Source organism: Nomascus leucogenys, chromosome 9 (genome assembly GCF_006542625.1).
Source record: "Nomascus leucogenys isolate Asia chromosome 9, Asia_NLE_v1, whole genome shotgun sequence".
Taxonomy (NCBI): Eukaryota; Metazoa; Chordata; class Mammalia; order Primates; family Hylobatidae; genus Nomascus; species Nomascus leucogenys.
In genome coordinates this window covers 59,516,295-59,660,473 of record NC_044389.1, presented here as the reverse complement: position 1 = coordinate 59,660,473, position 144,179 = coordinate 59,516,295, and the positions used below count along the sequence as shown (strand labels likewise).

Here is a 144,179-nt window from a genome sequence, read left to right as displayed (position 1 = left end):
TTCCTATGTCTGTTTGGCACATATCGTGTGTCCGTGCCCACTCCAAAAAGCTTTCTAGATCCCTACCTACCTGACTTAATCTCTCCCAGCCCCCGCACTCCCATTATGCTATTCTTATATATTTTTTATTTTGATTTATTTTTATGGTTATCTAGAAGGTGTATTCTCATATTTTCTTGATTCTAAGTGGCACAGTTCTTTGATTACAGCTATATGTAGTCCCCTTTTATCTGCAGGGGATATGTTCCAAGACCCCCAGTGGATGCCTGAAACCATAGATGGCACTAAACCTCATATGCATCATGTTTTTATCCTATGCATACCTATGTACATACCTATGATAAAGTTTCACTTATAAACTAGGCACAGTAAGAGATTAATAACAAAATAGAATAATTATAACAATATACTATAATAATAGTTATGCAAATGCCAGGCACGGTGGCTCACGCCTGTAATCCCAACACTTCGGGAGGCTGAGGAGGGCGGATCACAAGGTCAAGAGATAGAGACCATCCTGTCCAACATGGTTAAACCTCATCTCTACTAAAAATATAAAAAATTAGCCAGGCGTGGTGGCACACACCTGTAGTCCCAGCTACTCAGGAGGCTGAGGCAGGAGAATCGCTCGAACCTGGGAGGCAGAGGTTGCAGAGGTCGCGCCACTGCACTTCAGGCTGAGCAACAGAGTGAGACTCTGTCACAAAAAAAAAAAAAAAAGCTATGTGAATGTGGTCTCTCTCTCTCTCTCTCAAAATATGTTATTGTACTATGCTCACTCATATCACAGTTGACCATGGGGTAACTGAAACCTTGGAAAGTGAAACCATGGATAACGGATAACTACTGTATTGAGTTACTATTCACATATTATAAAATTCACCTATTTAATGTGCACAATGTAATGGTTTTTAGAAGTCACAGAGTTGTGCAACCATTCCCACAATCAATTCTAGAATATTTTCATCACCCTAAAAAGAAATCTCGTGCCCTTTAGCTATCACCCACTAGTTCCTCCATCTTCCCTAGCCCTAACAACCACTCATCTACTTTCTGTCTCTATAGATTTGCCTATTTGGGATACTTCATACAAACAGAATCAGACTATATGTGACCTGTTTTGTCTGTCTTCTTTCATTTAGTATAATGTTTTCAAGATTCATCAATATTGTAGCATGTATTAGTAGTACTTCATTCAAGAGGCATATTTTTAAAACATAACATCTCTGCAATAAAGTTGCATTTTCTAATCAATAGTGAGCATAGTTTAATTAGCATCAACTTTTATTTCTTAGTAATGCTTAGAATAATGATGTGTCTTCCAGTCGATGGCATCTAATTCAATGAAATGCTACATTTATGTCCCCGGGGTATTGCCCCTTATCACAGTCAGCTTTGTGGCCAAGTAATTTGTTTATGTGTCAGTCTTGTCTCCTAAACTTCAGGCTCCAGATGAACAGAGCTATGCCTTAATTATCTTTGTGTCCTTTAAAAGACCTAGTACAGGCCGGGTGCGGTGGCTCATGATGTAATCCCAGCACTTTGGGAGGCCGAAGCGGGTGGATCACTTGAGGTCAGGAGTTCGAGACCAGCCTGGCCAACATGGTGAAACCCCGTCTCTACTAAAAATACAAAAATTAGCCAGGTGTGGTGGTGTCTGTAATCCCAGCTACTTGGGAGACTAAGGCAGGAGAATCACTTGAACCTGCCTATACACTTTTAATTAAAGTGATAAGTTTTTGGTGACTGGTATAGTTAATTACCTAAACATATGAGCACCTACTGTGTGCCGGGTCCTATGTTCTAAGCAGAGAGTGTTATAAAGATGATTAAAATATAGTTCCTCTTCTAAGGAATTCATATTTTGGAAAGACATTTCTATAAATGTTATAGAAAAGGAGAATGGGTAAGTGTGACAAAGGGGCTAACAATGCTGTGTGAGAAAGAGACATAGGTGGAAGAAGGTTTTGAGAGGATAGCACATGAGCTAAACACATAGGTGCTAAGAACACAGGTTTACACTCTGACAGTCCTGGATTCTGCCAGTTCTTTGGAAATCTGGCTTGATATTGAACTCTCCATGTCTTGTTTCTTGATCTGAAAAACGGACACAATAAGAATGTGTATCTCTCACAGTTGTTATAAGAATGAGACAATGAGTGCCAACTATCTGGCATATTCGTTTGTGCTGAAATAAATGATAGTTATTTGTGAATTTCAGATCATTTTAGAAATTATTTAGTCAGCCCTTTCCTGCACACACCTAATTTTATGCAGGAAGATCTTAGCCCTCAGCGGCTTATGTTTCAGCTAGAAGAGGGGAAAGCAAGATTCCTGGGGCAGAGATATTTGAGGGATGAAACATTAAAATGGCTGAGAATTTTCAGTATGTGAAATAAGCACATTAGAGGTGAGTTTGAAGAGGTCTGTTCCTCAAGTTCGACCCACGACTCTCCTTTTTTCCTCCTCATGGGCAGCTACTTCATTTATTTTAATGGAGTCTTCATATATATATATATATATATATATATATATATATATATAATATGCCCAGTGTTTGAATAGCCTTTAACAAGAAAAATCCCAGTCCAGACTTGATTATCAGCTGTAGTTCCTTCCTGGATATTATTTTTCTGTTCTCAGCAAAGCTGTATATTTCCTGAACTGCCAGGGGCTGAGGTTTCTGCATTTTTATTCCCTGGTTATCTAGGACGATGGGCAGGGTTCTACTTAACTAGAACTTTTTAAAACAAGTGTTAAGTAGAACTCTGCCCATGATGTTAGATAACATTTAACACGCCCGTGTGTGTTTTTTTAAAAAATGTTTTATTTCAAAATACTAATGTCTTGTTGAGTGGAAGAATAAATCACTGCTTTTTGGGGTTTTGTTACTTTGTTTTCTTTGAGACAGGGTCTCGCTATGTCGCCCAGGCTGGAGTGCAGTGGTGTGATCCTGGCACACTGCAACCCCTGCCTGTCAAGCTCAAGTGATCCTCCCACCTCAGCCTCCTGAGTAGCTGGGACTATAGGCATGTGCCACCACACTTGGCTAATTTTTAAAATTTTTTATAGATATGAGGTCTCACTATATTGCCCAGGCTGGTCTTGAACTCCTGGGCTCAAGCAATCCTCCTGCCTTGGCCTCCCAAAGTGCTGGGATTATAGGCATGAGCCATTGCTCCTGGCCTGAATCACTATATTTTGAATGAATAAATGAACAAACAAATGGTTACAGGGTTGGTTATAACAAGCACTGAAACAAATTATATTTATTTTCCAAGGGGGAAATCAGGTATAGATTAAAGCTAAAAAATTATACTCATGTATTAACATTTTTTCAGTTTTATGAATAACATCATATTCATATCACCGTTTAACCAACAGAACTACAATGATTAGTTTTACATAGTTTGCTTTCTAAGTAGACAGATAAATAAAGTTGTTGATTCCATGGCTACCAACCTTTGTCTAATAGAAGATGCTGAAAGATATGCAGAGCTAAGAAGCCCTACTGGGAACTGAGGCTGGACTCTTCTATCCCTCTGGGTGGTAGAGCAAGGGATGGTGTTCTGTTTCAGGACACTGGTCTCTTCAACCTGGGTCACAGCATTGGCAGGCCTAAGTGTGCACATATCAGAAGTGGGATTGTATTAACCAGGGGCACGGTGTTAATTCAGTTAACAGAAAAGGCAAGATAATTTTTTTTTTTTTTTTGAGACGGAGTTTTGCTCTTGTCACCCAAGCTGGAGTACAATGGCGTGGTCTTGGCTCACTGCAACCTCTGCCTTCTAGGTTCAAATGATTCTCCTGCCTCAGCCTCCCGAGTAGCTGGGATTACAGGTGCCTGACACCACGCCCGGCTAATTTTGGTATTTTTAGTAGAGACGGGGTTTCACCGTGTTGGCCAAGCTGGTCTTGAACTTCTGACCTCAGGTGATCCACCCGCCTCAGCCTCCCAAAGTGCTGGGATTACAGGTGTGAGCCACCGTGCCTGGCCTAAATCTAAATTAATAGTGGCTTAAGCAAGATAAAGCTCATTTCTCTCCCACTTAAAAGAAGCCCCGATGTAGAGTGCTCAGGGCAGGAATAGCTCCACAGCACCGGCTCCTCTCACCTCTCTGCCCCAACATCCCTATGTTGTGGTCCTCCAATTTCCAAGGTGGCAGCTGGAGCCCTAGCCACACATCTGGAGGGGACAAAGAAGTGACAAAGGAGGAGGCCAAAATCTCACATCATTTGCTTTTAAGAAGATTTCTCAGAAGTTGCCACACAGCACTTTAATACCTCATTGACCAGAATATAATCATGGAGACACCAGGTTCCAAAGGAGAATGTGGGAAAGGTGGTCTTCATTCTAGGTAGTCATGTGCCCTGATAAAAACCAGTTTCATTACTGAGGAAAAAAGGGAGGAATGAATATAGGGGTAGCAACTGTCAGTCTCTGCCATGAGGGTATGTGGTCCCAATACCTGCCCCTGAGGTTACAATACACGTGGACCTGGGACATCCATGTCCTCGGGAAAGTTCTTTTGTAGAACAAGCCCATGGAAAATGCCCCAGGATGAGCAGCTCTCCTTTCCCTCCTTAGGAATGGTTCACAAGGCTTTGCCCCCTCATCTTGAAAGTCCCCAAGCCCCCACATTAGGGTCTCCTTTGGATGCAACTGGGATATTATGTCCCTCTACTTTACCTATTGCCCATTTTCCTTTGAAACTAAATTTGAGACTAGGCCTAACCCCTTAGTAAATGTATAATCTTGGACAAGTAATTAAACATCTCTGTCCACATTTTCCATACCTCTGAAATGTGAATAATCCGTAATAATGATCCTCAAGTCTGACACAAAGTTGGTGCTTAAAAAATGTCAACTTACTTTCCCAACCAAAAGGGCTGTGTGAGAGTGTGGATAGCCCGGCATCCTAATACACTTTCTTGAGATATTTCTAGTTTAATTCATACTCTAAATCTAACCTTTATCCAATTCTAGTTTTATTAATAGAGTTAGCATTTACTGAGGGCATACTATGTGTCAGGCACTATTCTAAGTGTTTTGCATGTGTTAACTCATTTAAACCTCACAATAATGCTATGAGCCAGGTACCACTTTACAGAGAGAGGTTAAGTAACATGCTGGAGGTCTCACACCCAGGAAGGGATAAAGAGAACTAAGACATGAATCCTGGTAGTCTGGCTCCAGAGCCTGTGAGTTTAACCACGAGTGATAAATCTTCCCTGTGGAGCCTTCTATCTGCCCTCTCATCTGTTTAAGATCTTCATCAAAGCTTTGTACATTTAGCAGGATATAAATAAACCTTTTGAGGGCCGAAAGTCCCTCCTATACTCCCCATCCTTTATCTTCTTAATTTTCATTCTCTTACGGAATTCTTTTCACTACGGTTAATGATCAGTTATTCAACAAGTATTTGTGTTAAGACAGTCTTTGTAAGTAGAGAGGAGAATGATCCTTACCAGCATCTGGGAAGGGTGTGTGGGTGGGAGGGGAGAATGAAGAGAAGTTGGTTATTCCACACAAACAGGGCCAAGTGCAGTGGCTCATGCCTATAATCCCAGTACTTTGGGAGGCTGAGGTGAGAGGATCACTTGAGTCCAGGAGTTTGACACCAGCCTTTGCAACATAATGAGACCCCTGTCTCTACCACCACCACCACCACCACCACCACCACCAAATTAGCCAGGTGTGATGGTTGTACACCTATAGTCCCAGCTACTTGGGAGGTTGAGGTGGGAGGATCACTTGTGCCCAGGGGTTTGAGGCTGCAGTGAGCTGTGATGGCACCACTGCACACTCCAGCCTGGGCAAGAGAGGGAGATTCTGTCTCTAAAAAAAAAAAAAAAATTAGAAGAAGGAAATGCGGACATATACTACCACATAGATGAACCTTGGAGACTTATGCTAAGTGACATAACCAAGACTCAGAAGGACAAATACTTTATAATTCCACTTATGTGAGGTACCTAGAGAGTGGTCAAGTTCATACAGACAGAAACTAGAATGGTGGTAGCCAGTGGCTGAGGAGAGAGAAGAATGGGGAGTTATTATTTAATGCTAGGGAGTTTCAGTTTAGGGAGATGAAAAGCTTCTGGAGACGGATGGTGATGACGGTGGCACAACACTGTGAATGTACTTAATGCCACTGAACTATACACTTCACATAAAATTTATCATTTTAATTATTTTTATGTTTATTTTATCACAATTTAAAAAAGCAATTACAATGCAGTGAATTACATGCTAAGAGGCTGCAGAGTCGAAGCCTATAACCAGGGCGACCTGCCTGCTCATCTCTTGGGTCACTGATATGACCTTTGCTTAACTCCTCAACTCGTTTTCCTTGGCTGGGCTCACAGCATTCCTTTCTCTTGGCCCTCGCACTAGACTGTGCAAGCTGCTAGGGAATGGGAGAAGTCTGGTGGAGTAGCTTATTACTGTGGAGCGCTGTAGAAATGTCGGTTGTGGAGGCCTGGGCTGGGGCCAAGTCTAGGCAATCTAGTAGCTGGGAGTTGAGGCCTTCATGGCTAATACATAGCAATCCAGGTGAGCAAAGATGGAGTCCTCAACTAGATGAGGGCAAGAAGGGATGGAGAGAAGTGGAGGAATTTGAAAAAGGTTTTGGATGCAGACTTGATGGAACTTAGTGACCTATGGGAAAAGTAGCATGAGAAAAAGAGCACCCAAGGAGGACACTCAGGCTTCTGATTTAGGTGATGGGTTGGCAGGGAGTGCTACTTCTGAGACATGGAATAGAGGAGGATAAACATATTTGTCAGGGGACATGATGACTTCTATTTTTTATCTTTGGACATGCTGAGTATAAGGTGATTGCAATATATCCAAGCAAGCAGGCAGCTACCCTAAAGAAAATATCAGTTTTAATTTTCTTCAAAAAAGACTCAGAAGGATCCACTAGGAGAACAGATTGAGATTTAAAGAAAAAAAAAAAGTGTTTCTCAGAAACCTTCCAAAGAGAATGTAGGACCAGATGTGCAGCTTGCATAATTCTGGCATCTTCCTAAGTCTCATTTCTGATTTATGTTTATTTTCAGCAAGTAACCCACACTCAGTTTGATTCTCTTGTTCTTATTGGAAAAATCACTGATTGGGATCCAGAACTAGTTATGTGGTCTTCCTGGTTGGAATCCAAGCCATTATTTCCAGTGCTTGAAAGGAAGGAATAAAATTCTTTAGCTTTGGGGGATTATAAAACACAACCCCCTAATTTTATGTTATTAGAAATGGTCTCTGTTTCTAAACATGACTCACCTTCAAAAGGACTGCCATTGGGGAGATATTTCCATCATTTTATTTGCTTTGTTTTTAGATTAGATTTACCTCTCATTTTAAATCTACTAACCCTACAGCTACAATCTTCAGACATTACTTTTGGAGACACTGAATTGGCCTTACCCTTTCCAGTCTGTTCCCCTCTTCTCACAGCCCTCTGAGGCTTGAGGATATACCCAGATAAACCATCAAGCTCATCCCTAAGGCTTTCTCCCATCTGCCTAAATTTGGGAGGTCTCTCTTCACACGTTAGGCAAGTTTTCCTTCCTCTTTCCTCAGTGGGGAGAACACTGAAGAGTTGAGATGCCTTGGGTTTGGGTACTGCTCCTTTGTTTATCAGCTTGTGTGGCAACAAACAATCAGAAACACTCTTGTGCACATTCATTATCTTATGATAATGGCCCTCAATTTCTTCATCTGTGAATTGGGGATAAACTTATCTACTCACCTTTTCTACTTCACACCTAATATCAGAGCCCCTGGGAAGCTATCATATCTGATTTTAAACGACATACTTAAGTTCCTGACTCTAGGCTCTGGCTTCCAGATGGCATTTCTGGACCCACCTGCTGACTGAAGAGCCCTTGGGCCTTGAGTGAACCTTGGCAGTAGCCAGGAAGTAGTCACCGTAGGTGTTGGTGAGACCCAGTGCTGTGCTGGCTTCAAGTCTGACCCAGCGCAGGCCCAGGGGTGGTGGCTAGTGTCACCCCTCCTCCAGCTCCAGGCAGCTGAGCATGGAGAAAAAGACTCTGATTGGAGGAAAGTAAAGGAAGAGAATAACAGTCGCTGTCTGGTAATCCAGAGAATTCTCTGTCATCTTACCAAAGACCACCAAGGCGGGGCCTCTACGAGTCTGCAGGAGTCACAGTGTTACTGGGCTTGGGTTGCCCTCTAATGCAGATACTACTATAGTGACCAAAGATGTAGATCACAACACCCAAGTATTCCCTTTGAGTACTTTAAAAAAAATGTTTAATTTTTTTAAGACAGGGTCTTGCCCTGTTGCCTAGGCTGGAGGGCAGTGGCACAAACATAGCTCACTGCAGCCTCGAACCCTAGGCTCAAGTGATCTTCCCACCTCAGCCTTCCAAGTAGCTAGGAACACAGACAATGTGCCACTGTGCCTGGCTAATTAAAAAAAAAATTTTTTTTTTTCAGAGACAGGGTTTCACCATGTTGCCCAACCTGGTGTCAAACTCCTGAACTCAAGCAATCTTCCCTCCTCGACCTTCCAAAATGCTAGGATTACAGGCATGAGCTACCATGCCTGGCCCCTTTGAATACTTGAAAAGCCTTCTCAAGAAGGATGGATACAAACAAGCCCAGACTGTAAAGACTGTAATAAATAACTCTTCAATGCCCAAACATCAACAAACATCCACAAGCATCAAGATTATCCAGGAAAACATGACCTCCCCAAATGAACTAAATAAGACACCAGTGGCCAATCTGGGAGAAACAGAAATATGTGAATTTTCAGAAAAAAATGCAAAATAGCTGTTTTGAGGAAGCTCAGTGAAATTCAAGATAACACAAAGAAGGAATTCAAAATCCTATCAGATAAATTTACAAAGAGGTCAAAATAATTTTTAAAAATCAAGTAGAAACAATGGAGCTGAAAAATTCAATTGACATACTAAAGAATGCATCAGTCTCTCAACAGTAGAATTGATCAGGTAGAAGAAAAAATTAGCTTAAAGATAGGCTATTTGAAAATATAGTCAGAGAAGACAAAATAAAAAAGAATTTAAAAAATGAAGCACACCTACAAGATCTAGAAAACAGCCTTAAAAGGGCAAATCTAAGAGTATTAGCCTTAAAGAGGAGATCGAGACAGAGACTGGGGTAGAAACTTTATTCAAAGGGGTAATAACAGAGGACTTCTCAAATGGAGAGAAAGATACCAATATACAAATAAGTATAAGAAGGTTGCCGGGCGCGGTGGCTCACGCTTGTAATCCCAGCACTTTGGGAGGCCAAGGCGAGCGGATCACGAGGTCAGGAGATCGAGACCACGATGAAACCCCGTCTCTACTAAAAAATACAAAAAATAATTAGCCGGGCGTGGTGGCGGGCGCCTGTAGTCCCAGCTACTTGGAGAGGCTGAGGCAGGAGAATGGCGTGAACCCGGGAGGCGGAGCTTGCAGTGAGCCGAGATTGAGCCACTGCCCTCCAGTCTGGGCGACAGAGCGAGACTCTGTCTCAAAAAAAAAAAAAAAAAAAAAAAAAAAAGAATGAAAGTGGAGGAATTTCATTACCTGACTTCAAGTTATACTACAGAGCTATTGTAACCAAAACAGCATGGTATTGGCGTAAAAACAGACATATATACCAGTGGAACAAAACAGAGAATCTAGAAATAAATCCATACATCTACAGTGAGCTAAATTTTGACAATGGTGCCAAGAACATACACTGGGGAGAAAATAGTCTCTTCAATAAATGGTGCAGGGGAAAGTGGATATTCATATGCAGAAGAATGAAACTAGACCCCTATCTCTCGCCATATACAAAAATCAAATAGAAGTGGATTAAAGACTTAAATCTAATACCTGAATCTACGAAACTACTAAAAGAAAACATTGGGGAAACTCTCCAGGAAATTGGTCTGAGCGAAGATTTCTTGAGTAATAGAAAGCACAGGCCACCAAGGCAAAAATGGACAAATGGGAATATGTCAAGTTAAAAAGCTTCTGCACAGCAAAGGAAATAATAAACAAAGTGAAGAGACAATCCACACAATAGGAGAAAATATTTGCAAACTATCCCTCTGACAAGGACTTATTAACCAGACTATATACGAAGCTCAAACAGCTCTATAGGAAAAAAATCTAATAATCTAATTTTTAAAATGGACAAAAGATATGAATAGATATTTCTCAAAAGAAGACATACAAATGGCAAACAAGTATTTGAAAAGTTGCTCAACATCATCAGTCATCAGAGAAATGGAAATCAAAACTACAATGAGATATCATCTCACCCTAGTTAGAATGGCTTATATCCAAAAGACAAGCAATAACAGATGCTGGCGAGGATGTGGAGAAAAGGGAACCCTCATACACTGTTGGTGGCAATTAGTAAATTAGTAATAATTAGTAGGCAATTAGTAAATTAGTATAACTGCTGTGGAGAACAAGTCAAAGGTTCCTTAAAAAACTAAAATAGAACTACACTACGATCCAGCAATTCCACTGCTAGGTATATATCCAAAATAAAGGAAATCAGGATATCAAAGGGACATCTGCACTCCCATGCTTACTGCCAGCACCATTCACAGTGGCCAAGATGTGGAAGCAACCTAAGTGTCAATCAATGGACAAATGGATAAAGAAATGTGGTACATATACACATTAGGGTACTATTTAGCCATTAAAAAACAAGGTCCTATCATTTGTAGCAACATGGATGGTCATTATATTAAGTAATATAAACCAGGCACAGGAAAGACAAACTTCGTATGTTCTTACTTGTTTGTGGGAGCTAAAAATTAAAACAACTGAACTCAAGGTGATAGAGAGTAGAAGGTTAGTTACCAGAGGCTAGGATGAGTGGTCAGATGTAAGAGGGGAAGAGGGGATGGTTAATGGGTACACAAATGCAGTTTGAAAGCATGAATAAAATCTAGTATTTGATAGCACAAGGGGGTAATTACAGTAAACAATAATTTACTGCATACTTAAAAATAACTATAAGAGTATAATGGGAATGTTTGTAACACAAAGCAATGATATATGCTTGGGGTGATGGTTACCCCATTTACCCTGATGTGATTATTACACATTGTATGCCTAGATCAAAATATCTCATGTATCCCATAAATATATGTACCTATGTACCCATAAACACTTAAAAAAATACTTAAAAGACCTAAATAGGCTGGCTCATGCTGTAATCCCATCGCTTTGGAGGATTATTTTAGGCCAGGAGGAGTTTGAGACGAGCCTGGGCAACATAGTGAGACCCAGTCTGTTAAAAAAAAAAAAAAAAAAAAAAAAAAAAAGGCATACAGCATCCAGCTGAAAGCTTGTGTTTCCAAAGCTCCTCAATAGCTAGTTTCCTGGCTTTGTTTCTTTGAAAGTATCTGACAGCTATTCCAATGTTACCTTTACATGAATAATATTCATTATAAAGAGCTACCATTTATCAAGCACTTACTCAATAATTGCATTAAGACTGTCGTTTACACTTTGGGAGGCCAACAGGGGTGGATCACTTGAGGCCAGGAGTTCGAGGTCAGCCTGGCCAACATGGTGAAACCCTGTGTCTACTAAAAATACAAAAATTAGCCAAGTGTAATGGTGCATGCCTGTAGTCCCAGCTACTCAGGAGGCTGATGCAGGAGAATTGCTTGAACCCAGAAGCGGAGGTTGCAGTGAGCCGAGATCACGCTACTGCATTCCCGCCTGGGCAACAGAGGGAGACTCTTTCTGAATAAAGAAAAACAAAAAGAAAAGAAAGAAAAGAAAAGAAGAGTCTCACTTAGTTTTTAACTTAGATAAGCAGATACAATTATGCCCATTTTACAGATGAGCAAACAGAGCCTCAGAGAAGTTAAAACAGACAACCTTAATTCACAAGTCAATAAGCAGCAGTTATAGGATTATAAACCAGGTTTGAGTGAATCTGGAGCTCCTGCCTTTAACCATTACAATTTATTGACTTACTAGCTTCTCCACTTTTCTTCTCTTTGTTGTTGTTGTTTTTTGTTTTGTTTTGTTTTGGGACAGGGTCTAGCTCTGTCACCTAGGCTGAAGTGCAGTGGCACAATCACGGCTCACAGCTCACTGGAGCCTCGACCTCCTGGGTTCAAGTGATCCTCCCACAGCAGCTTCATGAGTAGCTGGGTCTACAGGCCTGCCACTATGCCCAACTAATTAAAAAAACATTTTTTTTTGTAGAGACAGGGCCTCATGATGTTGCCCAGGCTGGTCGCAAACTCCTGGTCTCAAGTGATCCGCCCACCTTGGCCTCTCAAAGTGTGGGGATTGCAGCTATGAGCCACTGTGCCTGACCTGCTCTACTTTTCAATGCCACTTCTTTCTTTCCTCTTCCTCCTCTCCCTTCAATATCCCTTTTCCTACCAGTATCTTTAACTCTAAGCTTTGAAAGCATCTATTTTGGAAACCGCAAAGAAAATAAATCTGTTTGGATGCCCACCACAGACTTGGGGCAAGTCATTAGCGTGGGAAGGGGAAGTGGAAGGGGGCACAGGGAAGTGAGGGGCTAACAGGTCGCAGGAACACACATCTGAGTGTGTTTGCTGCACCCCATCATCTTTCCCAGACAAGAGGTGACAGATCTGTGGAACAGACTTCCAGAAGAGGGGAGCTCCCCCTCAGCTTTTCAGCTTCTCATTCCCTGGATTCTTCTTTTTTGACAGTGATGTTTTCCACCCGAAATATTGTCTGGACTGCGGGTCGGCTGAAGGAGGGAGGGAAAGAGGGGTGGGGAGAGGAAGAAGAAGCAAAAAAAGAAAAGCAGCTGGAACTCATCTCCTGGGGACCAGCCAAGGCAGGCCCAGGCCCTGGGAAATCTGCTTGTCTCCTGCTAAGCAATCCCTCTCTCAGCTTCCTTTTCAGTCTGTGTGACCTCCGACTCAGACCATGTGTGGCAGCTTCCAACAGCAGGCACTGCAGATGTCCCAGCAGAGATGGAGACCCCCACTGGGAGAGGAGACCTGCTTCCAAGCTGTGAGGAGCCAGCTGCCAAAACTTACAGATGTCCTTCCAAGTGTCAATGTTACAAATCAGGAAAAAAAAAAAAACAAAAAAAAAAACCATGCATGGGTATGCATGACTCTAGCCAGGAGGGCAGTGTGGCCAGCAGATATGTGGATTCTTAGTGACAGAAGGATAATAAAAGTACTGGACTTGATAGAAAGAGGAATTTTAAAACGTCAGTACTCTTATTTTTGCAGGATTCTGGTCTCCAGATTGCTCAGCAGAGGGTAGGCGCCCTTGTGGAGGGAAGGGAACCAGGAAATGAGTTTCATTGAATGCATGTGGGGGAGAGTGAAAGAATTCTCTACGGAGGGTCTTAAAACCATTCCAGGCTTGTTTTAAATTTAGAGAAAATTAGGTCATTCTGCAATCATTTTAGGGCTGTGCATGAGGTCAGGAGAAACTATTTTGGAAAATAGATTATATCATGTCACTTCCCTGCTTAAAACCATTGGGAGCTTCCATTAGAATAATGGAAGCCAGGCATGGCAGCATGCTCCTGATCCGAGCTACTCAGGATGCTGAAGGAGGAGAATCCCTCCCTTGAGCCTAGGAGTTTAAGACCAGCCTGGGCAACATAGCAAGACCCTTTATTTCTTATTTTTATTTTTATTTTTTTTGAAGAGTAAGTCCCAAATGCCCTGCCACAACCTGCAGACCTTCCTGGCAGACCTTTGTCTACATTTCCCACCTCATCTCCCATTCAGTAGGCTCCCTGCATGCTAGTCTTCTTTTGATCCTGCAAGCTCCAAACTCAGGCTCTTTACTGAACCCCTCAAAGGGAACCTGCTGTTCCCTTTGCCTAGAAAAGTGGTGTTCCTGGCCTCAGCTTACGAAAATGCTTTTCAAAGTACAGATCATAACCCATTAGTGGGTGGTGAATTAATTTAGTGGGTCATAACTTATTTTTCTTTTTTTTCTTTTTTTTTGAGATGGAGTACCACTCTGTCACCAGGCTGGAGTGTGGTGGCACCATCTTGGATCACTGCAACCTCTCTCTCATGGGTTCAAGCCATTCTCCTGCCTCAGCCTCCCAAGTAGCTGGGATTACAAGCATGCACCACCATGCCCAGCTAATTTTTGTATTTTTAGTAAAGATGGGGTTTCACCATGTCAGGCTGGTCTCAAACTCCTGACCTCAAGTGACCTGCCTGCCTCAGCCTCCCAAAGTGCTGGGATTACACATGTGAGCCACTGCAACTGGCCCATACTTATTTTTCTTAAAAAAAAAAAAATGTGTACATGTATATTCTGGATACTGTAAAATAAATTTCTTGCTAATGGGTCTTAGTTCATAAATGTTGACAGCCAATGGCGTAGGAGTTGGTGGTGAATAATTCAGGCTTTGTTTTTTTGTTTTTTGTTTTGAGACAAGGTCTCATTCTGTTGTGGAGTTCAGTAGCATGATCTCGGCTCACTGCAACCTTTACCTCCTGAGCTCAAGCAATCCTCCCACCTCAGCCTCTCAAGTAGCTGGGACTATAGGTACCTGCCACCACAGCCAGATAATTTTTGTATTTTTTGTAGAGTTGGGGTTTTGCCATGTTGCCCAGGCTGGTCTTGAACTCCTGAGCTCTAGCAATCCGTCCATCTTAGCCTCCCAAAGTGCTGGGATTAAAGGCGTGAGCCACCACGCCAGGCCTTTTATTATTTTTTTCCCCTAATAGTGCAGAGGCGCTATTACCAGTGTTTGATAGAAGTGAATTGCACCTGGCCTCAAAGATCATTAATCAGCTTAACAAATTTTTGGTGTCCTATGTAGTGGAAGAAAAGAAGTGTGGGAGTTAACAAAATGAGCACAAATTCTTCCCTTCCCTGCTCTCTTGCCCTTGCAGTGTGATTGCAGCTCCACCTATCACGAGATTCCATCTCTGGAATCTGGGCCGAGCTTGTGACTTACTTTGATCAATGGAACGGGTAGCAAATATGACACAAGCAGAAACTTGAAAAGTCCTAGCACATTAGGGCTTGCCCACTCTTCCTACTCTTGAGAATCGCGTAACCGCCACCTTATTTATAAGCCTCGGCAAGCCTGCTGGAGAACGAGTGACACGTGGCCCTGTTACCCCACTGCCCTAGCTGACAGCCAGCACCAACCACCAGACATGTGAGTGAGGCCATCCTAGGCTAAGTGCCCTCAGCTGACCCACTGGTGAATTGCAAACACATGAGCAAGCCTAGCTGGGACCAGCCAGGCCTGGCCCAGATCAGAAGAACCAGCCACTTCACCTGCAGACTTGTGAGTAACAATACATGATTATTGTTTTAAGCTACAAAGTTTCAGGATGGTTAGTTATTGCATCAAAAGCTAACTGATACAAGGAAAATGGGAATGGAAATGGAAGTTAAAAGAGGAAATAGATGAAGGCCAGGCACAGTGGCTCACACCTGTAATCCCAGCACTTTGGGAGGCAGAGGTGGGTGGATCACTTGAGGTCAGGGGTTCAAGACCCACCCTGGCCAACATGGCAAAACCCTGTCTCTACTAAAAATACGAAAAATAGACAGGCATGGTGGTGCATACCTATAATCCCAGCTACTCAGGAGGCTGAGGCACGAGAATTGCTTGAACCCAGGAGGCAGAAGTTGCAGTGAGCCGAGATCACGCCACTGCACTCCAGCCTGGATGACAGAGCAAGACTGTCTCAAAAAAAAAAAAAAAAAGAAAAGATAAATGAAATAGATGTGAAAATGGAAGTTACAGTGAAATGAGAGGCTGTTGGTAATATTTATCCCTTCTCTCCAGGCCTACAGGGAGGCTGAATTCTTCGTCCTGCAGAACAGTAGGTCCCTTCCTGAATCTCAGGGATGGTATTTCAAAGCCTAGCTCAATGTCTAACTTGTAGAATTATCCTCAGTAAATATTTGTTGAATAAATCAATGGCTTGGAGATAATTTCTTCCGTTTGAATTGTAAGATAAAGCTTGGAAATTGGCTAGTAGCTTCCAGTCTCCATGTTGTATACATTTGTGATTCATATAGTTTGGATATTTGTCCCCCCAAATCTCATGTTGAAATGCAATCCCCAGTGTTAGATGTGGGGCCTGATGGGAGGTGTTTGGGTCATGAAGGTAGATCCTGCATGGCTTGTCCTTGCAACAGCGAGTTCTCAGGAGATCTGGTTATGTAAAAGTGTGGCACTTCCCCCCATCTCACTCCCACTCTCATCATGTGACACACCCATTCTTGCTTCACCTTCTCCCATGAGTAAATGCTCCCTGAGGCCTCCCCCAAAGCTGAGCAGATGCTGGTGCCATGCTTGTACAGCCTGCAGAAATTGAGCCAATTAAACCTCTTTTCTTTATAAATTACCCAGCCTCAGGTATTTCTTTCTAGCAATGCAAGAATGGCCTAACACAGTGGTATTAATAGGAGCATGGCTATGTATGGGACCCATGATTAAAACCATAGCAGGCACTGCTGTTTAGTCAACCCAATATCCTTTCCTAAACTCCTATTTCTTTGTCATGTTTTACTACAGAGGCTTGGAAAAGCTAAATATTCCATTTTCCAGACTCCCTTGCAGCTAACAATGGCCAAATGACAAAGATCAATGAGATACAAATGAAAGTCTGCTGGAATGTTGCTGAAAAAAAATTTGCTTTTCTAATAAAAGCAGCTCTGGGGCTGGGCATGGTAGCTCACACCTGTAATCCCAGTGCTTTGGGAGGCAGAAGGAGGAGGATCACTTAAGGCCAGGAGTTTGAGACCAGCTTGTGCAACATAGTGAGTCCCCCGTCTTTATAAATAAAAAAAAATTAGCCAGATTCAGTGGTACACACCTTATACTTCTGGCTACTTGGAAAGCTGAGACAGGAGGATCACTTGAGCCCAGGAGTTTGAAATTGCAATGAGCCATGATTGCTTCATTCCACTTCAGCCTGGGTGACAGAGTAAAACTCTGTCAAAAGAAAAGAAAAGAAAAAAGAGAAGAGAAGAGAGAAAAGACATTCTGGTAGGCATTGCCTACACTGCTCCTTTTCTACCTACTTTGAATGCAGATGTGATGCCTATAGCTGTTTGGATCAGCAGCAGCCATCTTTTGATGATAAGGGAAAGTCCATAAAAATCACGGAGAACTTGGCCTTGATCATTGGGAATTTTGCCAAGTCTGTGTCACATTTGCTGATTTCCCAACGGCTCAGAGTTAATATAGCAGAGGACCAAAGAAGGGTGTGGATACCAGGAAATGTGATTCACTGGAGCCATTAATATAACAATATACCACTACCTTCCTCAAGACACTATTTCCATCTGTTGAAAAATTGCTGTAGTATCCTCTTTTTATTAGAATAAGACATTGGACGTATCTGCCAAAAATTGTAACAAATACACAAATCTATGATGTCTAAAATGTTAACAGTACCTTCTTAGATGGCATTGTGGTGTAGTGCACAGCCTGTACAACCATACCTAGTGGCTGTAATAAATCTTATCAGCCTACTTTAATTATGTGTTGAGGACTGGGTTCAAGTTTTATGTCTCTTTGGTGCTTCACACTTAATACCATGCCTACCATTTTATAAAAATGTGTCTTCTGTCACTTTCTATAAATTTCATTTATCTATCACAGAGCCCCTCTGAACAGTATTTATTACAGCGAGATCTCCAGACCACCTGCATAAAAATCAACTAAAGAACTTGATAAATGCAGATTCCTAGGCCCCACCCCAGACTTACTGGCCTAAAAGGTAAAGCTTCAACTTCTTAGCATGGTATCTGATATGGTTTGGCTCTGTGTCCCCACCCAAATCTCATCTCCAATTGTAATCCCCACGTGTCAAGGGAGGGACCTGGTGGGAAGTGATTGGATCATGGAGGCAGTTTCCCCCATGCTGTTCTACTGATAGTGAGTTCTGATGAGATCTGAGGGTTTTATAAGTGCTGGTTTCCCCTGCTCTTCTCTCTTTCCTGCTGCCTTGTGAAAAAGGTACTTGCTTCTCCTTTGCCTTCTGCCATGTTTGTAAGTTTCCTGAGGCCTCCCCAGCTATGCGGAGGCCTGACTTATTAACTGTGAGTCAATCAAACCTCTTTCCTTTATAAATTACCCAGTCTCAGGTATTTCATTATAGCAGTGTGAAAACAGATACAGTGTATTAGTCTGTTTGTGCTGCTATAACAAAAATACTGTAGACTGGGTAACTGATAAAGAGAAATTTATAGCTCACAGTTCCTGGGGCTGGAAAGTCCAAGATCAAGGTGAAAGCAGATTTGGTGTCTGGTAAGGGTTTGTTCTCTGCCTTATGGATAGTGCCTGGTTGCTACATCCTCACATGGTGGAAGGGGTAAATGAGCTGCCTTCAGCTTCTTTTTTTTTTTTTTTTTTTTTTTTGAGATGGAGTCTCGCTCTGTCACCCAGGCTGGAGTGCAGTGGCGCAATCTCGGCTCACTGCAAGCTCTGCCTCCTGGGTTCATGCCATTCTCCTGCCTCAGCCTCTCTGAGTAGCTGGGACTACAGGTGCCCGCCACCACGCCCGGCTAATTTTTTTGTATTTTTAGTAGAGACAGGATTTCACCGTGGTCTCGATCTCCTGACCTCGTGATCCGCCCGCCTTGGCCTCCCAAAGTGCTGGGATTACAAGCGTGAGCCACCGCGCCCAGCCCTTCAGCTTCTTTTATAAAGGCACTCATCCCATTCATGAGAACTGAGCCTGACTTCCCAAAAGGCTGCCTGTTAATAGTCTCACACTGGGGATTGTTTCAACATAGGAATTTGGGGAGACACATTCAGAACTTTGCCTTCATCTAGGTCTTTCCACTGCCCCTGGCATTCTCCCAGACAAATGCACATCCTGCACGTACACACAGATGTGCTCAGCAAACTTCAAATATGCTAGACACTTACCTTGGGGCCTGAACTCTCACAGTTCCTCCTTGGAATAACTCGACCTCCTCCTCCTTGTCTAGTCTGGTGAAATTTCTCTTATCCTTCAAGGATAAGCTTAAAGGCCAGCTTCTCTGAAAAACCGTTCCTATTGCCTCTTCCCCTGATTGGAATCTGCTCTCCTGAGCTTTTCTTGCTACTTAACAGTGCTACTCCAAATGTACCAGTAAGTCTGTAATTATTTTTCTTACATCTTATTTGTTACAGCTCCATATTTAGTAAGTCTTAATAAATGTTTTTCAATGAAGTCAACTGCTTTAAAACACTTATAATATTTTTAACATTAAAAAAACATAGTTTAATAATAAAATGGGTCTCACTAGCCCAGCACGGTGTCTCATGCCTGTAGCACTTTGGGAAGCTGAGGGAGGAGGATTGCTTGAGTCCTGGAGTTTGAGACCAGCCTGGCCAACATACGGAGACCCTGTCTCAAAAAAAAAAAAAAATTAGCCAGGCATGGTGGCACAAAACTGTGGTCTCAGCTACCCAGGAGGCTGAGGCTGAATTGAGCCGTGATTATGCCGCTGCATTCCACCTTGGGCAGCAGAGTGAGACACTGTCTCAAAATCATCATCATCTGGGTCCTATATCTCAGATTGTGCTAAACAAACCTCAAACACACACACAAACATACGCCCAGAAAGCCAGACAAAAATTTTCTTTAGGAAATAGTGGTAAAGGTTGTTCTCTCAACTTATACAGAGAAATTCAGAACATTTTATTTTGAGATGGAGTCTCACTGTTGTCCAGGCTGCAGTGCAGTGGCACAATCTCTACTCACTGCAACCTCCACCTCCTAGGTTCAAGCGATTCTCCTGCGTCAGCTTCCTGAGTAGCTGGGATTACAGGTGTGCACCACCACACCTGGCTAATTCTTTAGGATTTTTTTTTTTTTTCAGTAGAGATAGGGTTTCTCCATGTTGGCCAGGCTAGTCTCAAACTGTTGACCTCAATTGATCTGCCCACCTCGGCCTCCCAAAGTGCTGGGATTACAGGAGTGAGCCACAGCACCCAGCCCAGAACATTTTATTCTTAATGCTAGTATTTAGAGTAAATTTAGATTCAAGAGCATCCTACTTATATTTTATTTTTGTTATGGAAATGTCTAACATACATGAAAGTAGAGAGTCCAGCATAATGATTCCTGAGTACCTATCACTCAGCTCCAACAATTGGATCTGCTGTTCTTTCAAATGATGCTAATTCTAAAACACTTTTATTATTTAAAAACAGAGTTAAAAATCAATTAATTTAAAAACACCCTTGTGTATGGTGTTGGAAAACCAGTCACGGTTGTAAAAGAATAACGTTATTAACAATCACCATCACGTCATCAGTGGATACCTGAAGGCAGAAAGCCACCATTTTCAACTGAGTGCCCTACTGCAGGAGAGAGGGTCTCAGACTGCCCAGGCAGGGGAGAGGACTGGCAATAGAGGAATCAGTACTCTGCCCTGCTGCTTAAATTCCCCAGTAGCTAGTTGAGCCAAGATAAGAAGAGCAATATGGGGGCCACAAGGTTCTTCAAGGGGAAATGGACATCAGAGGTTTGGACTGGGGTCCCAAATTCACAAGGAGCTTCATATTTAGACTTACATGACATCTTTAGTTACATTGTTTTGTGAGTGTGGGTTCAGGGACAATTTTTTAGTGTAAACACCTAAGATATTCTACAGTTTGTGTGACTTTTTGGCATTTATCAAAATTTTTTTTAAAAAAGCTGTTCCAGGATCCTTGGTAAAAAGAAGGGGCTTGAGGTGCTCTTAACCACTAGAAGACTCTGATAGGTTAGGTTAAAAAACAAGCAGCACTTGTCAATTTTGTCCAAGATTTTCTTCACTACTAGCTCCTGGCTGAAGCTGATTGAAATAGTGTCAAGGATAAAATTGGGTTCAAGAGTGGTGAAAATGGAAAAAGAAAAAAAAAAAAAGACCCAGAAGCCAATTAAATAAGATGGTTGGAGAGGCAGGAAGTGAAGCAAAAAGGAAAAAATAAGAGATAGAGATGGGGTGGAGCACACTGAGAAGAGACGTGGCCGAGAGGAGAGGAGCAGTGTTCTCTTGGGGTCCACGAAAGGAAGTCTGGACTTAATTTTATTTAATCCAAGTGTTTTTGGCTTTCTTAGAAAGCAGGAAGCCAAGGCACAAAAAGTCAGAATCTTGATAATTAAATTTTTTTAAACTGGAAAGCAAATACCAGGATTTTCCCTAGAGACACACTCACCACAGGACACATGGGTGAGGGAGAGCCTGAATTGCTATTTCTTATATAAACATTAAAACCCAAGGCTTTCCATCTCTCCCCACCCCTCACCCCCAACCCCCAACCGGTAGCTGTGAGAGTCCTCGATGAGACTCCTAGGAGGGCTTCCCACCATCTGGGGCCACTCTGCTTCTCTGTAAGGGGGAAAACAATGAGAGGAATTCAGGGTTCCCTACTAGGCTGGCGCTGACCCATGATGGGGAAGCAGCCTCTTGGCGAAGAAAGGAGGAAGAAAGAAGAATTGCTGACTTGATTCCCCTCCCTCCCAAGCAACCCGGGAGGAGGGCATTGAGGAGTTGGTGGCGTCCTGGAGAAAGGGTGGCCTTTGTGAAAAGTGCAGGCTCCACTGGATGCTTGGAATGACTGCTCCTGCCACCCTTTCTAAGGTCTCCTCCAGGAGGAGGGAGGAGCGCAGTGAGAGTGGGGTGAGGACTTGCTTCATCACACAAGGAAGGCTGGTGAACCAGTGACCACTGAGTGAAGAAAGAGAACTAGGGTCTGGAGAAGAGCCAGTCGAGAAAGCCTGTGGGGCGGCTCATTAATGAGCTCATCCATCCAGGCAGGTTAAATGGCAGGCAACTGGGTTGCCCAGGAAGCAGTTTGCACAGCTGAAGTTTACAGACTAAACAGTATGCAATCACGATAATTTCCTCTGCCTGTGACTCATCTCGGAGGGTGTCCAGGTGATGGTGCAAAGATAGACTGAGAAAGAAGGCGTTTCTTTTCTAGTAGCAAATGCAGAGAGAGCAGGAGCAATATTAAGTCAGGAATGCATTTCTCAGAAATGTAAAAAAAGTGTTTTGTCACTTTATTGATAACATTTCAAAACTATTTTTGACTTGCACTGCCTAATTACTTTGGTTTTAGGTAGTGCAAAGCTCTTTATAATACATAATAAACACACGCTTCCTCCCGCACCCCACGTAGGGAGAAAATAGAATGTTGGGCTTTTGCAGCCTGACAAGTTTATGTAACAAGCGGCATCCTTTTTGCTGTTTATGCATGAAGGGAAGCCATGGGGAAAATGGATGAAGTGTGGAATTCCAAGATTTTAATAAATATCAAACAAAAGAAAAACTCTCTACTTGGTTGGGATGAATCGTGTTCTTTGCCAACTGCCTGTTAAAGCATTTTGATTCCATCTCAGGGAGGAGAGGAGGGAGGCAAGAAGGAGGAAAGAAACATCTTCAGGGTGCTCTTAGCAATGCATTCCTGCTTCCCGGCCCATGGCCTCTTTTCTCCTTAGAACTGTTTTTATCTTTGTTGGAGAACAAAGCCTCTTTCAACATTCTTTAGCTTACAGATGGGTAATGAGGCAAGAAGAAGGTGAAGTATCCTCACAGGCACCCAATATGAACCCAGTTCTCAAGTCCACTTATTTTTTTAAACCTCACTGTCTCTGCTGTAGGGTTAATTCTCCTCCAGCCCCCTCTCTCAGGCCACTTCCCCTCCCCTCCCTGTGTATTTGCAGTCACACAGCTCATCTCAGAGGGGAGAGGAGAAGAGCTATTTGATCCTGGCCTCATGTCCATCAAGGGCCTCACATATGGCCTTTAGGCCTTATCTCCAGATGAGCTTCTGCAGGCAGTCATTACAGTTGCATGCGTGTAAAGAACACTGGTAATCAAGGCGGACCTTTAAAATACAGCACAATTACAACTTTTTGTAGCTGTTTGGCATGTCTTCCTTTAAAAAATACATTTAGGACTTCAAAAGAAGTGGCTCAGGCCTCTTTCACCCGAGAAGCCTTGCGTGCAGTTAGCAAACACACACAAGAGGGCCCTTTCTTTGCTCCACAGCGTCCTCCGTGGTGAGCTGGAGGGAAGCGTTCTCAGCAGAGGGTCGCCCTCACCAAGAAGCCAAAGGGAAGAGGATGGAATCTGTCTTGTAGGGACGCCCTTGGTCTTCAGAAGGAACACTTTTTCTGTTTCACAACGATCTGTGGAATGTGTGGGTTCCCTGAAGAGGTGGACGGACCCCCGGGGTCGTGCGTTTTCTCAGCCCTGGGCCCCTAGCAGAGCTCGACCCTTCCAGAGCTCGACCCTTCCAGAGCTCAGGGCCAGAAATGTTGCGATTCCGAACACTTTTCCCTTCTGAGAGGAGCCGCCCGGCAGACGCTCGTCATTAAGAGGCAACGTAATTAACGACGAATGTTTCCCTTTGGCACTAATGCGAACACCCTGGGGAACTGCCAAGTCTGGTAGGGGAATCGCAGCCGGGGGTGTCTGGGGGAAGCCAGCGTGGGCGGGCGCGGTGGATCTGGGATTGCTTTTAGGCGCAGCAGCAAGGAGGGCAAGGGCGAGTGGAACAGAGGTCAGAGACCTTGCTCAGCTGCTGGTTTTTTCATGTTTCGGACCCTGTGAGTAAGCTGAGAGAATGGATGGGGTCAAGGCTGGGACAGGCTGTTGGCTACTGCTGGTGGGAGGGGATCTGGGCGGGTGACTGAGACCGGGCGGAAAGGAGGGAGACAGACCACTCCCTCTAGGCGCTGAGGTCCGACACCCGCTTGATTTGTCAGTGCCACCAACAGCCCTCCTCCTGTTGTCAGAAAGGACAGTCGGTAGGGCCTGCTGAGGGCCAGGCACACTGCAGGGGCGAGCGCCCAAAGGTAGGGATCAGCCGCTGGTCTCTGTGCCCAGGGGTTCAAGGCCTGCGAGGAGACAGGCTTTGAAGACTTATAAAACAGTTGTGGGTGCTAATTGAGACAAATTCCAGACATAGTCACAGGGCGGTCCCGACCAGAGGTGTTCAAGTGAGTGTTGTTACAATGCTTTATTTAATTACTATTATTTTTGGAAGGCTGTGTGCACCTGGAGGAGGCCAGCGGCTAACTATGTCTGTTTTGTTCACTGCTCTATCACTCCCACCTGGGATAACTCTTGGCAAATATGATGACAGCACCCATTGACCAGGTGCTTAAGATATATAAGGTTGGTGCAAAGTATTTATATGGTGCACCATATAGTGCATCTGGGTCTGAATTCACCATATAGTGAATCTGAATGTAGTCCGTCTGGCTACAAAACCTGTGTTTTAAAATCAGGCATACATTAACTCAGAACTTGAAGAATGACTAGGAGACCAAGAGGATTGGGTCGGGGGGAGTTTTTGCTTTTATTTTCATAGTTTTGCTTCTCAGGTGTTGAGAGTAGTGCACCCTAAAAGTCCCGCTCATGTTTTGCTTGCCTGTGCTTGAGGGGTATTACTCAGGAAACCTTTGCCCAGTCCAATGTCCTAGAGCGTTTTCCCATTGTTTTCTTGTAGTAGTTTCATACTTCGAGGTCTTAGATTTAAGTATTTAATCCATTTTGATTTGATTTTTGTATATAGTGACATGGGGTCTAGTTTCATTCTTCTGCATATGGATATCCAGTTTCCCCAGCACCATTTATTGAAGAGATTGTCCTTTCCCCAATGTATGTTCTTGGCACCTTTGTTGAAAATGAGTTCACTATAGATGTATCAATTTATTTCTGGGTTCTCCATTCTGTTCCATTGGTCTATGGGTCTGTTTTCATGCCAATACTGTGCTGTTTTGGTTATAATAACTGTGTAGCATAATTTAAAGTCAGGTAATGTTCCTCCAGTTTCATTCTTTTTGTTTGGAATGGCTTTGGCTCTTTTGAATCTTTTGTGGTTGCATATACATTTTAGAATTTTTTTTTTCTATTTCTATGAAGAATGTCATTGGTATTTTGTCAGAGATTGCAGTGACTCTCTAGAGTGCTTTGGGTAGTATGGACATTTTAACAATATTGATCTAGTCCATGAACATGGAATGTCTTTCAATTTTTTTGTGTCCTCTTCAATTTCTTGCATCAGTGTTTTATAGTTTTCATCATACAGATGTTTCTTTTTTTGATTAATTCCTATTTTATGTGTACCTATTGTGAAATTACTTTCTTGATTTCTTTTTCAGATTGTTCAGTGTTGACATATTGAAATGCTACTGATTTTTGTAGATTTCGTATCCTTCAACTTGACTGAATTTATCAGCTCTAATAGTTTTTTGGTGGAGTCTTTAGTTTTTTCCAAATATAAGATTTTATCACCAGCAAATGAGGATAATATGACTTCTTTCTATTTGGATGCTCTTTCTTTTGTCTGTCTGCCTTCCCGCCTTCCCTCCTTCCTTTGCTCTTTTCTGCCACTCATGTTTTATATTCACTGAGGTTCAACAGGTTTTGGCCCAATTGCCTGTCTCAATTCTGAAGTAAGCATCTCAGGCACTAGTGTTCATGATGCAGAGAGGCAATGAGTGAACAAAAAGGGGAATACTTGGTTCTAATATTGCTGTACAGAATTATATACAGTGTGAAAGCTAAGAGGTGGGGCCATATACAGTTGGGCAAATGTAAACCAAGTAAAGTTTATTTTTGCTGCCCTGTGGAATTGTACGTTCTCTCATCTACGTCTTTTTAATCTCTTAGATACCTTGCTGCTTTCTTTTTGTCTAGACCTGTACGGTACTTAGGAAAATAACTAACTCAAGCACAGTAGGTGCAAACAGCTAATATTTGTAACTTCAACAAGCATTTAATCAGCTTACCCTTGTTAAATAAAACTAAAATCTGCCCTGAGAAAGTCTCTGTACTCACATAGTTGAGTCCTTATGGATAAACCGTAAGCTACCTTAGCAGGTAGACAAACTATGAACCTGATTTAGGAGTATGTAATAAGAGCTGAGTCTTAGCCAAAACTGAGGCAGAAGAATAGAGTCCACTCACAGGCGGCCAGCTGTTCAAACTGAGTCTAAATAAGGCAAAGGCTGAGCTGTAACCAATCTGGCTGTTTCTGTACCTCACTTCCGTTTTCTATATGCTACCTTCCTTTTTCTGTCCATAAATTTGCTCTGGCCATATCCCATTGCTCGAGTCGCTCCAGATCTGTAATTCTGAGGGCTGTCCAGTTTGTGAATTTTTTTTTCTTGCTTTGTTTTTACAATGGGAAAGAGGAGAGAAGAGCACAGATTTTTAAAAAGGAAATAGGAAACTTATGTCTTTTAAGAACTTTTAGTGATTAGAAGAGAGCATATATATGAATAACTGGGTTCTAAATCTTGGATATTTTCAGATCATAAGTCAGGCCTTTTCTCTAAGTTCTTTTCCTCCTCCTATGTAAGGCAAGGGATCTGGCTGAATGGGGAAACTAGGAGGAGGTTGCAACCCTTTATGGCTTTTATGTTTAAAAGTCCAAACTCTTAGGCAAAGGAAATTCCCTAGGACAGACGATCCCTCTTAGAAGAACAGAGGAGAAGAGCTAGTGCTTCCTAACCCCCTAGAATCTACCAGTTTCTGGAAACAGAGGGGCTCCACTGGCCTGCTGGCTTGCATGAATAAGTAGTAAGTGCTCAAATTAGAAATGTTTGTGTGTGTGGTTCAGGAGTGGGTGGTCACAAAATTTATTGGCCAAACCAGGATACATTTGACAGTGAAAGGGGGCACTATTAATAATTACGCTGTGACAATAAGCATGAACTAGTACCATCCCAGGCAAACTGGGATATACAGCAGAATGAAACATAGGCGGCTTCAGAAACTATTAGAATGCCCTAAGCAGGGTGCAGAAGTACCAAACCACTGGGCCTGAAGGGCCATGCACATAGGAGTGATGGGTGGACAGCCCAGTGTAACCTGGTCGATAATTAATTGATGACTCCTGGAGCCCTCTCCTTTCTCTCAGGCAATAACATGATTACTGTTTATTCATTAAACGTGGAAAGGATAAAGGAGGGAAGGAGCAACTAGACTAATAAACTATAGGCCTCAAAAGAACAGGGATTATGTCCACTTTGTCCATCTACTTCTAGCAGAGGGATTTCAAAGTAAAACCCAATAACTATTGAATGAATGAATAAGGTAAATCTGTATTCTGGGAATAATGGTGGTACTAATAACAGATATAGAGGTAAGTTTAGGAGGGAAGAGAGTTTTGGTTTTGAAAATATTGGCCTTGACCAGGAGCTGTGGGTCATGCATGTAATCCCAGCACTTTGGGAGGCCAAGATGGGAGGATCACTTGAGGTCAGGAGTTGGAGGCCAGCCTGGGCATCATAGCAAGAGCCCATCTCTACAAAAAATAAAATAATTAGCTGGATGTAGTGGCACACACCTGTTGTCCTGGCTACTCAGGAGGCTGGAGCAGGAGGATTGCTTAAGCTCAGGAGTTTGAGGCTGCAGTGAGCTACAATTACACCACTGCACTCCAGCCTGGGCAATAGATCCAGACCCTGTTTCAAAAAAAAAAAAAGGGAATACTGGCTTTGACGTGGCAGTGATATAGTTCCAAGGAACTATCTATGAATCATGTGGACATGTGCAACTGTAGCAAGGGAAGTGAGTGCTTGGGAGTCAGATGCATGTTAATAGTGACTGCTGGACACTCAGGGAGAGAAAAGAATAAGACCGAGTTCTAGGGGACTGGAGGAAAATAACCCAAGGGAGGCAATAAGGAATTGTCAAACTACTGTATTTGAATTTCAACAAGGGTCAAAGTTTAAGTTAAAGGAATGACTCTTTGAGGATAGAATTGAACTCACAGAGAAGGTGGGATAGGAGGGAATGGGTGAGAATGGACCGCTCAGTAGGTAAACATTATTCACTAAGGCAGGCTGTTAATTAGTCCTAGTATCGATTTTTTTCTTCCTTCATTTAGTAATAGAGGCCCTATACCCTCACTGAGTTTTTTTTCCTCAACAATTTATTTTGAAAATGTTCAAACAACAAAAATACAAGAATTTTACAATAGAAACAAATATACCCATCATCTAGATTCTACCATGAACATTTTATGACCAGGCGCAGTGGCTCATGCCTATAATCCCAGCACTTTGGGAGGCTGAGGTGGGCGGATCACGAGGTCAGGAGATCAAGACCATCCTGGCTAACATGGTGAAACCCTGTCTCTACTAAAAATATGAAAAATTAGCCAGGCATGGTGGTGGGCGCCTGTAGTCCCAGCTACTCGGGAGGCTGAGGCAGGAGAATGGCATGAACCCGGAGGCGGAGCTTGCAGTGAGCCGAGATGGTGCCTGCAGTGAGCCGAGATGGCGTCACTGCACTCCAGCCTGGGCGACAAAGCAAGACTCCGTCTCAAAATAATTAAATAAATAAATAAAAATAGACAAAAACATTTTATGGTTCTTGTTTGAGCACCAATTTATCCATCTATCCATTTTAAATGTTGACATATTTCAAAAAAAATTGCAGTCACTTTTAAATTCTTCTGTGTGCCTCTCATTATCCAGAGTTCAATATTTGTTTAGTTTTTCTTTTGTTATAAAATTTAAATTCAATAAAATGCACAAATCTTAAGTGTATATGCACTGAATTTCCCCAAATAATAAGCATTTATTATAAATATTATAATATATATCTATTATAATATATAATAAACATTTTATTATAAATATTATAATTATATATATAATAATATAATAAACATTTTATTATAAATTTTTCCAAATATACATCATACTTAAAAGAATTTCATAATGAGCCCCTGTATACTCACCACCTAATTTTACCCTAGCAGTTTATACTTGCTTTCTCAATCTATCCACTCATCTGCTTCTCTCTCAATCAACCTAATTTTTGAGGCATTTCAAATACCTTATTTCTCTCAAATGCTTCAACATGGGTATCAATCAGAGATAAATATATATTTACAATTTGCTTTCATTTGATGAGAAATTTACATGCAGGAAAATATAAAAATTTTAAGTGTACATTCACTGAATTTTAACACACACATACACCCATATAACTTGAGCCTCAGTGAAGTTCTAGAACATTACCATCAGCCCAGAAAGTGCCCTTTTGCTCCTTCTCACTCAATCCCTGCCCCACTTGCCCCAGAGTTTTAATGTTTTCTACCATAGATTTCATTTGCTAATGGAATCATACAGTATATGTACACTCTTTTGTGAAAGGTTTTTTTCACTCAGCATAATATTTTTGAGATTCATTCATGTTGTTGCTTTTATCAGTAGTTTATGTCTTTTTATTACTGAATAGTATTTCATTGTGTGAATATACCAAGTTGTCTGTTCTATTGGTGGATATACCTGGGCTGTTTCCAATTTGGGGATATAATGAGTAAAGCTGCCATGAATGTTCTTATACATGTCTTTTTGTGGATGTATGTTTTCATTTCTCATGAGTAAGTACCTGGGATTGGATTGCTGGGTTATAAGGGTAGGAATATAAGTTAAGATTTGTAAGGAACTGCCAGATATTTTCCCCAAAGTGTTTCTAGCTCTCACACTCCCATCAACAGGGTATTAGAGTTCTTGTTGCTCTATGCTTACCAACATTTGGAATTGTCAGTCTTTTAATTTTGGCCATTGTGGTGGCTATGTAGTCATGACCCATTATGTTTTAAATTTGCATTTCCCTGATGACTAACCATGGTGAGCACTTGCCTGTTAATTGCCTATTCATGTGATGGCTTGCCTATTAATTGTCTCAATAATAGCTTTTTGATGAGTAGAAGTTTTAAATTTTGATGAAATTTATATGTTTCTGGATTTCTGTGACCAGTGTCAGAACTTTGCCTTTCCCTAAGTCACAGAGATATTCTCATATGTTTGCCTCTAAAAGCTTTATGATTATAGCTTTTATGTTTAGATCTATGATTTGATGGGGTTCAAGACACACTACCCTAACAACTTGATATTTGAGGAAAGAACAGAAGCAAGAAGGTCATTCTTTGAACTTCTCCTGCCCTTCTTCCCTGACCCAGGCCATAAAAGAGTTGACCTTCCCTTGAAGTAGGCCATATGACCCTTATGTGAACTTTGAAGACCCAGAGATATCCAGAAGAATCTGAACAAACAGGCTTTGCTAAATTCTCCCCAGTTTATTACCATTAAATCCTATCCCTTTTGTCCAGTTTGGCTTCTCCACTTCATCAAACAGCATAGAAACATAGTTTTTCCAGTTTCTTTGGGTCTTCATTTCCAAAGTCTCCTGTGTCACATAAAACTTAAATACATTTATATGCTTTTCTGTTAGCCTGTCTTTTGTTATAGGTTCCTCAGCTGTGAATCTGGTGATGGGTGAGACAGATTCATTTACAGTTAACTTTTGTGTGTGGTGTGAAGAGGGACCCAGTTTGTATTTTTCCAATATGAACATCAGATTATTTGTTGAAAGGACCTTGTTCCCTATTTGTTTTGGTGCCTCTTTTGAAAAATCAAATGGCCCTATAAGTGCCATCCTATTTCTGGGCTGTATTCTGTTCCATAAATCTGTATCTTGATCCTTAAGCCAGTACCACGCTTTCTTGATTAATCTTTACAGTAAGTCTTGCAGTCAGGTAATATACATACTCCAAATTTGTTGTTATTTTTCAAAATGCCTTAGCTACCCTAGAGTCTTTGAAAATCCATATAAATTTTATAACAAGCTTGTCAATTAAAAAAGACTTTGGGATTGTTATCACTGGATTACATTGAATCTATGATCAGTTTGGGTAGAATTGGCATGTTTCCATTCATTTTAAATGCCTTAATTTCTCTCAATAATGTTTTATAGTTATCAATAGAGTAGTCTTGCATGTCTTTGGCTACATTTGTTCCTGAATATTTTATTTTATTTTTGAGAGGGAGTCTCGCTCTGTCACCCAGGTGGAAGTGCAGTGGTGCAATCTTGGCTCATTGCGACCTCTGTCTCCTGGGTTCAAGCAATTCTTCTGCCTTAGCCTCCCGAATAGCTGGAATAACAGGTGCCCACCACCATGCCCAGCTAATTTTTGTATTTTTAGTAGAGATGCAGTTTCACCATGTTGGCCAGGCTAATCTCGATCTCCTGATCTCAGTTGATCCGCCTGCTTCAGGCTCCCAAAGTGCTGAGATTATAGGCATGAGCCACCGTGCCCAGCCCTGAATATTTTATTTTATAATGCAATTATAAATTAAAGTTCTGGTTAGTTTTCAGTTGTTTGCTGCTAGTATACAGGAATACAATTGTTTTTGTATATTTACTTTATATCTTGAAACCCTGTTAAATTCACTTATTAGTTCTAACAGTTGTTTTAGATTGCTTTAGACTTTTTTGTAAACAATTACATCATACGCAAATAGAGATAATTTTACTTCTTCCTTTGCAAGTTTTTGTCTTTTATTCTTTTTGCCTTATGGCAAAGGCTAGGACCTCCACTACAACGTAAAATAGAGGTAGTTGCAGTGGATATCCTTGCCTTGATCCCAATTTTAGGGGGAACTTTCAATAGTTCACTATTAAGTATAACATTAGCTATAGATGTTTAGGTTAATTGTATTTTTTGAGGAAGTATCCATTTCCTCTACATTGTTGAAATTTTTTTGCATAAAGTTCATAATATTCTCTTGTTAGATCCTTCCTGATTTAGGTAATTTATATTCTCATTTTTTTCTTGGATTAAATTGGGGAATTATCAGTTCTGTTGACTTTTGCTTTTGTTAATTTCCTCAGTTGTTTTTCTCCTTTGTTGAGTTTTGCTCTTGCCTTTATTATTTTCTTCCTCCTCCTTAGTTTTGGTTTGTTCTAGCTTTATTAAAAAAAAAAAAAGAAAGAAACAGAGTCAGACTTGCTCAGCCTCGCTAGTAGCTAGGACTACAGGTGCACACCACCATGCCCAGCTGATTTTTTTATTTAAAAAAATTTTTTGTAGAGATGAGATCTTGCTGTGTTACCCAGGCTAGTCTCAAATTCCTGCGCTCAAGCAATCCTTTTGCCTTGGCCTCCCAAAGTGCTAGGATTACAGGCATGAGCCCTTGTGCCCAGCTAGAGCTTTTAAAGTAGAACCTTAGCTATTGATTTTAGTCTATTCTTCTTTTCTAGTATCAGCATTTTCTACCATAGATTGTATTTGCAAATAGAATCATAATACATATATATACACACTATTAATTTCCCTCTATTCACTTCCTTCAATATATCCCACAATTCTTGATGTATTTCATTATTACTCAGTTTAAAGTATTTTCTAATTTTTCCTCTCTTTGGTTTCGGTATAGTATGAAAGCATTTTAATTTCCAAATATTTGGGATTTTCCTACATATCTTATTGTTACTTCTAATTTCAGTGTCAGGGAACATAATCTGTGTGGTTTTAATGCTTTTAATTTTATTGAGACTTATTTTATGGGCATGTATATGGTCTATCTTGGTGTGTATATCATGTGTAATTGAAAAATGTGTATTCTTCACTTATTAGGTTTAATGTTCTAAAATATCAGTTAGGTCAAGATAATTGACCTTGTTTCAATCATCTGTGTGCTTACTGAGACTTTTTGGCCTAGTTTTTACTATTTTTAAAAAATCTTGCTTTAAGTTCCAAGATACGTGTGCAGAACGTGCAGGTTTGTTACACAGATAAACATGTGCCATGGTGGTTTGCTGAACGTATCAACCTGCCATCTAGGTAGTAAGCCCCACATGCATTAGGTATTTATCCTATTAATTGATTAGGAAGAGATATTAAGATCATAGATTTATATTCTCTCTTTAATTTTGTCAATTGTGTTATGTATTTTGAAGCTTTTTAAATAGATATGTATTATATTTTTTGATGAATTGACACTTTTGTCACTATGAAATTGCCCTCTTTATCTGTGGTAAAACTTTTAGTCTTGTATGTATTTTATCTGATATTAATATAGCCACTTCAGTTCTATGGTTACTGATTGCATGGTACTGACTGCATATCATTTTTCATCTAATTACCTTTAATATATTACTTTCTAAATATTTAAGTGTATCTTGAAAATAAAGTTGGGTCTTGGCTTTATAATTTATTTGGACAATTACTACCTTTAAATTGGAATGTTTAGCTCACTAAAATGTAGTGCAGTTACTGATAATGTTGAGTTTAGGGTTAAAGTATTAATGTTTTCTGTTTGTCTCCTTTGTTCTTTGTTTCTCTGTTCTTCCTTTCCTGCTGTCTTTTGAAGTCAGTATTTCTTAAAATTTCTTTTTTTTTTTTTTTTTTTTTTTTGAGATGGAGTCTTGCTCTGTCACCCAGGCTGGAGTGCAGTGGTGCAATCTCAGCTTACTGCAACCTCTGCCTCCCAGGTTCAAGTGATTCTCCTGCCTCAGCCTCCAGAGTAGCTTGGATTACAGGCACGTGACCGTGACCATGCCCAGCTAATTTTTGTATTTTTTTTTTTTTTTTTTTTCAGTAGAGACGGAGTTTCATCATGTTGGCTAGGGTGGTCTCCAACTCCTGACCTCAAGTGATCTGCCCACCTCGGCCTCAAAAAGGGCTGGGATTACAGGCATGAGCCACTGCGCCCGGCCAAAATTTTATTTTAACTTATTAACTGGCCTTTTAGTTATAACTTTTTGCATTTTAAAATTCATAGTCTAGAGATTACAATTACAGATTCCTGGTTCTTTGTAGTTTATTAAAATCCTTCATTTTTTCTGTTATTCAAACTGAATTCCTATCTATCTATTTAAAGTTCACCGACCCTTTCATCATCTCTATTTTGCCTTAGATACGTTCAGTATGAGGTCAACTTTTTTAGCCTCCACTATGAGTGAGAGCATACTGTGTTTGTCTTTGTGTCTGGCTTATTTCACTTAAGATAATGTCCTCCTAGCTCATCCATGTTGTCATCAATGACAGAGATTTGTTCTTTTTTGTGGCTAAATAGTGTTCCATTGGGTATATATACCACATTTTCTTTATCCATTCATCTGTTGACTGACACTTAGGTTGAGTCCATATTAGGGTATTGTGAATAGTGCTGGAATAAACATGGGGGTGCAGATACCTCTTTGACATACTAATTTCCTTTCTTTTGAATATATACCCAGTAGTGAGATTGCTGGATTATGTGATAGTTCTGTCTTTAGTTTTCTGAAGAACCTCTGTACAGTTTTCCATAATGGCTGTACTAATTTACATTCCCGCCAACAGTGTATAAGAGTTCCCCCTTCTTCACATCCTTGCCAGCATTTATTTTTTGTCTTTTTGATAATAGCTGTTCTAATTGGACTGACATGATACCTCATTGTGGTTTTGATTTTTGTTTCTCTGGTGTTGAAAATTTAGTGATGTTGAGCATTTTTTCATATCCCTCTTGGCCATTCGTATGTCTTCTTTTGAGATGTTTATTGAGCTCATTAGCCCATTTTTAAATGGTTCTGTGTGAATTTTAGGATTTTTTTTTTTTCTATTTTTGTGAACAATGTCATTAGTATTTTGGTAGGGATTGTACTGAATCTATAGATAGCTTTTAGTAGTATGGTCATTTTCACAATATTAATTCTTCCAAGCCATGAACACGGAATATCTTTTCTTTCTTTTTTTTTTTCATCCTCTTACATTTCTTTCATTGGTGTTTTATAGTTTTTCTTCTAGAAATCTTTCACCTCCTTGGTTCATTTTATGCCTAGGCCTTTTATTATTATTTTTTGGTAGCTATTGTAAATGGGATTACTTTGACTTCTTTTTCTGCTACTTTGTTGCTGGTGCATAGAAATGGTATTGATTTTTGTATATTGATTTTGTACACTGCAACTTTACTGAATTTATCAGCTCTAAGAGTTTTCTAGTACAGCTTTTTAGGGTTTTCTATATATAACATCACGTTATCTGCAAACAGAAAATTTGACTTCCTCTTTTCCAGTTTGGCTGCCCTTTATTTCTTTCTGTTGCCTAATTGCTCTGGCTAGGAATTCCTGTACTATGTTGAATAAAAGTGAGGAAAGTGGGCACTGTTGTGTTGTTGCAGAGTTTGGAGGAAAGGATTTCAACTTTTCCTCATTTGGTATGATGTTGATTGTGGGTCTGTTATATATGGCCTTTATTGTGTTGAGGTATATTCTTTCTATACTTACCTTGTTGGAAGTGTTTATCATGAAGGTATGTTGAATTTTATCAAATGCTTTTTCTGTGTCTATTGAGATGATCATATGGTTTTTGCTCTCTATTATATTAATGTTATGTGTCATGTTTATTGATTTGCATATGTTAAACTATGCTTGCACCCCTGGGATAAATCTCGCTTGATTGTGTATGGTGAATGATGTTTTTAATGTGCTGCTGGATTCCGTTTGCTATTATTTTGTTAAGCATTTTTGTATCTATGTTCATCAGGAATATTGGCCTATAGGGGTGTGTGTGTGTGTGTGTGTGTGTGTGTGTGTGTGTCCGTCCGTCTGTCCTTGTCTGGTTTTGATATCAATACTGGGCTCACAGAACGAGTTTGGAAGAATTTCTTCCTCTTCAATTATCTGGAAGAGTTTGAGAAGAATTGATATTAGTCCTTCTTTAAATGTTTGGTAGAATTCCACAGAAAAGCCATTGGTTCCTGGGCTTTTCCTTGATGGTAGACCTTCTTTTTTTTTTTTTGAGATGGAGTCTAGCTCTGTTGCCCAGGCTGGAGCGCAGTGGCGTGATCTCGGCTCACTGCAACCTCTGCCCCCCCCAGGTTCATGCCATTCTCCTGCCTCAGCCTCCTGAGTAGCTGGGACTACAGGCACCTGCCACTACGCCTGGCTGATTTTTTTTGTATTTTTAGTAGAGACGGGGTTTCACCATGTTAGCCAGGATGGTCTCGATCTCCTGACCTCGTGATCTGCCCATCTCAGCCTCCCAAAGTGCTGGGATTACAGGCGTGAGCCACCACACCCGGCCCCTTGATGGTAGACTTTTTATTACAGATTCAATCTTGTTACTTGTTCTTGGTGTATTTAGACTTCGTAATTATTCTTGGTTCAATCTTGGTAGGTTGTATGGTCCAGGAATTTATCCATTTTTGCCAGGTTTTCTAACTTGTTGGCACATAGTTGTTAGTAATAGTTTGTAGTGATCCTTTGTATTTTTGTAGTGTCAGTTGTACTGTCTCCTTTTTTGCTTCTGATTTTATTTGGGGTTTTTCTCTTTTTTCTTGGTTAGTCTAGTTAGTGGTTTGCCAATTTTTGTTTATCTTTTCAAAAAATAATTGTATTTGTTTTTAGTCCGAATTTTGTTTCTCTCTGCTCTGATCTTTAGTATTTCTTTCCTTCTAATTTTGGGTTTGGTTTGTTCTTGCTTTTCTAGTTTCTTGAGACACATCGTTACATTGTTTATTTAAAACCTTTAAATTTTTTTGATGTGGGTGTTTATTGCCATAAATGTTCTTCTTAATACTACTTTTGTTGTATTCCATAGGTTTTAGTATGTTGTTTCTATTTTCATTTGTTTCAAAAAATTTTTAAAATTTTTCCTTTTTTATTTCATTTTTTTAGAGACAGGATCTTGCTCTGTTCCCCAGGCTGGAATGCAGTGGTGCAGTCATAGCTTATTGCAGCCTTGAAAACCTCAGCTCAAGCAATCCTCCTGTCCCAACCTCCTAAGTAGCAAGGACTATAGGAGACTGCCACTATGCCTGGCTAATTTTAAAAAAAAAATATTTTGTAGATATAGACTCTTGCTATGTTATTGAGGCTTGTCTCAAACTCCTGGGCTCAAGCAATCCTCCTGCCTCAGCCTTCCCAACGGATGGGATTATAAACATGAGTCACTGTGCCTGGCTAATTTCCTTCTTGGCTTCTTCATTGACCCATTGGTCATTCAGGAACATGTTGTTTAATTTCCATATTTGTAAAGTTCTTCTTATTGATTTCTATTTTTTTTTCTATTGTGGTCAGAAAACATACATGACATAATTTTAATTATTTAAAAATTTTCAAGACTTGTTTTGTGGCCTGACATGGGGTTTATTCTGGAGAGTATCCCATGTGCTGATAAAAAGAATATGTATTGTGCAGGTGTTGGATGAAATGTTTTGTAAATGTCTGTTAGTTTCATTTGATCTAAAGGGCAGTTTAAATCCAATGTTTCTCTGTTAATTTTCTGTCTTGATAATTTGTCCAGTGCGACAGTGGGGTGTTGAAGTCTTCTTCTATTATTGTATTCAAGTCGATGGGGGGAGTTAAAGGGATTCCTCTTGGAGTAAGGTATGACATGGTCTACAAGCAGCTGCATCAGCACTGGGTTTGAGGTACTGGTGCTCAGAGCAGCTGTAGGGCTCAGAGTCTTACAAACTCATTGTGGCACTTGTATCTTGGGGTGTAGATTTGCTCTCTTTTGGCAGGGTTGGATGTAGGTTGCCCACACTGCCAGAATCGGTAACTCTGAGTCATCCCTTGTAGCTCAGGCAGGGTTGTGGTGCTGGTTCTTCCACTGGATGCAGGGCACACCACTGGCCAGACTCAGGAAGAACAAGGGTGCTCTGGAGGTTTGGGCTTGGGGAGCAGGAGATCCCTGCAATCTGGGAACTTGAGCCAATAGGGCTCAGTGGCAACTTGGGTCCCATAAGGTGACTGTGTAGTAGTGACTCTAAACTAAGCTTGTCCAACTTATGGTGTATGGCCACACGTGGTCCAGATGACTTTGTATGTGGCCCAACACAGATTCATAAACTTTCTTAAAACATTGAGTTTTTTTTTTTTAAGCTTGTCAGCTATTATCACCTTTCATTAGTGTTAGTGTATTTTACGTGTGGCCCAAGACAATTTTTCTTCCACTGTGGCCCAGGGAAGCCAAAAGATTGGATAACCCTCCTCTAGACCGTGGGATGGTAGGACTCGGCAGTGTCCCAGAGTGAGAGGCCAGGTGCGGTGGCAGCAAGTATCCCAGAATGATGGCGCACATCTGTCGTTTGGGCCTTGGGGGAGCAGGGAACAGCAAGTGATATCTTCACTTCCCAAGAAGAGGGGCATCTCAGCAGTTCGTACTTGAGGGAGCTAGTCCAGCCCCAAGGAAGCGCAGGGTACTGGAGTTGTTTGGCCTGTAGGGCAGGGTGTCTCACCTCAACCACTGCTCTATTTCCCTGGGATATATGGGGTACTACATCAGCTCAGCCCTGGGATCACAGCTGTTCAGCTTGGCCAAGGCACCGATTCCCCAGGGGCTGTGCTGCTTCAGGACTGGGAGGCATGACTGTTCTGGGTGGCTCAGGGATCATTTCCCTCAGTTGCAGGGCCCTGCATCAGCGTAAGTCCTAGGGTGCATGGCTGCTCTGAGTGGCAGCCAAGGCATCATTTCTTGGGATGCAGAGTGCTGCTTCATCTTAGGCACAGGGGAAGAGTGACTGCTCTGAATGGCTTAGGTACTGTTGCCGGGAGGCAGGGTGCCACTTCAGCTCTGGCCTGAAAGGGCAGGGGTAGGGGTAGGTGGAGTGGCTCCACCTCTGCTTGGCCCTATGGGAAGGCTGTAACAGCTACTTGCAGCTCAGCTTGGGGATGTCAGGCCACTGGGATGGGGTGGTTTAGTGGCAGCTTAGCCTCAGGGATGAAAGGGAGCCGTGGCTATGCACCCCTGGAGCAAGACACACTCCAGCTGTAGTTTCAGTTCCAAGATGGTATAGCACAGTAGCCACGTGGGCCATGGGGCACAGCATGGTGTTGGCTCCTTCTCTGGGAGGAGCATGCTATGTGGACTCCAGGCCGCTCCCCCAGCTGGGCTGAGTACCTGTGAGGACTGCAGGGGACCCCAGTGGTGAGGTTTGTAGATATCCAAGGTGCTGATGGCGATTTATGGAATCCTCTTACCTCCTCACCATAAGGAGAAGTTCTTCCTGGTTCCCAGCTAGTCCAAGTTTGGGGACAGGGCAATAGAGGCCCAGGATTTCCTTCCATTCTCTTTGGCCACCCTGAATTTCTCTGCTCACTGGGGTTTCTGTTACTTCTCTGATGCATTGTGGCACCATCCCTCACTTATTTTTGTTAAAATGTAGTTGTTTATTCATTGTTCTAGTTGTCATTGTGAGAGAGACGAGCACCAGGTGCTTCCAGTTGGCCATCTTGCTCAATGCCATGAATCGCCTGTAGATAGAAGTCTTTATTTGGTACTTTCTACTGATTTCTGATCAATATGATCTGAAGAGCTGTAGTTCTACTTTTGTTAGCAGACATATCATATATCTTCTCAATTAGCTATGTGAACGCACATATTTAATCATCCAGAGTCATGATGAACACGCAGTTTTCCTGCTGTACCTCCCTTCCTACACATGCGTCTCTTTCATCTACCTGTAGAGGCACATTACTTAACCACACCGTGAATTGATTTTCTTAGTTTCTTCTTCCTAAGCACATTACTCCTTAGTTAGCTTTTAACCAACATTTGCAAGAAGGACTTACAATTTGTTTTGTTTGTTTGTTTGTTTGAGACAGAGTCTCACTCTGTTGCCCAGGCTGGAGTGCAGTGGTGCGGTCTCATCTCACTGCACCCTCTGCCTGCTGGGTTCAGGCAATTCTCCTGCCTCGGCCTCCAGAGTAGCCGGGACCACAGGCATGCACCACCACACCTGGCTAATTTTTTTTTTTTTTTTTTTTTTTTTTTTCCAGTAGAGACGGGGTTTCAGCATGTTGGCCAGGCTGGTCTCATTCTCCTGACCTCAAATAATCCACTCACCTCGGCCTCCCAAAGGGCTGGGATTATGGGCTCACTCTGTCTCAAAAAACCAAAACAAAAAAACAAAAAACACATTCAGTGATACATTATCAAACTGAGGTTGACCTTCTGAGGCAACTTGGAAGATGTTGTTTGTTCTTTATATCCTAAGCTTAAATTCCTTTTCTGCCTATCTACTTTCACAGGAAGGAGACATCAGACTACCTCCCTGCCTTTTAATAAATCTGCTCTAAACCACTGCATACAAGGTTAGGTATTTTATTTCTTTTTTTTTCTTTTAATCTTTGAGGGAAGATGGCCTTTTAAAATTCTCATTTCGGTGTCCATGAGCTGCCTTTGAATTGTTCCTTTTTATCAAATCAATTATTATTACTACAAAATAAAGCCAATTCCTATATTCTGTCCTAATTAGAGATGAGGAATAGCTCTCATTCACTCTTACATATATTTAAACAATATTGCAACATCTTCTTTATATTTATTAAAATTTAAAATGAGGTGAGATTCTTAATTTTTCTTTCAAATTAAAACAAAACACCTGGGCGTGGTGGCTCATGCCTGTAATCCCAGCACTTTGGGAGGCTGAGGCAGGAGGATTGCTTCAGCCCAGGAGTTTGAGACCAGCCTGGGCAACATAGGGAGACCCCATCTCTGCCAAAAATATTTTAAAAAATTAGCCAGGTGTGGTGGCTCATGCCTGTGGTCCCAGCTACTTGGGAGGCTGAAGCAGGAGGATCGCCTAAGCCCGGGAGTTCGAGGCTGTGGTGAGCTATGATTGTGCCACAGAACTTAATGTATAAATAGGAATCATTTTGGGAATAAATGAACAGGAAAGTATGACAGTTGCAGATGTTGAGATAGAGAAAAACATATGTGGAGACACACCAAGAGAGACATAGACACATACAGAGGTATACAGAGGCAGAGCTAGGCAGAGAGAGACCTCAACAGAAACAAACCTTAGACATGCTCTTAAATCAGCCTGAATCTAAATCTATTGATTTAGATACTTTGAGTAATATAGGTGTATGGAGCACATTTAAAGAAAACATAAATGAGAAACTGCTTTCCTTTTGACACCTCCTTCAAGAGATATGTTGTCCATTTTATAGGCGCTGTTTTATTATCTGAGAAATGGTTCTTACAGAATCAGCAACTATAAAATTATATGTGATATCAGAAGATAAAGCCAGGGTATATATGTAGAACAGTGTGTCTGTGACGGCTATCAATTTATTGGCTCTCAGCTCCGGAATAACCCTTCAATCAAGTGTCTGTGGTAATGGGCAGGGTCCTTTTAAGCATCTCTCCTTTACAGTCAGCACCATGTTAAGCTCTCTCCATAGGGGGCACTGTTGGGGCCCTTTGTAGCTGCTGCCTGGTGGGTCAGTGGTATGGGTGTGAGGACATCTGATGGAGTTCTCTTCCAACCACTGCCTACAATTGGTGGTGCCTTGGGACCTTGAAGCCTCATTCTGGCCATAACTTTCTCCTGGGCCTGTAGATTACAAACTTGAGCCCTGAAAGATTCCTGCTGCATCAGTGCCCGGAAGGCCTTCTGTCAACACTGGCTCCTTACTCTCTGAAGATCCTGTGCGGATCACCTGTGACCTGGAGGGTTTCCACGGAGCAGCCATGCCTGCTGCAGGCCCCCACTCTGTGCACAGCCAGGCTGTTGGTTGCTGGTGGACTGACCCAGCCTGCACTCTGGAGGGTTGCTTCCTATGTGCTCAGGGACTGCAGACCAGTTCCAGCCTGGGCAAACCAGCTAACTTCCCTGCTATGTGGGTCGAGTTCAGTTCTCCAAGGAGGTCTGAACCTCAGGCTTGGGACTCTTTCCCAGTTTGTCTTTCCTTGAGTACTCTTCCTTAGCTCTAGGGTACCAGAGAGAATTTCCTTATGTCCTATAGTCACTCGTTTATCAGAATTTAATAACTCTTTATATAAATATTTCCCCTGTTCAACCTACTGTAAAGCAATAGCAATACCGGTGTTTAAGCAAGAAATACAGCTGCCTTTCCACCTAGAGAATAATTTATAGATGAAGTAGGAATCAATGAGCCAGTTTTTTCATTCACAACTTTCTTCTTGCCTAATTTTGATTTTAGAGTTTCAAAATTGGGTGACAGCTGCTTTCATTTCTCAAAGGAAATGAACACAGTCTGGTTTCATTAACTAAATTGTCAAATCCACACCAGGAGAGGTTCTAACTCATGTAGGATAACATTTGTGATGAAGCAACAGGAATCTGATTCCCACTGAATCAGTAAAGTTCCCACTGAAAAGGCCAGTTGATTAATTTCAGTCAAGGCAGAACTTAAAATTACTGGCAACATGTGATAAAACTGATTCCTTTTGAGGAAAAATATTTAGTGCAATTAAATCTGATAAGTGCATAACTTGTTTAAAACAGATCTAAAAAAGAGTGAACAGGGAACAAAATCTGTATCACAACCTTGGGAATTATATATAAGTAGTGGAGACAGTATAAACTTATATAGCTAATAGAATAAATATGACAGGACTTTCAACTTCTGAGGTTATTTTTATTTTTAAATTTAACTTCAATTTCTGTTTTTATTTAAATTTTAAAAATTATTCAGATTATTAAATTCATGTTAGTCTTATTGTGATCATAACAGTAGGAACTGTACAGATGATTGGCAGTGGCTCTCAAATGTTAAAATACATCAGAATAACATGGGAAACTTGCTGAAATGCAGATTCCAGCAGACTTGGTTATGTCATAGCAATTGGTATTTTTAACAAGCATTCCAAGGATTCTGATGCAGATCGTATCCTGACCACACTTTGAGAAACCATGATTTAGTTTCGGAATGAGCTCCCCATTAAGAAATGTGAAGTTTTATTTAAAAATTAATAAGACAACCCTTTCTGATATTAAAATGGTCTTTATAATTTTATCCTATGCATCCCAAAGAGTTAAGGCAGCAGGAAATACTTTGTTCCCAATAATCTATTCCTGTGTAGAAGAGCCCCTTCACATTCACCTGACCACTTTTTATAGCTTGTAGGAAATGAAGTTATTTCTGGCTGTAGTTCTTCCTTTTTCTAATAGTAAGGTGAATAAAACTCATGTTGTTCTAAAAGGAAAGTAATAACTCCAACCTAACAATGAAGCCAGCACTACCATGGACAAACTGAAGAGAAGTAAATTTGGAACCACATAAGAATAAAAAGTCAACATTTCCTTGGGTATCCAGAGACCCAGTATCTTAATAAGAGATGCCTGAATAACATACAAGTTTAAAGGTAGAGCTTAAAGCATATATTTACCATTTAAACTCATGAATTATTTTAGATGAGATATTAACAGTGGAGGAATAGGAAAACTGGGATGTCCCAGGCTGTTTCTCCTTTATAGCTCCCTCAAAGGACCTCAGTTAAGCCCACACTCCTCACCTTAAAAGACAACCACTGATTCTTAGGGGTGGACCCAAACTCGTTAATCTTCTAGTCTGGAAACCAGCTGTGCAAAACAAACCCTAAAATGTTTCCCTAGAGCAAAGGAAAAGATGTTTGGTTTCGACAGCGTCTCGTCTTGTAGAGAAACTCAGGCACTTTCACTGTGGATCCTCCCTTCATTCTTTGGGGTTAAGTGGCCACCGCAAGAAATGAACAGCATGAGAAATGGCTGAGTCAACCAACATGTAGTGACACGCCCAGGAACTTCTCAAGTGGCCCAGGAAGTGGAGGCCTCCTGATTTTCTTACAGGACATTGTCCTGTCCTGGAAGCTTGCAGGTGGCTGGAGTATCTTCATTTGGAGTATTGCAAGATTATCTCACCTGACTTCTGACCAGAAGTGTATCTCCAAAATTATCACATCCACAGAGACAATTATTGACTGTGAGCAAACATTCTCAGCGACCTCACACGTGTTCTGAAACCCTGACCAACAACATGCTCCTGACTGTTCTCATGGTCTTGGCAAAGGATACTGTTGGGGGAAAGAAGGATGGTTTCTACTGTAAATGAGTTTTTAAAAATAGTGGGAGAAGAATGCAAAATAGGAAAGGGATAAATACATAGACTTCTAGCTAAATGCATTTAAAAGGAAACTTTGAAAATTTGGTTAGTGATTTCTTTAAAGTACAGAGGTCAAATCCTATTACAATAAATATCGCATCCACCTAAAAATTAGATTTCAAAGTCTCACTTGGTGCCTTACCCATTTCACATAACAGAACAAAGTTTCCATGTAATGAAAGAATGGACACAATCCTAGGAGTGTCACAAGCTTTCAGATGTTTGTGGCATGCCAAGCAACATTGCCTGTTACTGTGCTGTGGGAGTCAATTACTTTTATGTCTATAAATTAGAAGTGGCTGGGTGAAGTGGCTCATGCCTGTAATCCCAGCACTTCTGGGGCCAAAGTGGGAGGATCCCTTGAGCCCAGGAGTTTGAAACCAGCCTGGGCAACATAGTGAGACTCCCGTCTCTACAAAAAATCAAAAAATTAGCCAAGCATAGTGGTGCACACCTGTGGTCCCAGCTACTCGGGAGGCTGAGATGGGCGCATGGTTTGAGCCTCAGAGGTTGAGACTGCAATGAGCTGTGATTGCACCACTGCACTCCAGCCTGGGCAACATAGTAAGACCCTTTCTCAAGAAAATAAATAAAAGTTTTTGAGAAAGACTGAATATGTAAAATGTTCCCCAGTCAAATCCTGAAAAATAGTCATCTCGAAGAGTGTTGGGAACTGGGAGCCCCCTGGATTCCTCTGAGGAATTTCACTAAGAATAGCTGTAGACGTTTGCTGGCTGGCTTCCACCTGGCTTGGCTCGTGAGGGCTCATTCACTATCAGCAAGACACACAGGTAGTTACTGATGGAGTTAATTTCAGGCTCCCATGTTGGCCTAAGACTGATGACCATGCAGTGTGGCTGTTGAATGCTGTCACTGGTTCTACTGCTTCCCTGGGAGACAGGACCTCTGAATGAAAACATCCCTGGGAAACCAAGGTGCTGTCTTATTTGTATCAATGGAGTCATGCAGTACATAAGCTCCAAAGAACAAAGCCATAGCTTTGGTTGACTATGCAAAGGAAACTTCTGGGTGGCCAGTTGTTTATAAGTTAATCAAAAGACATCTCTACTGGAGACCCAAACTACAATTTTGATATTCTTACATAGGAGATAAAACTTCATTAAGTAATTAAAGTGTACTAAGGGGAGAAGGAGCATTTGGTACCCTTGTCATGTTTTTTTTTTTACTTCAAAATTTTACTCCCCCAATTTTCTAAGACTGGCTACTATGAAACTCGTAAGCCCAAATCAACAAAGGTGGCCACCAGCCACAGATCAAATGTGAAAAAACAAATCTACTATAGCACAGCCTGGGATGTACCACCTGCTCAAAGTATTAGGCTACTGCCATCTCCAGCAGCTGTAAACATAGCCTGGCTGCCAGCCCATAACCTCCTCAGCCTTCCAGTTTGTTTTTATAAGCTTACAACTGGGGCTACAGAGTAACCTCTGAAATGTTATTATTGAAACACGATAAAGCAAAATCAGTCTTCAGAGGTTAAGGAGGGAGTTTTTAATTGAAGTGTGGTCAACAGGTTTGACATTTTAGAAAACATTTTTTTTTTTAAAGCATCATTAAAACAGCCTCAATAAACAGGCCGTATTTAGCCCAAATCTTGTTCAGGAGAACAGCATGGGCTCCGTTTTGAATTTTGTTGGATTCTGGACGTCCTCCTCCTATTATATAGGTCTGAGAGTTGTCTTTGTTAAAATTTAGCTTTGTTTCCCCACCAGTGATAATGACATGAAGCACTAGGAAATGATGCAATAACTGCAGTGCATGAGGCCTTCTTCCTGGGGAAGGTGTGAGACAGGAGAAGAGCAGGGGAGCAGGACTCCCCCACACTCAGTCCAGTGGAAGTGCAGAATGCCTGCTCGTGTTTGTAAAAATAAGACAGGAATATAAGAAAAAAAGTCTTCACGCTCAACGTGACTATCTTTGGAATTCATTTCATTAAGGTTTTCACAAAATACAAAGCTGAAACGTAATCGTCTACGTCCACCACAAAACAGAATCAAATAAGTGGTTAGCACAACAAACATAATGATCTTTTCCATTTTAAAAAATATAAATAACAATGTTCAAGGTTTTACAGTTTTCTTAGTGTGTGTCTTTTTAAGGCTTTATGTTGCAGACCCTTCATTAATGGTACTTGTACCCTGCCATCAGGATACACTGCCCACCAGCAAGGAAGGCCACTGTGGATACATTCCTGAGGGGGACACACACTGATCCATGTTGCCTCAGCCTGTTAAAAACTCAATGATCAAACACGCTCCAATCAGTTCTCAGTTTCATTAACTTTCTTTCTACTACAAAGTAATAATAGAAAGGGGTACGTGTCCAGCAGCATTCGAGCTCTCAGAAGATCAATCAGGAAGGGCAAGAAGGAAAAAGGCTTCCTCCTGGAGAGAATTTTTTTCCTTTCATCAAGAACAAACACCAATAACCCAGATAGTTCAAACAGTGGTTTGTACTGAAACATTTTTCAGATTAAATAGTGTTGAGAGAAACAGTGATCTTTTGGTTGGGTATTTTAGAAGAGGTTAAAGTGGAGAGGTTAATGTTGGGAAAATACCACTGAAAGTACAGCCCCCAGCAGGAGTGGGCTCACTCGTGAGGTCTGGGGGCAGAGCCAGGGCCCCAGCCTTGGGAATGAAATCTGAAGGCAGGCTCTCCAGCAGACACTTGACCTGCTCCTGGCCCAGCTTGATCTTGTCATCCAGCTTCCGCTGCTCAATGAGGAGCGTGGACTTCATTTTCACGAAGTGCTGGTAGTCCTGGAGCTGCTCCTCTGAAAGGTAATTGGCCAAGATGCCCAGCACTACCCGCTCCCTGCGATCCAGGTTCTCCTTCAGCTCCCGGGCGTCCTCATGCTGACCAGCCAGGATCTTCCTTTTCTCATACAGAGAGCTCTGCCAGGGAAAATCGGACAGATCAGTGAAGGCCAGGGAAAGGGAGAAAACAGCCAGACTCCCTGCAAGGACACCTCTGACAGGACTGGGAAATATCTAAGCTCTATTCCTATTGTCACTCCTAAGTAAGGAGGCTAACTTTTTGAAAATCAGCTTATTATCCTTATATTACATATTACAGCATTCTCTAACTTGTAACATCATAGGATAGCTTCAGTTTGAGAGGTGTTACATTAAATTGGCTGGGGATAAAATTGCTTTCAGATTCTTGACTTTAAAAACCAATCATCAGCTGGGCTTGGTGGCTCATGCCTATAATTCCAGCACTTTGGGAGGCCGGGATGGATGGATCACTTGAGGCCAGGAGTTCAAACCCAGCCTGGCCAACATGGTGAAACCCTGTCTCTACTAAAAATACAAAAATCAGCCAGGCATGGTGGTGCATGCCTGTAATACCAGCTACTCGAGAGGCTGAGGCATGAGAATTGCTTGAACCCAGGAGGCGGAGGTTGCAGTGAGCCGAGATGTGCCACTGCACTCCAGCCTGGGTGACAGAGTGAGACTCTTGTCTCAAAAAAAAAAAAAAAAAAAAAAAAATCATCAAGGTACCTTGAGTATATACACGAATATGGTGGTTCTCAAGGTGTGGCTGCTGGACCAGCAGCAGTGGTATCACCTGGGAAACTGTTAGAAATGCAAGGGTTCAGGCCCTCTTCCACCTCCTGAATAAAAAACTCTGGAGGTGAGGCCGAGCAACCTGTTTTAACAAGCCTTCCAGATGATTCTTTTGGGGCTAAAGTTTGAGAACCTCTCCCTAATCCATAATAACAATGAGATCATCATATTTCCATCTCTAAAGAAGTCAGTTTCCATTTTTTTCAGTTCTCTTTTGCAGGCCTCTGATCCAAAATGAGAGAAATTCTGTTCAACAATGATGGCAATGTCTTATTCTAAGAGTTTCTTATGCTTTTCTATGATATTGTAGCATATGTTATCTTTAATGTGGTTTTCTGTCCAACATGCTGACACATAATATCATTTTTAAATTAAAAAAAATTATATTTAACCATTCAGACATTTTAGGCAAAGTAATTGAGGAGACAAACCCACAACCAACATTATACTGAACAGGGAAAAGTTGAAAGCATTCCCCCTGAGAACTGGAACAAGACAAGGATGCTCACTTTCACCACTGCTATTCAACATTGTACTATAAGTTCTAGCCAGAGCAGACAGACAAGAGAAAGAAAGAAAGAGCATCCAAATTGGTAATGAGGAAGCCAAACTGTTGCTCTTTGCCGATGATATGATCCTATATCTAGAAAACCCTGAAGACCATCCCAAAAGCTCCTAGATCTAATAAATGAATTCAGTAAAGTCTCAGGGTACAAAATCAACGTACACAAATAAGTAGCACTGCTATACACCAACAGCAACCAAGCTGAGAATAAAATCAAGAACTCAACCACTTTCACAATAGCTGCAAAAAAATAAAATACTTAGGGATATACCTAATCAAGGAGGTTAAAGACCTCTGCAAGGAAAACTATAAAACACTGCTGAAAGAAATCATAGATGACACACACAAATGGAAACATATCCTGTGCTCATGGATGGGTAGAGTCAATATTGTGAAAATTACCATACCGTCAAAAGCAATCTAAAATTCAATGCAATTCCTGTCAAAATACCACCATCATTCTTCACAGAACTAGAAAAAACAATCCTAAAATTCATATGGAACCAAAAAAGAGCCCGCATAGCCAAAGCAAGACTAAGCAAAAAGAACAAATCTGGAGGCATCACGTTACCCAACTTCAAACTATACTATAAGTCTATAGTCACCAAAACAGCATGGTATTAGTGTAAAAACAGGCATAAGACCAATGGAACAGAATAGAGAACCCAGAAATAAAGCCAAATACTTACAGCCAACTGATCTTCGAGAAAGCAAACAAAAACAAAGTGAAGAAAGGACACCCTATTCAACAAATGGTGCTGGAATAATTGGTAAGCCACATGTAGAAGAATGAAAGTAGATCCTCATCTCTCACATTATACAAAAATTTACTCAAGATGGATCAAGGACTTAAATCTAAGACCTAAAACCATAAAAATTCTAGAAGATTATTCAACTGAAGGAAGGAAGTAAATGTCTTAGTGGCTTCTAGTTTAAATTCATTTCTATTAAGTGTCTACCGTTTCTTTTGCACAACAGAAATTAAACTCCACAGTTTTTGTAATTAGTCTTTCATTTTTCTCTTAGCCTAAAATAGCTAGATGGAAAGAAGACAATCTTCTAGACACTGGCTTCGGAAAAAGAGTTCATGAGTAAGAATCCAAAAGGGAATGCAACAAAAACAAAGATAAATAGATGGGACTTAATTAAACTAAAGAGCTTTTGCACAGCAAAATAAAAACAGCAGAGTAAACAGACAACCCACAGAGTGGGAGAAAATCTTTGCAAACTATGTATCCAACAAAGAACTAATATCCAGAATCTACAAATAAATCAGCAAGAAAAAATCCCGTCAAAAAGTGGGCAAAGGACATTAATAGACAATTCTCAAAAGAAGATGGACAAATGGTCAACAAACATGTGAAAAACTGCTCAACATCTCTATCAGGGAAATGCAAATCAAAACCACAATGCGATACCACCTTACTCCTGCAAGAATGGCCATAATCAAAAATTAATACATGTTGGCATGGATGTGGTGAAAAGTGAACACTTTTACACTGCTGGTGGGAATGTAAACTAGCACAACCACTATGGAAAACAGTATGGAGATTCCTTAAAGAACAAAAAGTACATCTATCATTTGATCCTGCAATCCCACTACTGGGTATCTATCCAGAGGAAAGAAGTAATTATATGGAAAAGACACTTGCACACCCATGTTTATAGCAGCACAATTTGCAACTGCAAAAAAGGGAACCAGCCGAAATGCCCATCAATTAACAAGTGGATAAAGAAAATGTGGTATGTGTGTATATGTGTGTGTGTGTGTATATATATATAGTATGTGTATATACACATATATATGGTGTGTATATATAGTATGTGTATATATGTGTATATACACATATATATGGTGTGTATATATATATAGAGTATGTGTATACACACATATATATATGGTATGTACATATACACACACGTTTTCTTTATTCACTTGTTAATTGATGGGCATTTGGGCTGGTTCCCTTTTTTGCAGTTGCAAATTGTACTGCTATAAATATGGGTGTGCAAGTGTCTTTTCCATATAATTACTTCTTTCCTCTGGATAGATACCCAGTAGTGGGATTGCTGGATCAAATGATAGATGTACTTTTAGTTCTTTAAGGAATCTCCATCCTGTTTTCCATAGTGGTTGTACTAGTTTACATTCCCACCAGCAGTGTAAAAGTGTTCCCTTTTCACCACATCCGTGCCAACATGTATTATTTTTTTATTGCCATTCTTGCAGGAGTAAGGTGGTATCGCATTGTGGTTTATACACACACACACACACACACCCCATGGACTACTACTCAGCCATAAAAAGGAACAAAATAATGGCGTTTGCAGCAACCTGGATGGAGTTGGAGACCATTATTCTAAGTGAAGTGACTCAGGAATGGAAAACCAAACGTTGTATGTTCTCAGTTTTAAGTGGGTGCTAAGCTATTGAGGATGCAAAGGCATAAGAAGGATAAAAGGACTTTGGGGACTCAGCGGGAAGGGTGGGAGGTGGGTGAGGGATAAAAGACTACACATTGGGTACAGTGTACACTGCTCGGGTGATGGAGGCACCAAAATCGCAGAAATCACCACTAAGAATTTATCAATGTAACAAAACACCACTTGTTCCCCAAAAACCTATTGAAATTTAAAAAAAAGTGCAGAAAATTAAAATGAAAATCAATCAAGAAATAAGATCACTTAAGTATACCTCAATACAAATAGCTTATGTAGGGTTATCAAAGGCTCATGTGTCTTTGCCCTAAATCCCCCTAAACTAGCCTGTCACATCTTACATAATAATGCCTGGGGGAAAAGTGAAGAATTACATGCTTATTGGCATAAGTTTCCTTTCCCTAAGCAGAAAAACATACCTTAAAAAAAAAAAAAAACCCTGAGGGACTGAATTTGAATGAAGATGCCTTTCAAAGTATCATTGAGATATAAGTTAAAAAATTGAGAATTTTTTCATCACCTACCTTAAAAAATATATAAAATATTTTAGACATCAGTAATGTATAGAGAATGCCCATCACTCTGTGTACCTATCATTAATGGTGCCAAATCTTAATATGAACACTTTTTTCATATTGGCTTCAGATTAAAAATTTTTTTTTTAGAGATTCAGTTAAAGCCTCATAGATACTCCTCCCCAATCCTGGTCTTCACTACTCCCCATTGGGTAACTATTTTTCTTCCTTTTCTCATTTCTACTTATAGATTTAGTTTCTTAACAAAGCCCAATCATGATAAAAAAACAATACTGCTGTAGTATTTTTTGGGTGAGCAAACTTACTTGTATTTAAGAGTGCAGGCATGCATGTAAGTGTTGAATTTAATTCGGTTCTAGAACAATTTATCTTGCCCTAACTAGAAACTGCTCCAGTCTTTATTGTCTCAGATATCTAGAGGATTCATCCAGGTGGCCCAATAGGAAACTTGGAATTATTTTCTGCTCTACCCTTCCCCTGATCTAACATGCCCCTTGCTAATACAAATTCATTCTCTAATTTATTCCCTCTTCTCTACCCCCAGGACAATTGCCTACGTCAACAGCATAAACCCTCCTTGTCTAGACTATTAAAACGAGCCTCCCAACTGTTATTTTAACATCAATCTTGCCCCTCCCCAGGCTGAGTAAGTCACGAAGTTAGTTCATGACTCTTCCCTACCTACAGGCTGAAGTCTAAAGTCTAGTGTATGACTGCGGTAAGGTCTTTGTGATGATTTTCTGTGCTGGATATTGTGTCTGCCTCTCCAGGTCCGCTCTCCTCTGCCCTGTGCTAAAGGAAGCCGAACTCTAGGAGTTGCATCCACTGGGCTCCCTTGCTGTCTGGGTTTGACGAAGGGGAGTGATGGAAAAGAGACTGGAGAGTGTGAAAAGAAATTGTGGCATGTATCCCTGGCTGCCTCTGTGCCAGGCTTCGAGTTGGTGACAGTTGCATTCTTTTACCAGGACCTCAGTGCTGTAGGGCAGCTGCAGCTATGGTTCTGATTGGGGTCCCTTCTCCTTGCCCCTTCAGAAAGAGGCCCATAATGGCTTTGCTGCTGAGGCTATAGCTCTGGGTGAGGGACAATGGGAGAGCCCTCATTACCCCTTCCTGGTTTCCCCCTTAATCCTTCCCACACCTTCTTTGGACTTTCTTCTTTATCTCTTTTGATGGGGCCATTTACTTTCTGTCAGTTTCTAATATTCCTATAGCTCTTTTTTATCCCCCTGCCCCCGAGACAGTCTTGCTCTATCACCCGGGCTACAGTGCAGTGGTGCGATCTTGGCTCACTGCAACCTCTGCTTCCTGGGTTCAAGCAATTCTCCTGCCTCAGCCTCCTGAGTAGCTGGGATTACAGGCACCCACCACCACACACCCGGTTAATTTTTGTATTTTTAGTAGGAGGTTTTGCCATGTTGGCCAGGCTGGTCTCGAACTCCTGACCTCATGATCTGCCCACCTCGGCCTCCCAAAGTGCTGGGATTACAGGCGTGAGCCACCACGCCCAGCCTTAGCTCACTATTTTTAAAAACAAAACCAAGCAATCACTGTATGTTCTAGATATACCAAACTACATGCAAATCAATTCTTAAACATGGCATCTCTTTCTTTTGTCCATAGTATTTCTTCTAAATGGTGAGGCCCTTCCCCTCTCAGTCCTCTTAGAATTAAGAGGTTCTTCTAAACTGCATTCATGTGCCACTGCGTGAAGTCCTTCCTGCCTTATGCTCCCCAACCTGAGAAGTGTTTGGTGGCTGAATTTCTCATTATGTTCAGCACCAGCACACAATTGCTCCTGCATACTGCTTTCTTCCATGAGTTGTGAGTTCCTGGAGAGCAGGGCCTGTGTTTTAGTCAGCATTTGTCCCCAGCAGACACAGCACCTCATATTTGACAGGCTACTGTTAGCTGTTTGTCGAGTGGAAGAAAGGAGGACAGGACACACTTCTGAGTTAGGTAGTATCAGACTATTTCTAGATAAGGAAGCTGACTCAGCACATTTACACAAGGAAGATGCTGAGTGGCGCTGCAGAGTTCCTAAATGCCGAGTCACTTTCCTAAATGTTTAGGATCCAGACTTTTTCTAATCCTTTTAAAATCTATTTGAAAAAGGACATCTTTCCTTTTAATGCAATATATTAGAAATTATTGGCGAATTCATGAGAGCAATGAAAAAGAAAGATGGTATGGTAGGCTGGGCATGGTGGCTCACGCGTGTAATCCCAGCACTTTGCAAGGCCAAGGCAGGTGGATCACCTGAGGTCAGGAGTTTGAGACCAGCCTGGCCAATATGGCAAAACCCCGTCTCTATTAAAAATACAAAAATTAGCTGGGCATGGTGGTGCGCACCTGTAATCCCAGCTACTTGGGAGGCCAAGGCATGAGAATGGCATGAATGTGGGAGCCAGAGGTTGTAGTGAGCTTAGACTGCGCCACTGCACTCAAGCCTGGGTGACAGAGTGAGACTCTGTCTCAAAAAAAAAAAAAAAAAAGAAAAAGAAAGATGGTAGCACTGACAAGAAAAGGAGCCCCTCTTCATGGCTGGAGTAGTTTCCATCTTCTAGCATGTATATACACACACACACACACACACACATACTGTGTGCACATATATATAAAATAATTGTGTCTACTGTTTGTTGTTCAGTATCAGGAGGGTAGGATCTATCTGCTTTGCTCACAAATGTATCCCATGTGCCTAGACTACTAAGTGACACACACTAGACCCCCAGTGACTAGTTGCCGTACAGATGAGTAGATGAAGAATGCTCTATAGCTCTGGAATTCTGTTCAATGTAGTGATACGACTTGGAGTCTGCAGTAGGACTCCTCCTATCCTAGCTCCCTCACTGGGCTGTTGTGAGGATTCCGTGAGACTGCGCATAAGCTCACAGTGCCTGACAGGTGGAAGCTCTTGGTGAATTGTCTCCAGCGGGGTCAGCACTGTTACCTGTCCCCCTGTACCCTCCCTTCGAGGAGGGGGTGCAGTGGAGACATGCTGGTGCGTCCTCACTGAGTGCCTGTGGCCCCTCATGTGAGATGCCCTGGAGCCTTAAGCCTATGTTCCTGCCCCCTCCCTGTTTTAATGTATTCATCATGTTTTTATCTTTTTGGGAAAGAAAGGAGGGAAGACAGTTGAGAGGAAAGAAACTGGTGCCTGTGGTTCTTACTTTCTCTCAAGAATTCCATGAGCCTTAAGTGTCAGCAGTACAGCAGTACATCTTTTTTTTTTTTTTTTTTGATGTGGTCGCCCAGGCTGGAGTGCAGTGGTGCGATCTCGGCTCACTGCAACCTCTGCCTCCCGGGTTCAAGCGATTCTCCTGCCTCAGCCTCCCGAGTAGCTGGGATTACAAGTACACACCATGGTGCCCGGCTAATTTTTGTATTTTTAGTAGAGATGGGGTTTCACCATGTTGGTTCACCATGTTGGCCAGGCTGGTCTTGAACTCCTGACCTCAGGTGATCCGCCTGCCTTGGGCTCCCAAAATGCCGGAATTACAGGTATGAGCCACCACGCCTGGCCAGCATTACATCTTGACACAGAAAATGCCTTCTCTGTTTCTTGGTTACCTATACGTGTATTCTCTCCCTACCCCAAAGAGATTGCCACAAATCTTCCTGAGAGAAAGGATGGCTTCTAATGGTGCCTCTCTATGTATGTGGGCTCTGAGGGAGAACTTGTTGAACTGCATCACTAGGCCACCTACCCTTTCTTCATTACTGGCATCTTCACCAAGGCCGCTAAGGACATTCTCAACACGGGCTAGACGCCCCGAGAGGGAGAGCAGCAGGTTGACCACCTTGTCCAAATCCCCTATGAACATCCTATACTTGTCAAACTCATTAGGCTTGCACAGCTCACTGATCAGAGCCTCCACCTCTTCTCCCAGGGCGTTGTTGAGCTTGATGTCCATGAGCAGGCTCCCCTTCGCCTCCTGGAGGGTCTCCAGCTTGTGAGTGAGGCTTCCAATGAGCTCAGCCTGAAATGACAGATAAGACCGCAAAGATCAGCCAACAGGAGGTGCCAGTGGAAGCAGAAGTCACCTCCCCCAGCCACCTTCTGTCATCTTCAAGGCTCAGCTGAATACCCTCCTCCTTCTCTATATGCAGTGTCCCCCAATATTATGCCATAATAGCCTTCTTTCCCTAAGGGTCTACCATTGCCTTTCTCTAAACCTCACATGCCAACACTTGATTACACACAACCTTGTAATGTTTTCCATTGTGTCATGCTATGTACAGCTTTGTCTTCTAACTGGTTTATTTTATTTTATTTTTTTTTGAGACGGAGTTTTGCTCTTGTCACCCAGGCTGGAGTACAATAGTTCAATCTCGGCTCACTGCAACCCTCCACCTCCTGGGTTCAAGCGATTCTCCTGCCTCGGCCTCCCGAGTAGCTGGGATTACAGGTGCCTGCCACCACGCCTGGCTAATTTTTGTATTTTTAGTACAGGTGGGGTTTCATCATGTTGGCCAGGCTGGTCTCGAACTCCTAACCTCAAGTGATCCACCAGCCTCAGCTTCTCAAAGTGCTGGGATTATAGGCATAAGCCACTGTGCCTGGCCAATTACTCATTTTTGAAAGTCTTTTTAAGACATGTTCTCATTTGATCCTCATGACAATACTATGGGTAAGTAGGCAGGTAGAGTAAACAGTATTCTTATTTTACAAATAGGCCAAGAATCAGAGGAATTAAGGGATTGGCCCAAGGTCTTAGAGCTGAGTTGAATATTAATTGTAGCTACCATTTGTAGAGCAGTTGATATGTGCTATACATATAGAGAAACTCTACATTGATTATGCTACTTAGTCTTCCCAGCAATCTTATAGTAGATACTGTTTTATCTACCTATAATAAGGGAGGAAACTAAGACATTGTGAGGTGAAGTGAACTCAAGTCAGCCTCACTTTAGGGGCCACCCTTGTACAATCATTAGAAATTGACACCAAGACCTTTATCAGAAAGTCAGCCCCTTGTTCTACCTCCCGTCTCCAGTTACCAGAGCTGTGCAATGTGACACCTTAATCACGTATTTCCATACTTATAAAACAGTGAAGCAAATACCCAATATATTTAACTCAAGGAAGGAAGTAAATGTCTTAGTGGCTTCTAGTTTGAATTTATTTATATTAAGTGTCTACTGCTTCTTTTGCACAACAGAAATTAAACTCCACGGTTTTTTAAATTAGTCTTTCATTTTTCTCTTAGCCTAAAATAGCTAAATGGAAAGAAGACAATCTTTTTTAGTTAAAACTTACTTTTTTTTTTTTTACTGCTAAAAAGGTCCCAGCTCAAAAATTCTCTGTATGTACATACACACATGCATACTATATATATATATATATATATATATATGTATAAAATGTGTGTATATACACACACACATGCATATACAGACACATGCACACACATGCACACCCCAAACTGGCTTCAACTGGAAACTTGGTTAAACATAAAGGTTACAACTTCTATGTTGGAAGTATATGTTCATTTTATAGGAAAACCAAAAACAAAAAAAAAAAACAGGAAAAACATATTTTTGACCAAAAGAATTGAAGGGTACTGACAACTTTTTGTACTAGTTCAGTATCAGCACCAGAGAAGGTCCATTAGGAATGTAATCACAATGACTAGGGAAATATTTATTTCTCCACAATCTGCCTATCTTGGAGTTGGACCATCAGAGGTACTTCACAAGTGAGTGAGGTTCATAATGTCCTTGAAATGTCTAAGTTCTGGCTTTAATGGTGACATCTTGTTTTCTCAATCTGCCTAATCCTAGAGGCTGCAGGTGGCTAAAAAATTCACATCCAGGCTGGGCACAGTGGCTCATGCCTGTAATCCCAGCACTTTGGGAGGCTGAGGTGGGCAGATCACCTGTGGTCAGGAGTTCGAGACCAACCTGGCCAAAATGGTGAAACCCCGTCTCTACTGAAAAAAATACAAAAATTAGCCAGGCGTGATGGTGGGCGTCTGTAATCCCTGCTACTAGGAGACTGAGGCAGGAGAATCGCTTGAACCCGAGGTGGAGTTTGCAGTGAGCCTAGATTGCACCACTGCACTCCAGCCTGGGCAACAGAATGAGACTCTGTCTCAAAAAAAATCACATCTGCTGCACCATCTCATCGCAGGTTATAATCTTTGGTTTTCCTCAAGCTGTTAAAATTGCTTATTATTTAAGTTTTCTTATCTTCTCCTGGAAAAATTTCATTTTCCAAAAAAGCAATTCATTGGCTGGAAGCTATGAAATTTACCTGCAAGATAACATGTTATATACCTCCAGCAAAATGCCTGGCAGGGTGTGATGATCTTTCACTGTGATATCAGCGCATAAGGAGAAAATGGCAAGGACACTGGAATGCAAAGCAGCACTTTCACTGTGATATCAGCGCATAAGGAGAAAATGGCAAGGACACTGGAATGCAAAGCAGCAGGAAAAATAAATACTGCATGCTGTTGTGTCTCCCAGCATTCCTGCTGGACTGGGTTAAGACAAGTCAAATATCGTCATTCCTGTTTTTCAGACAGATAATGAGAGAGAATGTCATCTATGTGAAGTCAGCCCAGGAATTTTTAACTCGTAGGGTACATTTCCTAGGCTTGTTGCTCTAGATGTTACTGGAAGACACTTAAAGACAACTGGGTTATACCAAATTGAAAGAGATAGTTACTGGGGCAAAACATTCTTATCACTCCACCCTCAGGAAAAGGCCTTCGGCTCATTCAAATTTCAGGCGTCCATTTCAACCTCATGTCCTGAGAAGCAGAATTTCTAGAATGTCTAGAAAATGCTTTTTAAAAACTATATAGTGGAAAGAAACAAGGTGGTTTTTTTCAGCCCGTTTTTCATTATTTCTATTAATGACTTTTTTTGAAACTAGTATGGTGTGTTGTCATTTCTGGAGGGAACTAAAACACTTATTAAACTATTATTTCATGTGGCCTCATTGTATTTAAAAATCCTGTGGCTCTTAGAGGCTCCTTTTTTTGTTGTTTTGTTTTTTTGCGATGGAGTTTTGCTCTTGTTGCTGGAGTGCAATGGCGTGATCTCGGCTCACTGCAAACTCTGCCTTCTGGGTTCAAGTGATTCTCCTGCCTCAGCCTCCCAAGTAGCTGGGATTACTGGCACCCGCCACCACGCCCAGCTAATTTTGTATTTTTAGTAGAGATGGGGTTTCACCATGTTGGTCAGGCTGGTCTCGAACTCCTGACCTCAGTTATTCACCTGCCTTGGCCTCCCAAAATGCTGGGATTATAGGTGTGAGCCACCGCGCCCAGCCAGAGGCTGGTATTTTAAAGGACATGTGTGATGCTTATCAATTTGCAAATAGGCAGAAACCAAGGATAAGTAGTTTGCTCTCACATGTGGGGGTGAGTGATGAGAGGAGATAACTCATCCTTTCAAATTTTCTGCTGAACTCAGCTCAACAGCTCTCTCCGGCACCTAAGCAGATCAGCAACACTGCAGGGGTGGCCCTGAGGTGAGCATGGTTCAGTGGACTGGAAGGGTCAAAATAACTTGACCCAGCCAAACTGCAATCAGGGTTCAGACACAACCATCCAATCAACCCCATCTTTCCTTCCCAGATCCTGTTTTGGTTTTCAGAGACATCAGTGCTGGGCAGAACCATAAATAAATCTGTCACAGGAGCATGTGTGTACCCCAGGCTTCACGGTACAAGAAAGAACAGAATGAGATGAAAATGTATAGAAGTGATGCAGGGAGGCTTCTGTGGAAAGAACCAATATACATTTTGTGGCATTCTGATTTTGGAAAGTTATTAATATTTGCTGGGCTCTAATGTGATATCTCACGGCTCAGCCATAGATGCTAAGGCCAGAATTACTGAGTGGTCACATCAGTCACTCCTGGCTGAATGTTCCTCAGTTTGGTGGCATTTGAATTTTTTAAAAGCCCTAACAAGCTCCTTAAAATATGAGAATTTGAATTTAAATATGCAGTTAAGAGGGATTTGAGAAACTGACAGCAGCAAGGGAAAGCTGGCTATACTAAATAGCCATTTCTTTGCCAGGCAGATCTCTTCCAAAAAACCTACCAATTTCTACCAGAATAACTCACTGGGGGAGGGAGAAGAGGTGTGTTTTGTTTTAAATAACACACTAGTTTCTCAGGAGCTACTTAATTTGTAAAATCATTTATCCACTTCTCATCTGGCATAAACTGTTAGCTCACCCTGTGTGAGATGCTATTTATAAGAGTTCTTCCTCCAAACATAGCTTCACAGAACCTCCCTCCCACCTCATCCTCTGCAGAAATGGCCTTCTGGACCCTTCCCCACTTCCTGCCAACAGCAGGATGAACACTGGACAAGGAGGCAGGAGGCTCTGACATAACATTCAGCATCAGGCAAGTCACTTGACCTTCTGTTTCTCAGTTATCCACAGCGAGAAGACAATAACACCTGCTGAAAACTCATAATAATGTCTAATTATTCAGCTTTCTCTGTGCCAGACACCATTTAAGTGTTTTACTATTCAATTACTACTTGCAACAACCTGGTGAGAGAGGTATTATTATCCCCATTTACTGATAAGGAAAGTGAGGAGGATAGAGGTTAACTTGTTCAAGGCCATGCAGCTGGTACATGACAGAGCCAGGCTTAAATGCAGATCATCTGGCTTCAGACTTTCATCACTTTATTAAAATAGCTCATAAGAATACTATGAGGCTCAAATGAGGCTGGCGGAAATCACAACATATGATATTAGTTTCAAAAGAAGTCATAATAGAAATAATGAAAACCATGAGGATGAAAAGAAAAACCTTGTTTCTTTCCACTGTTGAGTTTTTCAAAAGCATTTTCTAGAAATTCGACTTCTCAAGACATGAATGTTGAAATGGAGGCCAGAAATTTGAAGAGTTGAAGGCTGGTGCAATCACTTTGGAAAATATGAAAGTATTATACACATTCTAATTTTTTTTTTGTGCAGTCGTAAGATTAGACAACAATTTGAAGATGACACACCACTCATTAGATAGATGTCCGTAGGGGGAATACTTCTTCCCCTGACAAGACCACATTGCCAGTAATGCCACTCTACACACACAGTTGGCCTCTATGTGTCTCCGTCTTGAGTAATTCGGGACTACTAGCCAAGTGGTTGGGATTTAGGAATAGAGCGGAATTCAGCTTAGCTTGTAAAAACTAGGACTAGATAAAGACATTTCTACCATATAGGCTTTGCTGGTGTAATCACAGGTCACTGCAGCCTTGAGCCCCCAGGCTCAGGTGATCCTCCCACCTCAGCGTCCCAGGTAGCTGGGATTACAGGCACGCACTACCACACCTGGCTAATTTTTTTTTTTTTTTTTTTTTTTTTTTTTTTTTGTAGAGATGGGGTTTCACCATGTTGGCCAGGCTGGTCTTGAACTCTTAGACTCAAGAGATCCGCCTGCCTCGGCCTCCCTAAGTGTGGGTTACAGACATGAGCCACTGTGCCCAGACTCTACAAGAGTCTTTAAAACAACTTTAAAAAGAGAGACCTTCTCAGCAAAGAAATAGAAACTATTTTTTAAATGTAAATTTTAGAACTGAAAACTGTAATATTTGAAATTTTTTAAAAAAATCACTGGCAGAATGGAGATAGGAAAGTCAGTGAACTTGAAAACAGACCAATAGAAATTATCCAATCGGAAGGACTGAAAGAAAACATTAAAAAAAAATGAATGGAGCTTGTGGGACAATATGAACCGTCATTGAAATACTGTATCACTAGTCACTAAAGTCCTGGAGGGAGAAGGGAAAGAGATTAATGCATTAAGAATATTTGAAGACAGAATGGCTGAAAACTTCCAGAATTTGGTGCAAGACATAAATTTACAGAATCAAGAGGCTCAGCAAACCCCAAATACGATCAACTCAAAGAAAACTAAGTCCATCCAAATCATAATCAAAATGCTAAAGACTAAAGAGAGTGGCCAGAGGAAAACAACACATTGCATACAGGAGGAACCAATATTTAAAGGACTGTGCGTTTCTCATTACAAACCATGGAAGCAAGAGGAAAGTGAACATTTGTTAAGTACTGAAAAAAAGAGTCAACCCAGAATTCCATATCCAGTGAAAATGCCCTTCAAGGGTGACAGTGGAATAAAGACATTCCTAGATGGAGAAAACTAAAAGAATGTGTTATCAGCAGACCTATTCTAAAATAAATACTGAAAGGAAGTAAGACCAGAGGGAGAGCTGGAACTTCAGGAATGAAGGAAGAGCAGCAGGAATGGGCAGCTGAGAACCAGTGATCTCCTGAGAAAAGCTGACTCAGAGAACAATAGATTCCTTTTGCCTTTTGAAATATTCCTCTAAGTTTCTGAAGCCAAAGCCTGTTGGCCTTCAGAATAGGGAATTATGTGATTGGTTTAAGTAGAATTTTGCTTAATAATAAGGCAGGCTTTAGCCAAAAAATTGACAGCTCTGATTATTTACACTGTCTTTAGTTTTATGTATATGAAAAGTTCAGACAATGAAAGTTTCATATTTTAACTGATACTTACATTTACTTGGAGTATTATTCATCATCTAGGATATATAAATAGAAATATCAAAGTGAAACTAAAGTGTTATTTTTAATTTATAAAATAGTTATTAGTAAACCAAGACTCTAGTTCCTAGCCTAGATATATATCTTAGGTTATTAATAACTTTAAATATTAAATAACAAATTATTACTTTGCAAAAGTTGGTCAAAGGCTACATCCTACCTCAAAACAATATTGGAGAATGGATATTGACCAAGTATCATTTTTCTAAACCATCATTAGAAAAGCTTGTTGTATTTCAGGAAGAAAACTGCATTTTGCTAAATATATTAACAGATGTTTTCAACAACATCACTTATTTAAAACTTTGTGTTTCCAAATCAGATATGTAAATGTAAGTGATACCAATGAAAATTCGATTACACATGTATAAACTTATAGTTCATTACAACAAACTAAAATCTCAAAGGGTTCTCCATTGTCATATGATAAAATCCAAACTTCAGCATTTCGCACAAAGCCCTACGTGACCTTATGACCTACTGGCTCTTGTGAACCCTTCCAGCCTCATCTCCCACTGTTTGTGGACTTCCTTTGTTATTTTCTAAATTTGGTAATTTTTTTTTCTTCTCTGAGACAGGGTCTCACTCTGTTACTCAGGCTGGATTGGAGTGGCACAATCTTGGTTCACTGCAGCCTCTGCCTGTTGGGCTCAAGCAATCCTCCCACCTCAGCCTCCCAAGTAGCTCAGACCACAGGTGTGTGCCACCATGCTCAGCTAATTTTTTAGTTTTTTAATTTTTTTTTTTTTGAGATGGAGTCTCGCTCTGTCGCCCAGGCTGGAGTACAGTGGCACGATCTCAGCTCACTGCAACCTCTGCCTCCTGGGTTCAAGCAATTTTCCTGCCTCAGCCTTCCGAGTAGCTGGGATTACAGTTGTGCGCCAACACACCTGGCTAATTTTTTATATTTTTGGTAGAAACAGGGTTTCACTATATTGCTGAGGCTGGTCTCAAACTCCTGGGCTCCAGCAATCCTCCTGCCTTGGCCTCCCAAAGTGCTGGGATTACAGGTGTGAGCCACTGTGCCTGGCTTAAGCTTGGTGATTTTTTATTTAATCATTAGCCTTTGTTACATTCCAAAATATCAAACTACTTGAAGCACCCTTCTTTACCATACACATTCTATGCTTTTTCTTATCTTTCGGTTTCTCCTTATGCTTTTCCTCTTGTCTCAAATGCTCCTGACTCCCACCGATACATTCTTCAATGCTGATCTCACGTTTTATCTTCCTGGAGGAGGTAAAATCTGACTCTACTCGCTTGAGTTAGGAACTGCTCCTTTGGGCTCCCCCAGTACAGTCCATGTGTCTGTCAGAAGACCAATAAGGTAGTACTAAAATAATCCACCTCCCTTGCCAGTCTGAAGTTCCAGGAGAGCAGACACAGTGTCTTATTCATGTTTGTATGCCCAAGGCAGAGCACAGTGTCTGAAACAGAGAAGGCGTGTTCTCACTAAGCGTTTATGAGCCTAACATTTTACACTCACAAAGTGATGCAAACCCTCAGGCCACTTACAGCCCTAGAAGAACGGATTGAGGGAAGAAGGAACCAACGGAAATTCTAACTGGATGTGGAGGCCTCACTAACTAAATAGCCTTTTCTCATCTTTCTTTATCCCTGAAGAGCCAGATAAGCCCACAGGGCAAGTGGGTATCATCCCCCTGGTGCTGTGGGCAACATTTTCCACAGTGAAGAGAGAAAACAAATGTGAGCTGTTTTTCCTTGTAAGAGTCTGACTTAGGAAAGTGCCTAGCCTTGTTGGCAATAAGGCACCTTCTCACTGAACATCTTAACATGAAAGATACCAGATGCCATCAACATTTGCATACTTACATGACATCGCCTTAAACACTTCTCTGTTAAGGTATTATATGCTCTTACACCCTGCAGCTTAAAAAGCACATTAATATACATCAGTTAATTTGACCCCACAACAGTTATGTGAGAGATCATTACCACTTCCATTTTATAAAGAAAAAAGGGTCAAGAAAGGCCAAACTAGTTGCTTCCAGATTTTTTTTTCTTCTGAATTCTAATCCCATGATCTCCCATCCAAGTACTAACCAGGCCTGACCCTGGTCAGCTTCTGAGATCAGATGTGTTCAGGATAGCACGGCCATAGACTCTAATCCTATAACCTTTCCACAGTGGCCTTCTGGATATTTTTCTTCAGTTAAATGGTAAAATCCAACTTGGGAGTTTTGCATTTTATAACTTCATGAACAAATGTTTATTGAGCACGTGCTAGGTGCCAGGCCCTGGTTATGCAGCTGTGACATTTCCTCTCCCTACGATCCCTTTCACCCTGAGTGAGGTTTTGTCTTCCTAAGCCCGTGACTCCCCCAAAAGGTACTCCAAATGACTCGAAACTCCTCAGTCCTCAAGTCGTGGACACTGCTGTTCTCATATTTTTGGTTTAAAATGGGTTTTAACTGGTTTTAATCTCAAACTTTAGCTCTGGTTAGTTATACCCAGAGAACCTCCAGTTTAGCTCAGTTCTCAGGGCAGCAAGGTTTGAAGGCAGCTGACCTGGGAGCAATTTTTAGCAGGCTTTGGGGTCAGAAAGACATAAGGTTAAATCTGACTTTAGCATCTATTAACTGTGTGACCCCAGCCCTTAAATTCTCTAATTCTGGTTAGCATAAAATGTGGCAGTACAAGTGTCAGAGGAGTTTTGTTCAAGTAAGATAGTACAGCATTGTGTTGAAAAGAAAACCAAACACATGGCCCACACTTGGAATGAAATACATGCTACCTAATGTTGTTTCCCGTGAGGATGAATTAATTCTCTATTTCTTCATATTCCCAGTCTAAAAATACTTTTTGCCACATAATGCTTAGAGTGAGAGGGTGATAATTGAAAGTGATGGGAAAACAGTTAATTGGGTACACATGGACATAAATATTGGGAACAACAGACACTGGGGAATAAAAGAGGGGGTTGGAAGGAAAGGGGACAAAGGTTAAAAAACTACCTATTGGGTACTATACTCACTACCTGGGTGATGCATACAATCATACAGCAAGCCTCAGGATCATGCAATATACCTTTGCAACAAACCTGCCTATGCCCCGATTCTAAAATAAAAGAAAAAAAAACACTTAAAAATTAAGATAGGGAGGAAAAGCAATGAGAATTTGCCACACTGCAACTGTAAAGCAGGTATGCCCACAGGCAGAAAACACAGTAACAAAAAATTGTGTAAAACGTTCAGTTAAAGATGCCATGGCAATGTGGTACATGTAAGGGTGTATACATAGCTCTGTCTTTGGGATAAATATAGACAGACCAAAAGCCAAGTGGTCTTATTTGCAATCAGGGGACCCGCTAAATGAAGTGCTCAGCAGTGCTGGGGTAGGTATATATCGGGGTATACAATGACAAGTATGTAAATAGGAAAACTTTGGGCTAGCAGGGAGCTTGCTACTACAATGGTTGCATCAGCATGTTAGCCATGACCCAGAGGTGCTGCAAAGATCCCTCCTGTCCAATTACCCACTGCTCCTAGGGTCTATATCCTGTGGTTTCATTCCAACAGACATGACAGCTTGGGACACATTGTAGAGCAAATGAAATAAAATCACCAAAATTTCTCTTGGAATCAGGATCACTGAAAACCACTTACATTCCAGGCTCAGCAAGAAGCAAGCAAGCTTTCCTTTGCAGCACGCATGCCTGAGCTGCATAGAGAGCTGCAAGCACAGCAGAAGGCAGCCCCTCTGGTGCTATAGAGAAAGTGGAAGGTGAGAACTTTCTCCCCTGCAGACACAGCCCAGTTTAGATCTTCATGGCATGTGGGAAGACAGCAGCAGCATCACGGTCATTTTTTAAGTGTCTTAACATTTGAATTCTCTGTAGGAGTATCAAATGCTAACAACTAGATTCCAGCACTGCACTTTCAAGCTATTCACGGAAGTCCCGCAAAGAGGGCTGGGGAAGATATAAAGGTTAATATTACTTTTTCTGAGAAGTGTCATTTAACAATTGGCCTCCTTCCCTAAAAAAAATTTCTAAATTTTTAAATTTTCCTTTTGACCATGAAACAAGAAAATTACACACACCATTGGCACTGGCCAACCAGCAGCTGAGAACAGAGTCAGGGTCCTGGTGCTGGATTAGGAGGCTAGGGACTTGGGTTCAAGTCCTGGCTATGAGACTTCTAATAATCCCTCTAAGCTTCACTTCTGTTATTTGTAAAAATGAAAAGGACAGTAGCTTACCTGCCCTGCCTACTCACAGAAAAGCTAAGAGGAAATTAGTTAAAGTGCCACGTAAATCCAAAGTCTAATGATTTTGGTGCAATCTGGTAATGCGACAGGTCCTTTCCCCACCTGCCTCAAGAGGCCCAGTCACCATGCTGATTACATGGACCTTGTCGATTTTTCTGAAGAAAGCAGAACAAGGGCATCCCATTCTTTATTTACCTTCTTTTCATTGACATCTGCCTGTTCCTCTTCCTCATTCACTTCTGCCGGCATCTCTTTGATTTTGTTCAGTAGCTCAGCCTTGGGAGCAGACACACTGTAGTAGGCAGGGCAGTTAACCAACATGCTCACTGCTTCCTTGTCTTCATTCCTGGGCCAAAAAGAGCACAAAGTACAGCCACACAGAGCACGCCAGAGGCTTTGTTTCACTGCAGACGTCAATCCATTCAGAGGCGCGTAACAATTCTATTTAATTTCTTTCCCAGGAATTAGGATAAACTAGTAACTGTTAACTAATGAGTGATTACTATGTACAGGGCTGTTGAAGCCAGGCAAACTTGGGATGGAAAACCACCAAAGAAAGGCAGCATTAGGGATGACAGCGGGAGTCAAGGCTATGGCCTCACCAGCTGAGTCTGGAGAAGACATTTAACCTCTCTGCTTTTGTGATTCATATAAAAACGATACTCCTTATTTCAGAGAAAGGTAGTGTGGAACCATGACTCAATCAATGTGAAAGTATTTTCAAGGTGCTGCACAAACCTCAGGTTTTAGGTCAATTATTTCCTATACTCCTTTGGTTACATGTAATCTTTCCAGTGCCTACTATGCATTGTTGCTTGAACACACAAAGAGTTTCCTTCTCAAGTGTGCTTGCTATCCCATAAAATCCTGGGAAATCTGCAGTTTGCTGGTCCGCAGTGAACTAGTACAAGATATAAAATCTACTCATTGATAATATAATAGGGATGTTTTAAGGCTGAAGAAAAAACTCAGAATTGAGAAACCTGCTATCTAGTGTTCTCTGTTTTACCACATTTGAGTTGCCTTTCAGCCTATAATTCACATCCTACCCACTGAATAAATGACTCTATGGACGTATGATTCTCTTGGAGAGGAACTTTATTCAATCTTGTGATATTATTTAACATCTAGCCCCTCACTTTACTATGAAATAAGGAACCACAGACACAAAAAATCATCTTTACTAGTTTCCTGCTTGATAACTGTCCCAGTAAGCAACAATGACCACATTTAGTCCAGTTAATTGAAAGACAGGGAAAAGATTTTCTGATACATTTTTGTTTGTTTTTGTTTTCAGATATGTCCACCGCCTTACAAATGGGATTCTCCGGCGTATGACCAACGCTCGCAATGGCTACTGGCCATCTCATGCCCAACAGGACAATGTTTATTTCCACCAGGAGATGGCGCATACCTTTTTTTTTTTTTTTTTTTTTTTAATCCCCAGGAAGGTCTCAGTGCTGCAAAAGCTACATGACCATTCTGCTTCTCAACTGACAGAGCAAAGGTATATTTCCAGTGGTAATGCTAGGAAATACTTTGCTAAGGATGTTACTTTGGTCCTTCAGCCAGTGGTCAGAGAACATTCAGCCAGTGGTCAGAGAACAGAATGACCATACTGCAACCACCCATGGTGAACTGACTGGCACACCCACAAAAATCTTATCTTTGGGGTCCCCATAGTACCCAGTGGATTGCCTTGCACATTGTAGGTGCTCAGTATGTGTTTGCTAAAGATGTGACCCTGGATAAATCACTTCACCTCAATTAGTCTGTTTCCCAAATCTGAAAATAAAAGTGGGGGAATGGACAAGGTGACAGTTAAGGCCTTGAATCAGAAGAGCCTCTGACAACGTGACAAATAGCTTGTAAGTATCACATAGCTCTTTCCTTTCTCTCTCCCCCACAAAATGAAATGTGGTGTTCCTGTTAGTAATTTAGTTAGGATCAGTTGGAAATTTTTAAAATGCAATCCCAAATTTGGATAAAATGTTCTGTTTTTATTTAGTCTGGAAGCCACTAACTGCTGAGTCCCAGACTGTCAATCCACAAAGATTTCACTGAAAATTAAAGGAAAATGAAAGCTACTCAATCTTTCTCATAGTAGTCTTTTAAGGAAATAAAACATGCAAGAAAATACTGCAGTAACCCAGGAGAAATGAAAAGCATCAAAAACACAGACTGCACACTGGGACACATGTTACATGGCTGGCTCAAGGAGCTTCAGAAGCAGAGGCTCACGGACTGGGCCAAACCAGACAGTGCGCCCCTACTCAGACCTTTCCTGATTTTCAGGATTTGTGCCAACACCCACCTTAATGCCTCAGAGGTAAGGGTCAGTGTAGTACTTGAATCTGTTTCTCTAGGCTCTCCTCCTTACAAAGCCCTTCCCCTCTCAGTCTTGGCAAGACGTTGGCCACGCTCACCACTTCCACTTGCTCCTTTCCCAGCACCGAGCTCTGGGGGCCTCTCTGCCAGAGCAGCTCTGATACAGAACGGGCAAGTACACCTTTGCTGAGCTGGGGGGCACTGTGTAATTGCTGGAGACAGGCACGGTCATGGGGCTGTGATCAAATCCAGGTGCCATCATTCACATGTTCAATGACCTTGGTGAGCATGGTCTTAATTCCTCTGTACTTCAGTTTCCTCATTTGTAAATAGAGATAAAATTGGCAGCCACCTCAGAAAGTTCTTGTGAAAATTAAATAATGTTGATATAAATAAATTAATACGATGTTTGACACACAACGTTAACAATGGGTACTAATGGCAATTATTATCATTATTACTATTTCTTTGTTGTTGCATATCTGTCCCACATCCTTACTCCCAGAGCCATTCCTCCAAGACTGAGATAAAATGTCACTCTTGGTTCAGGAGCTGTGGCAGTAGGAAAACATCAGGCAATTAGTCCTAGACTTATCATCATCCCCATGGAAGGAGTTTGATTGTAAGTCTCTCTGAGGACATTGCCAGGGACTTACCTCTTGCCTTGACATCCTGAAGAGCTGACAGTTCTCTGTATGGCCTTCCTCTTTACACTGTTTTCCTTCAGCAAGTTCACATCTCGGGGAAACAAACCTTCCATCAGGTCCATTGTTGTCTTCAGCCTGGAGTCTGGGTCCAAAATGTCTGCTAGAGATTTGTCTTGGTGGACAATTTCCTTGGCCAAAGCCTCGGTTCTAATGTCTTCTGAACTCTTCTGAGGATCAGAACTGACTTTCTTTTCTAAACCCTGAGTTCCATTGACTGGATCATGGGTGAGGCTTTGAGTTTGGATGTGTGCTGGCTGCCCACCAAGAGACCCAGCAAGTTGGGGGTGAACACTCATGAAGGAGGGTGGTGTGGACTCAGCCTCTGAACCCTTGATAGAAGTTTGGAGTCTGGAAGCCAGTGTCTGACTACCTACCACATGGGCTGCACCAGGCATGTGCCTTTCCCTTGCAATTGTCACTTTAGAAAGTTTGTTGGAGCTGCCAGGGATATTTAAAAAAAAAAAGAGAGAGAGAAAGAGTGATAAGAGAAGGGTGAGGATAAGAGGGTGGAGGAAGACTGAAGGAGAAGCTTTCCACATCAGGGCTGTAGCTTTCCACATCTTCCACATGTTACTGACAGAGCTAATGTTAAAGAATATGGCTTCTGATTATAAGTGGGTCTCCTGATACTGAACCCGAAACTAAAAACATTTACCTACCTAGTCACAGGTCATGCTAGACACACAAACATACATAGATAGATACATAGGAGTAGGGTGAGATAGTCACATTTCTGAGATCAACCCCTTCTTTAGAAAACAACAGCACTCTAAAGGGGCTCCTGAGCCCAGCAACTGGTCAGGAGGTTGTCATCTCCTGAGGAAGATGGACTAGGAACTCAGTTCTGGTGAATGTTGCTGTTAGATTCCAGAGATTTCTGAAAGGTCTAGGTTAACAGGGGGTAGTAGTAGTAAGTCACTCTTGTGGTGTTTAAAGAAAGCCACTCTAAAGGTGCTGTGAGGCAATGTGTTTTTTTGGTGTTTTGAGAGATTACTTGTTCTAGGGACTATGTGTTGGGGAATGCTTCTTTCTCATTCTCCTAGCTTCCAAGAGGTTTTCCCTAAACATTACTGACCTTGAGCCCTACTCTTTATTCCTCCCTATGGACGTGGAGTGATTTTGGAAAGAGAAGCTGAGCATTCACATCCCAGTCTCTTCTCTTTCGAGGCTGAGGCTGCCTCAAGGCTGTATATATTAATATCTATGTGTATTTGTGTGTCTAGCATGACCTTTGACGAGGTAGGTAAACCTGTTTTACTTGGGGGTTCAGTATCAAGAGATCCACTTACAATCTGAAGCCATATTCTTTAATGTTAGCTCTGTCAGTAATAAAAGTGATGTTTTTGTCTTCTATATGCCCTCCTCTTTTGTCTTATTTCCTGATTCAGAACTCAGCCAGGGAGGAGGGATTTACTTGGACCGCCTGAGCCTATCCTGTCCCCAGAAGTGAAATGTGCCCCTTGGGTTCCAGCTTTCATTTCTGCCACCCTGACTCCTCAGTACCCAATGACACTGGTCCAACTACCTCCTGAGGCAAACAGATGAACAGTGTCCTGAGCTGAGCTGTATAGAAACATCTCCATGCCAGGGCTCTTCTGTGGCCAGCAGAAGGACCTGGGCCACCTGGGGCATGACACTCTCCTGTTAGTGAGGGAAACCTGCCCAGTCTGCTCACTTACCTGGAGTGCGGCCCCTCGGGATCCTCACTGTCCAGCTGCGCCTCACACACAGTGTGGGGAGGAGGTGGAGGGAAGTTCTCCATGCTATACACCGGGGTTTCCTGACTCGGTGGAGGAGGTGGGGGTGGGGGAGGAGGTTCAAATGTGGGGCTGGGCGTGGCCTTGGGGTGCGGATCCCTCACAAACACTTCATCTTCATAATCCTCGCGAGGTGGCGGGGAGTCCCGCAGGACGGACTCAGATATTCGGAGGGAGATCCTCCCTGGAGTGCTCGGGGCCCCAGGAGGTGTGTCTGGGTCAGAAGTGCTGCATAAACTTGGAAGACTCTGCTGTTTTTGATAGTGCTTCAGGTTTGCAAAATCAGGGGCTGAGGATTCCTCAGGAAGGCTGTCCTCTCTGGCTGCGTGGGCCCACTTTGCTTGAGAAGGAGGTGGCCACTGAGGCAGCGAGACCCTCTTCCTCGTTCCCTCTTCTACCCCATGCTCTGGGCCATCGCCCTCACAGCCTCTTGGACCGGGAGGCTGGGTCAGGGTGTGAGCATTGCTTCTGTGGGTCATGGCAGGGGTGTAGGGCGAGAGAGGCTGTCGCCCCGTCTGACCGTCCTGTGAGCAGTAGCCAGAGGGAACAGCTGAAGGCAGAGGGGTGCCAAGTGGGGTCAGGGGTGCAGCCCTGGTGTCTGTGAGCTGCCCTTGCGTTCCTGCCAGTGGTGGCCTGGGGCAAGGTGTCCTGCTGGCTTGCCTCTGATGGTCCGGGGTTCCAGGACATTCACTAGGAATGGAGGAATCACCAATGGCTTTGCAGCCTGAACCACCCCAACGAGGGGTGAGATGGTGGAAGAGCTGTGGCATCTCTTCTTGGCCTCTTTCTGAACAACTGAGTGACCTGGAACGGCACACACACAGGAGGGTTACAGCTCTGAAGAAAGGGCAAACATGCAGCCCAATGCTCCTTACATAGATGAGAAAAGCATTTAAGAGGAAGGAGGACCTCCTTTCCTTCCCCCAGAAACTGTACACTGTCTTCCCTGGCTGCTCACAGGAAGACCCAAGTTAAACCAGTACTAGGCAGGCATAAATTCGTACAGGAAAATGTCACATGGAATGACTGGGTTCACAAGGCATTTTCTTTTATTAACCCTCTCACCACCCCCACATCCTGTACACACCATGCAACATAAGGCAGCTTTTGAGGACAGGCTTCAGGATATAAAAACAAACAGTACATTTCTTCAGCCCCTTTTAGGACTACTTCAGGAAATAGCTCCCAGCTCTGGGGAAAAATAATGCTGCCTTCTGCTCTCCCAGTGCGATCCCCACGGGGGAGGTCTGTTTTGAAAGCATTTGCATGGGCTGCTGAATTTGAAGGTTTTATTTACAACTTTTGCTTACTCTCCTAGTGTTTTCATTTCATCTGATGAAAAATAAAAAAGAGGGGGAGAGTCTTACCTAAGGAGCTAATGGGCAGTTACCTCTGGAGAAAGAGGCTGGCAATAATAAGCAAATATAGTACATGGTGATTTAAACAACTGTACTCTAGACTCCGAGGAAAAACCCAACAATTCGCAAAACTTTTGTTATTGTGTTCTAAAGGAGAAAAATCCACAAAACAAAACAAAGAAAAAAGAGTCTGTGGTACCGCCTGCTATGCAAGAGTTAATGTGAGGATAAAAAGCTCTCCAGCAAACCCACCGGGATTTGTACATTCCCTGTCTGCAGTTCCCTGACTGGCTATGTGAGTGAATCTGGAGTGCAGATGGCACATTTCATCTCACAGATCTGACTCCTCTGAGGGAGTGGTGACTCAGTCCCACATCAGAGCAATAATACAGGGCTTGCCACAAGATCATCCAAGTGCCAGGCAAGCAGAATGCAGCATGTGGTGGAAGAAGATGGCAAAGAACCAAATTAGCTCTTCTCATGTCTTTATTTTTCCTTTATGATACATAGATGCAGATGATGGAATAAAGGGCCCACCTCTCTCTCTGATGCAACCCCTCCCTTCCCATGACCGGTCCCTTGCATTCAGACATGGTTTCTTTACCAGGAACCTCTCCATAGAGAAGTGTAGCCACTCTGCACTTCCTGGTGGCTTCCCGCTGGGGATGCTCTTCACTTCTGTCTCATCCATCGTGGCATCCCCAATACCTGCCATCAAGTACCCCCTCAGCAAGTGTCTGTTGAACAGTGACGTCTCCTTTGCCCGGCTGCTCTCCAGACTGTAGCATACAAACTGTTTTTAAACCCAGCATCCTTTAAAAGGATGTGGAGTCAGCTGAAATCTGATGTTTTAATGACTAATTCAGATGGCTTTATTTTATTTATTATATCTTGAGGCTTTTCTAAAGGGGGAGACATCACTAAAACATAGAATAATATAGCACTTATCCTTTAAAGATCCAGCCCAATAGACTTTTATATGATGTTTTTAGTTTGTGTGACCTCAGTTTACACAAACTATACTAAAGTGGCATTTTCTTTTTGAAGATAATATCAGTGGTAAATGCTTAGCTTGGTTGAGAATGCTTCTCCATGGTGATTATTTTGTGTTTTTAGGAATGAAGTTTGGGATAAAAAAAGACTTTGTTCAAGTCCCTTTTATAATAGAGTGTGAGAGGCTCACCCAGAGTCTGCTGATATGTATCCAGGAATCCTACTATTCAAGAATGGATTTTGAGAGCAATTAGTCTCACCTTTGTTTTGTTTTGCTTTAAAAAAAAAACAGCACTTTTAAAAAATTGTGGTTAAAAAAACCATAAAATTTCATCTTAACCATTTTTAAGTTCAGTAGTGTTAGTATGTTCACACTGTTGTGAAACAGATCTCCAGAACTTTCACAACTTTCAAACCTAAAACTATGTACCCACTAAATAATAACTCCCCATTTCCCCCTCCTACTAACCCCTGGAAATCACTATTTTACTTTGTGTTTTATGTGAATTTGACTACTTTAAGTTCTTCATACAAGTGAAATTGTACAGTATGTCTTTTTGTGACTGGCTTATATTTCACTTCACGTAATGTCATGTTGAAGCATGTGGCAGAATTTCCTTTTTAAGGCTGAGTAATATTCCATTGTATGGCTATACCACATTTTGTTTATCCAATCATCTGTCATGAGTAGATATTTGGGTTGTTTCCACCTCTTGGCTATTGTGAATAATAAATACTGCTGCTATGAACATGGGTGTGCAATACATCTCTTGGAGACCCTGCTTTCAATTTTTTTGGACATATACTCAGAGGTGGTATTGCCAGATCATATGGTAGTTCTATTTTTAATGTTCTGAGAACTCCATGCGTTTTTCATACGGCTGCACCATTTCACATTCCCACTAACAGTGTGCAAGGTTTCTAATTTCCCCATATCCTCACCAACGCTTGTTGTTTTTCGTTTTTTTAATTGCAGCCATTCTAATGTGTGTGAGGTAAACATCTCATTGTGGTTTTGAGTTCTCTGATGATTAGTGGTGTTGAGCATCTTTTCAATGCTTGTTGGCCATGTGTCTGCCATCTTTGGGGAAATGTCTATTTAAGTCTTTTGCCCATTTTTATATAGACAAGTAAATTTTTATGTTTGAAATTAACAAGTGAATGTCTGAATTTAGTTGGATTGGTATCCTCTAGTGTTTTTCTTTAAAATGGAGATAAAAAGAGTGGAGAATGTTTGAAAACAGGAAAGAAGTATATAATAATGACAACTATTGTCTCTTTGTGACCCATGAAGGCATCAAACTCTCATAAAACTTAAACAGTGCAAAATCTCTATTTTTCTATAAATTAGAACATTTTTTAAGAAGCACTAATGTAAAGTCTGAATTTCATGTATTCAGGGAGAATTATGCCAGCATGGAGGAAAACTGACTGATCCTAATAAGCATCCATGGAGAACAGAGGACACATTCCTCCAAATTCCACCTTCCAAATTATTTTGACATTTCAATATTGTCCAGTTGATGTGACTGTTGTCTTCGTACTATGATTAACAGAGTGACTATGATAAAAGACCATGCAAGCCTTTAGAAAAAAAAGAGTGTTATACTTTTTTGTGTCTTCTTGGTTGTGATGGTCAGAAAAATATACTACAAGCAGAATTTTTAGTACTCAAAATTCATAGCACAGGATCTGTGATCAAGTCCCTCCCATGTTTTCCTGTCGTCTGCACTTTCCATGCCTATGCTTTTCCCCAGGACAGCTGAGAATTACATGTCCTGAAATTATCAATATCCTTTTCAGCAAGCACTAGGCATGCAGCTGCACCTATGCTAATGTCAATTGCTGAAGAACAGGACAAGCATTTCAGTTATTCAGTGGTATGCGATGCTTGTCATATTTATTCTTTTGGCATTTTACAGCTCAGAAAGTTGTTTGTTTTTTTTTTAACACAGAACTAATTTTGTTGAGGAAGATTTCCCCCTCCCCATAAAATTGCTACCTGTGTTTCTCAGATTGTCGATATTGCCACTGAGCCAACCAGCAGCCCCCTCACCTGTCACCTTCAGTTATTTTTTTCCTTTCCAACTTTTATTTTAGATTCAAGGAGTATATGTACAGGTTTGTTACATGGGTAAATTGCATGTCGCAGGGGTTTGATGTAAAGATAATTTTGTCACCCAGGTAAGCATAGTACCTGATAGGTAGTTTTTTCAATCCTCACCTTCCTCCCACCCTCCGCCCTCAAATAGGCACCAGTGTCTATTGTTCCCTTCTTTGTGTCCATGTGTACTTAATGTTTAGCTTCCACTTGTAAGTGAGAACATGCAGTATTTTTTTTTTTGTTCCTGTGTTCATTTGCTTAGGATAATGGCCTTCAGCTCCTTCCATGTTGCTGCAAAGGACATGATCTTCTTTTTTTTACCTTTGCCCATTTTTAAATAGGGTTATTTGATTGTTTGTTGTTTAGTCCCGCCTTTGATTTCAGACCAATTTTCTTTAGCAGTACTCTAGTTTATTGTTAGTTTTCCCTTGTCTGTAGCTTTTAATTAATGCACCCAAACTAACCAAAGTCATCAGCCTCACCTTGAATACTTTCTTCCTTGTCAACACAGCTATAGGAGCAAGGGCATATAAATGTAGAAGGCTGATCTTGGCTAGAAAGCAGGTAATTAATACCTACTTCCTGACCACGCTGGCTGCTTCTACTTGACAGAATTAGGTTGTGTTATTAAGAAGGTGAATGTAGAAACAATGATTGAATGAAATATAAGAAAAATTAAGGAAATGGCTTAAAAACATAGAAAGGAGTAGGTAGGGTGTAGGTGTATTATCATTAGTAATAATAGATTATAGTAGATAACCCTGTAATGCTGCATTAAAACTATATACAGAGTACAAGGTTCAGAGAATACCCTTTCTGAAAATTTCTACTTATTAAGTCCCATGTGAACAGTTCAAAATTTTAAATTCTAAAAAAGTGCTCATTATACTTTTCTACCTAGGATATATGATTTTGATGGCATTTTAAAAAAATGACTTTCCTCTGTTTTCCATCCCCACATGTATAAAATTATGATTTTGAGCTTTATTTTTCACCTCCGACGCTTACAGTTTGCCTTCCTCTGTGAAGCTGTTCATGAAATGCCCATTCTTCCCTAGCACTGTGGTCACCAGATGTGATGCTCTGCACACAGAGCTGGATGAGATCAGCCACACAGGAGGCCCCATTTGTGAGAGCCATGGGGCACGCTCAAGAAAAGCACCTCCATTAATTATTCTGTTGTCAAACTGGTTAGCCAAATCAACCTTGTCCTCAATAGCACATGTTCAAAACCTATTTTGAACAAGTGTCATTCTTAAATAAAATCATTTCTAAATGGAAAACAAAAAGTTCTCCATGGCCTAGACAAATCAAAAAAGCATGTGACACTATATGACATCACATTTCAATTTCTTGTAGAAAGGAACAAGAGTAGTTTAACACCAGCAGCATTTATATGCGGAGAGCATCATAAGTACATGTACATACCTAGATCCAGGACCAGCCAAATAACATGGATCCTTCACAAGACCAAAGCCATTGTCTTGCCCCAAAAGCACATCCTTGAAACACAAGAAAGGCACAGCATTACTGCCAATAAGCAGGTGTTTAAATTTACCAAGGGGGTGGAGGTAAAAAGGAGAAGGAACACCTATTTACTGGCAACCTACTATTGTCAGGCCACGTGGTGGCACTCTTACATAATCCCATGGCATCAATGCAGGAGATAAGCTGAAGATTTAAAAAAAAAAAAAAAAAAAAAAGGCAGAGTCAGAATTTGAACTTCAGTCTCTCACCAGGTGCCTCCTCTAACAAGGATGTGTCCTAACTAAGAGAAGTCTCCTAATGATTATCTCTGGAGTTCAAAACAACTGCTAAACTTGAAATAGGATAACGAAGACAATGAATTCAATGGGCCAAACTTTTCAAATGGCAACGGGGAAATATGAGAGATGACGGGAAAGGATAGTCTATTATTTTGCAAAAATCTCAAATGTTCTTAGTTACAATTAGTGAAGATATGAATTTGGATTGTAATCAGGTTGCAATAAATTCTAGGAAAAAGTTCACTCACATGTGAGATCAATAACTCTGGGGCCCTTTCAGGGGTAGTTGTTTTTGTTTTAATGAGGGTATATACTGGAGTCCTGAAAGGGTTGTCAGTTTTTGATAGTATACAATTTGGTCCCTGTGATCAGGTCCATGATGAAGATGATGATGTTGCCATTGATGATAATATATTCAACTCCCAATTATTTATGACAGGAGACAGGCAAAAACCAGAAAAATTAAATCCATGTATAATCTCTAACTTAATTTCAGTAATTTATTTTGCCATTTAACCCTGCCCAGTGGGTTAACTGCTCTTCACTCCGTTCCTCATTGTTTTTGTTTAGTGGTTGAGAAACTAATAAGCAATGGAAAGGGTCAAAGGTAGGAGCAGGCAGAAGAAACAAATCCCTGAACATTATTAATAATTGCAGCTACCAGTACTGGGTATTTACTGTGTGCCAGACACTCTGCTAAGTACCTTGCACCAACAAATTATATGCCTGGAATATTAGGCACTTGACTTTTTTTTGTAATTTAATCTTTATAACAATTGGAAGCAGGGTATGTAATTGCAGCTCAGCGAGGTGACATATCTTGCCCGTTAAGTAAGTGGAGAAACTATGATTCAAGCCATGATCTCTTCAAAGCCCAAGGTCTTGCCACGGAATCTTTATAGGTTGAATGGCAGCTGGGCTGGATGTAATCAGACTTGAACGGCTTGAGAAAAATGAATTCCATGTGTTCTGATTCACTCAACTATCATTGTAGGGAATGAGAATTCCTGCTCTCCATGAAATTTATGGTCCTTTAAAGTCTTTTCCCACCACTTTTCCCTATGTTGACAAGAATGTGCCACTTTGCCAATAATTAATTGGAAAAGCCTAGGTCCCATGTGAGCGCCTAACCCAGTAAAGTATAAATATATATTCATATCCTATTACATTCCTTTGCATTTCAGCTTGACAATGAATACAACTTCTGTATTCACATGATTTGGCTCCTAGAATATCAAGCTTAAACTATTTATGTGGATGTGGATAAAATAAAGGAATTAGACCCAGTAATAAACTATTGAGAGAATTCTCTGAATCTTCTATCAATCAAAATACCACTTGACAAAGGAAAATATCTTCCCAATCTGATACAAGCCCAAGGAAGATAAATTCCTGTTGTATTTCTTGCTTTAATTTGAGCATATATTCACTATCAAAACTTAATTTTCTATAAATTGGTAAGAAGTACAAAGTACTTATTATGGCAATTACAGGAAAAAAAAAACAGTGGCTACGGGAGAAATACTAGGCATAGAATTATACCAACTTGTTAAGTGTCTAATTTATTTTTGTTAATTATCTCAAAATTGACTTAAAAATACACCAGTTCTTAGCATACTTAATAATGTAAATTGGTTGGGCGCGGTGGCTCACGCCTGTGATCCCAGCACTTTGGGAGTCCGAGACAGGTGGATCACGAGGTCAGGAGATCGAGATCATCCTGGCTATCGTGGTGAAACCCCGTCTCTACCAAAAGTACAAAAAAAATTACCTGGGCATAGTGGCGGGCGCCTGTAGTCCCAGCTACTCGGGAGGCTGAGGCAGGAGAATGGCGTGAACCGGGAGGCGAAGCTTGCAGTGAGCCAAGATGGCGCCACTGCACTCCAGCCTGGGTGACTGAGCGAGACTCCGTCTCAAAATGATAATAATAATAATAATAATACTAATAATGTAAATCTAAAGTCTACTGAATCTCAAGTCCTCTCGTTTTGGGTTCCAAGTTAGTTATCTCAATATCTCTGTCACTGATGAAATATGAAGACAACAATATTCGCCTACTTTAGAATATCTCAAGTAACTACTAAAAATAACTAGAAATCCTTGTGAAAAATCTGATGTGAAAAATACAGTCATGTGTCACTTAACAACGGGGATATGTTCTGAGAAATGCAACATTAGGCAATTTTGTCCTTGTGCAAACATTATAGAGTGTGCTTACAGAAACTAGATTACCTAGGCTACTACATCCCTAGGCTACATGGTATAGGCCTATTGCTCCTAGGCTACAAACCTGTACAGCAGATTACTGTACTGAATACTGTAGGCAGTTGCAACACAATGATATGTATTTTAGTATCTAAACATGGAGAAGATATAGTAAAAGTATGGTATTATAATCTTATGGGACCACTGTCGCATATGTGGTCCATTCTTGACCATTATAGGATGCATGACTGAAATAGTAATCAATAAATGTTAAAATGAATTTATATTCATTGGCTGATATTTTCAGATACAGAACATTTAACTCTTGCCTCTGTTTCCCCATTCCCAGCCTCTCTTTATTCAAGGAGATGGCATGGTATAGTGACTTAAAGACTCTGCAGTCAGACAGTGTGGGGTGAAAACCTCACTCTACTACCTTGGGCAAATTTTGTACCCTCTTGGTGACTTGGTTCATTCTTCTGTAACTTAGAGATAATAATAGTATTTACCTCATTGCACAGATGTGAGGACTAATTTTATTTTATTTTATTTTTGAGACAGAGTCTTGCTCTGTTGCCCAGGCTGGAGGGCAGTGGCACGATCTCAGCTCACTGCAACATCTGCCTCCTGAGTTTAAGCGATTCTTGTGCCTCAGTCTCCCAAGTAGCTGGGACTACAGATGCACACCACCATGCCTAGCTAATTTTTGTATTTTTAGTAGAGATGGGTTTTTGCCTGTTGGCCAGGCTGATCTCGAACTCCTGGCCTCAAGCAATCTAGCCACCTCGGCCTCCCAAAGTGCTGGGATTACAGGTGTGCACCACTGCACCCAGCCAAGACTAATTTTATACTTATAAAACACAGTACGATGACTGGCACACAGCAAAAATTCGATTATTGTTAGCTATTTGTATCTTCACATTTTGTGGAAAGTCAATTCTATTTTGTATAAGCTTAAATGTGTGCTTGTGGAAAGGTGCTAAAAAAGACTTACGAGTTGCATTCCACAGAATCAAGCCTATATCCAATACTGTGGTTCCACGCATTGAGCAATTTCCTCAGCAATTCAGTAATGTTTGTCACACCATCTCATAGCGATTATGTTACATATCAGACATGAAGGTCCCTGAAAATACTGTGAGAACCAGAGAAGTCTCTAACTTAGCATCCGGGGGAAATATCCCCACCAGTAATCTTATTTCTCCAAGGGTTTCTCTTTATAGGCTCTACTATATTTTAAATCTATGCAATGAACAGATATACATTTCTGTCTCTAAGGCAGGAATGTTGGATATCTTTCTGTAGCTTTGCAGGTCCTACCCACTTTTAACAAGTTAACTTTTCCAAGGTCTCAGAGAAAGAAAGTGGAAACAGGCAAGAGCCTGATGTGCACTTAAGCTCCATCACTAACATCTATTTGTTCTGCAATGAAGAGGAATTAAAGGAGAGGAAAAGAGAAGGTTGCATGTTTCAGAGAGGATTTCAAGCTGGCTGAGGAGAGGCCAGACCTGCCAAATATATGAGAAGGTCTCAGGCTACAAGTAGTTCAAAATGGTAGCTTCCTGCAGTCATTATTTCAGGCCAGAGATGGATCAATTGTCACATACAGAGGAACTGATTTCCATGATGACTTTGTTTTTGGAGGTGGAAAGGCCTCACTAATGAGAATTTTGAAAAAGAGCTAAATCCTTATCAAAAACTTGTAAAATCCTGCCTTGTCAGCATCTGACTGGTAAGAGCAAGCAGCATTTGTTGGAGATAGCATCAACTAAGCCAGCAGCAGAAACACACTCCACATTTTGGTTTTAACTCAGGCAGACAGTCTTTACAAGTTCACTTAACTTGTCAGAATTCTCTAAAGCAAGGATAAGAAAAATGATTGATTAACAAACCTTCCCAAAAGCTTACTGATAATGTTCTTGAAATTTATTCAATAAGAAAAATATATATATAATAACCACAATAGTTATGTGGTGAGAGTAACTTTGTTTTATTTTTTACTCATCATAACTACAAATAAGGCAGATGATGAAGAGGATGCAAGGAGCAGACTGCCTTGCCACGAGATGCTTCTCCAGTCAGCTAAGGTCTGGCTGCTGTGCAGGAGACCAGGAGAGGGAGGAAGCTCAAGAATGCAGTCCTGGCACAGTGACAATATAAGAGACGATGCATTGTTCAGAAATTTCAGAATTTGTTGGAGCAAAGCAGTACAAAAGAAGTATTTCATTTGGAAATATTCCCCCTCTGCCTGCATATTCCCCAAATTAAATAACATCTAAATATGGCATTCCGTTTATGAAAAGGATGCCCAAGTACTGTTTTGTATTCACTTGTCTTTCTAAAACGTTTTCCAAATAATACAAAGTATTTAATTGGGATTTGGAGGAATCTCTTCACTTCTCCCAACACCCATGTTTTAGCTTCATTTCTTAATCAACCAGGCTTAAGAAATATTTGGGGGAAAAGATAAAATAACATTCATAGCCATCCAACCAACCTCTAAGACAAAATAACAATATCTAATGGGGAATAAACAATAATGATTTGGTTTTCACCTAAGCGTTTTTATTTTCTTTAAAACACGGGGAGAGAAAGGAAGGTGTCTAGACTGCTATGCAGTTAAGTGCTAAAATCCGTCAAGCTAAATGAAATTGTATGTTACATATATGGATTTTAAATGTATGTTAGTGGTAGGATAGGGAGTGGGAATTAGCTCTGTTCATTCTGAAGGAAGGAAAAGGCTACTGAAGGCTTATGGGAAGTTGCGTCTACATTTGTCGGGGGTTTATACTGGGAGAAAGTATTTCTGTACAATTCTAAACAGAAATCATCTGGGAGGGGACAGTATTTTCTCTCAGAAGGAAACAAGCAAGAGTCTGATGTGCACTTAAGCTCCATCACTAGTATCTATTGTTCTGCAATGAAGAGGAATTAAAGGAGAAGAAAATAGAGGGTTGCGTGTTTCAGAGAGGATTTCAAGCTGGCTGAGGAGAGGCCAGACCTGCCAAATATATGAGAAGGTCTCAGGCTACAAGTAGTTCAAAATGGTAGCCTCCTGCAGTCATTATTTCAGGCCAGAGATGGATCAATTGTCACATACAGAGGAACTGATTTCCATGACGACTTTGTTTTTGGAGGCAGAAAGGCCTCCCTAATGAGAATGTTGAAAAAGAGCTAAATCCTTATCAAAAACCTGTAAAATCCTGCCCTATAAGCATCTGACTGGTAAGAGCAAGTAGCATTTGTTGTTGTATGTGTGTGATAGAGTGCAGCAAACTTCTCAGCCAGAACTGCTGAATCTTTCTTTGTCTGAACTGGTTTCTTCCCATCAATGCATCCCCTCTCCCCTAATCTCTTGTCATCATGCCCATCTTTTACATCCTGGCCCAAAATCCCATTTCCCTTCAGGAGAAGCACTTTCAGATCACCTCAGAATTAATCACTTTCCTTTCCATAGCATATTATTGATCACCATTCCCAAAGCATTCACTAGTCATATTAGATTTATATATATAAGGTCGTATTCCTTGCTTAATTGTGAACCGCAGAAAGGCATGAGCCTTATTTTTTTTCTTTTGTGTATCCTTTGATGCTGTACCACAGCATTTTTCATAAACACATGCTCTACAGATGCTTGCTGAATGGCTGACTTCTCTGAAAGGGAAAACAGCAGAATCTGAGAGGGGGCAGTGGAGCGGAGTTCTTCCTCTCCTGTGCTAACAGGTATGTGATTCCTATTATTTTCTTTGGTGGGAAGGGAAGCATGAGGCGGGCCACTGATCTACAGTGGAAGTGAAGCCTGAGGATAGGCTAAGAATTAGGGAAATTAACAGGCTCCTAGGAGTCAGAATGCTCAGCTTCTATTCCTAGCACTGCTTAAAATTTTCAGGGCAAAGTACTTTATAATCCTTGCAGCATTTGGTGCCTTTATTAGAAAATCCTTTTATGTGAGATTTTGAGTTTCTTATTTTCTCTCCTCACCAGGATAATGCACAGAAAGAGCTGAGGTGGGAGTCCGAGAGACAGGGGTCTGACCTGTATAATATACTCTGCTGCACAGGATTATCATGAGGGTTAAATGAAATAATAAATGTAGATTACACTTAGCTCAGGACCTGCCACACACTTAGCTGAGGGCCAGGAATTCAATAACCAATGACTATCAATGTCAATCATTCTAGCTATTTTGTAGATGCAAAGTCCAGTAGAAACAGAAAGGGTGCAAAGCTAAAACTTTTAAAATACTCAGACCCAGACTCTAATCCATTAAAAAAAAAAAAGCAAAAAACAAAAAAGATAATCCCTAATTTTTCCTAATCTTGCATTTTTCCATTGAGAGGTGGTGATTTCCTAAAATGCAGAGAGATAGACAGATAGATAGAGAATCTGTATAACAATATAGGTAATCTAGATACCTATATCTTTGTAAGGAAACCAGGTAAGGGACACTTGAGAAACTCAACTCATGAAAACAAATGCTACTTTTCTGTAATCACAAGGAAAACTGAACTGGGAGAGGGGGTGAGAGTGTGGGGGGTTGGGGAGCCCCACTAAAGTTTCTAGGGAGGAAGGGACAGTCCGAGGCCAGGACTTGCTGGTTGCACATACCTGGCGCTTGTCTGCGGTGGCGGGAGATGATCTGGACCTCACGTGGACAGGGCCCGCGAGGACGTCCGAACGTTCCAGCAGGTCCTCGGCCGACATGGACTTCCCGGCCCTGGCCCCCCAGGAGGATGGCTCCCTGGGGGTCTCATCCACTCTCTGGGTGCCCCTTGTTCCACCGTTTGCTCCGCTAAGCAGGTCCCCGCGTTGCCGTTCCCCGAGGCGGCGGCCACCGGCGAAGGAGCTGCTACGATCTCGGGGAGCCTGCGGGGTTTCTGCAACTGTGGCCGGCAGGAGAGTGGCCTCCCTGCGGGGCTGCAGGCTGGGCTCCCGCAGCGAGCTCAAGCTGGAGGCCGAGGCGAGGCCGGAGCCCTCGAGCGCCGCGGGGCCGGGCTGGAGGTAGGCACTCTGGGCGCGCTCGCGCAGTGGCCCGGGCTCCTGGAGGCTGCAGCCGGCGGCGGAGGTAGGCCGCTTGCCGGTCTTGCGCTGGATGTAGTCGGCCAGGGCGCTCTGCTGGAACTGCTTCAGCTCGGGCCCCGACAGGCTGAGCGTGGAGCAGGCCTTGCCATCGCGCTCAAAGAGACGGCGCCGGTCGGCCACGCTGCTTTCTGGGAAACGCATTCCATTTCTCTGCGGGCCCAGGGGTGCCGGTTCGGCCTCCTCCACGACCCCCACCTCGTTCATCTTCTCGGGCTCCGAGTAGGAGCGCTTCTTCTGCTCGGGAGTCAGGCGCCGGCGAGCCCCTCTCCGGGAGGCAGGGGCCACGGGCCTGGCCAGGTCGCCCTCGGCGGGGGTCACGCTGTGCCGCTCCCGGGGCGTGTGCGGGGAGGCGGAGGTCGGCGCCTCGGGACTCCGCAGCCCCACGTGGGCCGAGGAAGGTCGAGGCCGCCAGGACCTCGACGCCACGGGCGCCCCCAGCTCCAGGTCCCGACGTCGAAAGGAGGTGGCCCCCAAGACACGGGACTGTGCGTCCTTGATGCTGTTCCGGTAGGCGCGGCTGAAGGGGGCATCCAGCAGGGGCGACTCGGGTGAACCCGGCCTGTCCCGCCACTCGGGCTCCCTCTCTGGCTCGCTGGAGAGCTGGAAGGTGCTCTGGCTACGAAGGAGCCGAGCGTCCGGCCTCTGGGGGCCACGGCCAATGTCCGACGCTCCTCCGCTCAGCTGCTGACCGCAGAGCTGCCGGGAAGCCTCTTCCAACTTCAGCTCCCCGTTTTTGAAGTGCTGCTCCCCGTTGCCTAGGGGTTCAGCTGACTCAGAGAAACGGATGTGTGCTTTTGTCTCCTCGAAGTCATTCCCAGAAGTACTGGAAGTTGAGACGGTCCTGTGGGGCCTATAGTTATGGCCAAAACCGGAGCTGCCCACAATCGGTCTCTGGCTCCCTTGCTCTCGCTGCTCGAATTTGGAGACCTTCTCCAGCACCGAGCAGTGGGGCTTCCCATACTGAAAGCCTTGAAGAGCCAAGGCGCTGCCTGGGCCGGGCCCCCTCCGGCCCAGACTGGATGTGTGTGGGTGAGAGGGGGCAGGCGGCTCTTCGGGCCTTGGGTCTGTGCTGTTGAAAGAAGCCGAGGCACCGGTCCTCCCCTCGGGCCGCGGGTAGGAAACCTGCCGGTCCAGATGGCTCGCGAGGTCAGGAGCTGCTTTCCTCCCAGGGTCTTCTGCCTTGGTGTTGACTGCACAGGTGGGCCTGCCCCCGGGGTAACCCTCCTGGGCTCCCCGGCCTAGTTCCAGGCTGCTGTGTCTTCTCAGACTCTCAGGAATGTTCTGGAGAGATGAGAAGGCTGACTTGGTCTTGCCAAAGTTGCCTGACAGGCTCTGGCCTAGGCCTTCTCTCTCCAGCCTCCTCCAGAGGTTGGCATTGTGGTCTTCCTGGAAATCGCCCTCCCAGGGCTCTGAGAGCCTGGAAGATCTCTTGTCTTCACCCGCTTGCCAGGCCTGAGCCTGAGGGCATTTGAGGCTGTGGGGATGAGAAGATGGCTTGTTGCTGTGGGTGCTCTTTCTCTCATTGGAATGTGGGCTGTTGCCTTGGAGAGGTGTGAGATGTCTCTTCAGGGAGGCATCCTCCTCATTTTCAGGCACTGAAGAGAAATGGACTTTGGAGGGGACATACTTGGCTGTAGCTTCTGGTTTCTTCTCCACCGGGGACAGCAAGTCATGTTCTAAGGGCTGGCAGAAGGCAAACCCAGGCCTGCTAGATCCATTCTGGTTCCCATTCTCATCAATGGTAGCCATCTTGTTGCATGCTCCCTGAGGGGCTATGTATCCACTCTCCTTGGCCAGTGCAGGGTAGAGCATACCATTGCTACTCACAGAAGGCTGAGGCACCTGGGCAAAGTGTGGCTCCAGGGAAGGTACGGGGTAGATGCTGGTCGGCAGCAGAGGTTGGCCAGGTTGGGCCTTCTGGGTATAGTTTTGCTTGGGCTTCACTGGGGGGCTGTTCTCTGGACTCTTCTCCAGCACAGTATGCAGCTGCTCCTCTATGAACGGAGACTTCAGGGAGCCTAAAGAGTTTGCCTGAGGCCGGCAGAGCCGTTTCTGATCAAGGCTAGACCAGGAGCTGGGCCGCTCACGGTGCCGAAATGCTGCGTAACTGTCACTCCGAGCTGGAGGCAGGGGTACACCCACCTTAGGAGGAAGGTTGTCGGTGGCAGTCTCCAAGGAACTGGGGCACTGCTGGCTCCAGGATGGGGGTGGCACTCCCTTGCCCCGAGGAATATTAGACCATTTATCATAGCCCTGACCATCTGCTGAGGCTCGGGCCTCCCTACCTTGAAGCAGCAGGGCTGAAGAGTTCACCTCATACTCTGCTGAGACTCCCCTCCGGGTGTCATAGACTGTCTTTACATAGCGAATATCTGCCTGCCTCATCCCTTCGAGGAGGCCACCTCGAGCAGAAGTATTGTCCATGGAGCCTGAACGCTCCCGGGCAGAGATGCCAGGGTGTGGATACTCTAGGATGCTGGAACTGGTGGAGAAAGAGCTGTAAGCCGAGTCTCTCTTGTTATGGAAGTGGCTGAGCTGGTCAATGCTGCCGGTGGACTTGGCAGGGGAAAGATGACAGGGTGGGTATGCCCCACTGGGCTCCAGGCTCTCCATGCTCCCCTGGGAGCTGCACTGGTCAGGGCTCCGCCTTAGATAGGCATGGTCATAGTTGGAGAGGTCACTAGTAGAAGAGCTGGAAGAAAGACAAAGCAGTCAGTACCACCGAGCTGTTATCATTAAGTAGGCTTACAGGCAGAGGACCCAGCTTATAAATGTTCTCTTGTGCAAGAGGTTTGGTGTTTGGAAGGGTGGGTAAAAAGGGCCATATTTGGGCCTTGCTCAGCCTCCTTGTGTGTCATCGCTAGGAGTAACTGCCCAACACTCTAACCTATCTGCCTCTAATCACCCAGGCTAGCAAGGAGAGGAATGAGGAGCTCAGAGGAAGCCACGTGGCCTTTGGGCACAGGCAGCACTTTGATGTGATTTGCTGCATGCTGGAAATGACATTTTGCATGTGCCAAGAAATGAGAGAGGTAGAAGAGTGATTGAGACTGAAACTGTGTGTCTACTGAGGTTGTTTGTGGGAAGAGGGGAAAAGCTTAGTAAGAGAAGAGGCACGGGTGAAGGAGACTTTGTGTGCACATGTATATGTTTTTAGTTAATATCTTTCCTTTTTATGGAATTGAAGGATACACCCTGGCAATCTTCCTGGAATCTTAACTGCACTAGAAACAATTTGTTTGTGGTAGGAAAGCTAAACACAAAGCTGAATGAGAGAAATTAGAGTCAGAAAAAGCTCATGAGAGGCAGAGGGAAGGAGAGGGAAGCTTTATGAGAATGCTTAATCACAGGGGCTCTTGGGTGCTGGGATTCCATCACCTGTGGATGACTTCCAAAAGCCAAAGCAAAGCCTCCTCATACATTTAGGAGGGCAAGACTTTCTCATTTACAAGCTCCTCCAGATGGTTTTCAGAGCCCGTCTGGAGAAGCGGAAAAAGACTATCAATCATGGCATTGTAAACTCCAGAAAGCTGTCTCAAAATAAAATTACTTATAAACTCAAAATATATGTATTTTTAAAAAATCACTTAAAACTCAACAATAAGAAAACAACCTGATTTAAAAACTGGCCAAAGACATCCTAAGAAGATATACAGATGGTGAATAAGCAAATGAAAAGGCTGTCATCGTAAGTCACTAGGAAATTACAAATTAAAACAACAAGATACTAGGGAACATGTTCTCAGGACCTCCTGAGGGCTCTGTCATAGGCAAAAACAAAAAACAACCAAACAAAACCAAGATACCACTACACACCTATTAGAACGGCCAAAATCCAGAACACTGACAATACCAAATGCTGGTGAAGATGTAGAGCAAGGGAAACTCTCATTCATTGTGGGTGGTAATGCAAAATGGCACAGCCACTTTTAAAAGAAGTTTGGCAGTTTCTTACAAAATTAAACATACTCTTACCATAAGATCCCGTGATCACATTCCTTGGCATTTATCTAAAGGAGCTGAAAACTCATGTCCACACAAAAACCCACACATGGATGTTTACAGCAGTTTTATTCATAATTGCCAAAACATGGAAGCAACAAGGCTGTTTTGCAGTAGGTGAATAAACTGTGGCATATCTACACAATGGAATGTTATTCATTACTAAAAAAAAAAAAAAAAAGAGCTGTCAAGCCATGAAAAAAATATGAAAGAAACTAAAATGCATTTTACTAGATGAAAAAAGCCAGTCTGAAAAGGCTACAAACCGTATGATTCCAACTACATGACTGACATTCTGGAAAAGGCAAAATAATGGACACAATAAAAAGGTCAGTGGTTGCCAGGTCTTAGGGGCGATGCAAGGAGGAATGGGTGAGCACAGAGGATTTTTAGGACAGTGAAACTATTCTGTATGATACTATAATGGTGGATACATGTCATTATACATTTGTCCAAACCTACAAAATGCACAACAGCAACAGTGAACCCTAATATAAACTATGGACTTTGGGTGATTATGATGTGTCAGTGTAGGTTTATCAGTTGTAACAAATGTACTACTCTGGTGGGGGTTGCTGAAAATGGAGGAGGCTGTGCATGTATGGGGACAGGGACTATATGGGAAATCTCTGGACTTTCTGTTCAATTTCACTATGAAACTATAACTGCTCTAAAAAATGACTGTCTCTGTCTCTATATATATACACACATGGGGAGGGCATATACAAAGGAATAAGTGGTTCAAATGTTTGTGACTCACTGTTCTTTAAAGGAGGGTAAATCACTAGAAGTTCTTGCCCAAGATTTTCTATTTTTAAATGGATAGGCGTTTCAACACTATTAAAATTCATGATGTATTCTTATATTTCTAGATCACATGTAAATAAATGTAGTGTCTTATTGGTCAAGTATGTGATAATGCTTTATGGCTGGAATATCTCCAGATAATATGTTGAGACTAGAAGAACCATATTCGGAGTCAAATCTTGTGCTAGAATATAAGGAAAAGGAGACTACACTTTCAGCAGCTCTCTTCAAGAATGCAATTTTTCTCTATCAGAGAAAGTCAGTTTACTGAATGGAGCATCCTACTTTGGGACGGATAGGTATAAATTCAAGGGAGAAAGGAAGGAAATAGCTCCCAAGCCAGCCAGATCAGGGAAATCAGACCCGGCACTCAATGGCATGGCATACGTCAAAGATTTTACCCCCTACCCTGAATTTCTTCATTCCCCTCTAAATAAAGAGGTCCTACTAAAGAAGCACTAGACAGCCTTGTGGATAATCCTGTGTGACCCAGTCTGCTTCCTTTTTAGAGCTAATACTTCCAGGGGAAATGGAACCCCATAAGGGCCATTTCATTCACCATTTCTATGAAGGTAGGAGACATTAGGTAATCCTCCTCCCAACTGCTGACAATTTTAGCAGTCTTTCATTGAAAGGATAATTCAAATCTAACATAGGAACACACACAACAAATCAAAGTAAATAAACTGATGGTTAACTGAAACACTATCGAGTGGGGAAAATACTATCACTAACATATATATTTTTTTAAGATAGAGTCTCGGTCTGTCGCCCAGGCTGGAGTGCAGTGGCGCAATCTCAGCTCACTGCAACTGCCGCCTCCTGGGTTCAAGCAATTCTTCTGCCTCAGCCTCCCGAGTAGCTGGGATTACAGGCATGTACCACCATGCCCAGCTAATTTTTGTATTTTTAGTAGAGACGGGGTTTCACCATGTTGGCTAGGCAGTTCTCAAACTCCTGACCTCAAATGATCCACCCTCCTTGGCCTCCCAAAGTGCTGGGATTACAGGCATGAGCCACCATGCCCAGCCTAACATATCTTAAAATACAGATAGTGTCTATAAATATGAAATCTCTGTTACACATATCTCTAATCAGACCAGTGCAAGGGTATAGTGAGTTCCTTCCTGTAGCAAACCTAAGGTAGAAAGGTCATGGGAGGCCTCTGTCAGGTGCTTTCCCTCCTGCCCAGAGAGGGTTCTGTCCCTTCAGAATTACCATTCCCAAGCTGCCTGGGGAATACAGGCACTGATATCACTCACTAGGACGAGTTCTTCCACTGCTGTCTGGAAATATTCATTTTTATTACCTTTGCCATTGATGCCACCAAAATGGCACTTTTAATGATGGGTAAGAAAACTTGGAATGAAGGTTTTCAATCCTGCAACAATTCCAACTCACATAAAGCCAGCCTTACTCTCAAGAGGGGTGCATCTTGAGTGGATCAAAGTTCTTACCATGGTCTGGCTACTTCTCCCGCCTCATTTTCTATTGCTCTTCTTCTTGCTCCCTGCACTCCAGCATAATAGTTTCCCTGTTAAAACTCAAACCCAGGAAATTTGTTCCCATCTCAGGGTCTCAGAGTCTTTGTACTTGCTGCTCCCACCACCTGGAGTGCTCTTCACCTGGCTTACTCCCTCGTTTCATTCAGAGAGGACCTCCTGGAACTAACTAAAGAGTATCTCTTCTCTCCTTTATGCCTGTTACCCTGCTTTATTTTCTTCACAGCACCTACCACTGCTTGACATTATATCATATCCCTTTGGTTATGTGAAAGAGACTTTGACTGTATCTATAATATTTAAAGAACTGAAGTGCACATAAAATGCTTTTTAATTCTGTGGTAGATATATGTATTTTTATAATATCATTCTATTTTGTGTGTTTAAAATTATTTTAAACATAGGTATCTACCAGGTACGGTGGCTCATGCCTGTAATCCCAGCACTTTGGGAGGCTGAGGCGGGAGGATCACTTGAGCCCAGAATGTCAATGCTGGAGTGAGCCTTGATCGCATCACTGCACCCCAGCCTGGGCAACACAGTGAGACCCATCTCAAAAAAAAAAAAAGTATTTTTAAAATATTTAAAACATGGAGCACAAAATAAGTGTATGAAAACATTTCCTAAAGTGTGCTCACAGAACACTAATTCCTTAGATGATTAAATATGTTTGGAAAATATTGAGCTAAATAAGCTAAACAATTTTATTTACTGCAAGATTTCTGAGTCTTTTATAAACTATTGTTCTCCCAAACCATTTTTCATGTGTTGTTCTAAAAGAGAAATATATAATACTAAGAGATGTTTTCTAAACTTAGTTGACCCCAGAAAACTTTTTTTTCTAAGAAGTATCTAGTGGATTGTTATTCCACAGAACACATTTTGGGAAACAAATATTGTGGTGTAGGGGGCTTTTTATGTCTTGTTCACCATTGTACTCCCAATACCTACAAAGCATCTGAGACATAGTGGATGCTCATACAGATTTGCTGAATGAATGAAATCACTGATTTGATACTGCTATTTCAGCCTCTTGTCAGGGGGCTGGACTACATAACTTTTCAAAGTCTCTTCTAAAGTACTTTAGTACTTCAGAACCATTGGGTGAGATTTCCGTAGGGCAGCAAAAACAGAGTGTCAAGGGTCTGATAGAAAGCAGCTGAAATACAATTTCAGTGAAATTCCAAATCCAACCTAGCTCACAGTTAAATTACACATCTTCAGTCTCTCCATACTTCTCTTTCTCTCTCTCTCTCACCTCACACCTGTCTTTCCCTCATCCTCTTGAGAGGTGACAGCGTGCTGGCAGTCCTCACAGCCCTCGCTTGCTCTCGGTGCCTCCTCTGCCTGGGCTCCCACTTTGGCAGCACTTGAGGAGCCCTTCAGCCCACCGCTGCACTGTGGGAGCCCCTTTCTGGGCTGGCCAAGGCCGGAGCCCACTCCCTCAGCTTGCAGGGAGGTGTGGAGGAGAGGTGCAAGCGGGAACCCGGGCTGCGTGCGGCGCTTGCAGGCCAGCTGGAGTTCCAGCTGGGTGTGGGCTTGGCAGCCCCCCCCCCACACCCTCAGAGCAGCCGGCCAGCCCTGCTGGCCCCCGGGCAATGAGGGACTTAGCACCCGGGCCAGCGGCTGCGGAGGGTGTACTGGGTCCCCCAGCAGTGCCAGCCCACCGGCGCTGCGTTCGCTTTCTCACCGGGCCTTAGCTGCCTTCCCGCGGGGCAGGGCTCAGGACCTGCAGCCCGCCATGCCTGAGCCTCCCACCCGCTCCATGGGCTCCTGTGCGGCCGGAGCCTCCCCGGCGAGCACCACCCCGTGCTCCACGGCGCCCAGTCCCATCGACACCCAAGGGCTGAGGAGTGTGAGCACACGGCGCGGGACTGGCAGGCAGCTCCACCTGCAGCCCCGGTGCAGGATCCACTGGGTAAAGCCAGCTGGGCTCCTAAGTATGGTGGAGATGTGGAGAACCTTTATGTCTAGCTCAGGGATTGTAAATACACCAATTGGCACCTTGTGTCTAGCTCAGGGTCTGTGAAGGCACCAATCGACACTCTGTATCTAGCTGCTCTGGTGGGGCTTTGGAGAACCTTTGTGTCCATACTCTGTATCTAACTGATCTGATGGGGACGTAGAGAACTTTTATGTCTAGTTCAGGGATGGTAAACGCACCAATCAGCACCCTGTCAGAACAGACCACTCGGCTCTACCAATCAGCAGGACGTGGGTGGGGCCAGATAAGAGAATAAAAGCAGGTTGCCCGAGCTAGCGGCGGCAACCCACTCAGGTCCCCTTCCACGCTGTGGAAGCTTTGTTCTTTCGCTCTTTGCAATATATCTTGCTACTGCTCACTCTTTGGGTCCACACTGCTTTTAGGAGCTGTAACACTCACCGCGAAGGTCTGCAGCTTCACTCCTGAAGCCAGTGAGACCACGAGCCCACCGGGAGGAACACACAACTCCAGATGTGCCGCCTTAAGAGCTGTAACACTCACTGCAAAGGTCTGCAGCTTCACTCCTGAGCCAGCGAGACCACGAACCCACCAGAAGGAAGAAACTCCGAACACATCCGAACATCAGAAGGAACAAACTCCGGACACGCCGCCTTTAGAACTGTAACACTCACCGCAAGGGTCCGAGGCTTCATTCTTAAAGTCAGTGAGACCAAGAACCCACCAATTCCGGACACACTCTTACCCCCTCATACGCCTGCTTCTTAACAAGAAACAGATCCATAAATTTAGGACTGAGATTGGTTTCTGGAACTTAAACTAAGGCTGTCAGAGAGATACCAGCCAACTGATGTGGCACACTGGACCACTAGATGCCACCGTGCTCCTCAGAAACACACCTGGGGCACTTCTCCACCTGCAGCTGCCAAGATCAGACCCCACAGGCGGAACTCAGCATGGGGGTCAAGCCGTCTGCCAAAGCTGCAAGCCTCAGGCATGGTTTGTTTGTGCTGCATCACAGGGTGGTTTGTGCTGCAGCAGGAGAGAATGTACACGTCTGTAACGTTTTGGGTTATTTGAACTTTCCTTTCTCCTTTTGTCCCCAAGCAGTGCTTTTGTGCTGATGGTCCTTGTGTCAAGAGGAACAATTTTGAAGCTTCAGAGAGACAGAGTGGTAGATACAGCACAAGGGCAGATCCACCTGCGTAAGCCCCTCTGGAGGCTGGGATGCAGAGGAGGAAGGAGGAGGTGCAGAAGCACAGCCTTGAAAATACTGTACTTCTGGTGCTGACGGCCCCATTCCCCTGAGGCCTACTGGAGCTCACCATAGTTACTGTAAGCAGTCATTCTAAGTACTGATTGCAGTGCTTATTTCTGCTGAAGGGCCAGCACATTTTTTAAGTCACAGTATGGCTTTGGATTTAGGGCTTCATAAGAAGGTTAGGAGTAAGGACGCTCAAAGGACCCCACTGTTGAAGGGCACTCTGTTAATACATACCCACCTGCATTTATAAGTGTGTGCTGGCCATTCACCCTCAAGTTCAGTACGAGGTTTCATGGTGTCCTGAAATCTTCAGCTTAATTATTATAATCAGTCATCATTCATTGAGTGCTTACTATGTACTAAGAATTGCACATATGCTATTTTATATAATCCTCACAACAATCCAATGACGTAGGTACTAGTTATTTTACAGAAAAGGAAGCCAAGATCAAAGGTTAAATGATTTGCTCAAGCTTACACCGTAAGGGTAAGGGGAGATTTAAACCTAGGTCTGACTTAAAGGCCCAGTCTCTTACCACTACGCTATTCTTCCTTCATTGTTAGGCTCCACACACCTTATCTTCTAAAGGCCCTCAACACCTCCATGCCTGTAAAGCAAAAGCAGTCTGGCTTTGTGAAGGGTCAGGAGACACTGCCAGGAAACCTGCTCTCTGAGAACAGATGGCTCAGACAGTGAGAATAATTTCTTTCAGGGTGATTGGGAAGGACACGGGCAAGGGAGAGGAGCATCTGTAACCAGGAAGGAACCAGGACATTATCTCTTCCTGTGGCCTGAAGCCTACCCTGATATGCTGAGAGAGGTTTGTCTGTTCAATTCCATGAGCTACTGTTCATCAGTGAGAGGTCTAGGATTTGGCCCTTGACTTGACCAGACGTGAGTATTAAGGGCTGTGATTGAGTTCTGGCCTTGCCAAATGCATAGCTACCATCTGTTCATTAAGTAATCCTTCCAGAAGCTTCCAGCCTCCCCTCCTCCTCCCAACACACATGCACACACATACCAACACTTGCGTCTCCTTTGTATGTAAGGACTAAGTGACCCTTATTTTCCTTACCTCGCTACATTAGCTTTATCTAAGCATTTCCGAAAAGTGATAAGCTACGAAGTCTAACTCTCTGGGATCAGAAGATAGATTCTGGTTTGTATGGGTTCCAAGTCTGAAGTGGAGGGGAGTCCTGGCTTAGTTCTCTCTCTAATGTGTGATGGTGGTCAGGCTGTGCTCCCTCGTTCTATAACCCCTCTCCTAAACCACTTGTGAGGGCTCTCCTTCTTCCTGACCAAACCTTGACCCATACAACAAACAGTAGCTAGAAAAGCAGAGGAAGTATAACCTACTGATTACATGCAGCAGCTTTGAAACCTGGCTTGGATTTGTCTTGACTTGGGTACTGATCAGTTGTTTGAGCTTGGACAAACTAATCTTTCCAAGCTTGAATTTCCTTTTTTTTTTTTTTTTTTTTTTGAGATGGAGTCTCACTCTGTCACCCAGGTTGGAGTGCAGTGGCGTGATCTGAGCTCACTGCAACCTCCACCTCCCGGGTTCAAGTGATTCTCCTGCCTCAGCCTCCCGAGTAGCTGGGATTACAGGCTCATGACACCACACCTGGCTAATTTTTGTATTTTTAGTAGAGACAGGGTTTCACCTTGTTGGCCAGGCTGGTCTTGAACTCCTGACCTCAGGTGATCTGCCCTCCTCGGCCTCCCAAAGTGCTGGGATTACAGGCATGAGCCACTGCACCTAGCCCCAAGTTTCAATTTCCTATTCTGCAAAATGGGGTTAATACTACTATATCTGTTTTAAAGAAGTCTATGGGTCACTGTGTGAGATAATGTATATACTGAGTGGTCCTCAGTACATTAGTTGTTGTGCTGTTGGAGCTAAGATGGACAAATTACCTTAATTGAAAGAGCAGAACCAAATGGGGAGTTCAAACACATGAATAAAAATGGATACGGTTTTGACTAAAGCAGAAAGCACATTAAGCACTGAAGGAAGAAAAATCTCAATTTTTCTAATATAGTGCTATCAGTGGAGAAGTGTCTGAGAATTGATGGACCCCATAAATATCTCAAATGGCCAGCCAGTGCTTCAAATAATTCTGATCTTCAAGTTGATCGAGCCCAGTATATAAAGGTAACTCACATACACATCAAGCACTGTAAGAGGATGAGAAAAGCAGCAGATAGAGATTTAATATTTAGTGTGAGTATAAGAAAAAACATTCTCAAAACAGAGAAGAAAACATTCTTTTCTGGGAACATGACATTAGAAAGAAAGAAACCCTTCAGTCTCAGCTATAGCCACTTACCTGGAATGGTAGCTTTGGTGCCAAGGAGGGCCGACCATACCCTGAGATATCTGCATCATGCTGGCATCGGGTTGCTTCTCCCCAGATTTAGTTGTGTGCCACGAGTGAGGTCGGCCTGCAGGCTCACTGCGCCTGGGGAGACACAAGAGGGACCCCCCAACATTAGCCAAAGTCTCAGCTGAGTCTCCTCACGGATGTGACTTGTGGATTTGGAAGCAAAGACTGCTGTGTCCTCAGAGATTGAAAAGCAACCAAGTCAATACTGAGAAGAAGATTTTGCTACTTATTTCTCTGACTAATCAGTTATTCTCTGCTTAACTTGTAAAAACTTTTACTTATTTTGACATAATTTCAGACTTGCATTAAAATATTGCAAAATTAGTGTAAAGAATTCTCACATAAACTTCGCCTAGACTTCCCACATGTTAACATTTTATACTTTATTAATGTAAAGCACATGGAGTTGCCTTGGTCTTTCTTGGTCTCTATCTATCCAGATATAAAAATGGGAGCCTGCAATTCCTTTCCATTTCCCAAAGGGCTTTGGATATATGGCAAAACATTTTCTGGGGATTTTGAAGTCCTCTATCATATCCTGTTGCTGGATAAATGATACTATTAATTTCTTGGTAAGAACTGCAGAAACATTAGCAGCAACCTCAGTGTGAACACTGCTCTAAGCTACATGGTCTAGAGAACAAAATGCTCTCTAAGATTTCTCATTTTGCAAGTCAATGACTTCAACTTTTAAACATCCTGCCCTTACAACACAAAGAATTGACAAAGACAAAGGGAAAATGTGGGTGTCCTTCAGACTGCAACACTGAAGAATGAATTCAGTAAGGACTATCATTCAGTAAGGACTATAGAAAGTCAGAGTCAGGAGAGAGTTGCTGTGCCTTATTTTTGGCAAAAAAGTCAGGTAATCTATCAGGCATTTCATGCTGAAAATTCTTGAACTGTAAGACTGTAGGAGGATTTTTCTGCAGTTTAGAAACACTTTTATGGGATCCAGGAATCCATTTGGATATGGCAAAAATAATAGCTGTAAATTATTCCAACTCATTGTACTTGGCCTTGTAGCTAAAAATGCACCTATCCCTTTTCTATGAAAAAATAAATGTTTTTGTAATATAAATGAAAAATAGTTCCCCTGAAGCCAATAAAATTTGATGTATTAGGACATCAGAAAAATACTAGACCAGGTGTCAGGAGACCTGGGCTCTTGCCCTGACTTCGTTATTAACTTGCTGTCTGACTTTATGTGAGTTACTTCCCCTTCTTAGCTAAGCCTTTGCTCATCTACAAAGTGAGAAGATTAATCAGAGTCTGGATTAACTGCATCTTAATCTAAAATAACTTTAAAAATATAGCAGACACTGAAGAGCTTCCCAAAACAGATGATGACTTAAAAAAAAAAAAAACACACACACATATATTTCAATTCCTTAAACAGAGATTAGGGTGATAGGAAAATGTTCTTGTGTGAAGCAAGGGAAACAAATACACAATTTTTTGTTTCAGTCAGTCAACAAAGATTTACTGAATTGAAGGAGCCTGTAGTCAGGTGGACTAATGCTTGACTTGCCAAATAGGTCAGGAAAAGTGAGAAAAATTCAACTCCCTCTCAAGAGAGGGAGAGAGGCTGGAATGTAGCTAAAGGTATCAGCTCTGAGATAAGACAAACCTGGGTTCTAATCCAGATTTAAACTGAATACCACTGGTTTTAGCTTTTAGATCTCAGGTAAATTTTGTAATCACCCTGAGTTTCCTTATCTATAAAAGGCAGATTATATTAGAACCTATTCACCGGGGTTTTGTGAGATTAAAAATGAGAAAACACACCTGGCCCATAGTAAGAGCTCAATAAATGTTAAGTCTTATTATCATCATTCATTACTAATAAGTTGATGAATAGTAGACAGGGTAGGGAGACAAGCCTTCAGAGATCTTTAAAAGGAAGGATGGTAAATGATGAGGGAGACAGGAATGGGCAGGAACTGCTGGTGCTGATGAGGCACCCAGCCCCGAGCTCCCCAGTGAGGTATTGAATCAATAATTATGGCAGAGCCTGGCCTGAGACTTACCATGGTCACAGCCTTTCGGACCCTGGCCATGGTGGTGAGGAAGGGAGCCATCAGAGCAGTGGCTGTGACCTGAAATCACAGGGGTAAACATAGGCCAAAAAGAAACAGACTTCACCCACCTGGAAACCATAAAGGAACAAAAGGGAGCAGGTGCACAGCTTGGGCTAAGGAGATGAAGTAGATGCAAAATCAAGACATGAACAGCAGAAGCCAATATATGACAATTTGTTTGCCTCCTTGTCCCCATATGTATTAGTTCATTCTCACGCTGCTGATAAAGACATGCCTGAGACTGGGCAATTTACAAAAGAAAGAGGTTTAATGGACTTGCACTTCCATATGGCTGGGGAGAGGCCTCACAATCATGGCAGAAGGCAAGGAGCAGCAAGTCACATCTTACATGGAAGGAAGCAGGCAAAGAGAGAGAGCATTTGCAGGGGGAACTCCTCTTTTTTAAACCTAGATCTCATGACACTTATTCACTATCATGAGAACAGCATGGGAAAGACTTGCCTTCATCATTCAATTACCTCCCACCGGGTCCCTCCCGCAACACGTGGGAATTAAAGATGAGATTTTGCTGGGGACACAGCCAAACCATATCACCATACCTCTCTAATCTTCAATAACAGGTCCCATGTAACCACTAAACCTTGAAGTTCAGCACTGCTGCCCAGGTTGGAGTGCAGTGGCGCAATCTTGGCTCACTGCAACCTCTGCCTCCCGGGTTCAAGTGATTCTCATACCTCAGCATCCTGAGTAGGAGGCTGGGACTACAGGCACATGCCACCATGACTGGCTAATTTTTTTTTTTGTATTTTTTTTTTGGTAGAGACGGGGTTTCACCATGTTGGCCAGGCTGGTCTTAAACTCCTGGCCTCAAGTGATCTGCCTGCCTTGGCCTTCTAAAGTTGAATCAATCTTTTTTTTTTTTTTTTTTTTTTTGATGGAGTCTTGCTCTCTTGCCCAGGCTGGAGTGCAGTGGCACAATCTTGGCTCACTGCAACCTCCACCTCCTGGGTTCAAGCAGTTCTGCCTCAGCCTCCCGAGTAGCTGGGATTACAGGCTGTGCCACCACACCTGGCTAATTTTTTGTATTTTTAGTAGAGACGGGGTTTCACCATATTGGGCAGGCTAGTCTTGAACTCCCGACCTTGTGATCTGCCCACCTTGGCCTCCCAAGGTGCTGGAATTACAGGCATGAGCCACTGTGCCCGGCCAAATCAACCTTTTTCTCAGCGCAGGTAGGCAGGGTGCCTGAGGGTTCATGGCTCAGCATCTTAGCAGTTCAGCATTCTTGCTGCTAGTCCTTCTCTAATTTTGGACACCAAAGTCCCCAGAAACTAGGCTGCTGCATCTTCAACCAGGTCCTTGAAGGTAAGCTGCCTCACTGACTTAGATTCCTGGTTTATCACCTTGTTCCATCCAATTATTAGAAATCCTTCCTAGTGCTCTAAACCCGTCAGGGGCTGGCTCAAATCACACAGCTAGTAAGTCTGGGAGTAAGAGTTTAAACCCAGTTATATATGACTTCAGGTACTCAACAAATGCCACTGCTCAATCACATAGCAAAAGCCCAGCCTCGATGAAAAAATAAAGTCTCTTTTGCATGAGATACCTAGAGGCATTTCATGTATGTATCATTTTAGACCCCAGTGGCCCAAAATACATTAGGAGAAAGAAGAGAAAGAACAAACTGTCATCTTCCTACTGCTCATTCCCACTACTTAGTGAAGGGAGTTGGCAGAATCACTCTCAGTAGTAGAAACTAGCCCTGGGACTAGGTATTGGCCTTGAGAAGCCAATGGACACCAACGGACCGTGACCTGAGACCAGCACCACGTGACACTAAGGATGGCTCTTCAGTGGCTTCATCACCCAACAGTATCTGTCCATGCCTAGCTAGAAGCCGAGAAGATTTTCCCACCCAAGAGAAATAGAAAGTGATAAATTCCACAGGCTCCACAGGAAAAAAAGATGTCTTCCTGTCAAGGAGATGAGGTGTGAGACAATGTTTACTGATAACTTCAGGGGTTCCAGATAGGCCCTCCAGTTTGCTTGTGCCTATAAGCTGAGTTACTTGGGAGGCTGAGGCAGGGGGCTCAATTTTTTTTTTTAATTAGCTGGGTGTGGTGGCATCCACCTGTAGTCCCCACTGCTCAGAGGCTGAAGCAAGAGAATCACTTGAACCCAGGAGTTCGAAGCTGTAGTGAGCAATGACTGTGTGCCACTGCACTCCAGCTTCCAGAGAGACAGGAGACAGTCTCTTAATTTTTTTTTTTTTTTTTTTTTTTTTTAGATGGAGGGGATGGGAGTGGAGAGAGAGAAGAGGAAATGAGCAGGATGCTGATGGCTCATTCTGGGGCATGCGAATGAGTGCCTGTGGGACTTTCAGTGGAGAGGTGTGGCAGGGAGAGGGACTAGAGGACTGAGGGCTGGGCTGCATATAGAAATTTACCAGTCACAAAACACAGGGCCTTTGAGAGAAGATAAGTGACTTGGGGAGAATGAACAGGGAGACAAAGGAAATGGTTTAAGGATGAGTCTCTGAGAATGATCAAAATTTAGGGGAGAGGGAGCCTGCGAAAAAGCCCAAGAGGAGCTACCATGGAAGGAGGAGGAAAACAAGTTAAGTATGGGAGTCTCACAGATTTCTAGTGGGGAGAGTGAGGAAGAGGAGGAAACTGTCAACCGCTGCAATGCTATAAAGAGGTTAGTGTGATGAGGGTAGATGCATGGCCACTGGATTTCGCAACTAGCAAGTCCTTGCAATGGCATGATTTAGGATGGGGCTAAAGGTGAACAAGGGATAAGACAGAGGCAGTATGGGCAGATGATTCCTTCAAAAACCTGTTTCTAAAGGGGAGAAAAGGGTGGTAGCTAGAAGACTGGAGGGATCCAGGGAGTGAAAACATTTTGTTCCTGCTGTTTTTATTTTAAATGAGAAGTTCAAGCAAGTGGCTATAAGGCAGAGAGCGTGCACAGGCCCATCTGAAGACACAGGACACAGGAGGAGGACTCCTTAAAGACTCAGGAGGAGATAGGAAGGGATGGGATTCAAACGCTCAGGTGACGGGTATGAGCTTATGGAGGAGGAAAGCCAGTGCTGCTGAGATAGAAGAAAGGCGGATGCTGGCAAATGTGAAAGCAAGTAGGTAGCACGAAAAGTTGAGGGGACCTCGTACCCAATGTCCTCTGTTTTCACGATGAACCTAACCTGGAAGAGGGAGAAGTGAGGGAGGTGACACACGGGATCGGGCTCCAGGGACATGGTACATGAGGACTAGAAGAGTTGAAACTGATAGTTAAAAATATTTAATTATCCTTATCTCATCACTATACATCATTTGTATTGAAACATCGTTATGTACCCCATAAATATGTACAATTAAATGTCAATTTAAGAAAATAAAAAATTAGGCAAATTTTAAAGAGATATTTTAAAGAAATAATGACTAAGATATTGTCTCTGCCTTTAAGCAGCTTACATTCTGCAGGAAAGACAAAATGAAATAATTCCTACAGTACAGATAAAATAAGTGCTTTAGAAAGTAGGCCCAATACCTGCAATACAAAGACAGCAAAGTCAACTTTGGAGCTTTTTCTTTGGAGGGGGTTGGAGAGGTAACTTTATTTGCCCTGGGTAGAGTATCAGGTTTCATCACAGTTCTAATAGATTAAGAACAAGATGACAAGATGATTTTGGCGGTGAGGGGGGAGGGGGAAGCAAATCAAAAGTCCCTGAAAAAAACAAAAACACGAGAAAAAAAAATACTTTTCTTTTAGATGCAGAATATATGTTGGGAGAGGGCTTCTGAGATAAATCTTTGTTTTATAAGATTCTTCCATACCATACAGATAGGAGTTAAATGATGAAATAAGGGAAGAATTGAAAACGATGACCAAAAATAGCCCACCAGTGTATCAGCACAACCTGAATGAAGGCCAGTTTGACAACATCTAGCAAATGATTTTTAAAATAACATATCCATCAAAAGATTGGAAGACAACCTAAATGCCCATTAGCAGCAGACTAGTTAACTCAGTGTGGTATATCCATATAATGGCTGTTAAACAGGATGAAGTATCTCTATACATACTGATATGGAAATATCTCCAAATATATTGTTACACTAGTAAGATGCAGAATTACATGTACAGTCTGCTACAGTATGTGGGGAAAAACATAATCGCATGTATGTATATTAATGTAAAGAGTATTTTTGGAAGGACACTTAAGAAACTAGATACAATGCCTGCCTCTGGGAAGGAAAACTTATTTTCACTGTATTTCATTTTGTAACTTTTCAAATTTTATACTATATGCATGTATTACTTATTGAAAAGCAAAGTATTTTTAAAATAGTCTCTCATTTTGAAAATATAATTCGCTGTAGCTTGAGAGTTAAAAAAAATTAAACAGCTATTTACTGACTTTTTCAATGATGCGAAGCATTTAATAAGCATTCCTAAAGAGCATGGCATACTAATTTTACATTTTGGGATCACTTTAATATTTAAGAACATAAAGAAATATTTTCCTAAAGTACATCACATCACGAGCATATCAGTAAGTCAGAAGATGGTTTAATTTTAAAATTTAGCAAACTAAGTTTTGTGTGTGGGTGTAATTCAAACAAAGCCCTTTTGTTGCATTCCTAACCACAAACAAGGAAGCTTAACTGCGTGGGATGGGTAGGCTGATGAAACTGGAATTCGCAAGTGACATGATGTCCTTCTTAGATGATTTTGCCCTAACACAGAGAGATTTGAGAATGCAAAACAAGTTTCTGAGAAATCTACAGTAAGTTCAGTATTTTAAGCAGTATTCACTGATCACCTATGTGCCTTCGACCTTGTTAAATTATAGTTGGAGCTCTGCAACGTCATGGAAGGCCTAAGAGTTTATAATCTTGCTGGGGAGGCTCAGATGCAAGAAAAACTATTAAAGTCAGAGCATCATTCATTCACTCAAAAAATATTTGAGTGCCTACTGAGTGCCAACCACCATTCTAGGTACTTGACGAGTATTTTCTCACTTAGCCTTTATATTATCTTTATGATACAGGACTATTAATGAGGAAAGTGAGGTAAATACAGACTAAACAATGTGTTCACTGTCACAAATGTAGTGAGCAGCACAGCTACTAAACCCAGGCATCTGTCTCCAGAGCCTGTGCTTTTAATTTGCAAGTAAGGAGCACTGTGCAATGAGGTGGGAGAGGCAGAGGAGGGAGACAGGGAGTAAGCAAATCAAACAAGATATTCTCATATAGTTATAAGGGTTCTGAAGGAAATAAAACTGGGTAATGTGAGAGTGTGATGGAAAGTCCCCATTTAAGTCAGAGACAGCCTCTATGAGCGAGTGACATTCAAACCAAGACCTAAATGATAAGACATAATTAACCATGCAAAGAGCTGGGAGAAGAATATATAGCTCCAAAGGAAAAATGAATGCAAAATCCTTGAGAGGAGGAATGAGTTTGGGTTTTTAAAGAATACAACAGAGTATAGCCAGAGCCTTGTGAGTGAAGAGCAGATGGTATAAAATTCAGATCATATTGGGCCACCGAGGCTGTAGAGGCATTTTGGATACAAGCACCAAAAGCTCACATGAATGGGGTCTGAAGTCAGCCAGAAGGCTTAGTAGTATGGTGGGACTTCAGACGACCTTGAAAGATTGGTATGCTTTGGATAAATGGAGAAAGTGACGACTATAAATTGGAAAATAAAAAATTCTAAGAACTAATGTTTTTGTTGATGCTGTCCTTTAATGAACTGTCATGACAGATGTTGCATGGGCTCTTTTTGGTGCAGTGTTATAAAACTCTGCCAGTTATCAACTGGACCTAAGTCAAGTGTATAAGAATACAAAATATACTCAGACTACCAGCACCACAAAATAAAAGTTACCATATTTCTTATACCCCTTACTAACCCATCAATCTGTCCATCCATTATTGTTTAGTGTGCAATACTATGAGACAAAGTCCATCATAACAAAGTTCTAATCGAACACCCCCATACCCTCCAAAAAAGAAACAAAATACATCAATATATTCTGCAAATTAGGTCTATTAAATTAAAATTTCAAATATTTGAATTGTAGATCTTTATCATATTCTTATTGAACACTGTGCTTAGCTGGGGATAAAGCATTGGGTTTTTTTAGCTTTTATTTTAGGTTCAGGGGTACATGTGCAGGTTTGTTATATAGGTAAGCTTGTGTCATGGACTGTGGGTGTTGTATAGATTATTCCATCACCCAGGCACTAAGCCTAGTACCCAATAGTTATGTTTTCTGATCTTCTCTCTCCTCCCACCCTTCACCCTCAAGTAGGCCCCAGTGTGTGTTGTTCCCTTCTATATGTCCATGTGTTCTCATCATTTAGCTCCCACTTATGAGAACATGCAGAATTTGGTCTTCTGTTCCTGCATTAGTTTGCTAAGGATAATGGCCTCCAGCTCCATCCATGTTCCTGCAAAAGACATGATCTCATTCTTTTTTATGGCTGCATAGTATTCCATGGTGTATAGGTAGCACATTTTCTTTATCCAATCTGTCACTGATGGCTCTTTAGGATGATTCCATGTCTTTGCTGTTGTGAATAGTAAAGCATTGTTTTTAAAGATTCTTTTTACATGCCACTGCTGTTTTTTCCCTTTTTCCTCATGTATTTTTAAAATTATGAAATCTTTTTTTGAGACAGGGTCTCACTCTGTCACCCAAGCTGGAGTGCAGTGGCATGATCATAGCTTACTGCAGCCTTGAACTCCTGGGCTCAAGCAATCCTCCCACCACAGCCTCCTAAGTAGCTAGGACTATAGCACGTACCCCTATGCCTAGCTTATGAAACATTTTAAACATATATAAATGTATCTGGATTAATATAAATAACCACGTATGCATCATCGAAATTTATAAAGTTTATAAAGTCTTCATATTTTCCCCATATTTACTTCTGGTATTCCTCCTCCACCACACCCATTTCTCTTGCCCCTACAAGCTAACCACTGTAGTTAATTTCTCATGTATCTTTTCCAGTGTTCTGTTATGCAAATACAGGCAAACATGAACATATAATCTTATTTCACTTCTTTCCCAAAAGAAACTTCATGGCCTGTTCTATCCCTTGCTTTTGGTACTCAACAATACATATTCAGCTGGGCATGGTGGCTCACACCTGTAGTCCCAGCTACTTGAAAGTCTGAGGAATTGCTTGAGCTCAGGAGTTTGTGATCAGCCAGGGCAAAACTAAGACCCCCCTTCTCAAATAAAAGCCCTCAAACATATTGAACATCATTCTATATCAGTATTTACAGAGCTTCCTTATACCTTTATTTCCTTTCAGCTACCTAGTACTCCACTGTATGCATGTATTTGTTTAACCAGACCCCTTTTGTAGACACTTTTTCATGTCTAGTCTTTTGCTATTACAAATAATGCTGCAATGAATAACCGTGTCCATATAATGTTTTCTTTTTTCCTTTTTCTTTTTTTTTTTTTTTTTTTTTTTTGAGACAGAGTCTCGCTCTGTCGCCCAGGCTGGAGTGCAGTGGCGCGACATCTGCTCACTGCAAGCTCCGCTTCCCGGGTTCACGCCATTCTCCTGCCTCAGCCTCCCAAGTAGCTGGGACTACAGGCACCCACCACTACGCCCGGCTAATTTTTTGTATTTTTAGTAGAGACGGGGTTTCACCGCGTTATACAGGATGGTCTCGATCTCCTGACCTTGTGATCCGCCTGCCTCGGCCTCCCAAAGTGCTGGGATTACAGGCGTGAGTCACCGCGGCCGGCCTATAATGTTTTCTATGTATGTTGAAATGTCCGCAGAAATTCTTAAAAGTGGAATTGCTGGCTCAAAGGGTAAATGCACTTACAATTTTGATAATTACTGCTAAATTGCCCCCTTTCACATTTTAAAAAGGAAATAAACTCAATATGAACAATTAAATGTCACTGTAGAAATAATTCTGGGGGAGGCCGGGTGTGGTGACTCAGGCCTGTAATCTCAGCACTTTGGGCGGCCGAGGTGGGCGGATCACGAGGTCAGGAGTTCAAGACCAGCCTGACCAACATGGTGAAACCCCGTCTCTAGTAAAAATACAAAAATTAGCGGGGTGTGGTGGCGCATGCCTGTAATCCCAGCTACTCAGAAGGCTGAGGCAGGAGAATCGCTTGACTCTGGGAGGCGAGGTTACGGTGAGCCGAAATTGCGCCACTGCATTCCAGCCTGGGCAACAGAGTGAGACTCCATCTCAAAAAAAAAAAGAAAGAAAGAATTCAGGGAGAGATTATATCTTCTTTAGTATAGTATAATAGATGATATATATTTGAACAACATCCCTTTTTAGGCATTTCCTGTTTATAGGAAAATGATAGGCCCCAAATACTAATGATAAAAACATATAGCAATGGAAAACTGGGACCAAGTCAAACAACACTGAGCTGCACTCATAACATTGTTTCATTCATAGATCCAGATGGTGTTGAGATGTTTATAATATGTTCACAGAAGACAGAAAAGGTCTCAAGAATTTTTAAAAGAGTTGAAACAAACAAGAATCTTTCAAAACACGAAAAAAGGTGGCCATTGTCCTTCAACACTCCATTAGCAAAGACATTATTTTCGAGAAATTCTTTAGCCCTCGACAGCGTCCGTAACCCCTTGTTTCATTTCTTTTCTTTTTTTTTTTGTTTTTGAGACAGAGTCTCGCTCTGTCACCGAGGCTGGAGTGCAATGGTGTGATCTCGACTCACTGCAACCTCTGCCTCCCGGGTTCAAGCGATTCTCCTGCCTCAACCTCCTGAGTAGCTGGGATTACAGGCATGCGCCACCATGCCCAGCTAATTTTTGTATTTTTAGTAGAGATGGGGTTTCACCATGTTGGTCAGGCTGGTCTTGAACTCTGACTTCATGATCTGCCCGCCTTGACCTCCCAAAGTGCTGGGATTACAGGCCTGAGCCACCACACCCGGCCAACTCCTTGTTTCTATAACTACTTCCAGGTTCCTCAAGGCTATCCCTCAGACCTTTTGGATTCACAAAAAAAAAAAAAAAAAAAAAAAAAAAAGCCTAAGAAACACTTTTCCAAGGCTTTTCATAATTGCCTTATTAATATCTGTGTCTTTAAAAAGTGGTTCAGTAGGTAGAAAGGTATGCATTAGGTAATACCATCTCATGGCAACACACAGTCCCTTCTGGAAAGAAAAGTTCTTTTTAAATGTCACATCCTGATAATATGTCCTGGGGACTTTTGACTTTGACAGCTGCAAATATGCAGACATAACACTGTAACACCAAAACTGGCATAAAAGATACAGCCCTTTTTCTTGTATCCTACTTTACTCCATTCTACCATGCCTGTCCCAATATCCCCTTCACTACTAGTCATCTCCTCCCCATCCTCCATTCTGAAACAGTTTTTGAAGATTAAATTTCATTGATTACTGCATGAAAACACTACTATAAAAGAGAGGGACTAGCAATAGGGGTGGGTGTTTTTCATTCAATTGCAGGGGGGTAATAAGTTGAAATGTTCTTTTTCCCAATATTCCCCTCTTTATATTCCCTTTGTCAGCAATGACACACACAGAGAACCAGAATAGTCAACTGTCCTTCCTACATGTCAACAGCTGCATAAAAATCAAGCAGAATTTGATGCAAACATTGTAATATCTATGATGTGTAATAGCATCTGTCTTTGCATTTTATTAACTTACAAACTCAATTACAAAAGAACAGCACAGCATAAATAGAATAGCACAACTTCTAATTACCAATAAATAATTCTTGTTTCTCAACTCTCATTTGGGACTGGGCATTTTATTTGTTGGAGGAAGGAAGGATGGTTTCTACAAATATCTCCAGATATCAGATATTATGATTTTAGAATTTTCTTCCATACTGTTTCTCTGTGCCATAGCATATGTTGCTAAAACTTAGGAGAAATCACTTCCATGGTGGTGTGTTATTTTCCATAGACAGGCACATGCAAACACCCCCAAGACTGTCATGGATCTCAGAGAGGCTCAGATAGCTGCAGAGGGCTAGAAATATTGTGTGTGCCCTCAATTACTATTGCTTTTTAGGGAGAAGATGTCTGGGAGCTTTCCCAGAGGACTCCTGCTGGCAGACAAATGAGGAGCAGCTCAGCAGGGTGCAGTAAAAGGTGTACAGCTTCTCCCCTCTATCCAGCAGATGGTGAGGCTGAGTGCCTGGAGAAGGCTACCCCTAAGCAGGAAACCTTCCTCCTTAATGAGAAACCCATAAAAGATTGCCTTCGAGAGTTTAAAGGAGTCCAAATACCAACCAACATATTTCAAAATTAAGCTAATTTTTATACAAGGCCAAAGAATAAATTAAATTGCACTTGTCAAAACAAATGAAGAAAGGGTTGTGTTTTTTTGCATTTGTGTCTGTGAGGCAGAAGCGTTACCTTTTGGTGGTGATTTATTCTAAACACCACTCCATTAAACAGAAACAAATCCCTCCCAAACCTCTAACACCAAACAAACTGAATTCTCTTTTGGAGTAAGTCTGATGCCTTGTGTTATGTTTTTCACTTCTCTATTTCACTGTCTTCCTCTTCATTTAAAGGAAAAGGCCACAAGTAAGAAATTAAAGGCAATAAGAAAACAAAGAAAAAGACAGAAGGCATTAATTTTAGTTAAAAATGTTAAATAATGCTCAAAAGAATCTATATGTTCAACTCATACTGGCAAAGAAACTTCATTCAAATAAAGTTTCCAAATGTTACTGGAACTGAAATAAAAAGAATAGTGAAGTTTTGAAGGCAGAGCAGCTGAAAATGTAAAAGACTTTAACACTTGCTCCAGCTCAATTCCTACCTACCAATATTTCCACAATAAATTTTATAATAGAGAAGAATTTAACTACCACCACTCACACAGAAGCTGACACTTGGGGAGAATAAAAATCAGAAGAACGTTCTCTGTTACTCACTTTCAGATGAAAGAATGCCAAATAAAACTGGAAAAACCAGCCCTGTAATCTCTCTATATATAGATGAGCAAATTTTATAATATAAGCAGTTTATATTGTCTTTTTTATCTTTTACATGGTGTAATAATAAAATGAATGCCTATAATAATAAAATAAATACTCAAGTCAGCTAGAGAGCTAGAACATTACCATGACTGTTGCATCCACCTGTTTTTTTTCCATGTCCTATTTTAAGTAAAGGCATCTCTAGAAGCAAGAGCTGGCATTTAGCATAATTCTGGAGGAAAATTTCAAATCAAGATTATATATGGATAAAAGTTGAATTTGAATTATAACAGAAAATATAATGAAATATTTAAATCTTTAATTGTGATGGAGTTAAATAATGTACAATTGGCAATCTCAATCAATACTTCTTTTCATATATGACTATAATCTCAAAGTTGAATGAGAAGACTGTACCTTTTCTTTGAAAGTTAGAATATACACATAGGTTCCTTTTGTCTTCTTTTTTTAAAAAACAGACTTAAAAAAAATTTTTTTTTAGAGCTGTTTTATGTTCACATCAAAGCTGAGTGGAAGGTACAGAGATTTCCTTTCCCACACCCCCGCCCCACACATGCATGCTGGACAGGGCCGAGGAAAGAATCTTTGTGCTTGAGGATATCTGAATAAAAAACCTTTAAAACTGAAAGGCAAGGAGAAAAAAAGACAGAAAATTCCAGAACAGAATATCCAAGAACTGAGAGACAACTACAAAAGGTGTAACATACACGTAATGGAAATACCAGAATGAAAAGAAAGAGGGAAAGGAAGAAAAGAAATTCTTGAAACAATAATGACTGAGAATCTCCCCAGATTAATGTCAGACACCAAACCACAGATCCAGGAAGCTCCAAGAACATGAAGCAAGATAAATACCAGGAAAACTACACCTAGGTATGTCAGTTTCAAACTACAGAAAACCAAAGATAAAGCCAAACAGCCTGAAAGAAGCCAGATGGGAAAAACACCTCACCTATAGGGGAGCAGAGATGAGAATTACATCTGACTTCTCCTCAGAAACCATGCAAGCAGGAAGAGAGTGGAGTAAAAGATTGAAAGTGTTGAAAGGAAAAACAAACAAACAAAAAACACCAACATAGATTCTAGATCCTGTGAAATTATTCTTCAAAAATGTTGAAAGAAGTAAAGTCTTTCTCAGGTAAACAAAAATTGAGGGAATTTGTTGCCAATAGACTTGCCTTGTAAGAAATATTAAAAGTTCTTTAGAGAAAAGGAAAATGATCTAGATCAGAAACTTAGATCTATGTAAAGAAAGGAAGAGCATCAAAGAAGGAATAAGTGAAAGTCAAATAAAATAAAAACTTCCCTTTCTTTATACAAGTGTTGGCAATGAGAATAGAGAACCTGGCTACTAGTACATAGGTATATAACCATTCCCATAAGAAACAGCAATGGTTACTCTGAAATTCCCCAGGGAAATGAGGAAGCAAAACCGTGAAGTACACAGCACAAAGCACTTGTTAATTTGAATGGGATAAAAACCCAGTCAAGATACACACATCATAAAAAATAGGGCGACTGTATTTATACATAGGAGAACGAGAATTCCCGAACAGAAATATTAATAGTACACCAAATCATGTGAGATATTCAAATAATGAGAATATTCATAACAATTTAGAGAAACAGGCTTAAACTTAACAGGCAGTTGGTTATTTTTATTTATAAACAGATATAGCACAACATCAAAAAGACAGCTGTTAAAGGCTTGTCAGTGGAGGATCCTGCAATGAAAGATTCTGAATCGCATTCTAACACAATACTGAACTTACCTTGTAGCAAACAGAAACATCCCAGATAGCAACCCTCTGGCCAATTGGATGTCATATTCAGGCGTGGAATAAAAAGCCATTCTGCCCTGCTACTGCTCTTTCTGCTCCCCACAGCGTGGTATAAGCCTCACAAGTACTACATGTGCCTCCAGTTGGACGGCCTGAATCGCCTTGAACTTGCCCAGCTCAGCGCAAGTGGGAGGGACTCTCAATGCCAGTCCCCTCTGTAAATTGGCCAATTAAAATTCAATTCCTGCTCTGTAAGAGGGAAGAAGAGAAGGTGACCCTTAATGACTCCCTGAGAAGAGCTGGCATCTTGAACAACAGCCTATAGCTTAGAAATGCTGGAATTCTATTTTTGTGGGCAAGAGGAGGAGGGAAGCAAGGAAAATCATCTGATGGTAGAATGCATCAAACTGAAATCAGGGAGTCCCCTTAAATGATCTTCTCTGCTAAACACATGCCCTCCTCCATATGCAAAAATGCCACTGTCTACAAAAGTGCTAATTGCTTTAAGCCTCCCATAGTTAGGGAGTCAACTGAAGCAGTGGTTCTATAACAACATCTCACTGCATCTTCCTAAGGTGTACAGTCATGAAAACACTAAGCCAGCAGCACAGGGACAGAACTCCCTGCCAAGGGACAGCACCAAAGAACTAACCTTGCTGTTCAATTGAGAATGAATTAGAGGAGTCAGATTCTGAGCTCCTATTATCCATTCATCTTGATTTACTTTATGAAGCATGGTGATCTGAGATCCCCATATAAGGGTAAATGCTTAACAATTACATCAGACTATTTTTATAATGACTTGTGGGAGAAGGTGAGGAAGGAATGAGAAGTTTATGGAGAAAAGCATCGGCTTGGAAAAACTTCAGTTTCAAGCTAGAACATTTTGTCTCCCTTACCGACTCATTACCCTAGCCCAAGGCTTGATAGATTTTAGAGAGAAGTTTCTGCCAAGATAAGTTAGATCATAAGAATTCCTATTGACAGATAAGAGAGAATGCAGGGATCTAAGCAGGAAAGGAAGGGTGGGATTAGATCTGTGAGAATATTAAGCCCTGGACCGCTAAAAGTGTCTCTCTCTGTTTAACTTGGTTGTTTCACTGGCTCCTATATATACCTGGGAATTGAGCTTCTGCCTTTTCTTTTTTCTTACAGATAAGCGAGAAGATCCTTCCTGGCTATTTTCTCCACAATGAATGAGCTATGAATATATATATATATATATATATATATATATATATATATATACCTGTTACTCATGGACTTGGAACTAGCTCATGAGGTGACCCCAGCACTTTCCAATTCCAAAATCAGTATAGGCCTCTGTGACATGTCACAAATTAGAACTGCTCAATGCCCACCACCAACCTCCCACTTCAACATTTATAAGACTCCTAAGAAGATGACAGCACATCATGGTCTGCAGTCTTTTGTGTAAGGACAAGGCATCACTACCTCATCCTTTTCCACATTTCCAAACAGGACTTAGACCAGAGCCAGCTCAAAAGAGCTCTTGATGGCCAAAACTAGATCCATTTAAGCAACAAAATAAATAACAGTAGTACTGAATTATAACCCACAGGATAAAATAAATATGAAAGAGTCCTTACTGACATGAATGAATAATGAATAAATACGTAGAAGAGAGAAATAGGCTTTTTTTAAAAGAATTCTAATGAATAAATGTAGAAAAAATGAAATAAAGAATCAAATTTAGAACATTATAGTAATAGTTGTCACAGACAACACTGATAGATGCCAAGATCAGTGAAGAAAGTTTGAGGAGAAACAGGATATTTCCATAGCCTGAAAATTATCTTTCCAAGGTTATTTATTCATTACAAAGGGACAAATAGTAACTTTAAAATAGAAAAACTTGGCAGACTTCACCATAACCAAATAATCAAGGTTAATCATCACCAGTAATGAGACATATTGACATCATGTAACCCTTATATGAGACAGAAGAAAACATCACTTCTGTGGTATTGTCAAAAGCCATCACCTCGAAGTAACCATGAGAACACATCAGACACACCCAAATAGTAAGCATTCTACAAAATATCTGGCCAGAGCTCTTCAAAAGTGTCAAGGTCATAAAAGCTAAGGAAAGACTGAGGAAATATCACAGATCAGAGGAGAATAAGGGAACACAATGTGGGATCCTAGAACAGAAACAGGACATTAGTTTGAAAGAATGGTGAGATCTGAGTAAAGTTTATAGTTTATATAAAGTTAAGTCTGTTAGCTAATAGTATTACACCAGTGCTGATTTCTTAGTTTTGATATTTGTACCACGGTTATAAAGGGCATTAACATTAGAGAAAACTGGGTGACAGGTATACAGGAAATCTCTGTACTATTTTTACAAATTTTCTGTGAGTCTACAATGATTTCAGAACAAAAAAGTAAAAAGCAAAACAAACAGGATGTAGGATCTGAGTGTAACTAGATGAGAATGACTCCAATTTCCTGGGTTAGTCCCATATCAGTAACAGTTGGGTTGCAGAGAGACTTCTGGGGGACAGGAAAATTAGGAGGTACACTAACATAGGGCTTACAATTTACAGTCATGTGCCACATAATGACATTTCAGCCAACAATGGAGTGCACATTATGACGGTGGTTCCATAAGATTATAATGGAGCTGAAAAATTCCTATTGCCTGGTGAAGCTGTAGCTATCACTCACGTGGTTTTGACGCTGGCATAAACAAACCTACTGCACTGCCAGCCCTCTAAAAGTACAGTACATACAATCATGTACAGTACATAATACTTTATAATAAATGTGTGTTACTGGCTTATGTATTTACTATATTATACTTTTAATCATTATTTTAATCTGTATTCCCACTTATTAAAAAAAGAAGCTAACTGTGAAGTAGCCTCAGGCAGGTTCTACAGGAGGTGTTCCTGAATAAGGCAGTGTTATCCCAGGAGAGTTCAGCTCCATGCACTGCCCCTGCAGACCTTCCAGAGGGACAAGACATAAAGGTAGAAGCCAGTGCTATTGATGATCCTGCTCTGTTCGGCCTAGGCTAGGGTGTGTGTTTGTGTCTCAGTTTTTAACAAAAATGTTTAAAAGGAAAAAAAATTCAATGCAAAAAAGCTTTTAGGATAAGGATATAAAAAAGAAAATATTTGTGTAGCTATACAATGTGTCTGTGTTCTAAACTAAGTGTTAATGCAAAAGAGTGAAATATTTTTAGAAGTCTAAAAGTTTATAAAGTTACAGTAAGCTAATGTTAATTACTGAAGAAAAAGTTTTACATAAATTTGAAGTAGCCTCAGTGTACAGTAAGCAGTGCACAGTACCGGCCTTCATGTTCACCCACCACTCACTGGCTGACTCGCCCAGAGCAACTGCCGTTCCTGCAGGCTTCCTTCATGGTGAGTGCCCTATGTAGGTGTATCCTTTTTATCTTTTACATTGTATTTTTGTCTGTGTAGACATGCAAATCCTTATCGTTGTGTGACAATTGCCTACAGTATTCAGTGCAGCAACATGCTGTCCAGGCGCATAGTCTAAGAGCTACACCATAGTCTAGGCTATACCATATGGCCCAGGTGTGTAGGTCACACCATCTAGGTTTGTGTAAGTGCACTCTAGTATGTTCAGCAACAATAAAATCGCCTAATGACACATTGCTCAGAATGTATCCCTGTCATTAAGCAATACGTGACTGTATTTGTGGAGATATGACACATACATGTAAAATTCTTAGTGTATGAAGAGTAAAAATTCCAGCCGAGGGCAGGAGTGATGTCTGCACCATCTAGCTCATGACTTTTTACAAAGGAAATTGCTTGTCGCTTATGTTCTCCATACAGACATGGCGCCATCGGCCAGCTTTGACCACACTGATGAGAACAATCCCAGCTTGTTATAAAGATGATTTATTTATGTTTAGGATACTAAGTAGATATACATTTGTTTGTTCCACTCAACTTTCAGGGATTGTTTGATAAAATATTTTAATTGTTTCTAGCTCAAACCCAGGTCTATGTGATTCTATTGCTGGTATTGTTAACCCCCAGTCAGTTTCTGTGACTCCCGCCTTCCCTGTCCTAATAGCCCTGCAGATATCCCCAAGTGCCTCATACCAGCACCTCAGCAGTCACTTTTTAGTTTTTCTCTCCCTTATCCTACCCTCATCTGCTATTTATTCTGCCTCCCTAAATTTATCTCAAATCTGTCTCATCTCTTGTCCCATCACCATTGATTTAGTTCAGGTCTTGATCATTTTCTTTCCAGGCTGGAGCAGAAACTCCCTAACTACTACTTTCTGGCCTTGAGGACTTTGGCACTGACATTAGATTAGCCTATTGGGCCCTGTGGACACCTCCTTGTTAAAGAGAAAATTTTGATTCTCTATATTTTAAAGATCCTAGGAGGCTAAAGGAAACAGTGATAACCTCGGAGCTTCTGCTTCTTAGGATGCCTCTGGGAGCATCCTTGCTGGCTGGATCTCTTGAGTCAGAGGTCTTGGCAAATCTCACCCTATTCTTGGCCTGACTCTCAGACACCAGCCAGTTGGCCTCCCTAGACTTTTGGTATGTTTAAACTTCTTTTAAATTTTTTTTTTTCAAATGAAATCTAACAAAGAACCTTAAACACCCCAATACAAGTGTTGTTTTATTATATAACATTAAGAAATTCTTTTATGTATATTTGTGTATTATTGAACATGGATAGTCTAAAGATGCCAATATGGATTTGCAAAAATCCAAATGATATTGTTTGTTTGAAGCTCTGTCTCCCAGGCTAGAGCGCAGTGACTCAATCATGGCTCACTGTAGCCTCGACCTCCCAGGTTCAAGCAATCCTCTCACCTCAGCCTCCAGAGTACTTGGGACCACAGGTGTGTGCCACTATGCCCAGCTAATTTTTATATTTTTTGTAGAGACAGGGTTTTGCCATTTTGCCCAGGCTGGCCTTGAATCTCTGGGCTTACAGGCATGAGCCACTGAGCCCAGCCTACTTATTTATAATGCAAGTCGACATGTCTATATGAAAGAACTTCCCAAACTGAAATCAGGATAATTGGTTGCTATGATAACATTTGTTGCACTCATGACACAGTAGGCACAGCCCTAGTGCTTGACATGTATCCGCTCTTTCAGTCCTTTCAGCATCCCTAGGAGGCAGATCAGTTATTAAACTTATTTTACAGTTGGAAGTAGAGAGAGCTTCTATAACATGCCTGAGGGTCTATGGTAAGTGGCAGAATCTAGGCTTGAATTTTAGGTAGTCTGACACTGCACAAACCCCATCTTACTCCCCGTTATCATACTACCTTTCATGATATCATACAGACTTCTGTGCTAATGATGAGAATGATGAGGATAATTATATCCACACAGCATTATACCACCACCTAACATTTATTTTTTGTTCTCTCTGAGTGGGCTTTGTGCTGCGTGCTTTGAATACCATATCTCATTGAATCCTATAGTTGTCATATGAAGTAGGCACTGTTGTGCTGATGCTGAGGCATTGGTGTAGTGGCTGATTTGAATCCACTGCCTCCTAGCTGAATGCTATTCTACAAGAGCAAGCCTCACAGGGCTGGTGTGAGAATTTAATGAGATAGCCCATGCAAAGCCAGGACACCTAGCACATGGGAAGCACTCAGGTTCATTCACTCTCAAAATCTGACCCACATGGGTAAGTAGCTACAAATCTTTGTTAGGCTTACATTGGAATCTTGGGACATTCCTCTGAGAAATTTTAAATGAAGATTAGTTCAAAGATGAATTAGTCTTGCTGTACAATTTGGCACACCGATCATTTCCAAAGTATTAAACATCAGTGTATCACTTTTAATGTTTTAAATTATAGTTTTAAAAATAATTATAAATGTATTTTTGAAATGATATTTGAATCAAACTATTTGTGGGACCCTGGAATGACCTCCCAGGAACTTTACAGTTCTTTAGAACCTTGTGCGTAAACTACCATTAATAAGATCAGTAACCTTCTAAACTCTGAGCTTCTATCTCGCCTCCTTGTTCTGCCTCTTACCTCTCTCTCAACAGCCTGTATCCTGACCATCCTTGCCCCCAACTCCTCTCCCAGCAGCTGAGTGGCTTTTCGGACTGAGTTCTTTTTCTCAACTGCCAGCACCGACTTCCGTGCCTCTTACCTGTGCTTCAGCCGAAGTTTAACCCCTCCTGACCACGCTGCTTTCCTGTGCTGGGGGCCAGAGGTGAGGTGTTCTGGGCTGACGAAGTTAGAGACACTAGTATCTGCATGGCCTGGGTCTGCGCACACATCTCTGTCAACAATAGGAAAATAAGAAGCTGAGCATGATGGTGTTCATGGACAGGAGCACGAATGAATCTTAAAAACCGAAAAAGCACATGAAAATGAACCCTGGAGCCAGAGCAAAGCAGCACAGCTAAGTGCAGGGTTCTAAGCCTGCACCTAACAAAGTCCTCTGCCCTATGAAGGCGAATCCACTACTGAGTGTCACGTCTTCCTTTTTTATCTATGTTCCTGTGAAGCAACAAAGCATCATTTCCCAGTCTCAGAAAACCCAGATTTTCTAAGCAAAAAGGAAGAAAGTTATAATAACTGTTACAAAGACAAACTCCCCTGTAATTTGGTTTTGGTAATAAGGGAAAAACTGGATTCACTGAAGCAAACTGTCAAACGAGGTGGTTTGAAACCAAGCCTCTGCCACCTTGCTTCTCAAGTTCACTTTAAGGAGCGGGATCTCCAAGTGTAACAGGCCTTGCTCTGTTCAGTGGGTGGCAGCTCAGAAGCACATGCCAACTCTTGAGCTTGAGCTATTTCAGATTGTTTAGATTCCACTGCACTGGGAGGCAAGCCTTTTGTGTGTCCATTTAAATCCACCCTCCCACCCCCAGTCCCTAACACCATTCCCATAACTCTCTTCCTCCATACTCCCAGGGAGTCAGAGAAAAATTTTAAGCCCTACATGGCCAATGTGTTCTGCCATGGGAACAGGAACATTTCTTCGCCTTAGGACAGTGACAGGTCATGAATTTCTAAGCATCCTGACTGTACTCTTGACGTCTCATCAGACTGTCCCCTGCATCAGGCTTTGAAGTTTTGTCATCATCTCTGTTGGTGGGGAACCAGTGGTTTATTTTCAATTTCTGTCTTCAAGGATTTTTCTAAGCCTCTGAGATCTGACTGGTGGGCCCATAAACAGAATCTGGAGAAGGTACAAATGAGGCCGTGCCTCCTCTGCACAGGCCATGGCTGAGAGGGGAAGGGATTACTGAACAGCTGTTAAGAATAAGCCCCGTCCATCTGGCCTTCTATTTCCTGGAACACAGAACGGAAGTGAAAGAGCTTTCTTTCCTAAATCCTAAGGCAAATGAAAGGATCTCTTTTTATTCTACAGCATGGGGGAGATGGCCAGGAGTCCAACAGGGAGTTTCCATTTCTAAGCTCAAGTTTTCATGTTTACCTTAGTTATGTCTAAGCACCACCACCTCCTTCTGTACATTACTTTCCTCACCAAATTTAGGGTTCTTGCCTTTGGATATATTCAATACAGTGCTAGACTTGAAGTTTGAAAATTGGTTGAGGTTATATCAATAATGAACCGAATAAATTGGTCAAGTAAATTCTGAGTCTCAGGCTCCTCATCCACTGTAAAGTGAAACCATGAGGCAGCGTACAATGGTTAGGAGCACGGCTCTGGAGTCTGAGTCCTGGCTCTACCCACTGAGCAGCTCTGTGACTTTGTCTTCTCTGTACTTCAGTTCTGTCATCTATATAATGCATGCATAGGAACAATCAGTGACTACAAAGTAGATTTTTTTTTTTTTTTTTTTTTTTTTGAGACAGAGTCTCGCTCTGTTGCCCAGGCTGGAGTGCAGTGGCTCAATCTTGGCTCACTGCAAGCTCCGCCTCCCGGGTTCACGCCATTCTCCTGCCTCAGCCTCTCCGAGTAGCTGGGACTACAGGCGCCCGCCACCACGCCCTGCTAATTTTTTTGTATTTTTAGTAGAGACGGGGTTTCACCGTGGTCTCGATATCCTGACCTCGTGATCCGCCCTCCTCGGCCTCCCAAAGTGCTGGGATTACAAGCGTGAGCCACCCCGCCCGGCCAAAGTAGATTGAAAGATACCTCGCCATCCAATACCTGACTGTAAAGATTCTATGAGTGTAAACAGCACAGTCCAAGACCACCCATTGGTACAACTAGGGGAGGGACTTTTCCTTTCCAGGACCCCTTTAGACCCAAACTTTGTTTGTTGGGGGAAAACAATTAAGAACAGGCCTGAGCTTTCATAAAACCTTTGTAATATTTAATAACTTCCTCATTTTTTGTGTAAACCAAAGTTTCTGACTCCATTTTTTTTTTTTTTTTTTTTTTTTGCACAATGTCTTGGACACCAGAGACTGAGCTCTTTTCTCTTTCCTTTCCACTTCTCCTTCCTGGGAGATGCTTAGAGACAGAGGTCTAGGAGTGGTGGCTGTCACAGTGAAGGGCTGGCAGGAAGAGCAGGCAGAACAGAAAGAGATGGAAGCATGAGGAACATAAAATCATTCCATCGATTTAAGCATTTTCAATGCATGATTCCTTTCTATCCTAGAAAAGCAGAGACCAGCACCCCAGCACTGCCCCCAAAACCGTGTTGTCCTACTGCTTGTCACCTCTAGAGGACCAGCTGAAATTAGCAACTGGGTGTGAGAATCCTGAAACCCATTTTGATTCTTGTTAATTGCAACCTCCAGGCTAATCTTTGCCCCTCCTAATCTTCGCCCTCCTGCCTTGGATGGGTTGGCTCTGGATGCCAGAAAGAGCCTGGGCACCTGGGTGAGCTGTCTGGATGCACCACACAAACTAGAAATCAGGCTTGAGAGAGTGCTAGAATCACCAGCACACCAAGCACACCTTTCCTCCCTTCAACTCTTTCTGGAATAATCTGGGCAACAAACACACATTTTAAAAATTCATTATATTCAAAAAAAAGAAAAAAAACCCATAGTGAACCTAGGTGGAAAATAGTCCTGGCATGAGTGTTGGGAAGCCTGTCATCCCAGAAACCAGGGCCCTGGAATTGTTTCTTTGCCCTTCCTTCCTTCTGCCTTACCTGTACATTGAACACCTTACCTGTACATTGAACTCATGCTCTCTCTAGAATGCACATTTTCTTACCCACTTCGAGTTACTACTTAGCCTCAAAACAGACTGCCATAGACAAAGTCTGCAATGTGCTTTGATCTCATCGGGGAATGGTGCCCCACTGATGCACCAATGGTTATACATGACTCAGGCAGATTATGCCAAGTCTTTCTTAAAAAAAAAAAAAAAAAAAAAAAAAAGTGTGCTTTCCCATGTGCCAGATATTATTCCCACAACTTTTTTATGAAGGAGAGAATGAATGAGGGTTTAAGTCCCATTTTACAGATTGACGACCTGAGATTCAGAGAAGTTATGTAAATTTGCTCAAACCACACATGGAATCATATTCCCTTGGGACTGTCAACCACTCACTCTCCTTCCTTTCAGTTTGGCAGGTTTCAAAAATGTTCAATTTATGCCACAGATTTTGTAGGCTTTACAATTACTAACCCAGATTTGGTAGGGAATGGTGATCATAGAGCCATTAACTAAACATATTACCAAATGAGCTCATTTTTACTTAAAAGATACTAAAAGCTACAATGTCTCACTTAAAGATAACCAATGATACATTGTAGAAGCCTGGAAATCAATGAATCCAGTTCAAGTGAAACATACTGGGATAAACTCTACACTCTCCAGGCCTATTGGGCTACTTCCAGATCCCTAAAGGTACCGTCCTCTCGTGGCTTACCCGCACTCATCCTTCAGGTTTCAATTTCGACATCATTTCCTCTGCTGGCTACCCAGAGGAACTGTGGAAGTCGGGGTGAGGTGGCCCCTTGTGTGCTAGCAGTGCAGCACACTGGCTATAGATGTGCACCTCAAAGTGCAATTCACACTGGCTGCTAGTTGCCCGCTTGCTGGTCCCTCTCTTCCACAGGTCAACAAACATAAACCAGCTCAGCTTAGTGCCTGGCACAGAGAGTTGCTCAATAAATATTTGTTGAATGAATAAAGTACAGATGACCCTTGAACAACACAAGTTTGAAATACGCGGGTCCTCTTACATGCAGATTTTTTTCAAACAACTGTATCCACCTCTGCTGTCTTCCCTTCCACCTCTTCTTCCATCTCTGCCACCCAAGACAGCAAGACCAACCCATCCTCTTACTTCTCCTCAGCCTAGTCAACATGAAGACAATGAGAATGAAGACCTTTGTGATGATCCACTTTTGATTAATGATAGTAAATGTATTTTCTCTTCCTTATGATTTTCTTAATATAATAACATTCTTTTCTGCCGGGTGCGGTGGCTCACGCCTGTAATCCTAGCACTCTGGGAGTTCAAGGTGGGTGGATCACGAGGTCAAGAGATTGAGACCAGCCTGGTCAACATGGTGAAACCCCATCTCTACTAAAAATACAAAAATTAGCTGGCGTGGTGGTATGTGCCTGTAATCCCAGCTACTCGTGAGGCTAAGTTAGGAGAATCACTTGAACCCAGGAGGTGGAGGTTGCAGTGAGCTGAGCTGGCGCTACTGCACTCTAGCCTGACGACAGAGGGAGACTCCATCTCAAAAACAAACAAAAAACAAAACAAAACAAAAAACCATTCTTTTCTCTAGCATACTTTGTTGAAAGAATACAGTACGTAATGCATATGACATACAAAATATGTTAATCAACTGTAACTCTTCCAGTCAACAGTAGGCTATTGGTAGTTAGGTTTTAGGGTAGTCAAGAGTTGTAAATGGATTTTTGACTCTAGGGGGTTAGCATCCCCCAACCCCCCACCCTGTATTGTTCAAGGGTTGACTGTACTGCTAAATGTTCAACAGATCTGCAGCCTTTCTTCCCTCCTATCTCCTTTTAACTCACAAGTTAACTTGTTGGCAAAACTAACAAGACATTTCTTGGAGCTGTTTTATGTTTATGTTTCTTGCTGTTCTCCAGTATCTGTATCTCAATATTACCACAACGAGTAATGAGCTAGGAATCAAAGCTGACCTGAGAAAGTTTAGCAGAGGCTAAAAAAGTATACTGCAGTATGATCTTTCTTCTTCCAGACAGTTAAATAAGAAAGCCAGGCCAGCCACCCACATATTTATTCTACTTCACATGATGAGGACATTCATATTTGCTCTGCCTGCCACCAGAATATATACTGACTGCTTTCTTATTTGCTTTTTGTTTTTTGTTTCATTTTGTTTTTGAGACAGGGTCTTGCTCTGTCACCCAGGCTGGAGCGCAGTGGTACAATCTTGGCTCACTGCAGCCTTGACCTCCCAGGCTCAAGTGATCCTCCCACCTCAGCCTCCCAAGTATCTGGGATCACAGGCATGCACCACCATGTCAGGCTGATTTTTAATGTTTTGTTGTTGTTGCTTGTAGAGACGGAGTCTCACTACATTGCCTGAGCTGGTCTTAAATTCCTGGGCTCAAGTGATCCACCCACCTTGGCCTCCCAAAGTGTTGGGATTACAGGCATGAGTCACCATGCCCAACCTATTTGGTATTTTAATAGTACCCATTAACTGCTTTCTGAACTGAGTTTCAGCCAATACAAGAAGAAAGCGTTCCAGATAATTCGGTTCCTTAGGGCTCTCTTGAACACTGTACGAATTAGGGAAGGCTGAGGAAACTGGAGTAAAAGACAAGGAACTGAGCCAGCAGACATGGTCTCTCCAGGTCCCTTTGCTTCCTGGTTTCTATTGAGTTTGCATTTTTCTATTTTATCCTTAAAGGGGAGGGTGAGATGGAGGAATCGTGTCTCCTTGGCATGGTCTGTTACAACCTTAGGGAAGTGCTTGGTTTTGTCTGTTACAATCAGCCATTTCCTCCTTTTTTGTTATGTTTCATCCAGGAGGGAATGCTTCGTCACTGGCCTCCGGCTTCCACTTCTGTCCCCTCCAATCCAGTGTCTACCCAGCAGCCAGTACCACCTTTCAAAAAATGTAAATGGATGATGTCATTCCTTAATGAAATCCTGTAGCTTCCCTATGCATTTTGGATAAAATCCAGGTTCCCCTACTTGGCCTGCGAGGTCTCAGGTGACATGGCTCCTGCCCCTCCTTTAAGCTTTCCCCTTACTGCATCGTGACCTCACTGGCCTTCCTTAGGCTCCCCAAACTTGCCAAGATCTTTGCTTCTTGCACATGCTGTTCTCTAAGCCTGAAATATTCTTCCCAATTCATTACTTGGCTGACCACTCCTTAGTTTCTGCTCCCAACTGGAACATCACCTCCTCAGAGACTGCCTTATCTAATGCAAATACTCTTTCCTGGCACCCGATCTTTCCCTTTACTGCACTTATAACCACATGAAATTGTTCACTTGTGCATTGTCTGCTTTGTCGTCAAGACATAAGCTCAGCCAGGTCAGGGTCCACCTCTGGCTTTTCTTCAGCCTTGTTTTTTGAAACTTATACACCTAAGGCCTAGCACAGTGAGTAGCTCATGGTAGGCACACAATGCATATTTGCTGAATGAATCATAGGAATCTGTAAAGGAAATAATTGTAATGCATCCAAAACAAAGTTCTATGTCCTTAAATCCTTAAGGGCATTAAACTCTTCATAATATCCATTTTGGGAAATGTGGGATCTTCTTTTCTTCTAGTTACTTTCTAGAAGGAACTAGAAGTAACTGATCAAATCAGGCTCTGAGTTGATTTCTTCTTGAAAATAGAATCTGGCCCTAACTTTTGATCCATCTCATTAGTGGCAGGCTTTCTTGGGACAGATAAGAAAAGTTGGGAGTTGGGAGACTGTGGCCGAGCCCCTTCGACAAACAGCTGGTATGGCTCAGTGCAATTTTGTTGCCTTATGTTTGGAAGCAATCAGAATGGTTTTTGTGATAAGTAGACAAGATGCATTTATTCAGGGCTAAGTTTGTCCTCAGAATCCTTTGGAGAAATTCCTTTTGATTTATGCTGGGTGTGTACACTCATTTATGTGGCAATTTGTCTTATTTAAAGCCATGTTCTTGGTTTTCAAGTTTTTCTTCTACTCTGTGTCCTTCATCCATGAAGTTAGCCTTACTATTGCATCTCCATCCTGTCATCCCCCTTCTCTTGGGTTCGCAGGTCTCTAATGCCACAGTTGTAGGTTTCTCAGCACTTTTTTCTTGAGTCTCCAGGAGGCTGAAAAGGCCTTAGAGGCTTTTTCAGTGTCTGAAGAGTTTAAGAAGTGATGCCCTCAGGCACAGATTTCTGTTCTTAGCCAAACATAGGTGCTCTTCATTTTCTGATGACTGACCATTGATCAGCCGTTTCACAGACATTCTCAATGAATTACCCTTTCTTTTAAAGGCCCCCTTGTTCCTGTCACTGACCTTTTGTAACTTACACATTTAAGTCTTAACCTTCTGGGTCTTGTCCTCTCATTACTCATCTTTTTTGCTTTTTAAGTCATTATTTACCATCTGGGAAGCTCCCTCTGCATGCCCTCAGGCCTGTATCCTATCTAGTGTTTTAGTCATAGGCATGCCATTCATTTGTACTTAAAGCCTACCTACCCTGGTCTGCAGCTTGTTTTATTACAGGAGGGCCATACATAACCCTTCAGCTCTGCAGAGATGCACTTTGTATGTCTCAAACATCTGTCCATTTGCACCTCCTGCTCTGGCTGCTGTTTTTTTTCACTTGATTTCCCCCCGAAACGTGCCAAACAAATCCAGGTGTACGATATACCCCAGTAACATTCAGCATATTTCTGACTCTTTCTGAAACCGTAAGCTTAATTATCTCTAGATCTTAGCCAATGACCTCTATGTCAACCTTGCAGAAAGATGAGGAAAGGTCAGATAGGAGAAAAAGCCAAATGACCTGCCAAATCTTTTAACCTACCTAATAAATATTAATCTGCTTCAGTTTACTGCTGACATCAGTCCCTCTACCCACTGAGCACTTTGACACAGCTAGTAGCCCAGGACGAGTGCATAAGAAAACCAAGGGCTCTCACAAGGGCTTTATAGTGAACAGATGATAGCTTCATGGAAGCGGCGTGCCCCTAGCTACAAGCACTCAGAGCCTAGATCTTAAGACAACTCCAACAAGCAGCAGGCTGTGTAATGTATATGGACGATGTGGATTCCAGAGCCAGCTGCTTGGGGTCCTGTTCTGGCTCTGTCACCTAGGAAGGTGTTTGACTTTGAGCAGGTCACTTACCTCTTATGCCTGTTTCCTCCCCTATAAAATAAGAATACTAATAGCACCTTCATCAAAGGGTAGATGTGAGGCTTGAATGAATTAATATGTATGAAGCAATCAGAACAGTGCCTGGCAGTCATTATTAAATTTTTACCCATAGAACTGAAACTTACATTTACTGGGCACACGGTATGTACCAGATTATTTGTGCTTTAAAAACAGTAATTCAGTTAATCTTCTTATCATTTGAGGCAATAATCATCCTTATTGTACAGAAGAAAAGAAAAATTAAATTAAAAAGTAGAAAGAGCTATGGCTAAAGGCCTCACCCTCTCCACTACCTACCCCATTAGATTCCTTTTAGGATTACTGGGCTTTGTATACTTTGATAGATATCAACCACATATCAAACTATGTACGTCTGTCATTTTTCCACAGCACTGTTTTGTTATTCATATGAGATAAAACATATACATAAAAACAAAACACCAGCAAGTATTCCAAAATGTTACTCTTGGGTGACAGGATTATGGGTACTATTTTTCTTCTCTCTTTTCTATGTCTTGCAAATTGCTTACAATTAATGTTTATTATTTTAGTTATCAGGAAATAGTAAAATTAGCCTTAGTTTTTCTTAATAGAATGAGTCTAAGGGTCTAAATTTTCTACATTTTTAAAGGAAAATCTTCTCTAGGAAATGGAAGTGCCTATCCTGACAGCATATCTGGGCAGCAGAAAGACTCTACACTAGTTCGTGAGCTTTGGGAGCTCCAATAACTGCTGAAAATAGTCGGTGGAGGAAGAAGCAGGGTTTCTGTGAGACTAGCATCAGTAGAGAGAGATAAATACCTCCTGAAAAAATTCAGTCTAGGCCTTTCTTTCCCTATCCTCTATCGTTAGCCTACAGTAACAGACTAGTGTTCCCAGAGAACCATGCAAATCTCTACAGCGAACCATTATTCATTACTTTAATACCAGATTATAGCTTATAAAGCACTTTCCCAAACATTATTTCATTTGCCCTCAATAATCCTAAAAGGCAAGTAAAGCAAGTATTATTTATCCCCATTTAACAGATGCAGAGACAGCCTCATAGAGGGACAGTTATTCATTCAAGGTCAGGATTTGTAAGCTACACGACTGGCACAGCAGGGTCCCATACTCTAATTTTTAAGCTCTCTTGTTCCATACTGCCTTTGGATTCTGTGATGCTAAAAGTCCATTGACACAGTAGTAAACATTTAATACCAAAAGCCTCTTTAAAGGGGAAGCTTCAGAAGAAGAAAGTAGACTGACTGAAATTCAGATGAGACCCCTCTCTCAAGTCCAACTGTCCCTAGATCTAGAGAAATGATGAAGTCCCTACCCCTGACACCCAGACAGCATTCCTGCCCCTACAAGAACTTTCTAGTGCCGGTCACACTGCTGAAATGATGCAGGATATATAAGATAGATATTTCAAGGCCAGGTGCAGTGGCTCATGCCTCTAATCCCAGCACTTTGGGAGGCCGAAGCAGGCAGATCACTTGAGGTCAGGAGTTTGAGACCAGCCTGGTGAACATGGTAAAACACTATCTCTATTAAAAATACAAAAACTAGCTGGGTGTGGTGGCTCACATCTGTAATCCCAGCTACTCAGGAGGCTGAGGCATGAGAACCGCTTGAACCCAGGAGGTGGAGGAAGGTTGCAACGAGCTGAGATCGTGCCACTGCACTCCAGCCTGGGTGACAGAGTGAGACTCTGTCTCAAAAATAAATAAATAAAATTAAGAAAGAAAGAAAGAAAGAAAAAGATATTTCATGCTGAAACCCAGAGCCTAGTCACATCTATACCTAGCCCAATCATCCATTCATTCAATCAACTATTACTAAGGGCTAACCACAGGCCACACATGAGATTAGGCACTGGACTTGTGGCAAAACAGACACGATCCTTCCCTTTGTGGAATTATAAATTAATGGGAAGAAAGGCAAAATTAACTGTGTAAATATATACATAGAAACCATAAGTGCTGGGAAAAGACCACGAGAGCAGCCCACACTCAGTGTGCCTCCCTTTCCTTGTCATTCACTTTTACACAGTCTGTGTAGACACTTGCTTCCCCCAGTCACATGCCCCAGGGAGGGCAGGTATCCAAGCATCAGTCCTCAAAGTTGCAGTTACCTTATGGAGTGCTCTGAGCCAGGCTGGGGGCCAAACTGTTTCTGCACAGCTTCTTACCATCCTTACAGCCAACCTTGAAGGCAGGTGACTTTCTGCTATTAGTCCCTACTTTATTCATGAGGAAACAGACTCAAAGAAGTGCAGGAAGTTTGTCTAAATGCTGGTGAAAAAAGAATTTGACTCCAGATCTGGCTGATGACAAAGTCTATGCTCTTAACTGTGATGTAATAGTCTTAATCTTATTTGAGATTCTCCTTTCTTCCTTGGCCCCATATGGTTCTCTTCCTCGGATGATGCCCAGTAAGTCTTTGGTTAATAAAAATATGCCGAGTGGACACGAGGCCGGCTTCCTGGTGGGTTCCCTGCAGTTATCCATCCTGTCTCATTCGAATGGGAATTACTGTCTTCCCAGAGTACAGCTCTGTTGCTGATATTCTGCTTGGACCACATCAGTGTGAATATAACTCAGCCAATGCTCAGACCCTCAGCTGATGCCACAAAGGGCTAACATCCTGCATCAGGGAGTCTCATGAAAGGGGAAAGCTGGGGTCACATAGAACACATCCCAGTCCAAATACCTGTGACATGCCTTTCCTAGACTATGCTGCATGGTGTAGTACCATTAATCATCTCCAGAAAAGCACTTTGGAAAGGAGCTACTTGTGGAAAGGAGCAAGAAAGAGAACATGCAACAAGCATGGTGGAAGTAAAGCAGGAAAGTCGATTTGGTAATCCTTCTTCCCTGTTCCCACAAAACATCAGGGAAGGGAGCATGGATGGTTAAGTGGACACTCTAAAAGGCCCTATATACATACCCTATTATAGCAGGAAACATTACTGGACCTGCAGCCAGGACACCTGCACTAGGCCCTCTCTGTATTGCTATGAGCAAGTCATTTTCATGTTCTGGGCTCCTATTTTCTCAGGTGTAAAATGAGGAGGTTAGTACAGATGAGCCTGGGGGTCCCTTTACCTTTAACAGTAAATGAACCAAAGGTAAAAAGCAGGGGGAGGGCCTACATGGCAAATCCCAAGTGAGAAAACATGATCTGCATACCTACATCAACAAGGGATGAGCATGTTCTACACGCAGGCTCCAAGTTGGAATCGGTGTAGAATAAAAGACAGCTTCTGACCTCCAGTCTTGTTGGGGAGGCACACACAGGATTTGTAGCTGGATCAACCTGGGTTCTAATCTGATCTCTGCCATTCCTGGCCACTATTCTCTCTGAACCTCAGGACCTCATCTGTAAAAAGGGGACAAAGTATTATCTGCCCTGTGGCTTAATAACCACTACAAGACAGGTGCTATCATTGTTCAGTCAACGTGGTCTACATGAGGGAGATGGATGTGGAAAGTCACCATGGGGAGGGTGACAGGATGGTGGTGTCTTGGTGGGTTAATTCCTTAAAAAGGGCAACTACAAATTGTCCAAAACATTTGGGGAGGAATATAAATATTTAAATCCAAAGTGGAGGGGTTTTTCTGCAGATAAGAACAGGAAATATAGGGCATTACCTGAGCTCCTTGGGAATAGATATAGAGGACTCAGTGATTGATGTGAAAGAAAGGGTTCCTCAAGGTCAAGGATGACAGAATTAATCTAGAGGAGCTGCCTAGAGGCCGCCTCTCACTGGCAGGAGTCGCAGACACTAGGCAGGGATGGCTGTTGGTGAATGCATCTTCAAGGCTGTCTTTAACACAGAATGAGTTTGGGCCCAGCTTTTTTCAGCCCCAGAGTCCTTCCTACTTCAGGTTCTGGGGTGGGAGACCCCTCCCCTTTTGTGAGCGAGTGAGGTAAAGGGACTCAGGCTCAGGAAGGTCTCTGGGGGTCCCAATGTAGTCTGTAGGAGCCAGGGTCCTATCTCCCATCTATATGCAAATAAGTTGTCCAGCCCTAGACCTCTCTAAAGGAGTGGACATTAAAAATGTAAATGAAGATTGTCATTCATTGGGAAAAAATGGGTCCCTTGCTAAATTTGGCATCAGCTGAGGAATCTTAGCAAAAATGAACTCGCTGCCTTGTTTGTGAGGGAGGCCTAATCCTTACTTTGCCCAAGAGGATTATTGGGTCTTAGAAAGAAGCTCACATGCACTTTTTTTAAGCTCGTGCCAAATGCATTTGTGTCCATAATATCCAAGATTCGTTCTGCTTTTTAGGGTATATAATAGACATTCCATGCTATTTAAATGCCTCCGAATATCAAACCTAAATGTTTCCAACCTTTGCTATCACCCAAAGGGGGATCAGCTTTTCCCAGTGGTTACTTTATATTCTTTGGGTGCACAATTTACATGGACATCAAGGTACCAAACTGCAGCCCATTTGTGGAAAAGTAATGGTTTACAGCTTACAGTAGACCTTTTCAAGGTGTTTGTGACTATAGTTCCATGGGCTGATTTTCTACTTATCCCCTTCATGTTTCCTTTCTCTTAGTTACTATAGGGTAGTGTCATAAACGCTTGAATTCTTTTTTTCCTCATCCTGTATGTTCCTGCTCACCCCAGCACTTTCCTGTGCTCTCCAGGGGAATTCTGGACCCACTGACATATATACCACAAAGTAGGACCGATAAAATCTATGTCCTCAGTTTAGCATGACATTCTCAAAACATTTAAAAACATTACAATTGGCGCCTGTGCTGGCTGTACAACATGCAAAGTATTTTTACATAACAAATTTAATCTTTATAGCAACTCTATGAAATGCTGTCCTCATTTCACAGAAAAAGAAACTGAAGCAAACGTAACTTAAATAACCTGCTCAAGATCACGAAGGAAGTGGTAAAGCTTGGACCCAACCTATTATAAGGCTCCAGAGTGTGCCCTTAACTGCCTTCTCCCACAATCGCATCACTTAAGTGCTTAGTTAGATACCTACAGGGCTGAAAGATCTCTGAAAACAGATTTGCCTTGTCCCAAGAAGAGCATAACAATTCTTCCAGTATTGAATTCCTCAGGAGTGTTCATTTTTGGTGCTTTCTACTAGGAACTACCTCCCCTCACCCTCACCACCAGGGCTGCTTAATTTCCACCTGTAATTCTAAGTCCTGCCTCAACTCTGGGGCCCACCAGACTCTAAATGAGAAGGAATTTAAGAAGCCTCCAAATAGTATGTCAGGAAATAGCTTCAAGACTAACTCTCGGGGCAGAGTACAGTGGCTGACACCTTAATCCCAGTGCTGTGGGAGGCCAAGGTGGGAGGATCACTTGAGGCCAGGAATTTGAGACCAGCCTGGGCAACACAGTGAGACCTCATCTCTTACCAAAAAAAAAAAAAAAAATTAATTAGCTGGGTGCGGTGGCATGTGCCTGTGGTCCTAGTTACTCAGGAAGCTGAGGTGGGAGGATTGTTTGAGCCCAGGAGTTCGAGGTTGCGGTGAGATATGATTGCACCACTGCACCCCACTTGGGCAACAGAACAAGACCCTGTCTCTTATAAAAACAACAACAACAAAAACCTCTCGGCTAGTTTTGTTCTCATCTTGAACCTTGAATCCCTATGCTATCCCCCAGTTCCCAGAGCCTGCCTGGTCTTCTACGCTGGATGTGAAAACATGCCTTTGATGCAAATTCTTTCCAGACTGGAGCCCACCCTTGTTAATGCTGGCTAACTTAAGAACAGATGGTATTGGGAACAGAATCTGAGCAGAAAGCAGGTAGGGAAGTGAGTGATCATTTTTATCTGACCAAGCAGAGCAGCCCCTTCCCCCTCAATGGGCATTCACACATGGAAGGGTAACCTCAGGGAGGAGTTTGGCAGGTCAGGGACAGCCAGGCCAGGCCAGCATATGGCAGGACATGTCCTGTGAGCAGTCCATCACCCACCATGTCCCCTCCCACTGCAACCCTGATATGTCAAGCCTGGGAAAGGTACAGAACCCACGACAAAGAGAAGGTACTGGACTGTGACCCCATTTCACGAATCCAGCTGCGGATCAATGGCCTCCGCCCTAGCCAGACCTGGCTCGGTAGGGGAGGCAGCCTCCTCTCACTATCACATTCCAGCTGCCAGTAGTGAGGAGGTAACCATGGGAACCGACACAAAGGGCTTAATGTTAGAGGGAAAGAGGCTGGAGGCGATGGTGAAGAGGCTGAGAGGGACTTCAAGTGACAGTCCTGCAATTCTCCTAACTTCAACCATGTGCATCTATTGTGAGTCAGACTAAAAGACTGAAGTGGAGCTTTTGCACAGCAAAGCAGCCTGGCACAAGGCCTCGAGAGTGTCAGGGACAAGCACACAGCTAAGATCCTTGTAGGTTCTTCTTTCAGATTTATTTTTTCCCCATCAGAGAGCAGAGTCCTAATAATTTCATTTCCCAGTCATTTTGCCCCAAAATAATATGGCTCATTTTGATGGACAGAATTGGTACACAGTGGCACTCCTTCAAATAGAGGGCTGCAAGCAACATTTTGCTTAGGGGCTTCTTTCTGCACCATCCGGTTTCAGTCCAGTGTCTCCAAAGGTCTCTGCTTGCTGAGGGGCTTCTTCGATGGGTCTGGAAATAGACCACCATAGCACCACTTGAGGGGTTGAGGAAACGGTCCTGAGATTCTGGCTGCCTAGCTAACCCCACACTGCAATGGAGAGGCTTTGATGTCAGGACCAATAATCCAGAGTATCTTGCACAACACTCAGGACTTTGAGGGGGAAATTAAGTGAAAAGGCTCATATAGGAACAGATACTAGGATCCATATTTATTTAATTACATTTTCCCCTGGGCATCTACACATTATTTTAATGAATTGGTCAAGGTGACTTTGTCTTCATTAAATCGGTAGGGTTTTCAACCTACCATTTGGAACTTATTTTTATTTAAAGTTTTAGCTCAAGGTTCTCCAGAATCTGGGAGTTGAGAAAATGCCAATGGAAATAGGAAATATGAACTATCCAGGATCAATGGTAGACTTTTCTTCTTACTGTAACAGTGCTCTGGGGCACATTTCTTACCTTGCTATTTTTTTGGAGACCAAGAAGATATTGCGTCTATGTCAATCCCTACACAGACCTCTCACGAAGCACAAGTCAAATTCTAACGGGCAGCCATGATACTCCAATTTTTTGTTCACAAATAAATCGACTGACTTCCTAATTGGAGTCACTGGGGGTAAGGAGCAAAGGACAATGTCAGAGAGGGCCACCTGCCAGGTGGACTTGTGAGGGGCTGGGAAAAGAAAAGACATGTTCTTTAGAGCCTTTCCTACAAGCATCCCACAAACCCCCAAAGGTGGTAGAGCCATTAACCATTTAAGAACATATTCAAGGAGTCAACCATCCCCCACGACCAGTATTAATCTGCATGCAGCCATAGCAGGGCACTAGTTAGTTCCACTTATTGGTATAAAACAATCATATCTAAAAGGGAAAGATAGTTGACATCTATTATGGACCTCATCCATTAATTGACAGGATGGTATTGGGTACTAACCCTGGCACCTCCATGCCCTCAGCAAGTTATTTAACCTGTGATTTTGGTTTCCTCACTTTTAAAAGGGGATAGTAACAGTGCCTGCCTCACAGGAGTGTGAGGAAGATAAAATCAGCCAACATAAAAAGTATTAGACAGTGCTTGACTCCTAGTAAGTACTCAATAAATGTTAGGAATTAACACCTATCAGGTGCCAGCCTAGTTCTATTTACATGTATTCTGTCACTTAATCCTTATAACAGCCTTAACCTAATAAATATTAATACCTCTCTTAAGGTATCATTATCACCATCTTGCAGATGAGGAAACAGCAGCTTAAAGGACTCTCCAAATTACTAGTGTAGCAGAGCTCAGATTCAAACGTAGGTCATTCTACTTGCACAGTACTCAACTGCCTTTATATAAGACCATTTTGTTTTTGCTATTTTTAGTAAGGAATAACAAGGGAAGCCTTAATGAGAAACGCCAATGTTTAAGAAAATAACATCAATTAAAAGAAGCAGGATTTTAAACCTCCACTGTAAGCAGGAGCTTTTAAAACAAACAACAAAACACAAAAAAACAAACAAAAAGACTAGCCTGAGACAGACCTCTCTGTTCTGAGAAAAATTCCAAAAGAAATGTGTACACATTCACACTTGTGGCTGGAGTGTCTATGAACCCTTGAGGGTACAATGTCTTATTATTCATCATTGAATTCCCAGAGGCTAATGCGTTCTCAGTAAATGTTTGACAAATGTTTACTGAATGAATTAAACCAACCCAACAACAAAATGCCTCACTTGGAGCTGGCAAAATATATAACATCTTTCCCAAATGCTTTGTTGAACTTAAATTAAATCATTGAAGCTTAATAGATTAAATAAACTATTATAAATTTACCACTCTGTCCAAAGCATTTTACTGAAAAGCATGACATTAATTTTGATAGAGAGATCGAGTTTTTTTTTTTTCTATCTACATCTTTGGGAAGAGAATATAGTATGTTAACCTTTCATTTGGATTCCCAGAAGATGTTGTGAGCCTCATCTGGGAGCTCAGCTTCGACAATCATCATTAAATCAGTCCTCAGGGAAAAAAAAAAAAAAAAGGAGTTTGCCTGGTGCGTAGTTCCTCTCTTTGGAGTTTACTTCTGCTGGCAAAACCAAACCCCAGTAGGATTTTGATCACGTACACAAGAACTTCACATTTTAAATCCCCACAACCTTAAAAAATGACTCATCAAGGGCCAGGTGCAGTGGCTCACGCCTATAATCCCAGCACTTTGGGAGGCTGGGGCGGGCAGATCAGGAGGTCAAGAGATCGAGACCATCCTGGCCAACATGGTAAAACCCCGTCTCTACTAAAAATACAAAAAAAATAGCTGGGTGTAGTGGCATGCGCCTCTGGTCCCAGCTACTCGGGAGGCTGAGGCAGGAAAATCACTTGAACCCGGGAGGTGGAGGCTGCAGTGAGCCAAGATTGTGCCACTGCACTCCAGCCTGGGCAACAGAGCAAGACTCTGTCTCAAAAAAAAAAAAAAAAAAAGACTTACCAAAATGAAGGTATACATAGTAATAATGGTAAGGATACCAGTTAATATAAGATCCTTGATAATCTTAAATGATATGGCTTTCACAAAAGTGTAAATACTTTTTCATCAACTCCAAAATCACATATTATATTTATCACAGTGCCTGGAAATAGTAGTTGACATTTATTGAGTTCTTACTAAGCTAACTATCTTCAGTCATTAACTCAATCTGCAAAAACCCTATGAAGATGTTCTATTATTGTCCGATGTCTTGCAGCTCAGAGGCATTTATTTAATATCTTGTCCAGGGTAATATATGCCTAGAGGCAGATGTGGGGTGTGTACTCTTGTCTAACTCTAGAACCTAAGTTTTTCTTCTAATTCAGGTAATGCTTTGCATACAATAAAATGCACAGGTCTTAGGTGTTCAGTTCGATGGGGGTGGATAATTGTGTATACCTATGAAACCATCGCAAAAAACAAAACATAAAACATTTCCATCGTTCCAGAAAATCCCTTCTTATCTTTTTCTAGTCAATCCCTACCCACCGGCAACCACTGACTTCTGTCATAGATTAATTTTGCCTATTCTAGCACTTCATGAATAGAATTGCTTATTATTATTTTGTATCTGGCTTCTTTCAGTTAACATGCTCTTGAGACTCATCCAGGTTTTTGTATCAAGAGTTCATTCCCGTTGATTGCTGAGTGGTATTCCATTGTATGGATGTGCCACTGTTTCTTTACCCATTTTCCTGTTGATGGATGTAGGGTTGTTTCCAGGTATTGGTCATTATAAATAAGGTTGCTATGAACATTCCGTACAAGTCATTTGTGGACATTTGTTTTCACCTATCTTGGGTAAATACCTAGGCGTGGAAATGTTGGGTCTTAGGTTGGTGTATGTTTAACTTTACGACAAACTTAATTTCTTAACCCCTGTACTCTACACCTTCAGAATGGCACTAGCTTATTAACATGTTTTATTTTGCCTCTTATAAGATGAGTTCCTGAGGGCAGGGAACCCATCGCCAGTTCCTGGGATGCCTCCCACACAGTAAATGATTGCTGAATAAATGAATGACCACTGTTCATGCCCCTATTCCTTCTTTGGGTGTTACAACAGCATAAGAAAACTAGTTTCTGACATGCATGAAGAAATGGAGGCATTGCTCATTCAGGCAAGGTGAAGACTGCCCAGCCACCAGGCTCTACCTCCCAATCTTCTTTCTGACATGACCTTCCCTAGAAAGTGAACCCCTCTCAGTGATCCTGCAGGAGGAAACAGCTCCTGTTCAAGTGATACTACAGAAGGGGAGGAAGGTGTCAAGGCAATTGAGGTCACACAGTGGTTAGAATTACAGGATACTTCTGTCAAACAGAAAGTCAGAAGAAGCGGCAACCCACGAAATCCTGACCTTCTGGAAGTCACCAGCAAAACCTCAGCACTGCTGGACTCCAGGAAAACAACCTCGAACAGAACTTACAAGAACAATTGATTTTGGTAAAAGGTCTGTATGGGTTCTGCATGAAAAGGGAAAGCAAGAATAAACATTGAAGAGACAGTAGAATGTTGATGTTTTAAAAATGTAACCAGATTTAACATATAAGACAGGATTCTAAAAATAACACTAGGTTGAAAGTGGAGAAAACTCAGGCACACTCTTCACACACACCCTGCCCACCTTTGAGGCAAAACTCTTAATTCCCATGAATCAGTTCATGTACTTTAAAATCACAGAATTTATACTGTAATTCACCTATACCTTCCCAGAAAGCAGTTAAATCATTGTTGATTTTCTATCCATAATAGAAAAGGATTGGTAACTCCTAAGAATAATTTAACATATCTGTTACCAAAGGAAGACCTTTGTTTCACATTAATCAAAACAGGGCTCCACCTCCTACTGGGCTCAGGTACTTTTGGCAACCTTAATTTGCTTTGGTCCCAGGTCACAGAGGACCTGGTCCCAGGTCAAAATTGAGGAATTCTAAACAAATTTTAGAATTCCTCAATTTTGAGGTTCAGAGTAGTGACCTAGTCTTCCTTTATCCAGACAGTACTGCACTGAAGCCATCCTAGGCAGATGGATGTTTATCCTATTCTTAAAATCTCCAGGGAAGTGAATTCTCTACAACATCCCTTGGTAACCTTCTCCAGGGTTTTACCAAATGTATGGTGGGGAAGTTCTGATGCAGAAGCCAATAAACATATTAACTATATGAGCCAAGCCACAAGCACCGGAAAGGGGTATGTGTTTGGGCACCTCGCCTTAATGGTAGAGAGATGTATTTACAAACTAGGCTGTACAAACAGAAACCATTTGCCAGGAGCAGATGTGGGAAGTTGATTCAAGAGAAATTGCCACAATAAATTCTGTTCCAACTCATGGGCAATGTGAATAAGTTATTGTTGGTTATAACATTTTTTTAAGTAAGTTTATTTCCTTGTCAGTTCCTAGCTTTAGTTCCTAAACCAGGATTGTTAGCAATGGGGAAAAAAAAAAAAGTCCATAGCCGAAAAGTTTTCAAATGACTAGGATTCTGTGAAAAACTAGGTCTTAGCAAACAAAACATGCATGTTGTTATAAAAGTTTATTTCTTTCTCTGTATATTACACCTTTTCTGCAATGATTGTGTAATATTTTTATAATCAGAAAAAAAGATAACGATCCAAATAAATTTAAAATGTAAATCAACTTCTGGTGAAATTATTTGGGGGAAAGATCTAGCCATATATCTGACCAGCGTGCTTTTAACTGGAAATGGACATTTAACTAGGCTTTAAAACAACTAATTAAAAACAGAAAATGCACAGAACTCTCTCTAGAAGCCTCTGTGTTAGGACTTCCTGTTGCACCCCCGATATCACAGCAATCTCTCCATGGAGATGACCCGCATGCAGGGCACCCATTTGCCCCCAGTGCAGAAGCTCCCGTGCACACAGTGCGCCACAACAACACTACAATTTAAAGGGAGAGGGCAAAAAGGTAATGCCAGAATACATCCTAGAGGAAGAGAACTATATCCCACCCCCAGAGAGCGCTCCAGGTGTTGAAATTTTGCAATCACTCCCCTGCCCCACCAGCAAAACTTTTATTCCTCTGGCAATTTGGAGTAAAGCGAGCGTCAGGTATAATTTCATTTTCATGATTTAAGTGTTGCTGCAGGACAAGGAACACACTATTTAAGTAACTGTCTTAAGATCTGGAGCAAGTGGGGGTTGGGGGTAGGCGTGCCCCTCAACGCACTTCAGGAGCCTTTCCTACAGAAACAAATCCAGTAAAATTAAGAAAGGCAAGGAGTTCTCAACTCAGCAGGGGCCCTGGTGGGAAGCAATTTATCAAAATTAAAATATTTCACAGATCATTTCTTCCGAAAAGTTTTCATGCTGTCAATAATCAACAATTATTTTCCTCTTGGAGTGGCAGCTACAGCCTCTCTAATAAAAAGCCAAGGCCTAGGAGTGTCAGGAGACCCTCGGAGCACGCCACCTGCCCCCATCAGCCGGAGTGCTGGCCGTGAAAGCCCCTGGGAGCCATCCTCGAGACAGGGCTTTCCAGAGTCGCCGCAGAGCCCGAAATAGACGCGCTCCAGAAAGCAGCCGGCCGGCCCCCGCCTCCCTCTCAGTGCCCAGCCGCCCTCCGCACTCACCATCGCCGCTCGCCTCGCGGCCGCCGCCCCCGGAATGCTCGGGGCTCCAGGCCGACGCCAAGTTCAAACTTCGCCGCCGCTCCGAGGAGGCGGCGCGGGGCATCGCCGGCGGGGCCCAACGCGCTCAACAATGGGCGGCCCAGCAGCGCCCTGAGCCACCGCGCCACCGCGCCCCGGCTACAGCTTCACGGTGGGCCGGGGCAGCGCGGCTGGAGGACGCTGATCCCGCGCGGGGCGCCGAGGGTGCGGGGCGCTCGCCCACCTCTCGTCCCGCCCGGGCCCGCGCAGTCCACCCCGCGCCCGCCGCACCCGAGGGGCCGCGCTGGCTCGGTGCTGGCTCGGCGCTGGCTCGGCGCTCGCTCGCCACCAGGTAATCCCACAGGAAGCCTCCCGGATTGGCCCGGGAGCTCAGGACCGGATTTGCATTTCAATGGCAAAGAAGGCTCCCTAAGGTTTGAAAACGGATTCTGGGGTGGAAGCGTCGCGCTCCACTCGCCCCTCTGCGGTCCTCGGGTCCTTGCGGTATTAAGGGGACCGAAGCACACACCCTCAGTCCCTCTGCCCATTCAATCAGAAAGGTGCCTTAATTACCCTCCTCCCGTTGTAAAATGCAGAGGAATCCAAAAGCAAAATATCAACTTTAAGAAGCCCGCGCTCGCTTTTCAGAGGCTATACAGTTAGTAATTGATCAAATGAAGCATGAATGAAGCAAGGTAAAAAGTTCACAGCTAAAAAAAAAAAAAGCTCGCATTACAAGGAAAATAACCATCCTTTTTCTCAGCATGCTCCCTTCTCAGTGTAAGTCACAGCAGAGATGCAGGTGGTGGTGAATGCCGCTGAAGCCTCCCTTCCAGGCCTGTTTTTGTTTCCATAAGCATTGTCCCTGATTAGACAAGAGACGTGATTCTTTCAGTTGTCATGACTGTAATTTCGAGAGATTTGGATTCAGCTTTGCAAACTTTGGAATTTTAGAAAATATATCTATTTGCATTTATTTTGCATTTATGATATAGGCGTCCAGTTAATATTCTAAAGGAAGGGATGGTGCTAGTTTAAGTTTCATCTTTCTTCAAGGGTTCTTCCAGCCTCTTTCAACGGAGGTAGGAGTTTTTTCCCCTCAGAGTCCTCTCTTAATTGCTCTCACCTGTCATCTCCAGAGATGAAAGCAACAGTAAGGTTTGAAATTGGCTTTATTCTAATTCAAGCATAATCCCTGTTGTAAAATGTCCAGGTTCTATATTTAAGGTAATAAATATGCATATAGACACAGAGAAGACCTCACTAGGTAGGAAATAGAAACCTCCCTTACCAAACAGCTGATACCACATTTGTCTTTACTTGTCTGTGCTCTTATATCCTGATAGAGTGCAGGAGCATTAGCAGCCACGGCAACCACTGAATAAACCTCCTTACTGAAATCTTCATGGGCAGGCTCCTCCCTGCTATAAAGTGTTATCCTCCTTAAAATTGTATTTTGTTTTATCTATGGTATCACAAGCAGGTATCAACACATACACACCTGTCATGCAGTCATGGGGTAACCACAAACATTGTTGCTAGGCATTGGAAGCAGAGAGGTTAATATGGTTTGTTCTGTGTCCTCATGTCCTGCGGGAATCTTGTTTGGGGGAGAGGGAGGTGATGTCCAGAACTTAAGCTTTGAAGAAGTGGTCAGCCCTTGCAGTTTATAACGCACATTGCCGCTGCCACTGCGTGTTGGGGGGAGTAAGAAGTATTAACTGGAGAACACAGCCAGGAGCTCTGTGGGCAGAACAGATAAGGCCTCCTCTCCTGCTGCTGCTTTATCTTGTTTTCTAAGTGCTCTGGGTCAGGTGAAATCTCATAATGGTGGAACAGATCCCTCTACTTCTGTGTGAAACATCACTGTAAATTGGTGATTAAAAACACAGTTTGGGTCCAAATCTCACCTCCCACACAGCATGGATGTTACAACAGTGAACTTCACCACTATGACCAGAGGTCCCTGGGCTTCCTTTGTAACATAGATTCTGGAAAAACACTTTTCACTTGTATCTGCAATGTAGAGGCATCATCCGATATTTTTAGATGGAAGCAAACAACTTGTCTCATGGGATCAAAAGTAAGACATGAAGAAATTTCAGCAACAATACAAAATTATGCTAATGTCTCTCTGCATGAGCTGGGGGTTAGTTTCCTCAACTGGTGCCTCACTTCTCCTTCTGCAAAGTGGTCTGTCCCTTCCTTCACAAGACGAAAGAATGACCTGAAATAGTTACACATCTCAAGTGTGTGTGTATGTGTAAACTCCCAGCCACTATCAAAAATGTTCTCTGTAAAATCACACTGCCCTTTAGTTCCTGTATTAAGACTGCTTTCAGAAATAATGCATCACATTAGAATCGAAAGCATTTTAATTTTTATTAAAATCAAATATATTAATGAAGAAATAAAGCTTTAAAAATGCTAAAATATTTTGTGAGAAAGTTACACCTAGGAAAAAAGTGCACAGCCTGTCTTAGAAAGTGTGTGCACGGCCAGTCTGGAACTTGTAATTTGTACATTTTTTTCTTTTGTTTAAAAGTTTTTATTTTAAACATTTTAATGGACAGATGATTCACATGCCATTAAAATTTACACTTTTCGAAAGACATTTTTAAATAGGTTACCATTTTTTGCTCCCTTTCCTTCGCCAAAGCCACCTCTGGTGCTGGAGTGTGTTGTGGGAAGGAAAGACCAGAGAGACTGGAATAAGTCCCCAACACGGTAGAGCAGCACAGCAACCACCTGCACAGACGTACACCAGATTGAGGTGTGCAAGGTCCCACAGGTGCTCCTGAGTCAAAAACAGGGAGTGACAGAACCCTCAGCACTGGCAGCCAGAACAGCACTGTGTGCATTTATGCCAAGTCAGTTTCCTCCCTTCTCTCTTAAACATTTCAACCTACAAATCCAAATGTCAGTGTAAGATAAATATAATAACCTGGTCGGGCGCGGTGGCTCACGCTTGTAATCCCAGCACTTTGGGAGGCCGAGGCGGGCGGATCACATGGTCAGGAGATCGAGACCACGGTGAAACCCCGTATCTACTAAAAATACAAAAAAATTAGCCGGGCGTGGTGGCGGGCGCCTGTAGTCCCAGCTACTCGGAGAGGCTGAGGCAGGAGAATGGCGTGAACCCGGGAGGCGGAGCTTGCAGTGAGCCGAGATTGCGCCACTGCACTCCAGCCTGGGCGACAGAGCGAGACTCCGTCTCAAAAAAAAAAAAAAAAAAAAAAAGATAAATATAATAACCTGCAAAAAAATATTTAAAATCACATCAAATTAGAGTATGCTTATTGAGGATCTAATATATTCAGAGGGTCTGATTCATATTGTATACATATAGATATTTAGAAGTTTGTTTTTTTACTACAGTTGATTAGTTGGGAGGGACCTGTGAGAATTAGTATCTTTTTTCAGACAAAAAGCTCTAGAAATTTCAGATTATTGTCATACATCTCTAAATTCTAGATTCAGCACTTTGAATTACTTCATCTTAATTTAAAGTCTAATACATTTTCAATTTAAGTCTAATACATTTAATTAATTGTATATTTAAAAAGACTACATCTAGAAATCATACATTATTTGGGTTCTGAATTTATTCACAAGTTTAGCTTTTTTAAAATATATTATGGCAATTTGGTTTTGTAACATATGTTATACTTTAAAATATTTAACTAAATTTCACTTAGAAATAGTCTGAGGCTGGGCTCATGCCTATAATCCCAGCACTTTGGGAGGCTGAGGTGGGAAGATTGCTCAAGACTAGCCTGGGCAACATAGGGAGACACCATCTCTACAAAAAATAAAAATAAAAAAATTAGCCAGGCGTGGTGGCATGTACCTGTGGTCCTAGCTATTAATAATAGGGAGGCTGAGGCAGGAGGATCATTTGTGCCTAGGAGTTTGAAGCTGCATTGAGCTAGGGTCGTGTCACTGCACTCCAGTGTGAGCAACAGAGCAAGACCCTGCCTCTAAAAAAAAAAAAAAAAAAAAGTCTATCATTACTTACTTCTATACTTTATTTTATTTTGAGATGGAGTCTTGCTCTGTTGCTCAGGCTGGAGTGCAGTGGTGCAATCTCAGCTCACTGCAACCTCTGCCTCCCTTGTTCAAGCGTTTCTCCTGCCTCCTGAGTAGCTGGGATTACAGGTGCACACCACAACGCCTGGCTAATTTTTGTACTTTTAATAGAGATGGGTTTCACCATGTTGGCCAGGCTGGTCTTGAACTCCTGACCTCAAGTGATCTGCCTCTGTCAGCCTCCCAAAGTGCTGGGATTACAGGCGTGAGCCACCGTGCCCAGCCTATACTTTAAAATATTATTAAATTTTACTTAGAAATAGGCTACCATTATTTCTTACCAATTCAGTTTGACATTCCATCTATTATTCCAACTAAAGCTTTGATGTGAAAAACAATTATTTGAAATTTAAGAATCTTTGCTAAATAATTATTAACTATTTCTTGCCACAGTCATACAATAAATTCCCTGGTTCATCTATACCAAGCTTTCCAACTCTCAGCTTACAGGCCGCATGTGGCCCAGGATAGCTTTGAATGTGGTCCAACACAAATTCATGAACTTTCTTAAAATATTATGAGATTTTTTTGTGAGTTTTTGTGTTTTTTAGCTCATCACCTATCGTTAGTGTTAGTGTATTTTATGTGTGGCCCAAGACAATTATTCTTCTTCCAGTGTGTCCCAGGGAAGCCAAAAGATTGGACACCCCTGCTCTATACTGTTCTTTTCAATGTTGATACCTTAGAGAAACAATGTCTATGTATAAGTTGAAAGTCAGTTTTAGGAACTGTTTAATGACCAATATAAACAACACATTACAAAGAAAGAACACACTTGAAATATAGATTGTTTGCTTAGGAGAGAAAATATTAGGAGGAACAAATGATGTGCTGCTTTCTCAAATGGGCGTTGGGGTTTACTGTGAACAATACATAACTTCTAGCATAATATTCACTTTAATAAATATTTTGGTTTTTGGAACCACTCACAACAAAATGAAAAACAAGTGAACAACCATCCTAGGTGTCCTAGAAGAAGATGTTAAAATGGGAACTTTAGGGAACTGCATTTAAGGCCATGCCAACCCCTTAGAAATGATCTATTTCATGTAGTGAACATGAAGGAGGAAAACTCTATAATTTCTTTCAGCGTCTCAGAGTTACTTTGTCTTTTCGAGTACCTTTAACATCTCTATCACAGTCTTTTCCCGTAAATAGGCCTGTGAGCCCCCCAGATCATCTGAGTTGATACCAGCCTCACCCTCTCTCTGGATAAGGTCTCTTTGTTTGGCAGCTGTTTCACAGTGACCAAAGCACCTCCAGGTTTTCTGTTGTTCTTTATAGCCCCAGGACTAGGGTCCCAAGTAAAGGCCTTAATGCATCCTGGCTGTTATCCCGAAAGCTATCTTGCACAGGTGAGAGCCCAAAGAAAAGAGAGAGGAGGGCTAGGTAGGTGAGAGTTATTCACTATCTATGCTACCAAAGTATGTTAGCACAGCAGTCAGCTACAATGCGCATGGAGCCTATATCAAACCTGTATAGGTTTAAGCAGAGGCAAAAAGGTTAGGAAAGAACAGAGCAACAATACTAGCAGAATGAGACAGGGATAGCCTCAGAGGGTGAAGGTAGCCAGCAAGTTCTTGTCCTTATGGAGACACGGGACACAAAGGACCCTGTCAAGGCTATGGGGGTCACTGGTTAAATAACAGTCACTCAGGTCAGCAGCCCCAAGTCATTAAACAGACAAGAATTGACAGCATTCTTTTTGGGAAGTCTTGGTTGAAAGATTAGAAATGCATCCTGTAAATTGGAAGCAACCTAAATGTTCATGTAGAAAATAGTTAAATTAATTGCAAAGAATATTATGCAGCATTTAAAGTGAAAGAAGGGGGTCCTATATGTGCTGACATGGAGAGATGTCCACATTATCTAGTGAAAAAGCTTCCCATCGGCCACCCATCGTCTGGGAAGTGAGGAGCGCCTCTGCCCGGCCACCCATTGTCTGGGAAGTGAGGAGCGCCTCTGCCCGGCCGCCCCGTCTGGGAAGAAGTGAGGAGCATCTCTGCCCGGCCGCCCCGTCTGGGAAGAAATGAGCAACGCGTCTACCCGGTCGCCCTGTCTGGGAAGAAATGAGGAGCACCTCTGCCCGGCCGCCCTGTCTGGGAAGAAGTGAGGAGCGCCTCTGCCCGGCCGCCCCGTCTGGGAAGAAGTGAGGAGCACCTCTGCCCGGCCGCCCCGTCTGGGAAGAAGTGAGGAGCGCCTCTGCCTGGCCGCCCCATCTGGGAAGAAGTGAGGAGCACCTCTGCCCGGCCGCCCTGTCTGGGAAGAAGTGAGGAGCACCTCTGCCCGGCCGCCCCGTCTGGGATGTGGGGAGCGCCTCTGCCTGACCGCCCCGTCTGGGAGGTCTACCACGGAGGCCAGAAGCAATGTGGGGGCTGGACGTGTGGCTCACGCCTGTGGTCCCCGCACTCTGGGGGGCCGAGGCGGGTTGATCACTTCAGGCTAGGAGTTGGAGACCAGTCTGGCCAACATGGTGAAACATGAAAAATACAACAGACAAACCAACCAACCAACTCAGT

General features: G+C 42.2%; 1 protein-coding gene across 4 annotated transcripts; it reads right to left on the bottom strand.

The window, feature by feature from the left end:
- Nucleotides 1-42,097: 42,097 nt before the first annotated feature.
- SHROOM3 (shroom family member 3) lies at nt 42,098-138,076 on the bottom strand. Of its 4 annotated transcripts, XM_030819021.1 has the most exons (10): nt 137,554-138,076; nt 116,737-116,868; nt 95,688-95,819; nt 83,366-86,531; nt 76,215-76,288; nt 70,254-71,135; nt 68,524-69,012; nt 65,735-65,885; nt 54,452-54,724; nt 42,098-46,529 (listed from the first exon to the last, which is right to left on the bottom strand). In XM_030819021.1, the coding sequence occupies exons 3-10, from the start codon at nt 95,744-95,746 to the stop codon at nt 46,161-46,163; spliced, it is 5,463 nt and encodes a 1,820-aa protein (XP_030674881.1). In that variant the 5' UTR covers nt 95,747-95,819; nt 116,737-116,868; nt 137,554-138,076; the 3' UTR covers nt 42,098-46,160. The 4 variants fall into 4 exon arrangements, with proteins under 4 accessions (XP_030674881.1, XP_030674882.1, XP_030674880.1 ...); XM_030819022.1 differs by lacking the exon at nt 116,737-116,868 and having other exon boundaries at nt 45,544-46,529; XM_030819020.1 differs by lacking the exons at nt 116,737-116,868; nt 137,554-138,076 and adding an exon at nt 110,580-110,699 and having other exon boundaries at nt 45,544-46,529.
- Between the last annotated feature and the right edge of the window lie 6,103 nt (nt 138,077-144,179).

What these genes read in the sequence shown, in the direction of transcription:
- SHROOM3 (XM_030819020.1), bottom strand. Translation starts at nt 110,659, where the DNA reads ATGGCTTTTTATTCCACGCCTGAATATGACATCCAATTGGCCAGAGGG. An exon ending in TCAGGATGTCAAGGCAAGAG is followed by an intron (nt 65,886 to 68,523) that starts GTAAGTCCCTGG and finishes TTTTTGGCCCAG; the next exon opens with GAATGAAGACAAGGAAGCAG. An exon ending in CAGATGTCAATGAAAAGAAG is followed by an intron (nt 54,725 to 65,734) that starts GTAAATAAAGAA and finishes CTGTCATTTCAG; the next exon opens with GCTGAGCTCATTGGAAGCCT.